The 120,623-nt window shown below is 44.8% G+C and overlaps 4 protein-coding genes, 2 long non-coding RNA genes, 2 other non-coding genes and 1 pseudogene across 19 annotated transcripts; 3 read left to right on the top strand and 6 right to left on the bottom strand.

Annotated features, from left to right (window-relative positions):
* Positions 1-204: 204 nt before the first annotated feature.
* On the bottom strand, positions 205-3,993 carry LOC137214532 (chymotrypsinogen B-like). Its single transcript, XM_067718414.1, has 7 exons — positions 3,942-3,993; positions 3,054-3,157; positions 2,876-2,955; positions 2,415-2,493; positions 1,825-2,005; positions 831-964; positions 205-370 (listed from the first exon to the last, which is right to left on the bottom strand). Exons 1-7 carry the CDS (start codon positions 3,991-3,993, stop codon positions 209-211), a joined length of 792 nt encoding a protein of 263 aa, XP_067574515.1. The 3' UTR covers positions 205-208.
* A 472-nt stretch (positions 3,994-4,465) lies between these two features.
* Positions 4,466-10,366, bottom strand: LOC137214531 (chymotrypsinogen 2-like). Its single transcript, XM_067718413.1, has 8 exons — positions 10,340-10,366; positions 9,849-10,050; positions 6,678-6,781; positions 6,475-6,554; positions 6,056-6,134; positions 5,534-5,714; positions 5,322-5,455; positions 4,466-4,669 (listed from the first exon to the last, which is right to left on the bottom strand). The coding sequence occupies exons 1-8, from the start codon at positions 10,364-10,366 to the stop codon at positions 4,508-4,510; spliced, it is 969 nt and encodes a 322-aa protein (XP_067574514.1). The 3' UTR covers positions 4,466-4,507.
* LOC137214472 (chymotrypsinogen B) lies at positions 9,925-23,084 on the top strand. The gene is made up of 7 exons (XM_067718318.1): positions 9,925-10,515; positions 20,436-20,539; positions 20,662-20,741; positions 20,843-20,921; positions 21,178-21,358; positions 22,272-22,405; positions 22,866-23,084. Exons 1-7 carry the CDS (start codon positions 10,425-10,427, stop codon positions 23,025-23,027), a joined length of 831 nt encoding a protein of 276 aa, XP_067574419.1. The 5' UTR covers positions 9,925-10,424; the 3' UTR covers positions 23,028-23,084.
* A 2,566-nt stretch (positions 23,085-25,650) lies between these two features.
* Positions 25,651-107,898, top strand: LOC137215441 (uncharacterized). 3 transcript variants are annotated; one of them, XR_010939293.1, is made up of 5 exons: positions 25,651-25,863; positions 70,414-71,143; positions 71,957-72,072; positions 73,794-73,975; positions 104,419-107,898. It is a non-coding gene; the product is annotated as an uncharacterized lncRNA (long non-coding RNA). The 3 variants fall into 3 exon arrangements; XR_010939294.1 differs by lacking the exon at positions 104,419-107,898 and adding an exon at positions 78,545-79,088; XR_010939292.1 differs by lacking the exon at positions 104,419-107,898 and having other exon boundaries at positions 73,794-74,006.
* On the bottom strand, positions 35,897-37,544 carry LOC137214654 (4-hydroxybenzoate polyprenyltransferase, mitochondrial pseudogene; annotated as a pseudogene).
* Positions 41,885-41,991, bottom strand: LOC137215800 (U6 spliceosomal RNA). Its single transcript, XR_010939434.1, has one exon. It is a non-coding gene; the product is annotated as a U6 spliceosomal RNA (small nuclear RNA).
* Positions 51,061-51,133, bottom strand: TRNAG-CCC (transfer RNA glycine (anticodon CCC)). The gene has a single exon. It is a non-coding gene; the product is annotated as a tRNA-Gly (tRNA).
* On the bottom strand, positions 72,986-111,125 carry ZFP1 (ZFP1 zinc finger protein). 10 transcript variants are annotated; one of them, XR_010939291.1, is made up of 5 exons: positions 110,964-111,125; positions 104,480-104,538; positions 77,156-77,282; positions 75,628-75,698; positions 75,400-75,537 (listed from the first exon to the last, which is right to left on the bottom strand). XR_010939291.1 is itself a non-coding variant. In XM_067720678.1 (4 exons), the coding sequence occupies exons 2-4, from the start codon at positions 104,492-104,494 to the stop codon at positions 74,456-74,458; spliced, it is 1,224 nt and encodes a 407-aa protein (XP_067576779.1). In that variant the 5' UTR covers positions 104,495-104,538; positions 110,964-111,119; the 3' UTR covers positions 72,986-74,455. The 10 variants fall into 10 exon arrangements, 9 of the variants coding, with proteins under 9 accessions (XP_067576779.1, XP_067576780.1, XP_067576781.1 ...); XM_067720678.1 differs by lacking the exon at positions 75,628-75,698 and having other exon boundaries at positions 72,986-75,537; positions 110,964-111,119; XM_067720679.1 differs by lacking the exons at positions 75,628-75,698; positions 110,964-111,125 and adding an exon at positions 110,656-110,727 and having other exon boundaries at positions 72,986-75,537.
* A 4,262-nt stretch (positions 111,126-115,387) lies between these two features.
* LOC137214375 (uncharacterized) lies at positions 115,388-120,391 on the top strand. The gene is made up of 4 exons (XR_010938876.1): positions 115,388-115,630; positions 117,068-117,185; positions 118,216-118,612; positions 120,024-120,391. It is a non-coding gene; the product is annotated as an uncharacterized lncRNA (long non-coding RNA).
* Positions 120,392-120,623: the final 232 nt, after the last annotated feature.

Raw genomic sequence — 120,623 nt, 5'->3', positions numbered from 1 at the left:
CATTCTGTGTGTGAACTTGAGTCTCATTTCCCCCATCTCTGTGAAAAAGGGGATAGGGCTGGGTAACTGCCAGCTCTCTCCGCTCTGAGCTCCAGAGGGGACCTCAGTGAAGGCAGCCATCCTCCCGCCCCGGCGAAGGCACAGAAGTGAAGATGCGAGCAGTTTTATTTGGGTTTTACACACATGGGGGCTGGGGCGGGGCAGAGGCTCAGTTGGCCTCCAGAACTTCGAGAACCCAGGGAATAAACTTGGTGACCCGGGTGTACACGCCTGGAGAGAACGGGCCACACCGGCCGCTGCCCCAGGACACGATGCCCACCAGGGTCCAGGCTCCATCCTTCTGGCAGACCAGGGGGCCACCAGAGTCACCCTGCAGGAGGAGATAGGACTTGTATTCAAGCCTGAAAGGGAGTACCAGGGCCCTGGTGTGCCCTGACCTGGCAAGTCCAGGGGTGCAGACAAAGCACAAGTGGGGGCCCAGTGGTTGTGCACAGGAGACTCAGATCTGCTCAGATGGCAGCCCCAGCCCTGCCACCTACTCCTGGAGGGCCTGGGGCAGGTGGCTTATCCTCTCAGCCTCCCCATCAGTTGTAAAACAGGCTGAAGCGTCCAGCTCGTGGGGTTGGTGTGAGATTAAATACGCCCGGGAAGCCCCACACCACACCTGGCCAGAGCCGGCCCTCACCAGGGGCATCTGGTCCAGCCCTTCACTGGGGCACTGGGCAGGGCATGAAGTTAGACAGGTCATGGCAGAGAGGAGTGGGCCTCCTGGCCTGGCCAGGGGAGGCACGGGCAGTGAGGGCGGGCAGGGTGGCGGAGCCAGGCCGTACCATGCAGGAGGAGATGCCGCTGGCGCCCGCACAGATCATCACGTCGGTGATCTTGCTGCCCCAGTACTTCTTGCAGTCGGCGTTGGACAGGATGGGCAGGGTCGCCTGCTGCAGCTTGTCGGGGATCTTGTGGGCTGGAAGGACAGAGGGCGTGGGGTCAGGGCCCCTCATGCCACCAGCCCGCCCCTGGGGAGAAGAGACCAGGGGCCGCCTGAGCCCCGCCCTCCCCCTGCAAGGTCCCAGTCTTCCTCCATCGCGATGATCGTGGACACCGAGCTTCGAACCTTCCCTGACACCTTCAGGGAGTCTGGGACGCGGCTCCTCTGCGATCCCACACCAGGCAGCGGGGACTGTGCTTCCAGCAGCTGCTGCAACAGGTCCTGCCTCAGAGCCCTGTGCGCCCTGGGCCCTGGCGGCCACTGTGTGTGGGTGGAGGGGCCGTCCTCCCCCCCCAGGGAAGGGGATGCACGTCCTTCTGACCGGGGACACCGGAGGGGACCCCCGAGGGAGCACCTCCCTCCTGCTGCCCTTTCCCGGCTGCTTCTGTCCTGTTACGGGACCAGCCGGGGGCCGTGGCCGGGGCAGAAGAACTCAGGACACCGAGGAAGAACCTGCGGATCGAGCAGCGCTGGGGGGGCCGGTGGGGGGCACCTGGGCGCTCAGGCCCGAACCCGACCAGGACACTGGACTCTGAGCCCAGACTTCAGGGGTGCTGGACGCACCGCCCTCCTCAGTCTGGAGGGAAATCCGGGCTGTCCCTCTCCTTGCAGGTGAGAGGGGGCGAGACTTGCTGGTACTTAGGTGTTTCTTCAGAAACTGTTTACGTATATATTATTAACCCTCATTTTTATTCATGTTTGGTAGGGTTTTCATTAAGAGGGTTTTAAGTAAAGAAATGGAAGATTTATTGACTGTTGCAATTTATGATTGTGTTTGGAATTTAGACCAAAATACAGAATGAGTCTCACTCCTGAAAAGTCCTCAGGGCACTCACCGTTGTACCGGGTCTTGCCCCAGCCCGTGGTGGTGCACAGGGAGCCCGCAGGGAAGCTGGCGTTGGCGCTGGGCAGGCACACGGCGGACACGGTCCTGGAGAGGCTCACGGGCGTGGCCAGCTTCAGCAGGGCGATGTCGTTTTGGACCGTGCGCAGGTCCCACAGTGGGTGTTCAAAGACCTGTGTGGAAAGGGTGGGGGCTTGGTGGGCCACAGAGGGATGACTTGGGAGATTTTAGGGACACACAGACCTGCAGACTGGGAGGGGCCGGCGGTGCTAAAGGGGCAGAGTGTTGAGAAGGGAACCCAGATGAGGCTGAACAGACCAAATCTCTGGGGTGCTGGGGAGATGGCATGTGACGTATTTTGCGTTTTTCTACAATGAGCAAAGCTTATAATCAGAAACAACCTTCAGCGTTTGTAAAGGAGCTTTATTATGTGGGAAAGAGAAGAGAGCTCGGACTGGAGGGGTGCCAGTGGGGTGAGGCCTGAGCCGCCGGCCGGGGTCGCCTGCCCACTCCCCCCCTGCCCTCCTTTTCCTTTGTGCCCCAGGGGCCCACCCTCCTGGCTGCCCGCCCGGCCGTCCGTACCTCAGCGATTCTCAGCACCTGAACAGCCTCCTCCTCGGAGCCGTGATCAGATACCCCGGCCACCACGAGGTGACTCTTCCTGGAGAGAAAGGAGGTGGCAGACGGAGCTCAGGCTTACGGCCACCTCCTCAGAGGAGCGCCCGGAGAGCGTGCCAGGCAGGGTGAGCCCCGGCTGGGCCACTGAACCGTGTGGTGACCTTGGAGCCTCAGTTTCCCCATCTGTACAGTGAAGGCAGAGGCCCAGGCCAGCTGCCCCGGACCAAGCTGGGGTCTGGGGAGGTGGGGCGCTAGGGCTGGGGTTTTCTGCTGACTGTGGCTCTGCCTGCAGCCTGGGGACAGAGCAGCTTCTGCCAGACTCTTTCCCACTTGCTGGCAGCGCCCGGTTGGAGTTAGGGGCGAGTGAAGGTGGTCTCTTCAGGCAGGTGAGGTGGGGGCCCCTCCTGCCCCAGCCCAGGCCTCACCTGACCCCGCAGTGGGCGGCGGTGACCACCCAGTCCGCACTGATGAGGGAGCCCCCGCAGAAGTGGAAGCCGGAGCTAGTCTGCGGAGACCGGGGGGGTGGGGGGAGGGAGAGTCAGCCTTGCCTCTCCTGCCTGAGCCCTCTCTGTCTAACCTGCCCCTCCCCAGACTCCCCCTCACCTGCAGGGACACCTGCCAGGGCCAGGAGCCGGGGACAGCGTCCTCCCCGTTGACGATCCTGGACAGGCCGCTCAGCACAGGGTCGATGGTGGGGACCCCGCAGCCTGAGGGACAAGGACAGTGCGGCTGGTCAGTGGGTGGTGCCCCAAGGGGGTCAGGGGAAGACTCAGCACTTCCAGGCCTCTGTGGCACCCTGGCACTCAGAGTTTTGTCCGCTGCAAGGAATTCAGCCCCCCACCGGTCCAGCTGACAGCTGCCCTTAGAAGGTGCCCTTGTGGACGGTCCCCGAGGCTGAGGGTATCTGGAGTCGGGGCCCAGGCTCCCCAGCCTGCTCTGTGCCCTGAGGGGAGTGTCCATGCCACTCTGAGCCCAGGATTCTGTCCTGGGGGCTGGGATGTCCTGCTTGAGTCCTGGGGGTTCTCATGGCCTCTGAGTCTGCCGGGGGAGCAGGTTTGGGTGAGGTTGTTACCCCAGTTGGGGGGGCACACACGCAGGAGGCTGTCCAGATCCCGAGGGTGGAGGTGCAGGGCAAGATGGATGGACCTGGGAGACGTTCTCGAGGCAGCATTCACACAGCTTGGTGGCACGTTTGGAGGGTGGAGGAGCCCAGACCACCCCAGCTTCTGAGTGAATGGAGGAGACCAAATTAGGCAGGGCCCACGGGACCTCCAGGCAGCGGAGGGCGCTCCAGGAGCGCCCAGTGGAGGAGTGGGGGGCTGGGCAGAGCAGTCCAAGGAGGCTCAGGGGGCAGCTGCAGGGGCAGGTGGCAGGGGTGTTAGAGGTACGAGGACTAGGGCCCTCCTGTTCCCTGCCTCTGGGTGGGGGGGGGTCAGGGGGTGGGCGAGGCTCGGCCTGGGGCTGCCGGGGCTGCCTGAGCCTCGCGCTTACCGAAGCTGCTGCCAAAGAGGAAGAAGCCAAGGACAACCCAGAGAAGGGCCATGGCGCGCGACTCAGCAGGTGAGATGGGGCCTGCCCGAGGGACCGCCCAATATATTCCCTCAAGCCTCCAATCTTAGCCTGCCTCGCCATCCCCTCCTTATCATGAGACCTTGGGCCGAGAAGCACCTGGCTCCAGCGCGGGCCTGAGCCCTTGGGGGCCACTCCTGGGAAGGTTTCCTGGAATCACAGGTGTGTGGGCAGGCCCCGGGCACACAGAGCCGGGGGCAGATGGTGAGGACCCCGAAGTTGGAGGTGGGAGCATGAGGTGAGAGGTGGGGGTCACGGTCCCCCTTTATCTGCCTGTGCCCTTCCTGGCCACTCTTGGGAGGTGGACTAAGGAGGGGCCCTCCTGGACACCCCCGGACACCTGGCTCAGTGAAGGTCCAAATTCAGGAGCAGAGTGGACTCCCAGAAGCCCCAAAACAGGTCACAGACACCATCAGCACGTCTTCCACTGGTTTATTGAGGCTTTGTGGAAGCAAGGTCAGCAGGGAGGCCAGGGTGAAGCCTGGTCGTCAGTTGGCTGCCAGGATGTGCTGCACCCAGGGGATGAGTTCAGTGACGCGGGCATACACGCCGGGGCTGGCGGTGGAGCAGGTGCCGCTGCCCCAGGACACGATGCCCACCAGGGTCCAGGCTCCATCCTTCTGGCAGACCAGGGGGCCACCAGAGTCGCCCTGCAGGACAGGGAGGAGGGGGCTTGGGTCTGGCGGCCCAGGTGGCCTGGCCCAGAGGCCACTGAACGTTGTTCCCAGAGCCCAGTCCCAGGCCTGATAGCCAGTAGAAGCTCAGAACATGCATATGAGAAGGATTATGAAAGAAACTTCAGCAGCTCTTGTGGTTTGTGCCCCTGGAAGTCTGGGCTACCCCCTGGGGTGGGGTCCTATAACAGAGGCTCAATAGAGCAGGTTTCACTGATAGGAGGAAAGCATGGGTGGTGCTGGCCGTGGGGCTACTGTGAGGGAGGAAGGGCTGCCAGACCCCTTCTGGAGCCCTTTTGGGCCACCATGCTCTGCTGCCCAGGCTGTGCACTGCACAATTCCAGGAGGTGCCATTACTCAGACTTTAATATTAGTGGAATCTTGCAATATGGTAGCTCTGAGACCAGAGCCCCTTGCTCTGGTACCTCTCTGCTGAGGTCACTGATGACCCTCCAGGAGCCCTGTCTTCCCAACTACTCAGGCAGGAATGCCCAGGGAGAGAGTGGCAGGCCCTAGAAAGAGGTCTGCCTGCTACTTCCATTTCTTCTCTCTTTGCCCAAGCCCTTGGCCTGGGCTTTGGCCTGAACCCACCCCAGGCTGGGAGGGAAGGGAGCCTAGGAGGCCATACCATGCAGGAGGACACGCCGCTGGCGCCGGCGCAGACCATGCTCTTGGTGATCTTGCTGCCCCAGTATTTCTTGCAGTCGGTGTTGGACAGGAGGGGCAGAGTCGCCTGCTGCAGCCTGTCGGGGGTGTTGGCATCTGGAAGGGCAGGGTGGGTGGTTAGTGACTGCTGCCCCTACCTCCCACCTGGCCAGCCAGTGGTCTCTCATCACTCACTGGTGTGTTTGGTCAGGCCCCAGCCAGTCGTGGCGCACAGCATCCCGGCGGGGAAGTCATCGTTAGCGCTGGGCAGGCACACGGCGGACACGGTCTTGGAGAAGCGCGCAGGCGTGGCCAGCTTCAGCAGGGTGATGTCGTTGCTGTTGGTGAACGGGTTGTACCTGCGGTTCTTGAAAACCTGTGGGGCAGGGCCAGACAGCTGCCTTTGGGGTCTGGGAAGAAGCCGACCGGGGCAGAACCTGGCGCCAGGCTACCCCTCACGGCCTCAGTGCTCCTCCGTCGACAATGGCCTGTTCAACTCGGCAGCTCCTTCCATGGCCCCAGGAGCCCGAGGCCCAGGCCCAAGGTGCAGACCTTCCCCTCATGGAGCCTTGCATACCCTGCTTTCTGCTTTGCCCCATCATGATGGGGTATTGGGGTGACCGGGAGGAGCTGGGGCCCTGGGGGTTAGCCTGGGCTGCACACTCCCGAGGGTCCACCCTGCCTGGGGTCACACCTGGACCCTGGGGGCTGCCATACGTTGGCAATCTTCAACACCTGGATGTCCTCGGCGTCTGAGCCCTGGTCAAACTCCCCGGCCACGACCAGGTGGGATGTTCTGGAGAGGGCCAGAGAAAGGAGTGGTTCCTGCCATGAGGGGGCATTTGGGATGCAGGGTGCTGATGTGTGTGAGGGCACGCGTGTGCACGCGTAATGCGCATGCGTGTCTTTGTGCGTCTGCACACACGGCTGTGGTGTCGATCAGAGATGGAAGCTCAGAATCTCAGCTGGGCCTACAGCCCGCCATGTGTTTTCCCAGGGGCCCCAGGTCACTGGAAGGACCTGGCTTTGCCACACATTTCCAAATAAGAAACTGGGAAATGAAGGCGTTAAAGGGCAAGTCCTCAGTGCTGGAGGAAACCACCCCAAGGGGTTTCTTGGGGACCCCGGGCTCTCACCTGACACTGCAGTGGGCGGCGGTGACCACCCAGTCCTCGCTGATGAGGGAGCCCCCGCAGAAGTGGAAGCCGGTGCTGTCCTGGAGGAAGATGGGGAGGGTCAGCCCCGCCCAGACACCAGCAAAACCAATCTGGGCAGCAGCGCCCAGCTGGGCTGATATCCCAGTGCATCCCCCTACTCGTGTGCAGAATTGCCCCCTCACCTGCAGGGACACCTGCCAGGGCCAGGAGCCGGGGACAGCCTCCTCCCCGTTGACGATCCTGGAGAGGCCGCTCAGCACAGGGTCGATGGCAGGGACCCCGCAGCCTGAGGGTGGAAGTATGGAGCGAGGGGTGGAGGCCAAGGTCCCACCCAGGACTCACCACCCCAGGAATACTCCGGGGACAATTCAGGCTGACATGTGCTCCAGCCCAGACAAGCCCAACAGGCTGAGCTTGAGGTGGTGGCAGGGCCAAAGCCTGGGCTGGGAGGCCCTATCACTGCCTACCTCAACCACTCTGAGTCTCAGTTTTCCCACCAGCAAAATGGGGATCTTACAGTTGGCTAACCTCACAGAGTTGGTATAATAAGGATGAAAGATGCTTTGTCTTAGTAGACAAAGCAGGCAAAGCAGGAACTTGCTCAGTTCCTGGCACACAGTGAACAAAAGTGGAAAAGTTTAAAAAGGCTGGTTCAAGGGCATGAAAGGGCTGATGGGGGCCAAGCCACACTTGCTCATCATCTGAGCCTGCTTGGGAGCCACCAACTCTTCACAGAGCTTTCTGTCCCTCTGGAATTGCTGCCCCTCCTTGCACACGATGCGAGGCCCCAGGAAGGTCCACCTCCACCCCGGGGGCCTCACACTGGCTGGTCTGGTCCAGTCCTCCCAGCATCCTCATTGTAGAGATGGAGCTGGTGAGGCTCAGAGAGGGAGAAAGACTCGCTCGGGCTCACACCACCACACACAACTGAACTGGGAGCAGGGACCCCGCTGCTCCTTGCTGGCCTTGGGGTTGGTGGGGCCAGCACCCCTTCCAGCAGTTGGTGGAAGGGTAGGCAGCCTTCCCGGCCTCTGCCTGCCCTGGTGCTCACCAAAGGCTGTGCCCAGGAGGGCGCAGCAGGAGAGAAGCCAGAGGAAGGTCATGGTGCCGCAGTCAGGGAGGTGTAGGACGCCTGCCTGGAGGGCTCCCCATTATATCCCTGTGCACCAGGCTGTTATCTGAAGACCTTGAGGTGATAATCCCTTTCCTGGGCATGTGTCCCAGTGGGCAGGATATGCCAGAGCAGGGCTGGCATCAGGGCCTGGGATGGCAGCAGCTGGGGCCAGGATCTAGGGCAAAGTTGGGGCCAAACAAGGCAGCCCTCCACCCACAGCTAAGGGGAAGGGGACATTCAGGTTTCCTCCTCCAGGCCCTACCGCTAGAGGGGCCCTGCGGGCAGCAGCCAGGCCTGGGCTGGATTTGAGCCCCAGCCAAGTCTCTCATGGTCTGGAGGACCTTGGACAAGTAATTTAGTTGGTCTGCAGTTGTTCAAAACCCCATGGGCAGTGTGGTCAAGTAGGGGGAGGGGCAGGGACCAAAGCATGGTGAGGGCACAGGGGACCAGTGGGCTGAGGATGCTCCCCTAGTCTTAGGATGGCCAAGAAGGCTCAGTGGCTCAGTTCAATATCAGGGGCAGTCACGTGGGCTGGTTCAGAGGGCAAGCCGCCCACTGCCCGTTCACGCGGAGTCAGGCTCCTCCACCCAGGCATCCTGCCCTTGGAATTGAGTACATGGCATTCAGGTGCAGGACTGGGCCCAGGGCCAGCCAGGGGGCCTCTGCTATCATCCCAGCAAGAGCTTCTGGAGGCTACACCAGGCGGGAAAGCAGGGGGCAAGGAGGCCTGTTTTGGGTGGGCAGCAGGGCCCTTTCCCAGCAACTGGGAAACTGGGGAGGGGGAAGTTTGAAGGTGAGGCTACCAGGCACAGGGCAAGTACCCCAAAACACATAGGTAAAACGATATCTTACGGCTATTTTTTTTTTTTTGCGGTATGTGGGCCTCTCACTGCTGTGGCCTCTCCCGTTGCGGAGCACAGGCTCCAGACGCGCAGGCCCAGCGGCCATGGCTCACGGGCCCAGCTGCTCCGCGGCATGTGGGATCCTCCCGGACCGGGGCACGAACCCATGTCCCCTGCATCGGCAGGCGGACTCTCAACCACTGCGCCACCAGGGAAGCCCACTTATGGCTATTTTTAATTTCCATTGCATTGATGATTGTTGTGTGGTGGGTCACAGGTTTCAGCACAAAACAGCTGTGGGGCCTTGGGCAAGTTACCCTCTCTGATCCCATTTCTAAATATGTAAAATGGGGATCCTTAGAGCAAGGGTCCCGCTTTATGAAAGGGCACAGTCCATACTGAGTGTGCTGGGACCAGGCCTAACACAGTCCACGCTGGTCAGACCTAGTACTTCTTCTTGACTTGCCTGTGGGGTCCCTTTGTGCTTTCTAGAAGACTGCCAATAACAGGGAGGGATGGCCACAGTGCATTAGGTGGGAAAGCAGGGCACGAAACAGGATGCAGAGTGTGGCACCATCTGTGTGAAACCCACCACTTGTGCAATTCCATCCATCCCATCAACCAGCGCTTACCAGGCCCCTGCTGGAACAGAACAAACGAAAGAAACACAAATTCCTGACTTACAAGCTTAGGTGGGAAAGGGGTGGGGAGTTGATGGAAAAGAGTTAAAAATAAAAAAAAAGTAGGGGGCTTCCCTGGTGGCGCAGTGGTTGAGAGTCCGCCTGCTGATGCAGGGGACACGGGTTCGTGCCCCGGTCCGGGAAGATCCCACATGCCGCGGAGCGGCTGGGCCCGTGAGCCATGGCCGTTGAGCTTGCACGTCTGGAGCCTGTGCTCCGCAACGGGAGAGGCTACAACAGTGAGAGGCCCGCGTACCGCAAAAAAAAAAAAAAAAGTAAAATATACATTACTACCAGCTAAGGAGTTATCATTATCATTGTTATTATTATTATTAATACCAAGGCAGGAGGGCCTCACTCCGAAGGGGACATTAAGTTGCTACCCAAGAGTTTGCCAAGCTATCTGGGGGGAGACGGTGTCCAGGGAGAGGGCACAGGGAGGGCAAAGGCCTGGTGGAGGGAGCCTGGGTGGCACCAAGAGCCGAGAGGACACGAGGCAGGGCGGAGAGGCCAAGGGTCCGACAGAGGAGGGCCCTGGTGAAGGTACAGGGCTGTCCCGAGTGTCTGCCAAGATGCGAGGTGGCAGCCGCCGGGCCTGAGTGGGGGAGGGGCGTGGCCGGTGAGGGAGGGCACGCGGCGGCTCGAACCCACCCGTGGCTGTGGCCTTGGGAGCCGACAGCTGGCCCGAGTCCTGCCCGCCCAGCACCCCCTGCTCACGGTTGCCAGAGACCTGGGAACTCGCGCAGCTGCGGGTGGGGGCGGGGAAGGCGGCCCCCGCAGGTGCTCGACTCCTGCTGGGGGCGGGGCCAAAGCTGACTGCGGCCGGGCGCGCGGACCTCCACCCGCCCCGCCCCCTCGCCTGGCGTTTCGACCAGAGAGACTGCGCACTCCGCAGAACGCCCGACCCCGAGGAAGAACGCTTAAGCTCAGAGTGTTAGGTGCCCCCCATTCTCCAAAACGCCGGGCCCTGAACTTCCTGCCTCTGGGCCTTTGCCCGCTCTGTTCGCTCCCTTTAGAAGGTCCACCGCCCTTCCGGCCCCGGCCCCGGCCGTGAGCGCCTCCTTGTAGGCAGCAGTTCAGCCTTGGTTATGGCTGACCAGCGGCAAAGCCGGCGTCAGTCAGAGGCCATGGATGAGTCGATAGATCCCTGGACCCAGAAGTTGTTTAGCCAATCAAGTTTACAGTAAAGAGCATTTTCCTGGGTTCACTTTGTCGCTGATACTTTTCTCTCCCATCCTCGGGTTTGGAACCCTGCCTCATCTCTAGACGCCTGGAGCCCAGCCATCTCTGCTCATGCAAACTCCCAGGGAGAAGGTACAGCCTTGTTCGCGGGTTGTCTGCCACGTCAGAAAACCTTCACTCTGCACCTGTTACCTCGTTGCAGGTATGTGGCGTCTAGTGTGTTTAATGGGCAGTGCTGAAATCAGCCCACGAACAGGTGTAAATCAAAGAAAGTCACTCAGGAGATGACCCAATGCACGGGGACCCTCATGGGGTCGGCTCTCTCCCAGGCAGCCTGGGTTTGGGGAAAGAGCTTTGCTTGGAGTAGGGGGCCCTAATCCACTCCCTGCCCAGCCACCTCCTGGGATTTGGCCTTGGGAGTGGTGGTGTGTCAGGGTTCCAGGTCCTGACTGGGCGGCGGGGCAGTGCACATGCGTCCCTCCAGGACCCGCATCTCTGAGACTGTGCCATCTTCTTCGAGGCAGGAACTCAGAAGTCAGTTTTCTTAGATGAAGGAGCTACTCCTCTTGAAGTCGTGCCACTGAGGGGGTCAAATCCCAACCCTCTGTTTTACTAAAAATAAGATATATTGAAAGTATAATTTACACATGGTGAAATGCACAGATCTTAAGTGAAGAGACGGATAAATTTTGACATATACATACCATAGTGTAACAAACGCCACAACCACCATATAAAGTATCATCACCCCCACCATACAGTATGCTGTCTTTGTGTCTGGATTCTTTCACTCCACCAGATGGTTTTGCGATTCACTTGTGTTCCTGCGTGTATCCCCAGTGTGTTCCTTCTTATTGCTGAGTGGTGTTTCACTTCATAAGCACACCACACTTTGTGCACCCATTCTCCGGCTAGGACATTTGGGCTGTTACCCCTCCCCCACCCCACTCCCTTTTTTTTTTTTTTTTGCGGAACGCGGGCCTCTCACTGTTGTGGCCTCTCCCGTTGCGGAGCACAGGCTCCGGACGCGCAGGCTCAGCGGCCATGGCTCACGGGCCTAGCCGCTCCGCGGCATGTGGGATCTTCCCGGACCGGGGCACGAACCCGTGTCCCCTGTATCGGCAGGCGGACTCTCAACCACTGCGCCACCAGGGAAGCCCCCCGCTCCCTTTTTGCTCCTTGTAATGAAGTGATTCTCAGCCCTAAACATAGGCAGGCAAGAAATGTAGGTTTCTTTTTTTTCTATTAGAGAATGAAATTTGAATTTCGATCCTTTATTCTGCCAGGAGTCTCACTGGAGAGTCTAACAAAGAGACTGTTTCTAAAGGTGTGGCCAGGGTTTAGGGAAACCATAAGGAGGTGCAGGTCAGCTTAGGGCTAGGGTCAGTGGGCCTGGAAACGCAAGAGTGGTTACCTGGCCCCTGGGGAGGGCGATATGCAAGGGGGAGGCCGCCAACAGGAGCTTGGCCTTTGTGGCAATCAGTGAAGACCACCCCAATGAGAACGAGTAGAGGCTGTTCATTCGGAGCTTGCTATAGCCTGGCAGTCAGGCAGCATCACTTTTCCATTCCCACCAGTAATGTATGAGGATTCCAATTTCTCCACAACCTTGCCAAAACTTATTTTCCATTTAAAAAAGTATAGGTGTGAAGGGATACCTCACTGTTTTTTTTTCAATTTTCAAAATTGTGCTAAAATACATATAATATAAAATTTACCATCTTAGTCATTTTAAGTGGACAGCTCGGAATGTACTAAGTGCATTCATATTGTTGTGCAGCCATCACCGCCATCCATCTCCAGAACTCTTTTTTAATTGAAGTGCAGTTGACGTACAATATTGTATGTCACAGGTGTACAATATAGTGAGTCACATTTTTTAAAGGTTATACTCCATTTATAGTTATTGTAAAATATTGGTTGTATTTCTCATGTTGTACAATGTGTCCTTGTAGCTTTTTTGTTTTTTCTTCCCCCCGACCTCCCTGCCACGGCATGGGGGGAGGGTCTTAGTTCCCCTGACCAAGGATTGAACCTGTGCCCCCTGCAGTGGGAGCGAGGAGTCTTAACCACTGGACCAGCAGGGAAATCCCCCATGGAACTTATTTTATACATAATAGTTTGTACCTCTTAATCCTCTACCCCTATATTGCCCCTCCCCCCAGAACTCTTCTCATCTTGCAAAACTGAAACTCTATATCCGTTAATCTATAACTCTCCTACCCCCAGCCCCAGGCAACTAGCATTGAATTGACTATCCTCAGTACCTGGTATAAGTGGAACCATACGGTATTTGTCTTTTTGTGATTAGCTTATTTCACTTGGCATAATGTCCTCCAGGTTCATCCATGATGTAACATATGTCAGAATTTTCTTTCTTTTTGGGTCTGAATAATACCGCATTGTTTATGTATATATTGTTTATATATACCACATTTGGTTTATTCATTCATTGGTCAATGGATACTTGGGTTGCTTCCTCTTTTTAGCTACTGTAAATAATACTGCTATAAATATGGGTGTACAAATATCTTTTTGTAATATTTATTTAATTTTTTAAGTGAAGTAGACTTGATTTACAATGTTGTGTTAATTTTGCTGTACAGCAAAGCGACTCAGTTATACACATATGTACATTCTTTTTTTAAAATTAATGAATTAATTAATTTATGGCTGCGTTGGGTCTTTGTTGCTGCACACGGGCTTTCTCTAGTTGTGGCGAGCTGTGGCTGCTCTTCGTTGCAGTGCACGGGCTTCTCATTGTGGTGGCTTCTCTTGTTGCGGAGCACGGGCTCTAGGCACGCGGGCTTCAGTAGTTGTGGCATGCGGGCTCAGTAGCTGTGGCTCGTGGGCTCTAGAGCGCAGGCTCAGTAGTTGTGGCGCACGGGCTTAGTTGCTGTGTGGCATGTGGGATCTTCCCGGACCAGGGCTCAAACCCATGTCCCCTGCACTGGCAGGCGGATTCTTAACCACTGTGCCACCAGGGAAATCCCTATACATTCTTTTTTTATATTCTTTCCATTATGGTTTATCCCAGGATATTGAATATAGTTCCCTGTGTTATACAGTAGGACCTTGTTGTTTATCCATTCTATATGTAATAGTTTGCATTTACTAACCCCAAACTCCCACTCCATCCCTCCCCCATCCCCTCCCCCTCCCCCTTGGCAACCACAAGTCTGTTCTCTATGTCTGTGAGTCTGCTTCTCTTTTGTAGATAGGTTCATTTGTGGCATATTTTAGATTCCACGTATAAGTGATAGCATATGGTAGTTATTTGTCTTTCTCTTTCTGACTTATTTCACTTAGTATGATAATCTCTAGCTGCATCCATGTTACTGCAAGTGGAATTATTTTGTTCTTTTTTATGGCTGAGCAATATTCCATCGTATATATGTACCACATCTTCTTTATCCATTCATCTGTCAGTGGACATTTAGGTTGTTTCCATGTCTTGGCTATCGTGAATAGTGCTGCTATAAACAAGAGGTGCATATATCGTTTTGAATTATAGTTTTGTCCGGATATATGACCAGGAGTTGGATTGCTGGATCATATGGAAATTTTATTTTTAGTTTTCTGAGGAACCTCCATACTGTTCTCCATAGTGGCTGCACCAATTTACATTCTCACCAACAGCATAGGAGGGTTCCCTTTTCTCTACACCCTCTCCAGCATTTGTTATTTGTAGACTTTTTAATAATGGCCATTCTGACCAGTGTGAGGTGGTACCTCATTGTAGTTTTGATTTGCATTTCTCTAATAATTATCGATGTTGTGCATCTTTTTTTTTTTTTTTTTTTTTGCGGTACACTCGGGCCTCTCGCTGTTGCGGCCTCTCCCGTTGCGGAGCACAGGCTCCGGACGCGCAGGCTCAGCGGCCATGGCTCACGGGCCCAGCCGCTCTGCGGCATGTGGGATCTTCCTGGACCAGGGGACGAACCCGTGTCCCCTGCATCGGCAGGCGGACTCTCAACCGCTGCGCCACCAGGGAAGCCCGATGTTGTGCATCTTTTCATATGCCTATTGGCCATCTGGATGTCTTCTTTGGAGAAATGTCTCCCTCCAGCCCCAGGCAACTAGCATTGAATTTGGCTGTTCTAAGTACCTGATGTAAGTGGGATCATACAGTATTTGATTTTTTGTGATTAGCTTATTTCACTTGGCATAATGTCCTCCAGGTTCATCCATGATGTAGCATATGTCAGAATTTTCTTCCTTTTTGGGTCTGAATAATATTTCATTGTGTGTGTGTATGTGTGTGTGTGTGTGTGTGTGTGTGTGTGTGTGTGTGTGTGTATATATATATATATATATATATACCACATTTTGTTTATTCATTCATCAGTCAATCGACACTTGGGTTGCTTCCATGTTTTAGCTACTGTAAATAGTGTTGCTATGAACATGGGGGTACAAATATCATTTTGAGACCCTGCTTTTAATTCTTTTGAGTATATACCCAGTAGTGGAATTGTGGGATCATATGGTAAATCTATTTTTAATTTTTTTTTTTTTTTTTTTGCGGTACGCGGGCCTCTCACTGTTGTGGCCTCTCCCGTTGCGGAGCACAGGCTCCGGACGCGCAGGCTCAGCGGCCATGGCTCACGGGCCCAGCCGCTCCGCGGCATGTGGGATCTTCCCGGACCGGGGCACGAACCCGTGTCCCCTGCATCGGCAGGCGGACTCTCAACCACTGTGCCGCCAGGGAAGCCCTATTTTGAATTTTTTGAGGAATTACCATATTGTTTTCCACAGTGGCTGCACCATTTTACATTCTCATCAACAGTGCACAAGGGTTCCAATATCTCCACATTCTCTCCAATTCTTATTAATTTGTTTTTTTTCTTTTTTGTTGTTTATATTAACCATCCTAATGAGTGTGAATTGATACCGCGCTGTGGTTTTGATTTGCATTTCCCTAAAGACTGGTGATTTTTGATCACTTTTTTATGTGCTCATTGGCCATCTGTATGACTCCTCAATATTTATAATCACCACTGATGCTGTAGGAACTTAGTGCCCCAGCCACATGACCGCCAGGGCCTGTTTCCACCTGCACTTCAGCCTCTGCCGCCTCCCATGTTAATTTGAGTAATTGTGATGCCACTGCGTGCCATGGGCCACCAGGTCTCATCTTCCCCGGCAAAGTTGTCCATGGACCACTCCAGTGTGTGAGCTAACCAATCCCAGAATCCCATGTTCAGTGGTCCTGGGGCCACGGTTACTGTATCAGTCATGGTCGTGCCTGAGAAAAGGTGGCACGTTCAAACTGGGTTATTTGAGGAAAGTTTGAATAAAGGGAATTTTTACAAAGGTGTGGGCAGGGTTTAGGGAACCAACAAAGGATGGTGAGGTGCACAGGGTTCTAGCAACAATGGGGACACACCTAGAGCTGAAGGGACACAGCGGGAGTAGTTGTGGAACCCAGCAAGGGTGGCTGAGCAGACAGAGCCACCTGAAAGGAGCCGAGCTATCCGTGGCCTCTGCAGAGGGAGACAGCCAGCCCACAGCAGCCTCCCAGGGAGGGAACCCAGAGAATAAATACCCGACTTCTCTCTCCTCCCCCGTCTCCGGCTCTGACCCCAACAGGAAGCCTGAGAGCCTGGAAGTTGTTCTGCAGTCTCGTCCCTGAGGGTCAGTCTTGCTGTAGGCCAGCAAGGTGGAGAAGGATGGAGAGTGGATCTGAAGGGGAAAACGGAAGACATCCACAGCCATTCTTACAGCTATTCTGTATCACTTCAGATGCTGTTAGTAATAGAGCAGGTGGCTAACAGTGGCTAAACAACAGTCGTTTGCTTTTCTCACACAGCAGGGATCTGGAGGTGTGCAGTTGTAGCCTTTCGCTCAGCACTGGGCGATGGTGTGGTTCTGGTCAGGGTCTTTCTTCTCTGGTCTCAAGATGGCGGCCAGCCCCGCCTCCCCTCAGGACTCAGCCCAAGTGCAGGAGAAGGGCTGGGCTTCTCCTCACCTCTCTGCCTCCACGGGATTATGTTCATCAGAGCTCTCCCCCCGCCGCCCCCAGAGCTGGGGTGGTGTGACGCTCCCCGGGAACCCTCCACGGGGACAAGAAGGGGGAGATGGCTCTAGGTGAGTGGCAAAGGCTGTCCCTCCTTGTGACGGGATGGTCACCCTGCTCCCAGGGAGTACTCACCTCGTGGTCTGGTTTGAACGAGGGGATGGGTGGAGCAAAAAGGGATCCTTCAAAGTAAGAAACACACCAGCCAATGTGCACAAATCTCTGTGGGCCAGGGAAACGCTCCCGCCCCTGCGACATACCCTCCAAGGCCATATCCCTCCTGTACTCTGCTCGCCAAGAGTTTACTCTCCCAACAGACCTCAAGAGCCAGTGGCCTCAGGCTGCTTCCGTTTCCTGCTCTGGAAAAGTCCTCGAGGCGAGGAAAATACAAATGTCTTTTCTACCGGCTTGGAATGAGTGAAGGAAAAACAAAACGAAACAGCAAATGTTAATATTTACATAAATTACCTTGGCCTGGAATTCAATATGGATTCCTTATGCTCAAAGCCAGGGCTGACATCCCTGGCCTGAACCCAGTCTGTTAAAATATCACAAAGCTTCAGACCCGGTTACCAAGCAGCTGCTGGCCCCAGTCTGTTTGCCCCCTGAAATTTGGCTGTCTCCGCCCTCCCCCAGAGAACAGGGTTCGGGGCCTCCGCGGGCCAGTCCCTGCCGAAGCCACTGTTCTCCCTGGTCAGAGCTTCTGCTCAACAGTGGTTAAATAGTTTGAACATCCCCCTGCAGAGAACACACGACTCTAAAACAAAATTAAATTTACAGCTCCAAAACAAAACTAAAGTTACAACTCAGAGACAAAACTTCAAAACTAATCAAGTCCAAATCAAGACCTGTGACATTGTCCTGTTTGCTCTGACCCACTTCTCCCTAGATGACCATGACCCTGTGGCCGCAGAGCCCCGGAGGCCTTGGAAGCAGGTGCAGTTCACCCAGTCAGCATATTTTCCTTCTCAAACCGGCTCAGCAGTGAGGCCCAGGCTGGATTGTCCAGGGCAGCAGCTTTCCAGACCCTCTCCAGGTTTCTCAGACTCATCCTGTTCTTTTCTTGTTTGTTTCCTGTCTGTGTCTCTCACTGGGGTCTTGGACCCATGAGGGCAGGGGTGCCCTGTGCTCTGTTCCCGTGGGTGCTCCAGTGTCCAGATCAGGCGCTGTCCCAGGGGAGAGAAGGAACTTGTGCCCATGGTGCTGACAAGTCTTCTGGCCTCCACTTACGGCAAACGCATCACTGGTGTATTACCTACATCTGTCCTCTTCTCGTTGTTCTGTGACAATTAAAATCGTTTTTCTGTTTTCTCCATGTGTCATTTGATGGTGTGAAATCAAAGCCCCATTTTATATGAAACTCAAGCGTTATGTGGTGACCAGTTCCTTAAGTTGAGAATGATGACAGGAGAAGAGAATTCGGGTGAGCTCAGCGGCAGATAAGGGACAGGCAGTCAGCATGTTTGCCAGCCTGTGACCCACCCACAGCCACCCATGGGGGCGATTCCTTCATGCCTACATGTGTCCTCATGCAGGCTCTGAAGCTGCTTGGCTGGGCTGGTTTCAAGGTGACCCTCTGGATGACACGGCATCTCTGTATGATACTACACTTCAAAAAACATTATTTATTTATTTGCCGCGCCGCGAGGCATGTAGGATCACAGCGTGTGGGATCTTAGCTCCCCGACCAGGGATCGAACCCGTGCCCCCTGCAGTGGAAGCACGGAGTCCTAACCACTGGGCCACCAGGGAAGTCCCATCCTGAATCTCACATTGAAAACCCTCTTCGATGGGAACGCGAGGCCCCCCAGTGATGACCAGCTGGGATTCTTTGGACCCCACGGTGGGGTTGCCTGTACTGAGGAGCTGGGAATCCTCCCTGGTGCACTGGGTGTGGCAGAGCCCCCGGCCCTGCGTTCTGGTTGCAGAGCTGGGCTATGCAGGGCCTGAGCTCCCAGCCTGGACACTGGCCTTGCCCGCAGTGTCCTGGGGATGCCAGGCGTTGCCAAGTTTCCTGGGTGACATTGTGCCAGGGCAGCTGCCCTTTTTCCAGGGGCTGGGTGTCCCCAGCTGAGAGCCAGTACAGGCTTCGAAGGGGGCTCGTCCCCCCCACCCCCGTCCCGCTTATCGCCCAAGGTTCCTGGATAACAGGAGGGTGGCTCTCAGGCCTCTCTGGCTGGGCTGGGCCTGTGGGGTCGCAGGGGATATAAAAGGAGCCGCTGGGGCAGGTGCCCCATATCTCCCTGACGGTAGCAGCATGGCCTTTCTCTGGCTCCTCTCCTCCTTCGCCCTCCTGGGGGCCGCCTTCGGTGAGTGCTGGGGCTAGGGGCGCCAGCCAGGTCTGGGAGGGGGCTGAGGAGTAGTTCCCTGAGCCCCTAATGGCACCGCAGCCAGGCCCCATCAGAGGCTGGAGGGGCTCTGTCCGGAGCAACCTGGGGGCCTGGCCAAGAGGGAGATCTGAGCCCCCTTCCCTGCTCCCTTGGGCCTCACACCCCGATAGGCAATCGAGCCTGCAGGGAGGAGAGGGGTCCTTCTGGAGCTTTCTGAGCCCTCACACCCTGCACTGGAAGGGTGGAAAAGGCCAGTCTGGGCCGCACCGAGATCTGAGGCCCCAGAAGTGGCTCAAGTTGGGGAGCTGTGGGCAGAGAAGGGTGTGGTAGCAAGAGCCCTCCCACGGCCTCCACCTGGGGTTTTTATTTACTCTTCTGGGCACTTGCTAAGCGTTTCATTTTCTATTAAAAAAAGATGAAATAGTGAAAAATACAAAAAATAATATGACATCCATGTACCTTCCATTGGGATTTAGCGAATGTTATCTTTTTCCAGGTTTGCTTCAGGTATTTCTTTTTAAAACATAAAACAGATTCAGCTAGAGTCCCCTCTCCTCCTCGGAAGGTGACCCCTATTCTGAGCTCACTGCGTGTCACTTCTGTGGGGGTTTTACAAATTTACTACACATTCGTAAGTCCATCAACACAGTGTAACATTTGTAAGAACTTACATGAACTGTGTTATCCGCCACATCAGGTTTATAACATGCCTTTTCCCACCCGGGTGGTTTTAGATTTAACCCGGTTCGTATGAAGACCCAGCTCGTTGACTTTAATCGCTGTAAAACACTCGGCTGTGTGAATACGTCACAGCTGATGTTCTAATCTTCTTGCTATTACAAAAAAGTGGATTATGTTGATGACATGTTTGGGTGATAACAACCTTCAGTGAGTGGCTGGTGCATCCCCCCGTCCCCAGGGGCGGGATGCCGGTCCGGGCATGCGGCAAGGCCTGCATGACCCCCGGGTGGCCTGGCTGGTCGTAAGGGCTGTACCTGCCCAACTTTCTTTACTGTCGCCAAATTGTAAAACCTGTACGCAGGTGCCGAGAACTCACCTGGTCCTGACACAGCAAATGCGTCAGGGACACATTAAGTACACGTGACTTTTCTCATTGTTTTGTGACAATTCAGGTCCTTTGTTTTCAGTTTCCTCAACGTGTCCTTTTACGGCATCAAAGAATCAAAGTCCCGTTGTATTAAATAATTAACTAAAACTTTATACAATGAAGAGTTCCTGAAATCTCTGGGACTAGTGAATTCAGTGTAAAACATACCCCATCAGCTGTCGGAATTCTGGGTCCCCCAGGGGCTGGGGTTATCAGATTTGAATTCCATACCCCCCAGGCCCCACCAGTCTAATGGGTGAGCTTTGACTTGTGAGGTGAGATTGTTTGCTCCCCAGTGTACTGAGGAAAATGAGCATCGGGGATTCAGTGACTGCTCTGAGGCTTCACAGCAAGGAAGGGTGAGGCCTAGGAGTCCAGGCAGGGTAGTCCGATTACTCAGCCTGTTTTCTGCTCTTTCAGGCAGGGTGGCCCTGGGTGGGAGCAGCCCTGTTCCTCTGCATCCCTGGATGGGACACTGGGGTCAGCAGGCTGTATGTGGGGATCCTTGAGTCCACAGGTGGAAGGCACCAGGAGAAGTTTTTTGGAGGAGGGGGGAGTGTGGCAGAGGGTCCTGAGTCAGCCTGGGCAGCTGAGCTACAAACCAGGATTTCTGCAGACTGGCTCCGGGTCTCAAACCTTCTTCCTCGTCCCCTCGCCCTCCTCAGGCTGCGGGGTCCCTGCCATCGACCCTGTGCTGAGTGGCCTGTCCAGGATCGTCAACGGGGAGGAGGCTGTCCCCGGCTCCTGGCCCTGGCAGGTGTCCCTGCAGGTGAGGGGGGAATTCTGCACACGAGTAGGGGGATGCACTGGGATATCAGCCCAGCTGGGGGCTGCTGCCCAGATTGGTTTTGCTGGTGTCCGGGCAGGGCTAACCCTCCGATCTTCCTCTAGGACAGCACCGGCTTCCACTTCTGCGGGGGCTCCCTCATCAGCGAGGACTGGGTGGTCACCGCTGCCCACTGCGGGGTCAAGTGAGGGCCCGGGCTCAGGGTTCTGCTTCGGGCTCCAGTCTGGGGTGGGGGAGGGGAGTAGGGCACGTTTTCAGTCCTCAACCCCCATGTGATTCCCCCAGAACCTCTGACCTGGTGGTGGCCGGGGAGTTTGACCAGGGCTCAGACGCCGAGAACATCCAGGTCCTGAAGATTGCCAAGGTACGCCCAGGCCCTGCTGGGCCGCCCCGGGATCAGCCGCGGGGCTGGAGGCAGGGGCAGGGGGACGAAGACCCTTCGGCCGCTTGAGAGACAGGAGCCAAGCGCAGATGAGGCCGGTCTCAGGATTCTCATTCCGGGCTCCGATGGGTCTGTTTCCGCTGAATGGATTGCCAGGAAAGGAGCTGGTCTCCTTGAAACCTGGAGATCCCCGACTTAACCCAGGGCCTTACCTCGTCTTTCTGGGCCCCACCCGCAGGTTTTCAAGAACCCCAAGTTCAACATGTTCACCGTTCGTAACGACATCACCCTGCTGAAGCTGGCCACGCCCGCGCGCTTCTGCGAGACCGTGTCCGCCGTGTGCCTGCCCAGCGCCAACGACGACTTCCCCCCCGGGACGCTGTGCGCCACCACGGGCTGGGGCAAGACCAAGCACAACGGTGAGCGGGCCGTGGCCTTTCCATCCACGAGGCGTGTCCGGGGTAGGGGCGGCCTGAGCCGCAGGAGTCTCCAGGTGGGACACATGTGGCTCTTTTAAAAATGTTTTAGTCTAAATTCCTATACAGTCATCAATCTTTCCATTTCTTTATTTAAAACGCTCTCAATTAAAAGGCTACCAGACATGAATAAAAATGAGGGTTAATAATATATACATAAACAGTTTCTGAAGAAACACCTAAGTACCAGCAAGTCTCGCCCCCTCTCACCTGCAAGGAGAGGGACAGCCCGGATTTCCCTCCAGACTGAGGAGGGCGGTGCGTCCAGCGCCCCTGAAGTCTGGGCCCGGAGTCCAGTGTCCTGGTCGGGTTCAGGCCTGAGCGCCCAGGTGCCCCCCACCGGCCCCCCACCGCCCCCCCAGCACTGCTCCATCCGCAGGTTCTTCCTCGGTGTCCTGAGTTCTTCTGCCCCGGCCACGGCCCCCGGCTGGTCCCGTAACAGGACAGAAGCAGCCGGGAAAGGGCAGCAGGAGGGAGGTGCTCCCTCGGGGGTCCCTTCCGGTGTCCCCGGTCAGAAGGACGTGCATCCCCTTCCCTGGGGGCGAAGGACGGCCCCTCCACCCACACACAGTGGCCGCCAGGGCCCAGGGCGCGCGGGGCTCCGAGGCAGGACCTGTTGCAGCAGCTGCTGGAAGCACAGTCCCCGCTGCCTGGTGTGGAATCGCAGAGGAGCCGCGTCCCAGACTCCCTGAAGGTGTCAGAGAAGGTTCGAAGCTCGGTGTCCACGATCATCGCGATGGAGGAAGACTGGGACCTTGCAGGGGGAGGGCGGGGCTCAGGCGGCCCCTGGTCTCTTCTCCCCAGGGGCGGGCTGGTGGCATGAGGGGCCCTGACCCCACGCCCTCTGTCCTTCCAGCCCACAAGATCCCCGACAAGCTGCAGCAGGCGACCCTGCCCATCCTGTCCAACGCCGACTGCAAGAAGTACTGGGGCAGGAAGATCACCGACGTGATGATCTGTGCGGGCGCCAGCGGCGTCTCCTCCTGCATGGTACAGCCTGGCTCCGCCACCCTGCCCGCCCTCACTGCCCGTGCCTCCCCTGGCCAGGCCAGGAGGCCCACTCCTCTCTGCCATGACCTGTCTAACTTCATGCCCTGCCCAGTGCCCCAGTGAAGGGCTGGACCAGATGCCCCTGGTGAGGGCCGGCTCTGGCCAGGTGTGGTGTGGGGCTTCCCGGGCGTATTTAATCTCACACCAACCCCACGAGCTGGACGCTTCAGCCTGTTTTACAGCTGATGGGGAGGCTGAGAGGATAAGCCACCTGCCCCAGGCCCTCCAGGAGTAGGTGGCAGGGCTGGGGCTGCCATCTGAGCAGATCTGAGTCTCTTGTGCACAACCACTGGGCCCCCACTTGTGCTTTGTCTGCACCCCTGGACTTGCCAGGTCAGGGCACACCAGGGCCCTGGTACTCCCTTTCAGGCTTGAATACAAGTCCTATCTCCTCCTGCAGGGCGACTCTGGTGGCCCCCTGGTCTGCCAGAAGGATGGAGCCTGGACCCTGGTGGGCATTGTGTCCTGGGGCAGCGGCACTTGTTCCACATCAACACCTGCTGTGTACGCCCGTGTTACTGCACTCATCCCCTGGGTACAGCAGATCCTGGCCGCCAACTGAGCCCAGGGCTCCTGCCATCCCAACCCTGAGGGTCCCCAATAAAAGCATCTGTCTGCACATGTCTCTCTGTGTGGCCTGGGCGACGTGGGGCTGCAGTGGTCCCTGTCACCCACTAAGGGGAGGTGTTACTGCTCCCTTTCCAGGCTGCCAGTACCCCAGCAACCCCCCTCTCAGGAAGCTGAGTCTTTGTATCTCATCCTCCCTGCTCAGGACTCCATCCTGGGGTAGAGCCCAGGGACTAATTGCTGGAGGCAGCTTGGCCCATGGAGCTTTCTGGAAGGCAGGAGTCTCGGCCAGGCTGTGCAGTCCCCGGAGATGGGCATTGGGAAGGCAGGGTGGGACTGTGGAGATGGTCTTTCTATCCTCCTTGGTTCTTCACTGCACATTTCTGTAAGACCCATTTATCCCGACGATTCCTGTACTCTCTGTCATAGATGGGCCTGGAGCAGGCATCTATTGCCCCCAAAGCACTGGGTTTAGGGGAGAAGCAGACAGAATTACAACAGTTCATTTCCCATTTTATCCTCCCACAGTCAGACCTATAGCCTCCGCCATCAGTCACGGCACTACGTGTCGGTCACGCACAACCCCGGTTCACATCATCCTCTCCCAGGTCCCATATCTTGATGTTTCTTTCCCTCTGGAGTTTCTACAAGGCTAGTCTTTGGGAAGGCAGCTGGTAGTCCACACTCACCGGGCATCTGGGAAGGAATGGCATTGGCCTCCCTGCTGCATTTCCCTTTCAGTATTCTTCCTAATATCTTTCCCTTCCTGGTGGAATTTTAGGTGTTCTGATAGTGGGTCATAATATGTTGAAATTAAGGTTACACATACCATTTAATTACTAAGGACACGGAAGAAAGCCCCCAGATAGCGGAACCTGATTTGGAGAATGAACATGTGAAAGGGAGAAAAGAAAAATGAGAGAGAAGCGTTGGGCAGAGGAGTGGAGTCACAAAGTAAAGTGTTTAAAATATTATTTAAAGCCCAGTGTTTTAAGGAACACTGGAGGTTTGGGGTGGGGGAACCCCTCAAACTTGGAGAGGAAAGTACAAGCACTTTATATCTACATCAAAACCATTTACATGCAAATGAATGTGGGACGTGATGCGTATAAAAATGCAGTAGCAAAAAAAAAAAAAATGCAGTAGCGAACACAAGCCTGGTTAAGTTACTTTTTCACTCACTAGCAAGACCTGCCTTCACCTCTGCCAACCATTTTGCCAACCCTCCCCCTGGAGTCTGAAAACCGCAATCCCGGGATAAGATCGCCACCTCGTGGCCCATATGAAAACTGCAAGTCTGTGCCTGGCTTCTGACTTAGAAATGTAATGTGAGCCCAATGGGTGATTTTAGATGATCTCATAGACTTTCTAAAAAAAAAATTAAAAGAAATAGGTGAATTAATTTTACGTATATATTTTATTTAACTCAGTATATCCAATTATTATCATTTCAACATGTTTTAAAATTATTAATGGTATATTTTACATTCTTTTTCTCATACTAGGTCTTTGAAGTCCAGTGTGTAACTTGCACTTACAGCACATCTCAATTAGGATGCTAAATTTTCATCAGGAATACTTGATCTGTATTTAAATTTCATAAAATATTGCAGTTGAAAAAGTAGACTTGCATACCCAAGTGGTTTCCAATTAGGCGTTACACTGAAAAGTATAGTTAAAAAATTCCATGATTAATTGGGAGTCTGTCTCCGTTTGCAAACAGACCCTCTGTAAGGCAGGGTGTGCTTAATGGGCCCTGCTGAGGCTGCCCCATACAGTATTCTTTTTTTTTTTTTTTTACTATTTATTTGTTTATTTTAAATTTTTTAAATTGAAGTATAGTTGATTTACAATATTGTGTTAATTTCTGCTGTACAGCAAAGTGATTCAGTTATACATATATTCTTTTTCATATTGTTTTCCATTATGGTTTATCACAGGATATTGAATATAGTTCCCTGTGCTCTACAGTAGGACCTTGTTGTTTATCCATCCTATATATAATAGTTTGAACCTGCTAACCCTAAACTCTCACTCCATCCCTCCCCCAACCCCTCCCCCTTGGCAACCACCAGTCTGTTCTCTATGTCTGTGATTCTGTTTCTGTTTCATACATAGGTTCATTTGTGTCATATTTTAGATTCCACATATAAGTGATAGCATATGGCATTTGTCTTTCTCTTTCTGACTTACTTCCCTTGGCCCATCCAGTGTTCCTATTCTTCCTTAGGCACAATTAGGGCATATGGCCAACCTTCTCTGTCCACAGATCACCTAGCTTCCTATTTAACTGAAATGTCTGGACCGATCAGAAGAGGATGGTCATCGTTCACATCTGGAGAGTGTCACATCGTTCACCAGTCACTTATCAGCCGACATCTGTACCCACAGCTAGCGGACACGGTGATGAGCTGCCCAGACCCCCTCCAGCGCTGACCCACACCCCAGCTGCAGGGAGTGTTGCCCACAGACAGCCCTCAGCTGTCAGCCCTCTCTGGCAATTTCCTCAGCTGCAGAGAATCTTCCTGACCAAGGTCATGCTGCCTTTCTGGGCGGCCCACATCCCTGATTGGTCAGCTGGCTTTTAAAGGCCCATCCCTTCCCTTCCTAGGTGTTGATCCTGGAAGCACTCCCTGATTCACTTCCTGGTGCTGACCTTCATCTCAGAGTCTGCTCCCCGGAAGCTCGAATTGTGACTCGTGGTACCAGGAGTGGGTGGACTCCAGAAAGCAGGCGCTAGGACGGGATTCTGGAGTTGGACCGCTCTCTGCCGGCTGTGGCCGTGAGGACACCTTCCCCCTTGGTAGGGGCGGCACCGCCCGCGGCACAAGGTAACGATGAAATTGTTCAGACTTCCACCCCTGACAAACTGGGATGGTCGTCTGGTGGGAGAGAATTCACTAGTGGGTTTTCCCATATGTCAGGAGTTGGTGAAATACGGGGGGGGGGGGGGAGGGAGAAACTGTAAGGCTGGTGAAACGGCGTAGCTGTTGCTAAGCACAATTCAGGCTTCAGAAAAAGGAAAGGAAAAGCTGAGAGTGATTCATAGCCCATTAAAAGCTAGGTGTGAAGGCCAGAGAGCCTCCCTGGGAGCACAGGCAGAGCTGCCCAACCTCCGCGGCTCCCTGGTGAGAAAGCTGAGCACAGGGCCCAGGGTGTAGTCGTAGAGCAGCGTAAACGGTCAAGCTAGGCGGGTCTGCCAGGCCAGGGTCAGGGCCCTGCAGGACCGCAGGCTCCTCCGCACAGGCCCCACCTCCACTCCTGGAGGTGTGCTGGGCCGGATAAGAGAGGAAAGAAACCGTGTCCCAAGGGCGTTGCAGGACCTCGCCAGCAAGGCCAGGTGAGCCCTGGATCCAGTGGGGTCAGAACATAAAATCAGGTAAGGGAGAGATTACTGATTTGGGAGCCCTCTCCCAGGACACAGGATTTAACACCCTAGCCGGGTCCCCCAGGGATGGTTGCCCACTTGCTGCCTGGATGGCTCCTAGAAGCCAGAAACCAGCCCTGGACCCCACTAAATGAGGGCCACATGCCAGAATGACCAGGTCAGACGGTGGAAGAAGGGATTTAAGGCTGAGAGAAGCGGGCGTGGTAGGGTGGCCGTGCTGTGTAAAGCAGGATGCCCAGTGGCTGGCTTCCACGGGAAGGCCCGGAAGGCGCACCAGAGTAGGAAGGAATGTGCTGGAGGGAGGGGCACCAGGCTGGCTGAGAAGTTCACCCCCCGGTGCCCTCTTTGGGCCAGCCTGGGCAGTAGGAGACACTGCTACGAGCAGCTGCCAGGAGGATGCAGTTACCGTGATGGTGGCAGGGCGGGACGGGCAGCTGGGTCCTGGCCCGCAGAGTGATGGAGTTGGTTAGGAGGGCCTGGAAGCGCTGGGGCAGAATAGATGGACCGCTACCGGGGGCCCTGCTCAATGTGTGTGATCGAAAGAAATCAAGGACGGGCGACCAGCAGGCTAAGTGGCCTCAGTAAACAACTTGGCATTCTGCGGCACCTCCAACTTGCCTCAGGCCTCCTTTGCCTCAACCAGAGTTAGATGCTTCCTCCTCTGAGGTCTCACAAGCCTTGTATTCCCCTCTGCTAGAAACTAATTATGCTCCACTGGATTCACCTGTTTACTAGGCTAGACTGGGCTTTATGAGGCAGGAGCCGTTCCTCTGCTTACGCCACAAAGCAGTGCTGCTAATCACGAACGAGGTTCCCGCAGTGGGTCTCCAGCCCAGCTGCGGCAGCATCACGTGGGGGTGGGCTGACTCTTTACCTCGTCGTGCGACTGGCAACGTGTTTATGTGACGTAGTTGTCTTTGAAGTGGGTGTCTCAGCAAGTTTATCAGGCAGTTGATTTAAAATTAAAAAAACCCAACCAGGGCTTCCCTGGTGGCGCAGTGGTTGAGAGTCTGCCTGCCAATGCAGGGGACACGGGTTCGTGCCCCGGTCCGGGAGGATCCCACATGCTGTGGAGCGGCTAGGCCCGTGAGCCACAACTACTGAGCCTGCGCGTCTGGAGCTTGTGCTCCGCAACAAGAGAGGCTGCGGCAGTGAGAGGCCCGCGGCAGTGAGAGGCCCGCGCACCGCGATGAAGAGTGGCCCCCACTCGCCGCAACTAGAGAAAGCCCACACACAGAAAAGAAAACCCAGCACAGCCAAAAATAAATAAATAAATGAAATCTAAAAAAAAAAAAAAAACCCCAACCAAACAGGGACTTCCCTGGCAGTCCCGTGGTTAAGACTCCATGCTGCCAACACAGGGGGCTTGAGTTCGATCCCCGGTCGGGGAACTAAGATCCCACATGCCTCACAGTGCGGCCAAAAGATTAAAACAAAACAAAACACCTCACTGTCTGGCACTTACACTACAATCCACCCTGTGATGCTGAGGCATCAGAGTCAGTGGTAAAAGGACACTAACAGCCTGGGTAGCAGGTAAGTTAGAAGACAGGGGGAGGGCACATTGTAACCTATGAAGTACACCTCTAAATCCTAAATGTACAAATCCTATAATAACATACAGTCTGCGATGTTGTTTGTAGCTATTGTCGCAAACTTAAAGCGTCCAGCCATGAGAATAGGTCAGTGATCTCGGGGACTCTGGGAATCTGTTCGAAGATTTGGGTAATATTTCAACATCTGGGCACGTGAAATGGTGAGGTCTCTGACGTGGTGGTGTGTCCCTGGGGTGTCATCTCTGGTGCAAGAGGTATAGGCATCTCCAGTGGCAAACTTGGGCTGGGGCCATGTCGTCTGAGATGGTGTCCTCTCCAGCGATGAATCCATCTCAGAGGTGAGGTGCTGTGGAGAGGCAGTCACCCCGGCGACCCTCCCATGTGGCTGTCGGTTGGGGTACTGGTCATGGGCTGGTCGTAGGCTACCCTGATGTGACTCGGAGGTTTCCCTGAGGACTGAGCTGCCTATCTGCTACTGCTCCCTAGTGAACCTAACTGTGAAGGGCTCCCCGGGGTCTTCAGGGGCACATTCGGCCACGGCATAGGCAGCTGCCCTTTCATCTCCCAAGGAGCTCTTCCAAAGCATGTGAAGATCCTGCGCACGTTTATATTTCAGGCTAGAGAGGATCTTAGGAATGCTATTTCCTGGGACCGATCTGTGAGGGCAGAGGAGAGACCATGAGATCACAGTTCCCATAACCAGAGGGGTTTTATGTACAGGCAATAGCAGGGCCAGCTGGTAGCAATATTCCATGTATAGGAAACCGGAGGCGAGTGTCATTCAGACACTGCTTCCAGAGGACCAGTTGCCTATAAAGGGATTTCCCTTGCCCCAGGCTGGGTGGCATAGTGGCCTGAGCCCTTCTCAGTAGGGCTCTCCAACACTTCCTGCTTCTCCACCAGGTGGTGCAATTGCAAGCGGGAGTGGTACGTTCCAGCATTGGATCTGCACGATGGTTGGCCCGAGTAACCGGTCTACAAGTAACCCCATCACCCGGGCCAGTGCAAAGTCATAAGAATAGTCACAGCCACTGATGCTTGATGCGCTTGGGTGGGCGGGTGGAGGTTCCGTGGCTGAGCTTTTTGTATATTGATGAACGGCTGAGTGGTGATGCTTGGGGAGAAAGCTGTGGGTTGTGGGTTACGGTGTCTAGCATGGGGGTACGGCCATGACGTGTAGCTTTCTCACCATATTCTCGTCTCCAAGTTGGGCTCAAAGCTACCGAGCAGAGAGTTTCTTTCCCTCTTTCAGACACCCAGACTGAAAGGGATTGGTCCTCAGGCAGTGAGTTCTACTTCCTGTGAATTAGTAGGAGATCTCATTTCATCTGCCAGCCCTAGCAGCCTCTATAAACAGGGAGAGCGACCAGCATGGAGGTGACCCCTCCATTGTCAGGGCTTTAGAAGAAATGATTTCGCACTAACTTGCTGGGCTTCTGGCCTGGGGGACAGGCACTGATGAGGGGTCACGTGGGACTACCTGCCCTCGATCAGGTCACCAGCGTGAAGCAAATGATGAAATGATGGAAAAACCCTAGTGGAAGCGGGGAGTAGAGTCAGAGGACAGAATAAAAAGGACCCTGTCTTGGAGGGTGAAAGCTTGAGGATTGCCGGAGATGACTGAAAGTGGAACTTCGGGGTGGGGGGGTGGATAGTAATTGTTATGTGGGATAAGAAGGCCCCGGGGATGAGAATCAAGCAAGATGGGGCCCTAGCTTCATCCATTTCAGGGACCCCTTGCTTGTAAGGAGAGGCTCTTTAAGGAGGCCATTCTGGGAATTCCCTGGCAGTCCAGTGGTTAGGGCTCGGGGCTTCACTGCTGGCCCGGGTTTGATCCCTGGTCGGGGAACTAAGATCCGCAAAGCTATTCGGCATGGCTCAGCACTGCCAAAAAAAGGAAGAAAATATGCTGTTCTCGTGCTTGGTGAGGCCAGCAAAGTGGGTGCCCGGGTCAGAGTCAGTAATGTCTAGTGATGCAAAGGGCACAAGACAAATGTAGTCAGGAAAGGCCTGTTTGAGGAGGAACCCTGGGCGGGGGTCGAGCAGAGGGGTCCTGCATGTCAGCAGCGATGAGTGTGTCGACAGGAGGGGGCAGCGGCCGAGGAAATCAACCTGCCCGAGGGAGTGGTGGGTCTCCCCGGGGAACATGTCCCCATCCTCCATAATGGGAACAGAATAGAACTGGTGAGTAGGTTGACGACTACTGAGGATGCTTCCTGGACCCGTTGTACGTCCTCAGTGAGTTCTATGATATTAGGAGTTGAAGCCTTAAGCGGGGAGAAGCTGAGCATTGAGGTTTCCATTGTCAAGGGTGAGGGGCCATCATTAGTGGCTTAAGTACCAGCCTCATGGGGCTGTTGCAAAGGAGACTGTGGGCCGAATGCCTCTCAGCTGAAGCATATCTTCATTTATTTTATGTATGTATTTATTTATTTTTATTTTTGGCTGCGTTGGGTCTTCGTTGCTGCACGCGGGCTTTCTCTAGTTGAGGCGAGCGGGGGCTACTCTTCGTTGCGGTGCTCGGGCTTCTCATTGCGGTGGCTTCTCTTGTTGCACAGCACGGGCTCTAGGCGTGCGGGCTTCAGTAGTTGTGGCAGGCAGGCTCAGTTGTGGCACACGGGATTAGTTGCTCCGCGGCACGTGGGATCTTCTCGGACCAGGGATCGAACCCGTGTGGCCTGCATTGGCAGGCGGATTCTTAACCACTGAGCCACCAGCGATGTCCTATGTATTTATTTTAAAATATTTGTTTATTTGGCTGTGTCGGGTCTTAGTTGAGGCATGCAGGATCTTCACTGCAATGTGCGGGATCTTTAGTTGCAGCATGCTAATTCTTAGTTGCGGCATGTGGGATCTAGTTCCCTGATCAGGGATCAAACCCAGAGCCCCTGCATTGGGAGCTCGGAGTCTTAGCCACTGGACCACCAGGGAAGTCCCTCAAGCATATCTTTTTTTTTTTTTTTTTTGCGGTACGTGGGCCTCTCACTGTTGTGGCCTCTCCCGTCGCGGAGCACAGGCTCTGGACGCGCAGGCTCAGCGGCCATGGCTCACGGGCCCAGCCGCTCCACAGCATGTGGGATCTTCTTGGACCAGGGCATGAACCCGTGTCCCCTGCATCGGCAGGCGGCCTCTCAACCACTGCACCACCAGGGAAGCCCCCTCAAGCATATCTTTAATCATAGGACATGGGCCTTCAGTGCCCTGTTTACATCAGTATTGGGGAATGTTTACCATCTTGACCCGGAGAAAGAGTCACCGGTGCCCAATTGGCGAGTTCTACCAGCGAAGCCAAGAGCTTGGGCTTAGTCCATGGGGCATGGTGTTGTGTCAATGGATCCATGCCTGCAATAGGAAAAGAAAAAAACAGGGGGGCACCACCAGAGGTAGCTAGCTGTTTGAGATGAATGGTCCCAATAGTTACATCCGAATGGGTTTTTACACCTTTGATTGATTTATAGGGAAAGGACTTCCTTTTAGGGAATTTAGAGGAATTGCCTCAAATGACAGTGACTTGGGCCCCAGAGCCTAATAGGGCCAAAAAGGACTAAATTTTTATTGTCCCAAATGGACCACCAGAGTGGTATAAGGATGATTGTCCTCAGGAGGTGGGACAAGCCTCAGGGAGCTGCCAGTTTTCTAGGGTGGGGGCTTAGGTGGCTGCCAGCCCTGGAGGTTAGGGAAGCAGGCAGAGGGAGCATCGGGGACAGGCTCGGGGTCAGGAGGTGTCTGTGTGGCAGGAAGGTGGACAGCAGAGGGAGGCTGTAGCTGGAGAATGCAGGTTCCAGGGCCTGGAGTTGAGACTGGCTACCCAGAGGTCAAGTGGCCAGGACCCCTGAGTTTTTGGAACTCCCAGTAGAGGCTTGCCTAAGTGTTCCCATAAGGCTTGCCTAAGTAGTCCCATAAGTATTCCCATAAGAGGCAACTTATTGTCTAAGTTGGGGGTTTGTTGAAGAGGGAGTGGGGAATCTTTTTTGTTGAGGGAAATTTGTTCAAGGGAGACCCTTCCAGGGCAACCGGAGTAGAGGGCCATGAGTCCGTAACCTAAAACAGTAAAACAGCCTAGCAAAATTTGTTTATTCGAGAACAGCAAAGAATTGCGATTTGGGACATGCACCTAGGGCAAACCACATGGAAGTCCAGTAAAACAAAGGAGAGGAACCTCTTTCCTAGAGAAGGGGAAGTTGGGATGGGCTGTTATAAACCAAAGTCCATTGGGGGAAACTGGGAGTTTGAAGTATAGGGGCTTTTCATGGTTGAGTGGTGACAGTCTCTCATTGGCTGAGTTGCTGCCAGGCAAGGAGAAAATCTTCCTCCTCCTGGAGATGGTGCTGTCACTTCCTGTGGGAGATGCCAAGTAAGGGTCTACCTGTCAAGGTCTGGGTTGATGGCGGAGTGGTATGTGGGGGAGAGCTCCCTCTGCTGGCCTCTTGGCTCCATTTCACAAGTCTGAAGTATCTGGGCTCCTGGGTGGGAATCTCCTCCATGTCTAGCAACCATGTCAGCGCCCTCCAGTACCTTTTGGATGGTTTCAGCAGCTCCAATAAAATGTACTCCTGCCACCCTGTAACAAGGGGGAGTGCCACGTGAAAAGAATTCTCTGGACTCAGGGTCAAATTGGGACTCTTCAGGGTTGGAAATGAAGGGGTCATTTGGGTCACTATGGCCGTGGAAATAATAAACCCATTTGTGATGTTGTGACTGATAATAAGAAACAAATATTTGCTCTTCATCCCGATTTCTAGCACAGAGCTCCTAAGACTCTTAGAATTTCTGAAGTGATGAGAGTCACAAAGGTGTCTTTTTTATGTTAATGAGGTGACTTTTGGAACTCACCTAAGGTTGGGAGCTGGTTGCTGGAGAAGCCAATCATGTGATTAGAGGGATCTGACCTCCAGGGAGGTTGAATCAATCATGAAGCAACCATAAAACCCCAAAAGGACGGGGTTTGGAGAGCTTCTGGGCTGGTGAACACGTGGAGATTCAGGGGGAGTGGTACACCTGGAAAGAGCGTGTATACTCTGTGCCCTTCCCCATACCTTGCCCTGTGTATCTCTTCCATCTGGCTGTTCCTGAGTTATATTCATTCATTCACTCATTTATTTATTTATTTATTTTTGGCTGCATTGGGTCTTCATTGCTGCATGTGGGCTTTCTCTAGTTGCGGCGAGCGGGGGCTACTCTTCATTGCAGTGCTCAGGTTTCTCATTGTGGTGGCTTCTCTTGTTGTGGAGCACGGGCTCTAGGTGCGTGGGCTTCAGTAGTTGTGGCGTGCAGGCTCAGTAGTTGTGGCACACGGGCTTAGTTGCTCCGCGGCATGTGGGATCTACCTGGACCAGGGCTCGAACCTGTGTCCCCTGCATTGGCAGATGGATTCTTAACCACTGCACTGCCAGGGAAGCCCAGCAGGCGGATTCTTAACCACTGTGCCACCAGAGAAGTCCTCTGAGTTATATTCTTTTTAAAAAAAATTTATTTTATTAAAGTATAGTTGATTTACAATGATGTGTTTATTTCTACTGTATAGCCAAGTGATTCTGTTATACATATGTGTGTATGTATATATATATATATATATATATATATATATATACACAAATTCTTGTTCATATTCTTTTTCATTATGGTTTATCACAGGGTATTGAATATAGTTCCCTGTGCTATGCAGTAGGAACTTGTTTATGTATTCTCTATATAATGGTTTGCATCTGCTAATCCCAAACTCCCAGTCCATCCCTCCCCCCACCGCCTTGGCAACCACAAGTCTGTTCTCTGTGTCTGTGATTCGGCTTCTGTTTAGTAGATAAGTTCATTCGTGTCATATTTTAGATTTCACGTATAAGTGATATCATCTGGTATTTGTCTTTCTCTTTCTGACTGACTTCAGAAAGTAATCTCTAGGTCCATCTACATCGCTGCAAATGGCATTATTTCATTCTTTTTTATGGCTGAGTAATATTCCATTGTATATATGTACCACACTTCTTTATCCGTTCATCTGTCAATGGACATTTAGGTTGTTTCCATGTCTTGGCTATTGTAAATAGTGCTGCAATGAACATTGGGGTGCCTGTATCTTTTTGAAGTATGGTTCTCTCTGGATATATGCCCAGGAGTGGGGTTGCTGGATCATATGGCAACTATAGTTTTAGTTTTTTGAGGAACCTCCATACTGTTCTCCATAGTGGTTGCACCAATTTACATTCCCACCAACAGTGTAGGAGGGTTCCCTTTTCTCTACATCCTCTCCTCCTCTCCAGCATTTGTTATTTGTAGACTTTTTGATGATGGCCATTCTGACCCACGTGAGGTGGTACCTCATTGTAGTTTGTTTTTTATAAATTTATTTATTTATTTTTGGCTTAGTTGGGTCTTTTTTGCTAGGCGCGGGCTTCCTCTAGTTGTGGCGAGCAGTGGCCACTCCTTGTTGTGGTGGACGGGCTTCTCACTGCCGTGGCCTCTCCCGTTGTGGAGCACGGGCTCTAGGCATGTGGGCTTCAATAGTTGTGGCACACGGGCTCAGTAGTTGTGGCTTACGGGCTCTAGAGCGCAGGCTTAGTAGTTGTGGCTCACGGGCTTAGTTGCTCTGCGGCATGTGGGATCCTCCCGGACCAGGGCCCGAACCCGTGTCCCCTGCATCGGTAGGCGGACTCTCAACCACTGCGCCACCAGGGAAGCCCCCCATTGTAGTTTTGATTTGCATTTCTCTAATAATTAGTGATGTTGAGCATGTTTTCATGTGCCTGTTGGCTATATGTAAGTCTCCTTTGGAGAAATGTCTATTTAGGTCTTCTGTCCATTTTTTGATTGGGTTGTTTGTTTTTGATATTGAGCTGTATGAACTGTATGAGCTGTTTGTATATTTTGGAAATTAAGCCCTTGTCGATCGCATCATTTGTAAATATTTTCTCCCATTCTGTGGGTTGTCTTTTCATTTTGTTTATAGTTTCCTTTGCTGTACAAAAGCTTGTAAGTTTAACTAGGTTCCATTTGTTTATTTTTGCTTTTATTTCTATTGCCTTGAGAGACTGACCTAAGAAAACGTTGCTACGATTTATGTCAGAAAATGTTTTGCCTATGTTCTTTTCTAGAAGTTTTATAGTATCCAGTCTTACATTTAAGTCTTTAAGCCATTTCGAGTTTATTTTTGTGTATGATGTGAGAGAGTGTTCTAACTTCATTGATTTACATGTGGCTGTCCAGCTTTTCCAACACCACTTGCTGAAGAGACTGTCTTTTCTCCATTATGTATTCTTGCCTCCTTTGTTGCAGATTAATTGACTGTAGGTGTGGGGGTTTATTTCTGGGCTCTCAACTGACTACTGTTCTGTTCCACCTGACTTATATTCTTATATAATACATCCAGTGAGTAAAAATGAGTTTCTGGAGTTCTGAGAGCCACTTTAGCAAATTAATTGAACCCAAGGAGGGGGTCGTGGGAACCTCTGATTTATAGCTGGTTGGTCAGAAGCACAGGTAACAACGTGGACCTGTGACTGGAGTGTGAAATGAGTCGGGGTGCTGTCTGGTAGGACTGAAGCCTTAAAATGCAGAATCTGAGGTTACCTCTGCTACCAAACTCGGGTCCAGCTGCCACTGCTTGAAAATCAGTACTCAGGAGGCAAGTGTTAGGAGAAATGAAAAATGTTCCTTTTCCTAATGTTCCTAATCAGAAAGCTAGCATTCTGGAGAGAAGGCAGACTCGTGTCCCAAATCTAACTCTGAAGATTATGCTTGGCCATAGAAGTTTGTTGTTTTGTTTAACAGGTATAATAGGTAAAAATCTTTGTTTACTGATTTAAATTCTCTTAAAATATAAAAAATAGAATGGTTTCCTGAATTACAGCTTTTGGCCATAAGTAAAGGTCAACACAGAGAACAATAAGCCCAAACTTTCTGTAGCAACTTTTATTTTCCCCTAAAAAGAGAGTCCATTTTCATACAGAGACATTCATTTAGATGAGACACACATTAGGTTTTTTCCGAAGTGCCCAAACTCACATAATTCCTGTAACTGCAGATGAGAATTACAATGAGAAGCATGCATTAACTTAAAAATACTGCAGGCGATGGCAAATCCTGACGAGTTCCCGGTTTCCGTGACAGGGTAAGAACTCGACTAGTACATACTTGAACTAAAATCCAGGCAAAAATGCTCTAAAACTTCATCTACTGGTTTGTAATTCATTAACATATTGTAAGACTGTTATTCAGATCCAGTTATGTGGTAATAAGACCTGAGAGTGTTTTGTAAAAGTTTATTTTAAAAATCACCACATAAACTTAATTTGCTAATTTTCCATTCTATTATCTGTATTTTTCTTTGTTTCACCTGTCTCCTTTTCTTTCCACAAATTCCCAAGGACAATCCCTAAAAAAAGTATTAGTCCTATTGTTCTTTTGGAGGTGAATTTATCCCAACACTCCTCAGGTCTGTGCATGTCCAGAGTGTAAATCTGGTGAGCCAGATGGGCTCCTGCTGCAGCAGCCGGAGCAGTGTGGTAGGGCACAGTCTGACCGTTGTTCGCTCCCACCAGGCTCAGCACCCCCAGCATTGCCACACTGAAGCCACCGAGCCACTGCTTAGTATCTTCACAGAACAGCACTGCCGTGGACTTCAGCGCGATCAGAGCATCATCTGTCTTGTCCTGACGAGCCTAGATAGTATCTTATATGAGTCCACATAATCCCAGAAAAATAAAGAGGGAGGCAAACAGATGGATCACAGGAGCCCTTGATAGCAGACCATCCAAGTAATGCTCCCCAATTAAAAGTCAACCCCAAGGCTAATTGAGGCCAGTGTGTAATTCTCTTCATTAGTGGGTAGGTGATGACAAGAAGTAGGGATGCTGCTCCAAGAGCTGTACTGTAGTAATTCAGACACAGAAGAACACCTAGTGCCAAGTTCAGCTGTCCCCCGAGAAAAACAGAGGACTGAAAAGTTGAAATGTCTCCAGCAGCTATTGGGTGACTTGCTGTTCCTGGAACCTTTTTATCATAGTCCTGGTCCCACATGTCATTAATAGTACAGCCTGCTTCACGCAGCAGAACGGCTCCAGTGCCAGAGAGGGATAACACGTACCAATCCGGAAAACAGCCTGGTTGGGCTGCCAAAGCAGTGCTCCGAGTACATGGCGGGTGCCGCAGCCAGGTTCCGATGGGCTTGTCCAACCGCATGAGGCACACGTGGGGCTGCAGACGGTGGGGCGCCAATTCACGATCCCCGCCGCCGACAGGCTCAGCCGACGCCCGCCCGGCCCCAGCCCCGCCGAGGGCCGCCAGTCTCCCGTGTGGAGCTCGCGGGCCGCGTGCGCCAAGGCCAGGGAGCGGCCTTGTGAGCCCCTTAGCCACGCCTGTGTCCTGGCCCGCGAGCCCCACGCCTCCCGCGCCCAGCATCGGGCCATGGAAGTTTTTAAAGGGAAAAGGGGAAGTGGCCTCAGTTACTTATTGAAATAGGGGATCAGACTTGTCACCTTCTCCCACTGCATGCAGGCTTGTCGACCTTTCTTTAGATGCTATCTTGTTCACACAGTTTGTTTGAGAGATTACTGAAGGGGAAGCTAGGGAGGAGATCTGGTCATCTGTTAATTATTTATTCTTCCTTTCTACTTCTTTGATCTATGGAAAGAACCAACAGGTTAGGCACGGTATTGTGTGATCAAAAGTTAGGAAAGTTGGTGGGGCTTCCCTGGTGGCACAGTGGTTGGGAGTCCGCCTGCCGATGTAGGGGATGCGGGTTCATGCCCCGGTCCGGGAAGATCCCGCATGCATGCCGCGGGGTGGCTGGGCCCATGAGCCATGGCTGCTGGGCCTGCGCGTCCGGGGCCTGCGCGTCCGGAGCCTATGCTCCGGGCCAGTGAGAGGCCTGCGTACCGCAAAAAAAAAAAAAAAAAAAAGTTAGGAAAGTTGGAGGCGCAGTGGTTAAGAATCCACCTGCCAATGCAGAGGACATGGGTTCCAGCCCTGGTCCGGGAAGATCCCACATGCTGCAGAGCAACTAAGCCTGTGCACCACAACTACTGAGCCCACGTGCCACAACTACTGAACCCGCGTGCCTAGAGTCCATGCTCTGCAACAAGAGAAGCCACCACAATGAGAAGCCCGAGCACCACAACGAAGAGTATCCCCCACTCACCACAACTAGATAAATCCCACGCGCAGCAATGAAGATGCAACGCAGCCAAATATAAATAAATAAAATAAATAAATTTATTAAAAAAAAAACAAAGTTAAGAAAGGTGTGCTTGGGCCGGAGATGAGTAGAGCATGGGGGTGCCTGGCTTACGGTTAGTTAGAATATAGCTTAGCTAAAGTGACAAGACAAAAGGGGCCTCCTGCAGAGAGCTCTTTTTCCTGACAAGAGCTGCTTACATCTCCAGGTAGACGGCCTCAGAATTGAGTTGTTTGGTGTGGGGGAAATCTCCTCACATATACAATGAAAATTGGGTTCAAACTCAGGGACCCCCAGGGGCCTGCAGCCAGAGACCCTGGGACCTGGATCCACCCACCAGCAATCCAGCGCTAGCCCTAGGACCCCCACCAGTGGGCCGACACCAGCTCTGGGACCCCTGCACCCTGCAGCCAGAGATCCCAGGACCTGACTCTGTATGCTGGTGGACTGGTACTGGCCCCAGGACTTGGTTTCACCCACCGGTGGGTGGGCACCAGCCCCAGGATCACTGCAGCTCTGCAGCTGGCCTTGTCAGGACCCAACTAACACACCAGCCCCAGGGCTCCTTGGGCCCCAGCTGTGCCCACCAGCAAGCCAACCCCAGCTCTGAGACACCTTGCACCCCTCAGCCAGCCGCTCCAGTTTCCAGCCCTGCTCAGCAGTGGGCCAAGTCCAGCTTTGGGACATCCCGGAACCTGCAGTCAGCCATGTCGGGAACTGACCCTAACCGCCAGCAGGCTGGCAATGGACCTGGGAGCCCCAGCCCCACAGCTACTCACCCTAGAACCCCATTCTGTCCACCAGTGGGCCAGCAGTAGCCCTGGGACCCCCCTCCCCCAGGCTTCCACCGCCAGCTGCCTGTGACCCAGCCCTGGGAACCATGGCTGGCAGCCTCCGCACAAGGAGGGCCTGGCAACCAACTGGACCAGGGGCCAGCCACGCCTAGCAGACCACCTACATAGTCAACCCACCACAACGGAAGGACCCACGCAGCCCTCATGGACATAGGGGCACCCCTAGAGCACGTAACTCTGGTGACCAGAGGGGAGTGTGCTGCTGGGAGGCTTAGGACATCTCCTACAAAAGGCCACATCTCCAAGGTCAGGAAATAATATCAGTGTACCAGATACACAGAAATAAAAACAGCAAAATTAGGCAAAATGATGTGACAAGAGGAACGTGTTCCAAACAAAGGAACAGGATAAAACCCCAGAAGAAGAACTAAAACAAAGCTTGAGCACTGCAATGAAGAGTAGCCTCCACTTGCTGCAACTAGAGAAAGCCCACATGCAGCAACGAAGACCCAATGCAGCCAAAAAAAAAAAAAGTTCAAGGTAAGGATCATAAAGATGATCAAAGAACTCGAGAGATGAATGGATGAAAACAGTGAAAAGTTTAACAAAGAGTTAAAGAGCCTTTTTATTTATAAAGAAGAACCAAACAGAGGTAAAGAATACAATAACTGAAATAAAAAATACACTAGAAGGAATCAAAAGTAGATTAGATGACAGAGGAACAGATCAGTGAGCTGGAAGACAGTAATGGAAATCACTGAAGCTGAACAGAAAAAATAAAAAGTGAGGACAGTTTAAGAGAATTTGGGACAACATCAAGCATGCTAAAATTCACATGATAGAGATCCCAGAAGGAGAAGAGAGAGAGAAAGGGACCGAAAATGTGTTTGAAGATAGAGTAACTGAAAACTTTCCTAACCTGGGAAAGGAAACAGACATTCAGGTCCAAGAAGCACAGAGAGTCCCAAACAGAATCAACCCAAAGAGAATCACATCAAGACACACTGTAATTAAAATGGCAAAAATTAAAAACAGAGAATCTGGGCTTCCCTGGTGGCGCAGTGGTTGAGAATCTGCCTGCCAATGCAGGGGACATGGGTTCGAGCCCTGGTCTGGGAAGATCCCACATGACGCGGAGCAACCAGGCCCGTGCGCCACAACTACTGAGCCTGCGCGTCTGGAGCCTGTGCTCCGCAACAAGAGAGGCCGCGACAGTGAGAGGCCTGCACACTGCGATGAAGAGTGGCCCCCACTCGCCGCGACTGGAGAAAGCCCTCGCACAGAAACAAAGACCCAACACAGCCAAAAATAAATAAATAAATTACCAAAAAAACAACAAAAAAACCCCAGAGAATCTTAAAAGCAGCAAGGGAAAAGCAACAAGTTATGTACAAGGGAACTCCCAGAAAGCTATCAGCTGACTTTCCAGGTGATTGGAGGCAGGAAAAAGGTGAAGTACTGGCTGCTCTGTACAGGCATATCTGAGTTACATGCTTCTTCAGGGGTGCATGTTCAGAAAATGGTGGTGTTAGCATGATCTGAGGGTGGAGATTTTGGCCCTGACATCAAAAAGTCATCCATTGGACACTTGTACAGGCCCAGCAGGAGGGTCCATGGTGCCAGTCAGTTTGAACTTGGCAAGACTAACTCCATGTTCCTGAAAAACAAACTAAGTAACCGTTACTATAGTGACCCTTGTGTCACAGGTGTTATCTGTTGGGGGTGGTTAAAGGAGTCTTACCATAAGCTATGTGTCTAAGCTATGTGAAGCTTGGAGGGTATACAATTTGCAGGAACATTTAAGACAAGCTTGATTGGTGAGGGCAGGTTATGGGATGTTACTAAGCAAGTTAGAGTGTAAGGGATCAAACTCTTGACTGCCCTCGGTTTCCACCTCACTGTGGTAGACATTTTCATAGGACATCCTGGTGGACTGGATACTTATTAATAACTAAATGGGATTCTAGTAATGTGCCAGTATCTTTTGACTTTTAAGATTGTTTTGTTATAAAGGATTCATGTTTGAAGACCAAGGGGTGGACTGTGTGAAAGGAAAAGCAAAATGGAGTTGCCATTGCTAAGAGAGCCTGGAGGCCATTAAGGAAGTGTGGCTTATACACATCTCAGCCTGGATGGAATCTGACATTTTGACCACTTACTGTCCTAATGGAGTCATTCAGAACATCTACCAGATACTCAAGATACTTATCAGACCCTTACCCTAAAATAACTCATGATAACCTATCTATTTATTGGACCCGACCCTAAAATAACTTGTGATTCCTTAAGGACAAATGTTTTCCAACTTGTGTCAGAGTTGATCACAATTCTTGCCAGGCAACTTTTAACTTTGTGGCTTTTTGCCTCTGTAAGCCGTGACTCTTCCTGGAAACACTCTTTTGGTTTTACTTGAATCTGTGTCTCCTGAATTGAGATTCTTAGGACGCCCAGTAAACTCATTTCTTATTTGCAGCCTCCTGCACTATTTCTTGGTTGACAACTGTGAAGCCGTGATTTATAATAAGAAATAAATATTTGATCCTCATCCCCATTTCTGGCACAGAGCTCCTAAAACTTTTTTGTTGTTCTTGTTGTTTTTTAAAAAATTGAAATCTGGTTGATTTAGTGATACAATATCATGTTAGTTTCAGTTGTACAGCACAGTGATTATATATACACACATATATATATATATATACTTCTTCAGATTCTCTTCCCTTATAGGTTATTACAAAATATTGAGTATAGCTCCCTGTGCTATACAGTAGGTCCTTGTTGATTATTTTATTTTATTTATTTTTTTGCAGTTCTATAATTTTATTTGACAATCAGCAGTTAGTGTTCATCCACATTAACTGTAGATTTTTCAAAGTGGTGACAGGAACATAGGTAACCAACATATAGAGCTTGTTTGGCGAATCTTCATCTTCATTATGTTTTCTTAACAAAAATATGGAACACTTGACGAATTTGTGGGTCTTCCTTGTGCAGGGGCCATGCTAATCTTCTCTGTATCCTTCCAATTTTAATATATGTGTTGCCAAGGCGAGCACTCTGCTTTATATATAGCAGTGTGTATATGTTAATCCCAACCTCCTAATTTATCCCTCCACCCCACCTCCCTTTCCCCTTTGGTAACCATAAGATTGTTTTCCATGTCTGTGAGTCTCTGTTTTGGAGATAAGTTCATTTGTATTATTATTATTTTTTTTAGGTTCCACATATAAGTGATATCATATATATATATATTTTAACATCTTTATTGGAGTATAATTGCTTTAAAATGGTGTGTTAGTTTCTGCTTTATAACAAAGTGAATCAGCTATACAGATGTACATATATCCCCATATCTCCTCTTGCGTCTCCCTCCCACCCTCTTGCGTCTCCCTCCCACCCTGCCTATCCCACCCCTCTAGGTGGTCACAAAGCACTGAGCTGATCTCCCTGTGCTATGCGACTGCTTCCCACAAGCTATCTGTTTTACATTTGGTAGTGTATATATGTCCATGCCACTCTCTCACTTTGTCCCAGCTTGCCCTTACCCTTACCCCTCCCCAGTCTTCAAGTCCGTTCTCTATGTCTGTGTCTTTATTCCTGTCCTGCCCCTAGGTTCTTGATAACCCCCTTTTTTTTTTTTTAGATTCCATATATATGTGTTAGCATATGGTATTTGTTTTTCTCTTTCTGACTTACTTCACTCTGTATGACAGACTCTAGGTCCATCCACCTCACTACAGATAACTCAATTTCGTTTCTTTTTATGGCTGAGGAATATTCCATTGTATATATGTGCCACATCTTCTTTATCCATTCATCTGTGGATGGACACTTAGGTTGCTTCCATCTCCTGGCTATGGTAAATAGAGCTGCAGTGAACATTGTGGTACATGACTCTTTTTGAATTATGGTTTTCTCAGGGTATATGCCCAGTGTTGGGATTGCTGGGTCGTATGGTAGTTCTGTTTTTACTTTTTTGAGGAACCTCCATACTGTTCTCCATAGTGGCTGTATCAATTTACATTCCCACCAACAGTGCAAGAGGGTTCCCTTTTCTCCACACCCTCTCCAGCATTTATTGTTTGTAGATTTTTGATTATGGCCATTCTGACCTGTGTGAGGTGATACCTCATTATAGTTTTGATTTGCATTTATCTAATGGTTAGTGATGTAGGGCATCCTTTCACATGTTTGTTGGCAGTCTGTATATCTTCTTTGGAGAAATGTCTGTTTAGGTCTTCTGCCCATTTTTGGATTGGGTTGTTTTTTTTTTTGATATTGAGCTGCATGAGTTGCTTGTATATTTTGGAGATTAATCCTTTGTCAGTTGCTTCGTTTGCAAATATTTTCTCCCATTCTGAGGTTTTTGTCTTGTTATTGGTTTCCTTTGCTGTGCAAAAGCTTTTAAGTTTCATTAGGTCCCATTTGTTTATTTTTGTTTTTATTTCCATTTCTCTAGGAGGTGGGTCAAAAAGGATCTTGCTGTGATTTATGTCACAGAGTGTTCTGCCTCTGTTTTCCTCTAGGAGTTTTATAGTGTCTGGCCTTACATTTAGGTCTTTAATCCATTTTGAGTTTATATTTGAGTATGGTGTTAGGGAGTGTTCTAATTTCATTCTTTTACATGTATCTGTCCAGTTTTCCCAGCACCACTTATTGAAGAGGCTGTCTTTCCTTAGTTTTTTTTTTTTTTTTGGCCATGGCTCACGGACCTAGCTGCTCCACGGCATGTGGGATCTTCCCGGACAGGGGCACGAACCTGCATCCTCTGTATCGGCAGGTGGACTCTCAACCACTGCGCCACCAGGGAAGCCCTGTCTTTTCTCCATTGTATATCCTTGCTTCCTTTATCAAAAATAAGGTGACCATATGTGTGTGGGTTTATCTCTGGGCTTTCTATCCTGTTCCATTGATCTATATTTCTGTTTTTATGCCAGTACCATACTGTCTTGATTACTGTAGCTTTGTAGTATAGTCTGATGTCTGGGAGCCTGATTCCTCCAGCTCCGTTTTTCTTTCTCAAGATTGCTTTGGTTATTCGAGATCTTTTGTGTTTCCATACAAATTGTGAAATTTTTTGTTCTAGTTCTGTGAAAAATGCCATTGGTAGTTGGATAGGGATTGCATTGAACTGTAGATTGCTTTGGGTAGTATAGTCATTCTCACAATGTTGATTCTTCCAATCCAAGAACATGGTATATCTCTCCATCTGTTTGTATCATCTTTAATTTCTTTCATCAGTGTCATAGTTTTCTGCATACAGGTCTTTTGTCTCCTTAGGTAGGCTTATTTTTAGGTATTTTATTCTTTTTGTTGCAATGGTAAATGTGGATGTTTCCTTAATTTCTCTTTCAGATTTTTCATCATTAGTGTTTAGGAATGCAAGAGATTTCTGTGCATTAATTTTGTATCCTGCTACTTTACTAAATTCACTGATTAGCTCTAGTAGTTTTCTGGTAGCATCTTTAGGATTCCCTATATATAGTATCATGTCATCTGCCAACAGTGACAGCTTTACTTCTTCTTTTCCGATTTGGATTCCTTTTATTTCTTTTTCTTCTCTGATTGCTGTGGCTAAAACTTCCAAAACTGTGTTGAATAATAGTGGTGAGAGTGGGCAACCTTGTCTTGTTCCTGATCTTACTGGAAATGGCTTCAGTTTTTCACCATTGAGAACGATGTTGGCTGTGGGTTTGTCATATATGGCCTTTATTATGTTGAGATAAGTTCCCTCTATGCCTACTTTCTGGAGGGTTTTTATCATAAATGGGTGTTGAATTTTGTCAAAAGCTTTTTCTGCACCTATTGAGATGATCGTATGGTTTTTATTCTTCAATTTGTTAATATGGTGTATCATATTTATTGATTTGCATATATTGAATCCTTGCATTCCTGGGATAAACCCCACTTGATCATGGTGTATGATCCTTTTAATGTGCTGTTGGATTCTGTTTGCTAGTATTTTACTGAGGAATTTTGCATCTATGTTCATCAGTGATATTGGCCTATAGTTTTCTTTCTTTGTGACATCCTTGTCTGGTTTTGGTATCAGGGTGATGGTGGCCTTGTAGAATGAGTTTGGGAGTGTTCCTCCCTCTGCTATATTTTGGAAGAGTTTGAGAAGGATAGGTGTTAGCTCTTCTCTATATGTTTAATTCGCCTGTGAAGCCATCTGGTCCTGGGCTTTTGTTTGTTGGAAGATTTTTAATCACAGTCTCAGTGTCAGTGCTTGTGATTGATCTGTTTATATTTTCTGTTTCTTCCTGGTTCAGTCTCGGAAGGTTGTGCTTTTCTAAGAATTTGTCCATTTCTTCCAGGTTGTCCATTTTATTGGCATATAGTTGCTTGTAGTAATCTCTCAGGATCCTTTGTATTTCTGCAGTGCCAGTTGTTACTCCTCCTTTTTCATTTCTAATTCTATTGATTTGAGTCTTCTCCCTTTTTTTCTTGATGAGTCTGGCTAATGGTTTATCAATTTTGTTTATCTTCTCAAAGCACCAGCTTTTAGTTTTATTTATCTTTGCTATTGTTTCCTTCATTTCTTTTTCATTTATTTCTGATCTGATCTTTATGATTTCTTTCATTCTGCTAACTTTGGGGGTTTTTTGGTTCTTCTCATTGCTTTAAGTGTAAGGTTTGGTTGTCTATTTGAGATGTTTCTTGTTCCTTAAGGTAGAACTGTATTGCTATAAACTTCCCTCTTAGAACTGCTTTTGCTGCATCCGATAGGTTTTGGGTCATCATGTTTTCATTGTCATTTGTTTCTAGATATTTTTTGATTTCCTCTTTGATTTCTTCAGTGTCTCTTGGTTATTAAGTAGTGTATTGTTTAGCCTCTATGTGTTTGTATTTTTTACAGATTTTTTCCTGTAATTGATATCTAGTCTCATAGCGTTGTGGTTGGAAAAGATAATTTATATGATTTTAATTTTCTTAAATTTATCAAGCCTTGATTTGTGATCCAAGATATGATCTATCCTGCAGAATGTTCCATGAGCACTTGAGAAGAAAGTGTATTCTGTTGTTTTCAGATGGAATGTTCTATAAATATCAATTAAGTCCATCTTGTTTAATGTATCATTTAAAGCTTGTGTTTCCTTATTTATTTTCATTTTGGATGATCTGTCCATTCATGAAAGTGGGGTGTTAAAGTCCCCAACTATGATTGTGTTACTGTCAATTTCCCCTTTTATGGCTGTTAGCATTTGCCTTATGTATTGAGGTGCTCCAATGTTGAGTGCATAAATATTTACAATTGTTATATCTTTTTCTTGGATTGATCTCTTGATCATTATGTAGTGTCCTTTTTTTTTTTTTTTTCAGTACGCGGGCCTCTTACTGTTGTGGCCTCTCCTGTTGCGGAGCACAGGCTCTGGACTTGCAGGCTCAGTGGCCATGGCTCACGGGCCTAGCCTCTCCGCAGCATGTGGGATCTTCCCAGACCAGGGCACAAACCCGTGTCTCCTGCATCGGCAGGCAGACTCTCAACCACTGCGCCACCAGGGAAGCCCTGTAGTGTCCTTCTTTATCTCTTGTAATAGTCTTTATTTTAAAGTCTATTTGTCTGATATGAGAATTGCTACTCCAGCTTTCTTTTGATTTCCATTTTCATGGAACATCTTTTTCCATCCCCTCACTTTCAGTCTGTATGTGTCCCTAGGTCTGAAGTGGGTCTCTTGTAGGCATATATATGGGTCTTGTTTTTGTATCCATTCAGCCAGTCTATATCTTTTGGTTGGAGCATTTAATTCATTTACATTTAAGGTAATTATCGATATGTATGTTCCTATGACCATTTTCTTAATTGTTTTCTGTTTGTTATTGTAGGTCTTTTCCTTCTCTTGTGTTTCCTGCCTAGAGAAGTTCCTTTAGCATTTGTTGTAAAGCTGGTTTGGTGGTGCTGAATTCTCTTAGCTTTTGCTTGTCTGTAAAGGTTTTAATTTCCCTGTCGAATCTGAATGAGATCCTTGCTGGGTAGAGTAATCTTGGTTGTAGGTTTTTCCCTTTCATCACTTTAAATATGTCCTGCCACTCCCTTCTGGCTTGCAGAGTTTCTCCTGAAAGATCAGCTGTTAACCTTATGGGGATTCCCTTATATATTATTTGTTGTTTTTCACGTGCTGCTTTTAATATTTTTTCTTTATATTTAATTTTTGATAGTTTGATTAATATGTGTCTTGGCGTGTTTCTCTTTGGATTTATCCTGTATGGGACGCTCTGTGATTCCTGGGCTTGATTAACTATTTCCTTTCCCATATTAGGGAAGTTTTCAACTATAATCTCTTCAAATATTTTCTCAGTCCCTTTCTTTTTCTCTTCTTCTTCTGGGACCCCTGTCATTCGAATGTTGGTGCATTTAATGTTGTTCCAGAGGTCTCTGAGTCTGTCCTCAATTCTTTTCATTCTTTTTTGTTTATTCTAATCTGCAGTAGTTATTTCCACTATTTTATCTTCCAGGTCACTTATCCGTTCTTCTGGCTGTTATTCTGCTATTGATTCCTTCTAGAGAATTTTTAATTGCATTTATTGTGTTGTTCATCATTGTTTGTTTGGTCTTTAGTTCTTCTAGGTACTTGTTAAACGTTTCTTGTGTTTTCTCCATTCTATTTCCAAGATCTTGGATCATCTTTACTATTATTACTCTGAATTCTTTTTCAGGTAGACTGCCTATTTCCTCTTCATTTGTTTGGTCTGGTGGGTTTTTACCTTGCTCCTTCATCTGCCATGTGTTTCTCTGTCTTCTCATTTTGCTTAACTTACTGTGTTTGGGGTCTCCTTTTCAGAAGCTGCAAGTTCATAGTTGTTGTTGTTTTTGGTGTCTGCCCCAGTGGCTAAGGTTTGTTCAGTGGGTTGTGTAGGCTTCCTGGTGGAGGGGACTAGTGCCTATGTTCTGGTGGATGAGGCTGGATCTTGTCTTTCTGCTGGGCAGGTCCACGTCCGGTGGTGTGTTTTGGGGTGTCTGTGACCTTATTGTGATTTTAGGCAGCTGTCTGCTAATCAGTGGGGTTGTGTTCCTGTCTTGCTAGTTTTCTGGCATAGGATGTCCAACACTGTAGCTTGCTGGTCTTTGAGTGGAGCTGGGTTTAGCGTTGAGATGGAGATCTCTGGGAGAGCTTTTTCTGTTTGATATTATGTGGAGCTGGGAGGTCTCTGGTGGACCACTGTCCTGAATTCGGCTCTCCCACCTCAGAGGCACAGGCCTGACACCCAGGCAGAGCACTTAGAGCCTGTCAGCCACACAGCTCAGAAGAAAAGGGAGAAAAGAAAGAGGGAAAGGGAGAAAGGGAGAAAGAGAGAAAGAAAGAAAGAAGTAATGTTATTAAAGTAAAACATAAAAAATAATTATTTAAAATTAAAAGGTAATAAAAAAATTTAAAAATAAAAAGAAAGAAGAGGGGCTTTCCTGGTGGCGCGGTGGTTGAGAGTCCGCCTGCCAATGCAGGGGACACGGGTTCCTGCCCCGGTCTGGGAAGATCCCACATGCCGCGGAGCGGCTGGGCCTGTGAGCCATGGCCGCTGAGCCTGCGTGTCCGGAGCCTGTGCTTCGCAACGGGAGGGGCCACAACAGTGAGAGGCCTGCATACCGCAAAAAAAAAAAAAAAAAAAAAAGAAAGAAAGAAGAGAGCAACTAAACCAGAAAACAAATCCACTAATGATAACAAGCGTTTAAAAATATACTAAAAAAAAAGAACGGGCAGACAGAACCCTAGGACAATTGGTAAAAGTGAAGCTATACAGACAAAATCACACAAAGAAGCATACACATACACATTCACAAAAAGAGAAAAAAAAAAAATATCATTGCTCCCAAAGTCCATCATATCAATTTTGGGATGATTCGTTGTCTATTCAGGTATTCCACAGATGCAGGGTACATCAAGTTGATTGTGGAGATTTAATCTGCTGCTCCTGAGGCTGCCTGGAGAGATTTCCCTTTCTCTTCTTTGTTTGCACAGCTCCTGGGGTTCAGCTTTGGATTCGGCCCCGCCTCTGCGTGTAGGTCTCCTGAGGGCATCTGTTCTTCGCTCAGACAAGATGGGGTTAAAGTAGCAGCTGATTAGGGGGCTCTGGCTGACTCAGGCCGGGGGGAGGGAGGGGTGCGGATGCGGGGCGAGCCTGCGGCGGCAGAGGCCGGCGTGACGATGCACCAGCCTGAGGCGCGCCGTGTGTTCTCCCGGGGAAGTTGTCCCTGAATCACGGGACCCTGGCAGTGGTGGGCTGCACAGGCTCCCGGGAAGGGAGGTGTGGATAGTGACCTGTTCTTGCACACAGGCTTCTTGGTGGCGGCAGCAGCAGCCTTAGCATCTCATGCCGGTCTCTGGGGTCCGCGCTGATAGCCACGGCTCTCGCCCGTCTCTGGAGCCCATTTAGGCAGTGCTCTGAATCCCCTCTCCTCGAGTACCCCAAGACAATGGTCTCTTGCCTCTTAGGCAGGTCCAGACCTTTTCCCGGACTCCCTCCTGGCTAGCTGTGGCACACTAGCCCCCTTTAGGCTGTGTTCACGCCGCCAGTCCTCTCTCTGGGATCTGACCTCCGAAGCCCGAGCCTCAGCTCCCAGACCCGCCCGCCCCGGCGAGTGAGCAGACAAGCCTCTCGGGCTGGTGAGTGCTGGTCGGCACCGATCCTCTGTGTGGGCATCACTCTGCTTTGCCCTCCGCACCCCTGTTGCTGTGCTCTCCTCCGTGGCTCTGAAGCTTCCCCCCTCTGCCACCTGCAGTCTCCGCCCGTGAATGGGCTTCCTAGGGTGTGGAAACCTTTCCTCCTTCACAGCTCCCTCCCACTGGTGCAGGTCCCGTCCCTATTCTTTTGTCTCTGTTTTTTCTTTTGCCCTACCCAGGTACGTGGGGGAGTTTCTTGCCTTTTGGGAGGTCTGAGGTCTTCTGACAGCGTTCAGTAGGTATTCTGTGGAGTTGTTCCACATGTAGATGTATTTCTGATGTATTTGTACGGAGGAAGGTGATCTCCACATCTTACTCTTCCGCCATCTTGAAGGTCTCTCATATGATATTTATCTTTCATTATTTGGGTTACTTAGTATGATAATTTAAAAAAAAATTATTTATGTACGTATATATGTATGTATTTATTTTGGCTGCACTGGGTCTTAGTTGTGGCACACGGGATGTTTATTGTGGCATGTGGTCTTCTTAGTTGTGGCATGCAGACTTCTAAGTTGCAGCATGCATGTGGAACCTAGTTCCTTGACCAGGGATCGAACCTGGGCCTCCTGCATTGAGAGCACAGAGTCTTACCACTGGACCACCAGGGAAGTCCCTGTATGATAATTTCTAGGTCCATCCATGTTGACGCAAATGGCATTACTTCATTCTTTTTAATGGCTGGGTAATGTTCCGTTGTATATATGTATACCACATCTTCTTTATCCATTCATCTGTCAATGCCCAGGAGTGGGATTGCTGGATCACATTTAGTTTTTTAAGTAACCTCCATACTGTTATCCATATGGTTGTACCAATTTACATTCTCACCAACAGTGTAGGATGGTTCCCTGTTTCCACACCCTCTCTAGCATTTATTGTTTGTAGATTTTTTAATGATAGCCATCCTGACCAGTTCTATGTCATTGTAGTTTTGATTTGCATTTCTCTGATAATTAACGATGTTGAGCATCTTTTCATCTGCTTTTTGACCATCTGTATGTCTTCTTTGGAGAAATATCTATTTAGATCTTTCACCCATTTTTTGACTGGGTTGTTTGTTTTGTTGATGTCGAGCTGCATGAGCTGTTTATGTATTTTGGAGATTAATTCCTTGTTGGTTGCTTCATTTGCAAATATTTTCTCCCATTCTGCAGGTTCTCTTTTCGTTTTGTTTATGGTTTCCTTTGCTGTACAAAAGTTGTTGTTTTTTAAAAATAAATAATAATTTTAAAAAATTAATTTGGCTGCTCTGGGTCTTAGTTGCAGCACACAGGAGGATATTTGTTGCTGCATATGGGATCTTTTAGTTGCGGCATGCAGGATCTTTTTAGTTGCGGCACGCAGGATCTTTTTAGTTGCAGCACGCGGGATCTTTTTAGTTGTGGCATGTGGAACCTTTAGTTGAGGCATGCAGAATCTTTAGTTGCAGCATGTAAACTCTTAGTTGGGGCATGTAGGATCTAGTTCCCTGACCAGGGATTGAACCTGGGCCCCCTGCATTGGGAGTGCAAAGTCTTAGCCACTGGACCACCAGGGAAATCCCTGTGCAAAAGTTTTAAGTTTAATTAGGTCCCATTTGTTTATTGTTGTTTTTATTTTCATTCCTCTAGGAGGTGGATCTAAAAAAGTATTGCTGTGATTTATGTCAGAGAGTGTTCTGCCTACGTTTTCTTATAAGAGTTTCATAGTATCTGGCCTTACATTTAGGTCTTTAATCAACTTTGAGTTTGTTTTTGTGTATGGTGTTAGGGAGTGTTCTAATTTCATTCTTTTACATGTAGCTGTCCAGCTTTCCCAGCGCCACTTACTGAAGAGCCTGTATTTTGTCCATTGTATATTCTTCCCTCCTTTATCATAGATTAGTTGACCATAGATGCATGGGTTTATCTCTGGAGTTCCTATCATGTTCCATTGATTTATATTTCTGTTTTTGTGCCAGTACCATACTGGTTTGATTACTATAGCTTTGTAGTAATGTCTCAAGTCAGGCAGCCTGATTCCTTCAGCTCTGTTTTTCTTTCTCAAGATTGCTTTGGCTATTCAGGGTCTTTTGTTTCCATACAAATTGTAAAATTTTCTGTTCTAATTCTGTAAAAAATGCCATTGGTAATTTGATAGGGATTGCATTGAATCTGTAGATTGCTTTGTGTAATATAGTCAATTTGAAATATTGATTCTTCTAATCCAAGAACAAGTTCTATGTCTCCGTCTGTTTCTGTCATCTTTGATTTCTTTCATTAGCATCTTATAGTTTTCAGAGTACAGGTCTTTTCCCTCCTTAGATAGGTTTATTTCTAGGTATTTTATTCTTTTTGATGAGATGGTAAATGGAATCGTTTCCTTAACTTTTCTGATCTTTTGTTCGTGGTGTATTGGAATGCAACAAACTTCTGTGTATTCATTTTGTATCCTGCAACTTTATCAGATTCATTGATGAACTCTAGTCATTTTCTGGTAGCATCTTTAGGATTTTCTATGTATAGTATCATGTCATCGGCAAACAGTGACAGTTTTACGTCTTCTTTTCCAGTTTGTATTCCTTTTATTTCTTTTCCTTCTCTGATTGCCGTGGCTAGGACTTCCAAAACTATGTTGAATAATAGTGGTGAGAGTGGACATCCTTGTCTTGTTCCTGATCTTAGAGGAAATACTTTCAGTTTTTCACCACTGAGAATGATGTTTGATGTGGGTTTGTCGTATATGGCCTTTATTATGTTGAGGTAGGTTCCCTCTATGCCCACTTTCTGGAGAGTTTTTATCATAAATGGGTGTTGAATTTTGTAAAAAGCTTTTTATGCATCTATTGAGATGATCAGATGGTTTTATTCTTCAATTTGTTAATATGGGTTATCCCATTGATTGATTTGCGTATATTGAAGAATCCTTGCATCCCTGGGATAAATCCCACTTGATCATGGTGTATGATCCTTTTAAAGTGTTGTTGGATTCTGTTTGCTAGTATTCTGTTAAGGATTTTTGCATCTATATTCATCAGTGATATTGGTCTGTAATTTTCTTTTTTTGTCGTATCTTTGTCTTGTTTTGGTATCAGGGTGATTGTGGCCTTGTAGAATGAGTTTGGAAGTGTTCCTTCCTCTGCAATTTTTTGGAAGAGTTTGAGAAGGATAGGTGTTAGCTCTCCTCTAAATGTTTGATAGAATTCACCTGTGAAGCCATATGGTCCTGGACTTTTGTTTGTTGGAAGATTTTTAATCACAGTTTCAATTTCATTACTTGTGATTGGTCTGTTCATATTTTCTATTTCTTCTTGGTTCAGTCTTGGAAGCTTATACCTTTCTAAGAGTTTGCCCATTTCTTCCAGGTTGTCCATTTTATTGGCATAGAGTTGCTTGTAGTAGTCTTTTAGGATGCTTTGTATTTCTGCGGGGTCTGTTGTAACTTCTCCTTTTTCATTTCTAATTTTATTGATTTGAGTCCTCTCCCTCTTTTTCTTGATGAGTCTGGCTAATGGTTTATCAATTTTGTTTATCTTCTCAAAGAACCAGCTTTTAGTTTTATTGACCCTTGCTATTGTTTTCTTTGTTTCTATTTCATTTATTTCTGCTCTGATTTTTATGATTTCTTTCCTTCTGCTAACTTTGGTTTTGTTTGTTTTTCTTTCTTTGTTTGTAGTTCTTTTAGGTGTAAGGTTAGATTGTTTATTTGAGATTTTTCTTGTTTCTTGGGGTAGGCTTGTATAGCTATAAACATCCCTCTTAGAACTGCTTTTGCTGCATCCCATAAGTTTGGGATCATTGTGTTTTCATTGTCATTTGTCTCTAGGTATTTTTTTATTTCCTCTTTGATTTCTTCAGTGATCTCTTGGTTATTTAGTAACGTTTAGCCTCCACGTGTTTGTGTTTTTTTTACGTTTTTTCCCCGTAATTCATTTGTAATCTCATAGCGTTTTGGTCAGAAAAGACACTTGATATGGTTTCAGTTTTCTTAAATTTACTGTGGCTTGATTTGTGACCCAAGATGTAACCTATCCTGGAGAATGTTCCATGCACACTTGAGAAGAATGTGTAATCTGCTGGTTCTGGATGGAATGTCCTATAAATATCAATTAAATATATCTGGTGTATTGTGTCATTTAAAGCTTCTGTTTCCTTATTTATTTTCAATTTGGATGATCTGTCCATTGGTGTAAGTGAGGTGTTAAAGTCCCCCACTATTATTGTGTTACTGATGGTTTCCTCTTTCATAGCTGTTAGCAGTTGCCTTATGTATTGAGGCGCTCCTATGTTGGGTGCATATATATTTATAATTGTTATATCTTTTTCTTGGATCGATCCCTTGATCATTGTGTAGTGTCCTTCTGTGTCTCTTGTAACAGTCTTTATTTTAAAGTCTATTTTATCTGATATGAATATTGCTACTCCAGCTTTGTTTTGATTTCCGTTTGCATGGAACATCTTTTTCCATCCCCTCACTTTCAGTCTGTATGTGTCCCTAGGTCTGAAGTGGGTCTCTTGTAGACAGCATGTAGATAGGTCTTGTTTTTGAATCCATTCAGCAAGCCTGTGTCTTTTGGTTGGAGCATTTAATTCATTCACGTTGAAGGTAATTATCGACATGTATATTCCTATGACTATTTTCTTAATTGTTTTGGGTTTGTTTTTGTAGGTCCTTTTCTTCTCTTGTGTTTCCCACTTAGAGAAGTTCCTTTAGCATGTGTTGTAAAGCTGGTTTGGTGGAGCTGAATTCTCTTAGCTTTTGCTTGTCTGTAAAGCTTTTGATTTCTCAATCTAATCTGAATGAAATCCTTGCTGGGTAGAGTAATCTTGGTTGTAGGTTCTTCCCTTTCATCACTTTACGTATATCATGCCACTCCCTTCTGGCTTGTAGAGTTTCTGCTGAGAAATCAGCTGTTAACCTTATGGGAGTTCCCTTGTATGTTATTTGTCATTTTTCCCTTGTTGCTTTCAATAATTTTTCTTTGTCTTTAGTTTTTGCCAGTTTGATTACTATGTGTCTCGGCTTGTTTCTCCTTGGGTTTATCCTGTATGGGCCTCTCTGTGTTTCAGGTACTTGGGTGGCTATTTCCTTTCCCTTGTTAGGGAAGTTTTCAACTATAATCTCTTCAAATATTTTCTCTGGTCGTTTCTCTCTCTCTTCTCCTTCTGGGATCCCTATAATGTGAATGCTGTTACGTTTAATGTTGTCCCAGAGGTCTCTTAGGCTGCCTTCATTTCTTTTCATTCTTTTTTCTTTATTCTGTTTCGCAGCAGTGAATTCCACCATTCTGTCTTCCAGGTCACTTATCCATTCTTCTGCCTCAGTTATTCTGCTATTGATTCCTTCTAGTGTAGTTTTCATTTCAGTTATTGTATTCACCTCTGTTTGTTTGTTGTTTAATTCTTCTAGGTCTTTGTTAAACATTTCTTGCATCTTCTCGATCTTTGCCTCCATTCTTTTTCTGAGGTCCTGGATCATCTTCACTATCATTATTCTGAATTCTTTTTCTGGAAGGTTGCCTATCTTCACTTCATTTAATTGTTTCTCTGGGGTTTTATCTTCTTCCTTCATCTGGTACATAGCCCTCTGCCTTTTCATCTTGTCTATCTTTCTGTGAATGTGGTTTTTGTTCCACAGGCTGCAGGATTGTAGTTCTGCTTGCTTCTGCTGTCTGCCCTCTGGTGGATGAGGCTATCTAAGAGGCTTGTGCAAGTTCCTTGATGGAAGGGACTGGTGGTGGGTAGAGCTGGCTGTTGCTCTGGTGGGCAGAGCTCAGTAAAACTTTAATCTGCTTGACTGCTGATGGGTGGGGCTAATGGCAGACTCTGGGAGGGCTCACACCAAGGAGTACTTGGCGTTTCATTTGAGGCTTTGTTTCTTGGCCTGTAAGCCGCTGCCATCTCACTGTGGGCCCACATAAACCTCTTTGTAAGTCTGCAGAAAAACAGACCTGGATTGCTTTTATTTCTTTTTCTTCTCCTATTGCCATGGCTAGGGCTTCCAAAATGATGTTGAATAAAAGTGGTGATAGTGGACATCTTGTCTTGTTCTTGATCTCAGAGGAAATGCTTTCAGTTTTTCACCATTGAGAATGATGTTAGCTGTGTGTTTGTCATATGGCCTTTATTATGTTGAGGTATATTCCCTCTGTGCCCACTTTCTGGAAAGTTTTTATCATAAATGGGTGTTGAATTTTGTCAAAAGCTTTTTCTGCACCTTGAGATCATCATATAGTTTTTATTCTTCAAATTTTTAATTTAGTGTGTCACACTGATTGGTTTGTGGATATGGAAGAATTCTTGCATCTTTGGGATAAATCCCACTTGATCATGGTGTATTGTCCTTTTAGTGTATTGTTGGATTTGGTTTGCTACTATTTTGTTGAGGATTTTTGTGTATATGTTCATCATTGATATTGACCTGTAATTTTCTTTTTATGTTGTGTCTTTGTCTGGTTTTAGTATCAGGGTGATGGTGGTCTCATAGAATGAGTTTGGGAGTGTACTTTCACTGCAGTTTTTTGGAAGAGTTTCAGAAGGATAGCTGTTAACTTTTCTCCAAATGTTTGATAGAATTCACCTGTGAAGCCATCTGGTCCTGGACTTTTGTTTATTGGGTGTTTTAAAATCACTATTTCAATTTCAGTACTTGTGATTGGTCAGTTCATATTTTCTATTTCTTCCTGGTTCAGTGTTGGAAGGTTGTACCTTTCTAAGAATTTGTCCATTTCTTCTAGGTTGTCCACTTTATTGGCATATAGTTATCTGTAGGAGTCTGTTATGACCCTTTGTATTTCTGTGGTGTCCATTGTAAGTTTTCCTTTTTCATTTCTAATTTTACTGATTTGAGCCCTCTCCCTTTTTATCTTGATGAGTCTGGCTACAGATTTGTCAATTTTGTTTATCTTTTCAAAGAACCAGCTTTTAGTTTCATTGATCTTTTCTGTCGTTTTCTTTGTCTCTATTTCATTTGTTTCTGCTCTGACCTTTTTGATTTCTTTTCTTCTAGTAACTTTGGGTTTTGTTTGTTCTTCTTTCTCTAGTTGATTTAGGTGTAAGTTTAGGTTGTTTTTGTGAGATTTTTCTTGTTTCCTGAGGTAAGATTGTATTGCTATAATCTTCCCTCTTATAACTGCTTTTGCTGCATCCTATAGGTTTTGGATCATTGTGTTTTTATGTTCATTTGTCTCTAGATATTTTCTGATTTCCTCTTTGATTTCTTCAGTGTTCCATTGGTTGTTTAGTAACACATTGTTTCGCCTCCACATCTTTGTGTTTTTTACTGGTTTTTTTTCCTGTAATTGATTTCTAATCTTATAGCATTGTGGTTGGAAATGGTGCTCGCTATTATTTCAATTTTCTTAAATTTATGAATGCTTGATTTGTGTCCCAGAATGTGATCTATCTTGGAGAACTTTCCATTTGCCCTTGAGAAGAAAGTGTATTCTGCTGCTTTCGGATGGAATGTTCTGTAAATATCAATTAAGTCCATATGGTCTAATGTGTTATTTAAGGCCTATGTTTCCTTGTTGATTTTCTGTCTGGATGATCTGTCCATTGATGTAAGTGAGGTGTTAAAGTCCCCCACTATTATTGTGTTACTGTTGATTTCTCCTTTTATGGTTGTTAGTATTTGCCTTATACATTGAGGAGCTCCTATGTTGGGTGCATACATGTTTACAATTGTTATATCTTCTTCTTGGATTGATTCCTTGATCATTATGTAGTGTCCTTCTGTGTCTCTTGTGACAGTCCTTAAAGTGTATTTTTTCTGATATGAGTATTGCTACTCCAGCTTTCTTTTGATTTCCATTTGCATGGAATACTTTTTTCCATCCCCTCACTTTCAGTCTGTATGTGTCCCTAGATCTGAAGTGGGTCTCTTGTAGACAGCATATATACAGGTCTTGTTTTGGTATCCATTCAGCCAGTCTATGTCTTTTGGTTGGAGCATTTAATCCATTTATGTTTAAGGTAATTATCAATATGTATCTTCTTATTGGCATTTTGTTAATTGTTTTGAATTTGTTTTTGAAGGTCTTTTTGCTTCCATTCCTCTTTTGCTCTCTTCTCTTGTGATTTGATATCTATCTTTAGTATTGTGTTTGGATTCCTTTTTCTTTTTTGTAGAAATCTATTGTAGATTTTTGGTTTGTGGTTCCTGTGCAGTTTTTATATAGCAGTTTATATATGTACAAGATTATTCTAAGTTGCTGGTCTCTTAATCTCCAGTATCCTGCATTTGTACTCTCCTCTTTTCATGATTGCTTGTTTTAATATCACATTTGAGTGTGGATGATTTACTACCTTTACTTTATATTTGCCTCTGCCAGTGAGCTTTCCCATGCATAATTTTCTGGTTTCTAGGTGTGGGCTTTTCTTTTCCACCTAGAGAAGTTCCTTTAGGATTTGTTGTAAAGCTGGGTTGGTGGTGCTGAATTCTCTTAGCTTTTTCCTGTCTGTAAAGCTTTTGATTTCTCTGTCGAATCTGAACAAGAGCCTTGCTGGGTAGAGTATTCTTGGTTGTAGGTTTTTCCCTTTCATCACTTTCCCTTTCCCTTTCATGATTTCATATATCATGCCACTCCCTTCTGGCCTGCAGAGTTTCTGCTGAAAAATCAGCTGATAACCTTATGGGGATTCCCTTGTGTGTTATTTGTTGCTTCTCCTTGTTGCTTTTAATATTTTCTCTCTGTCTTTAATTTTTGTCAGTTTGATTAATATGTGTCTTGACATGTTCCTCCTTGGGTTTATCCTGCCTGGGACTCTCTGCACTTCCTGGACTTGAGTGAATGTTTCGTTTCTCATGTTGGGGAAGTTTTCAGCTATAATCTCTTCAAATATTTTCTTAGGCCCTCTGTCTCTCTCTCCTTCTGGGACCCCTATAATGCCAATATTGGTGCATTTAATATTGTCCCAGAGGTCTCTGAGACTGTCCTCATTTCTTTTCATTCTTTTTTCTTTATTCTGTTCCATGGCAGTGATTTCCACCATTCTGTCTTCCAGCTCACTTATTAATTCTTCTGCCTCAATTATTCTGCTATTGATTCCTTCTAGTGTGTTTTTCATTCCAGTTATTGTACTGTTAATTTCTGTTTGTGTGTTCCTTAAATCTTCTAGCTGTTTGTTAAACATTTCTTGTGTCTCCATTCTTTTTCTGAGATCTTGGATTGTCTTTACTATCATTACTCTAAATTCTTTTTCAGGTAAGTTGCCTATGTCCACTTCATTTAGTTGTTCTTGTGGGTTTTTATCTTGTTCCTTTGTCTGGAATATATTTGTCTGCAGTCTCATTTTGTCTAACTTTCTGTGTTTGTGGTCTCCTTTCCTCTGACTGCAGGATTGTAGCTCCTCTTGTTTCTTGAGTCCGCCCCCTGGTGGGTGAGGTTGGTCCTGAGGCTTGTGCAGGCTTCCTGGTGGGAGGTACTGGTGCCTGCTCACTGGTGGGTGGACTGGGTCTTGTCCATCTCATGTGCAGGGCCATGTCAAGAGGTGTGTTTAGAGGTGGCTGTGAGCTCAGAACAGCTTTAGGCAGCCTGTCTGCTGATGGATGGGGCTGTGTTCCTATCCTGCTGGTTGTTTGGGCAGAGGTGTTCCAGCACTGGAGCCCGTAGGCTGTTGGGTAGGGCCAAGTCTTGATGCCAAAATGGCGACCTCTGGAAGAGCTCATGCCAATCAGTTTTCTCTGGGGCCTCTCTGCCACCAGTGTCCTTGCCCCCACTGTGAGCCACAGCCAACCCCCCCCTCCCCAGGAGACCCTCCAAGACTTTTAGGTAGGTCCAGCCCAGGCTTCTGTGGAGTTACTGATTTGTGCTGGATCCCATTGTATGTGTAAGCTTGTGTGCTCCCTCCAAGAGTGGAGTCTCTGTTTCCCCTAGTCCTGTGGAGCTCCTACACTCAAGCCCTGCTGGCCTTCAAAGCCAAATGCTCTGGAGGTTACTCCTCCTGATGCCAGACCTTAGGCTGGGGAGCCTGCTGTGGGGCTCAGAACTCTCACTCTTGTGGGAGAACCTCTGCGATATAAATATTTTCCAGTTTGTGGGTCACCCTTCCTGTGGGTGTGGGACTTGAATATGTTGCTAAAGTGCCCCTCCTACCGTCTCGTTGTGGCTTCCTCTTTGTCTTTGAATGTAAAATATCTTTTTTGGTAGGTTCCAGTCTTTTTTGTAGATGGTTGTTCAGCAGTTCCTTGTGATTTGAGTGTTTTCGCGAGGGGAGGTGAGCTCAAGTCCTTCTGCTCTGCCATCTTTTCTGAAATCGAGGGGCTGCTTTTAGTTCGGATGCTTGCTGTCTCTCCTCAGTGTGTGCTGGCTGTTGTCTTCTTGATACGGGGTGTGCAGGTGCAGCGGCCCTTGCACACTCCCAGGATGGTGGGGGCAGGCCTTGCTGCCTGCTCACGGGTCTTGTATGTGCAGCTGCTGTCTGCACACTCCGGGGACAGCAGGGGCAGTGCTTGTACCTGATCAGGGGTCTTGTAGCAGTGCCCTGTGCCCACCTCTGCAGCCCACGATGGTGGCATCAACTTGCACTCTCCCCCGAAGCTCCTGTAGGCAGTGTCCTGTTGTGTGGGAGGGCTCACAGGAAAGAAGCTCTTATGGTGGTCCTGCCCCTCTCCTCATGTGCTGCCCAGTAATAGTACCTTACCTCTCTGGTGGGCCCAGGCTTCTTCTGAGTACACCCTCAGTTGCCACAGCAGCCTCTTCAGGCTGTCCCTGGGCAGCCAGCCCCAGTCCTCTCCCTGGGTTTGACCTCTGAAGCCTAAACGTCAGCACCCAGCCCCCACCTGCACCAACAGACGGGGGTCTCAGGGTGGGGAGCGCAGGGCAGTGGTGCTGACCTTCTGTGCAGGTTATTCTCCATTTTGCCTTCTGCAAACCAGTTGCTGTACTCTCCTTCTAGGCTCCAAAGCTCCCCCTCGATCCAGGCTGATCTCCCTGCAGTGAGGAGGCTTCCCAGGAGGTGGGAACCTTTCCTCCTTCACAGCTCCCTCCCTTGGGTGCTGGCCCCATCCCAACTCCTTTTTCTTTTTCCTTTTGTCTGGTTATGTGGAGGTTTTCTTGCCCTTTTGGAAGTCTGAGGTCTTCTGTTGGTGTTCAGTAGATGTTCTGTGTGAACTGTTCCACTTGTAGATGTATTTTTAACGTCTCTGTGGGAGAAGGTGAGCTTCCTGTCCTACTCCTCTGCCATCCTGATCCTGTCTCCCAAAATCTTTGAGGAAGGTTTGAATTTCAGTTAAGGTATAGTTTCTGCTCTCTTTCTACTTTGTGATTCTCTCCTGTTACCTTAATCTTACGCGTTGTTACTGGATGTTTGTGGATGACGTCCCTGTGAGCCCGCTTTGTAAGTGGCTGCTCTCCTCTCCAGGGTGCCCCAGCTGACCTCGCTGGGGTGGGGTCTGCTTCCACTAGCACCGTACTCACAGGGTCTTTGGGAACAGCTGCTCAGCCTCTGGAGTGGAACATAAGGGCCTGGCATGCTGGTGTGCGGCAGCACAGGATGCTTGTTGGAGGTTCTGAGTTTATCAAGGAGCCGGTGCACCTCTGCAGGGTTCTTAGGAGAAGCTGGCACCAGATGTTTAGGATGTTCATATTGGTCTATTAATTTTTTAGCAACATTGCACCAAGGATTGGACCCATGATATATCCCATTGGGTCAGGGGAGGAAGAGCCATAGCAGTGAGTCAAGTGGTGACACAGAGACCCGACGCCTCCACTGTATCACCCCTTTCATGGTGCCATTGGTGCTATTTCACTTGTCTGGGTCAGGACACATGGTCCAGGTATGACCCACCGACTCAGTGGTCACAGGTAGGGTCTCCTGTTATTTGGGGTACCTGTCTTTCAGATGGATGCCTCAGTGGTCAAAAGCTTAAGCCAGGCACCTGCATTACAATTTAAAAAAATTCAGCAGTCGGGTGCTTAGACTACAGTTATCTTGTTACCGATTTCTAATTTGATTCTATTGTGGTCAGGCAACACTCTGTACGATTTCAATCCTTCTAAACAAGACTTGTAGGGCCCAGCATACATCTATTCTGTTGAATGTGCTATGTGCATTTGAAAAGAATGTATATTCCACAGCTATTAGTGAAAAAAATTTTTTTTGTTTTTTTTGGCTGTGCTGTGTGGTGTGTGGGATCTTAGTTCCCTAACCAGGGATCAAACCCGTGTCCCATACACGGGGAGTGTGGAGTGTTAACCACTGGACTGCCAGGGAAGTCCTGGTGAAATGTTCTATCAATGTCAGATCAAGGTGGTTAATAGTGGTGTTCATATTTTATATATCTTGATTGAATTTTTGTCTAATTCTATCAATTGCTGAGAGAAGATGTTAAAATCTTCAACTATGCTTGTGGGTTTGCCTTTTTTTTTTTTTTTTTAACATCTTTATTGTCTTTCTTTAAATGTGTCCATTTTTTTTTTTTAAATGTGTCCATTTTTGCTTTGTCTATTTGGAAGCTCTGTTACTAGGCACATACATGTTTGTCTCCCCGAATTAACCCCATTATGATTACCCTTTAGTAATACTCTGTCCTGAAGTCTGTTTTATCTGATAGTAATAGTACCCTCCAAGCTTCTTGTGTTTACTAGTTGTGAAATATTTTTTCCATCCACTTACTTTTCCATCTGTCTTTACATTAAAAGCATGATTTTTATAGAACATATAGTTTGGCCTTGCTTTTTTTTTTATCCATTAGACAATTTCTGCCTTTCATTAATATGATTGAACTTTAGGTCTACCATCATACTACTTGTTTTGTTTGTTCCTCCCCCCCTTCTTGTTCCTTTCTTCTTTCTTGCCTTCTTCTTGGGTTAAAAATGTTCTTAAGAGTTCCATTTTAATTTATCTGTTAGCTTTTTAGATATGCTTCTTTCCATAATTTTTTCAGTGGTTACTCTAGATTACAATATACCTGAACTTTTCATAGTCTTAGTGTTGTATCACGTCATGTAACTTGAGCAAATTCCTTAGCCTCTCTGAACCTCAGTTTCCTTTATAAACAAGAATAAACAACTTGTGTCATGGGTTATTTGACTATTGAACGAGCTAACACATATGAAGCAGACAGTATGCTTTCAAGAGCAGAATAAGCAAGGAAATACCTTTGTACCATCATCAATAACAACAGTGCTGTTGTTATTATTGATACCAACCAGGGTTCTTAGCCTTCCCTAATCAATAGAAATTGACTAGAGGCCAGACAAGAAATTCAGGCAAGGCTTTATTGGGGCCCCTGCTGCAGCAGGGGGCAGCGAAAACTAGTAACAGGTTCCCTTGCTCACTCCCTGATTGGGGGCGAGCTGGTTCTATGTGGGGTGAGGGTGGGGTGTGTCCAGGGGTCAGGCCGGAGGGGTGGCTTAGGTGTTTTGCCCACCCGTTTGGTGGTGGTGAGTGCAGGGGGCATGTGCAGTACTCTGCTTTTGCTCCCAACACCCTGTTTTTGCTCCCAGCTCTTCAGAAGTGGCAGTTGGGTTGTTTTTTGTTTTCTTGTCTTTCTGTATCTTTTGTCCATAATTTGCCCCAGCTGCACATGCATGCAGTTATTATTATTTTTTTTTCTTTCTTTTTGCGGTACGCGGGCCTCTCCCTGTTGTGGCCTCTCCCGTTGCGGAGCACAGGCTCCGGACGTGCAGGCTCAGCGGCCATGGCTCACGGGCCCAGCCGCTCCGCGGCATGTGGGATCTTCCCGGACCGGGGCACGAACCCGTGTCCCCTGCATCGGCAGGCGGACTCTCAACCACTGCGCCACCAGGGAAGCCCTTGTTTTGGCTTTTGAACCGTTTCTGTGAGATGTAAAATCTCAGCCCCGTATCTTACAGGGGAATTTTTTGCATTTAAAAGTCCTTTCTTTCCAGATATCATGGGCGTGTAAAACAAGGCAGGCGTATTTTGAGCCTGTGTATCTATTTATACTTTTTCTTTCCCTAACGTTAAGGCTCACGTTAGGGCTATTAGCTCAGCCCTCTGGGCTTGTTAGGGAGCAAAGGTTTTGCTTCTGTAACACTATGAGCGCTCACAATAGCATAATCTGCCCTCCTGACTCCGTCTTTAACAAAACTACTGCCATTAGTAAACCATTCTCCCTCAGGGTTTTCTACGGCCTGGTCTGTTAAATCGGGCCTACAGGCATAAACCTGGGCACAGTTTTCGAGGCAGGAATGTGTTAGCTTTGGGCTTTCAGTGGGCATCAGTGTAGCCGGGTTAAGGATGTGGCACGTTTTGAGGTTACCTCCGGGGAGTCAAGGAGTAAAGCCCAGTACTTAGTAAGGCAACCTCCAGTTAACCAATGGTGGCCTTTAATCTCCAGAATCCCTTGTCCTTGATGAGGGGTCTGGACTTCCAGTGGCTGTCCCAAGGTAAGCTTGTCAGCTTCTTCCACTGATAAAGCAGTGGCAGTTACCACCTGGAGGCAGCCAGGCCAGCCTCGGGCCATGGAATCTAGGTGTTTGGAAAAATAGCCTAGGCTGAGGATCTTCTCCTAGCTTTTGTACAAGGACCCCCAGAGCTGTCCCCTGATTTTCAGCTGGGCCTGTTTGATATTATTAAAAGCCTTTTCTTGTTCCCCAAAGTAATGCTTCTGTTTCTGGGCCTTTCGTGGCTTCATACAGAGGCTTAGCCATTAGTCAGAATCCTGGAATTCAAATTCTGCAAAATCCTGCCATGCCTAAGAAAGTACGAAGTTTTTGTTCTTTTTTTCTTTGTCTTTGGGGCACTGAGGCCTAATATAGCTTGCTTTCTATCTGGAGACAACTGTCTACTTCCAGGGTTTATAATATATCCCAGATTTTTTTCTTTTTTTTTTTTGTGGTATGCGGGCCTCTCACTGTTGTGGCCTCTCCCGTTGCGGAGCACAGGCTTCAGACGCGCAGGCTCAGCGGCCATGGCTCATGGGCCCAGCCTCTCCGCGGCATGTGGGATCTTCCCAGACCGGGGCACGAACCCGTGTCCCCTGCATTGGCAGGCGGACTCTCAACCACTTGCACCACCAGGGAAGCCCAATATATCGCAGATATTTAACTTGTTGCTTTATTTTTTTAATTATAAATTTATTTATTTATTTTTGGCTGTGTTGGGTCTTCGTTTCTGTGCGAGGGCTTTCTCCAGTTGCGGCGAGTGGGGGCCACTCTTCATCGCGGTGCGCGGGCCTCTCACTGTCGCGGCCTGTCCCGTTGCAGAGCACAGGCTCCAGACGTGCAGGCTCAGTAGTTGTGGCTCACGGGCTTAGTTGCTCCGCGGCATGTGGGATCTTCCTAGACCAGGGCTCGAACCCGTGTCCCCTGCGTTGGCAGGCAGATTCCCAACCACTGCGCCACCAGGGAAGCCCTAACTTGTTGCTTTGAGATTTGTGCTTTTTTCTGGGAGATCCTGCAGCCAGGCCCCAGGGAAATTAAGGACTTCAATGGTATTCTGATCTGAGGCCTCCACGGTGGAGCTGCGTATTAATATGTCATCTACATACTGTAGGACAGCCCCTTCTTTTAGGTGTATTTCCCTTAGTTCTTTCCCTAGGGCCTGGGCAGACAAGTGGGCTGTCCTGAAACCCCTGAGGCAATACTGTCCAGGTATATTGTTGCATTTGGCCTGAGTGGGGGTTAGTCCACTCAAAGGCACAGATACTGAGATGAGGGATGAGCTGTGATGCAAAAGAATCCATCCTTGAGGTCAAGGACAGTAAACCATTTGGCATCTCCAGGAATCTGGGCTGATATAAGGATTAGCCATAAGGGGATGTATAGGGATCCCTACATCATTTACTGCTCTAAGGTCTTGGACCATTTGATATTCCCCATTTGGCTTAACAACTGGCAAAAGAGGGGTAATGCACAGAGACCAGGGCACTCAGAGGCCATGCTTTAGGAATTTATCTCTGAGCGGTTGCAAACCCTTTCTTGCTTCAACTTTATGGGATACTATCTCGTGAGGATAAGTGACTTCTGGCTTAAGGCTGATTTTTACAGGTTGGACGTTTATAGCCTTCTTAGGGATTCCTTTGTCCCAAACTGCAGGGTTTACTCTGTGTAGAATATGGCTGGGAATAGGGCTTTGTTCTTCCAGCTGGTTTGTCTTCGAGTCAAGAAAAGGGGCTGCTCAGTGCCTCCTAATCGTCATACGGCTCCAAGGGAGCCTAGAAAGTCTCTTTCCACTAGTGGGGTAGGACACTCAGGCACACCTTAAAAGACATGTGAAATTAAATGCTGTTCACATTGGCAAGTGAGAGGCCCAGAAAAATAACAGGTGTGAGGCTTCCCATCGACACCAGTCACTGTACAGCTTGTGGAGGAAAGAGGCCCAGCATGAGAGATCAAGACAGAGTAAGTGGCTCCTGTATCAATTATAAAACTGGTTTTCTTACCTGCCATGTCAAGGACCACCTGGGGCTACTCGATAGAGACAGACGTCTCATGAAAGGGAGCCGCCAGAGTCCCTGGGCCTCCTCAGTCGTCTAGCATGGCCGTCTCGGGAGCGGGAACCTCCCTTCCCCTTCGGAACTGGGGACAGTCCCATTTCCAATGAGCTGTTCGTTTGCAGACTGGGCATGGACCAGGGGCTCTTTTTGGCAGTTTTGGGCCCAGTGGTCGGTTGACTTACATTTGAAGCATTTCCCCTTGCTGGTTTTGTCTCCAGGTGGATGGTTAAACTTCCTTGGCCCCCTTGGGTTGCCCTGAGGTCATAAGGCGTGGCTGACAGCTATGGCCTTTGGTTTAGCAGGAGCCCTGGTCTGCCTGTTTTCACACTAAGTTCTCTATTCCTCCTCAGCTTGGTCTCAATTATGAAATACCCCGAAGGCCACCTCTAGGAGTTGGGCTTCAGGGTTTGTGTGCCTAATTGTAACGTTTGGAGCTTTTGCCGGGGGCAGACTGGCTGATAAAAAGTTGTCCAAGTAGGGATTGGCCCTTGGGAGTAGATGGATCAGTAAGTGTTCTAAAAGCCTCCACAAGCTGTCCCTGAAAGAGAGCTGGATTTTCTTGGCCTTCTTGGGTCACTCCTTTAACCTTTTCATAGTTAATTGGCTTTTTGATATACTTTCTCATCCCTTCTAATACACATTGGATCATTTGCTTCCTGGTTTCTGTTCCATCCTGGGAATTACAATTCCAGCAGGGCTCCTGATTTGGGACTGTCTCCCCACCCATACCAAAATGTTTGGGTTGGTCCCTGGCAAGCTGGATATGACTATCCGGACATCCTTCCAAGTTAAATCAAAGGTCAGAGTTAGGGCCTGAAACCCTCCAGCAAACTTACTAGGGTCTTCAGAAAATCGGCCTAGTCTCTGTTTGCAATGGGCTAAATTGGTTATAGAGAAGGGCACATGTACTCTGATTGTCGCTTCACCTTTTGCCGCTTCCCTAAGAGGGCATATTTTCGTGACCCTGGGTGATAGGAAGTTCCACTAAAAGTTACCCCAGAGGGACTAGTCTCTTCTTTCTGGGGTAACGGAGGGTACAAAGGGACACAGGGAGGTGGAGTTTGGGACCGGTCAGAGGGATCTGGGGAAATAGGTGGCTCCGGAGAGGCAGGTGGTTCCGGAAAAGAAGGGGAGACTTGGTTCCCCCCTGAGAGCTGGGGAAGGTTAAAAGGGGATCGTCTGAAATGTCAGGAGTGCTTTCTGATTCCGCAGGCTTTTGATTATAGGAGCTGCACAGAGCAGGGTTTTGGTAAAGGATCATGAAGGCTTGAACATAGGGAACCTCAGTCCATTTTCCCATCTTGCGACAGTAAAAATCCAATTGCAAGATGGTATTATAATTTAGAGACCCATTTCAGACCATTTTCCTCCATCCCCCCAACTTATTTAAAGGCCAGGCAGTGTTATGGTAGAGGTTAAGTTTTTCCCTTTTCTTATTTGAAATGGCCTGGATATTCAATGCATTCCTATCATTTAGCTTAATTTAGTTTCAAGTTATCAAAATTTGGGGGGACTATTTTAGATGGACATTTCCAAAACATAATTATTCCTATAGAGTTTACCAAAAAGCTCTTACCTCAGTTACATTTACTTAAAAGTTTAATCATATCAGGTTACTTTCCCTGTTGACAAATTTCATAACAATGTGCACTTCCAGTAACCCTAGGACAATAGAAGTATTATATGTAATGTTGATGACTCTAAAGGCAGGTCTGTATTAATTAAACCCACAAACTTAAGCTAGCTTTAATACCAGATATTAATTCAATATTGAATATTTCCCAGATCCCATGAACCTGAAAAGTATTCTGTTGAGTTTTTTAAAAATTATTTTTGAGAATGCATTTAAGTGCTTACTTTCTGTTAAGCCAATTAAATACAACTCATTTACAAGTTAGTTCTTACATAAAGACAGACAGAACCAGAGACCTCATGGTGTTCCCGCTTGAATTTAAAAAGGCCTCTCTTTTTTCCCTCAGTCTGGGGGACTACAGATGGATCAGGTAGTTCCTGAGAGCCCAGGCAGAATAGCTACATTGCAAAGGCAGAGGAGAGAAATGCAAGCGCCTCTCTTTTCTTTTTTGCTCTTTAAAATCCCACCAAGTAACCCAAGGCTGGAGTCTCAGGTAATGTGGGCTGTATTTGTATTTCAAGGCTTAAATGCTCCATCGTGCCCACAATTTCAGCAGAGACTTGCAGGAGCAGCTGGACAGACAAAACTACATGAAACAAAGACACCAATGACAAAAACTTAAAGACACAAACAAGAAGTTTTCAGGATAAAGGGGATGGGAGTGCGGGTATAAGGATCAATGGAGAAGTAAAGGGAGGAGGAACAGAAAAGACTGAAAAAGAGAGAGAGACAGTAGTAAAGGTGGGAATACTGGGACGATAGGACTTCCAGCCAGTACACAATATGAGGTTTGAGCCTCTATCGTTCATAAATCTCCCATCAAGCAGAGCCTGCTGGACCAGTGTCGGCATGGTGTGGGGCGAGCCTCTCCCACCTCTGCTTGTCACCCATGAAGGTGAGCCACTGCCGGCCAGAGGGAACAGGTCTCAGAAGCTGGGAGGAGTGATGCTGTAGCTGCCCAACATCCACTCTCTCGGAACCACAGGACAGAAGTAGGAGAGGACAGAGAAAGGAGAAGTAGAGAGATTTCAGGAGAGGGAAATGGACAAAGGGGAGGGGAAAGCGTTGCCTGAATGAGCGTACTGAGGCCCCCAGGGGCCAGGAAGGCAGACTTACCAAATGTGGTGATGCTGACACAAGACGTTCAGGTGGCCACTTGCCACTCACAGGGAAGCTGCATTCGGTGGTCCTGGAGGTGCCCAGATTCTCTCCCTGGAACAACGTGGGCCAAGTGCCCCACGATGGGTGCCACTAAGTCTGATACAGAACAGGGTTCTTGGCCTTCCCCAATCAATAGGGGCCAGACAAGAAATTCAGGCAAGGCTTTACTGGGGCCCCTGCTGCAGCAGGAGGGAGCGAGAAAAAGTAACAGGTTCCCCTTCTCGCTCCATAAAGGGGGGGGGGCAAGCTGGTTCCTTATATGAGGTGAGGGTAGGGGTGTGTCCAGGGGTCACGCTGGAGGGGTGGCTTAGCTGGTCTGCCCCCTCTCTGGTGGTGGCGAGTGCAGGGGGCATGCACAGGACCCTGCTTTTGCTCCCAACACCCTGTTTTTGCTCCCAGCTCTTCAGAAGTGGCAGTTGGGTTTGGTTTGGTTTTGTCTTTTTGTACCTTGTTGTCCATAATTTGCCCCAACTGTGCGAGCACAGGGTTTTTAGTCCCTTATAATTTCTTCGTATTTTGTTGCTCCAGGAGACGTTTGTCCAGGTGTAAGCACTGCAGCCCAGGGTCCAGGTCCCAGCTTGTCTCACTATTATGACCACTACGACTACTGGTCTGGTGGCAGTCGCTATTGTTGTTTGACCTCCTGAGGCCACAGGGGAGCCATACTGACATCCTCACCAGCTTGACCCCCTTGAGGTCACGTTTTTCCACCCTCTTCTCTAGGTGGCCTGCTCCATCGATGAAAGTTTTTGTCTCAGCAGGGCAACCCGCAGCTGCCTCTTCCTTACTCAGGCTCAGCCGTCCGGTGCCTACCCTTCAGGCTGCTCTTGTACCCAGAAGAGCCAAATCAGCTGATCAGGGCCAGGCCCGCCCTTAGGTCCTCATCACAGACAAAGCCTGGCTTGTTTTCAACATTACACCGTCTGTTGCTCTGAGCAAAATTATCTGAGGCCACAGTCCCACAGGCCTCCTGCTATCTTCAAGTGCATACTTCCCGCATGACAGGACTCCCCGTATCTCAGGGGGCAGTCTCTGCTCAGCCCTGGTGTCTCTTCATCTCCCTAAGAGGTATCAAGCCCCACCTGTTGCCCCAAGTTTTCTCACTTTCAGTAATGGCCTCAGCAACCTGCAGGGACACAGAATAACTTCCTCCTCCCACATTCAGCATCAACCAGACAAAGGAAAAGTGCTCATGTCAGCCCCACCCCCAAACAACCTGCATGAACTACTGTAAATGTTTTTCAGGGCATGGAATTCCACAGTTCTGAGGTGGGCATAGGTAATCCTCAGGGGTCTGGATAGGCTGGAGGCAGGAGGAATAGGGAAAACACCAGAAGACACTAGGAACAGATCTAGGAAGGCAGAAGGAAGTGAACCTGGATCTTTGCAAGATGGTTTCTCACTAATTGCCAACAGTCAGTAACAGGAGGAAACACTGCTTACTCTCTGAAGGAGTTTTGTTGAAAGCAGTCAGATGGGAGCTATCAATTGGCAGAACGCCATCTCTTAGGCTTCTCTTCCTGAGAGGGGGTTTCTGCTTCTGGGCAGCTCTACCCAAATTCTCCTCCCAGTTAGTATCAAGCTCATTTACTTTTTAAAAAGCAGATGATGCTACTTCTTATTTAAGACCCTACTATGGCTTCTCATTTTTCTCACAGGGACAGGCCCAGCCCATACCTGCATTTCCAGCTTCAGGGAACCTATCCTCTGCCTGGATTGTCTGTCTGCTCCTGGGATGCACTGCTCATATGTAAATGCCCCAAGGGCAGGAGCCCTCTGTCATAGTATTATCTTGTTCACCAGCATATCCCCAGAAGCCCACAGTGCCTGCTCCCTTGTTGGTGCTTAGAGTGTCTTTTTGGAATGAATGAGTGTCTCCTCATCTGCTGCCATGATTGGTGTCAGTAGCCATGGTCCAGATGTCTCATGGGGTTTTATGCTCCCTTAGGTTCTTCAGTACCCATCTCTGGGTTCTTTCACACGAGTCCCTAACATTTTTATATGTTTTGGCTTGTTAGTTGCATTTTGTTTAACATTCTGACAGTCCTTATACTACTGAGGAAGGTGGGTTCTACATTACTAAAACATATGTCACACATGAAATGATTCAATGTGTGTGTCTGAGGCAGAAGGGCAGCCTCTCTCTGGGGGCAGGAGGAGAGCTAAGACCTGAGGAGAAGATGGTCACTAACATCCAGCTGAGGTCTGGAAAATAAAGCAGAGGGATCCCAGCCGTGGTTCCCTGACTGTGCTCAGCAGGATGAGCTATGGAGTTTCCTTCTCCAAACACCAGAGAACAGACCGGATGAAGTCGCAAGACTGTCGAGTGGAGACCAGGTCCCAAGAGTCCACTGTACTTTGGCCAGCAGGATTTGCTGTGACAATCAGGTAAGGGGTTGAGCCACACACGGCCTGGGGATGGCACAGGGCTCTATGTAGGTCACTCAGCTGAAGAGATGAAGATGGACTGTGGGCGAGAGTAGTGAATGTGACAGGGGAGACAGCAGGGGTAGCTGGGACTAAACCTCCAGCAGCACCCCACAAAGCCCCCACCTCCTGAGGAGGACCCAGTGTCTCACATTTCCACATCTTTGCGAGCTTTGTGCCTCCTGCCTATGGTGCTGTCACCTTATGCCCCATTTGACTAGTCCTGATACTTACCAACAGTAGAGTGACACCAATTCCATTTACCCAACACAGCCAAAAATAAATACATTAAAAAAAAAAATCAGTGGAGTGAAGATGTCACGGGGTCAAGTACAGTGGGCATGGGTTTTGGAGTCAGACAGGTAGAATTTGTTGTGCAAACTGTCCCGCCTCTTGGCCTGCACCTCACCAGTGAAATGACAACTTGCCTTCTAGCTTGCTGTAAGGTTGGTGAAATAAAGTCATATGTCCAGGCTATAAGAACTCGTCTTCAGGAGTCTCCTCCTCTAAGACCACTTCTGTATACGAGGATTACAAGGCACTTTTAAAAAAAATTATGAGTTCTGATCTGGATTTCTAAGGCCTTGGGAGCAAACAGCTCATGAAAGGACAGTCACCCCTATGGTCATTTGTTTAATTGTAAAGGTGTTTATGCTGAATTTTCTCAAAGCATTTGTTATTTGCTAATTTAGAGTAATGATAACCTTGGCATTCCCTGCATTTTTTTCATTGGTTTTTCTGTCTTTACTAGTCTTTTTTTTTTTTGTATTAAAGGTTCCATCATGTCAACAAGGAATGTCAAATATGTGTTTTAGTTGAGAACCCAGGCTCAAGACTACAACACAGCCATGAAAGCTGGAGCAGAACACAGCAGCCGGCCACCGTACAGAGTAAGGGAACTGCTTTATGTCATGCTATGTTAACTCATGTTAGTTAACTGTGTCCACTTAAATGGGTTATGTTGGTATTCCAGAATAAACAAATGTTAGAGACTAAGGAATGCATGAAAAATTTTCCATTGAAATTAATGTTAATTATATTTTTGACTTTGGAGAATTCTACTCTCCAGGCCCATAAAACCGTATACAAATACACATAAACACAACATTTTTAGATTTTTATTTTACAAAATTTGGTGTACACACACACACACACACAGGCACGCACACACACTTTTTCTCTCCCCCCTCCCCCCATCTGTCTTGGTGGCATTTGCCCCTAAACGCTCTTTCCTATGGAATACTGTCCAGCTGTGGTATATCTTTACCACAGTTTATTCAATCATTCCCTTACTGATGGTCATTCACATTGTTTCCTTTTTTGTCCTTACCAAAAACTACAATATACATTGATAAACACATAGTCTTAGGTACTGGCACATTATTTTTTTTCTTAGTGATGGATTCCCAGAAGTGAGTCTGCTGGGTTGAAGAGTACAGTTGGCCCTTGAATAACATAGGGGTTAAAGGCACGGATCTTCAGTGTAGTCGAAAACCCAAGTATAAAGTCAGTCCTCCGTATCCAAGGTTCTGCATCTACAGATTCAACCAACCATGGATTGTGTAGGACTGTAGCATTTACTGAAAACAATCCGTGTATAAGCAGACCTGCGCATATTAAACTGGTGCTGTTCAAGAGCCAACTGCATGTGTGTTCTTAACGTTAGAAGACAGTCAATTATTTCCAAGGAGGTTGTCACAATTTGCATTTCTAACAGCAGTGTAGGAAGTTAACCTCTTCCCTTGCTTCCTTGCCATTACTATAGATAAGATGACAATTTAGAAAGACAAAGACTTACTGGACTATGGATATTCTGATAAATTTGTTCAGAAAAATCATTCACATTCATATACAGTCATAGCACATCAATAATCTTCAAAAACAAAAGAAAAAAAGGCCAGTTACAGTGGCCATTTACAATTCTAATGCATGATTTGTGATGGATAAGGACAGGAACTGGTGAATTTGAAATCAAGCCTAAAATGGAATCTTTGAGTTATGCAAAAATAAGAAATTTTTTAAGGTTAATAATCAATATAATGGGGAGATCACTAAAGTCTAATTTATGAAGTGTTTGTGAGCCTTTAAAGCAAAGTTGTAACTTACGCTAAGTCAGGTTCCAAAGGGAAATGCTTTTGGTTGATGATAGTGAAATTCACGGAAGAAATGCCTCCTTTAAACAGAATTCTGCAAAAATTTATTTCTAAAGTGGACTAAGCACATGGAAAATTTAAAAAGCAATATAAGACATTTATTGACAGTTTCTTAAATTATTTTTCCTCTAAAGTCTCTGAAATGTAACACTCGAACTACATATGCATCCTATTTTTTGCAAGACAATTTATAAAATATTAAGAGAAATAGCGAAACACCCAAAAATACATGTAGTTTCTGGGTTATATAATATTTTGGTAAAAGACATGCATTTGCATTTGTATGTAAATATCCCAGTGGAAAATAACAAGAGCATGATGGGTGTGGCTATGCTTTACACAGCCCATTTATTCCCTGGTGCACACTGAGTGATAGAACCCACATCTGCTGCCTTTCACTCTCTTCAGTCTCTCTTAATTATCTCACACTTGCATATTTATGTCAATAATACTTCTAGGAAATCTTCAGCAAACCCAGGTTAAAACTTCAACAACATTGTCTTCTGTTGACTGAAGAGGCAGCTCAATAACAATGGTCATACCAACTTATATATGCCAGCAAGGAGGAGGAGAAAACATATGCTACATGCTATGGAAATCTGTTATGTGTTTCATTTGGAATGCAGACAGGATTGTAAAGGTACTGAAAAACACATGTTCAGTATGGAAAATCATGTTTGATGTGTCCTAATTTGATTATCAAGACAAGAATTCCAAACTCTTAGTGTCTGTTAAATTTACATGTGCAGATCTAAAATAGTTTTTTTTTTGTGGCATATTCTCACACATAACCACTGAATTCCTAGGGTACTGTCTCTAGCTCCTTTATGCTGCTTGCTGCCCAGAATATTTCATTATTGAATGAATTATTCAAGATTTAAAAAAACTCACTGTAATACAGCCAAGTACGTCTATTTACAATTGGATACATTCTGATATGTATTCTTTAGTTGGGTATCATATACCTAACTATCAGTACAATATTGTTCTTAGGGGACCTCATTTTTACACACTTTGAGTTGACAGATTGTATCTCAGTATGAGTTCCCATGTTCCTTCAGCACCTTTGCAAGGTTTCTCCCTATTGGAAGGGTTCTCACAGTACAACCTGGCTGCAGTCTCAGGGTTTATCCCCAGTATGAACCCTCTGATGGACACTGAGTCGGGACTTCCTGCTGAAGGCCTTCCCACATTCAGAACACTCATATGGTTTCTCTCCTGTGTGGATTCGCAAATGTAATCTAAGAGTTGACCTCTGGCTGAATGTTTTGCCGCATTCAGTACATTCATAGGGTTTTTCTCCGGTATGAGTTCTCATATGTATAATGAGTTGTGAGTTCTGGATAAAGGATTTTCCACATTCACTGCACTCATAGCGTTTCTCCCCTGTGTGAATTTTCTGGTGTATAATGAGGTTTGATTTCTTGAAGAAGGTTTTGGCGCATTCATTACACTCATAGGGTCGTTCTCCAGTATGAATTCTCTGGTGTGTAGTAAGTTCAAATTTCTGGGCAAAGGTCTTACCACATTCACTGCATTCGTAGGGCTTCTTCTCCATATGTGCTCGCTGGTGTACAATGAGGTTTGACTGGTGGGTGAAAGCTTTTCCACATTCAAGACATTCAAAGGGTTTCTCCCCAGTATGGATTCTCTGATGTTTAATGAGGTTTGCCTTATGGGAGAAGGTTTTCTTACACACGTTACATTCATAAGGTTTTTCTCCAGTATGTATTCTCTTATGACTAATAAGGAGTGATTTAAATGAGAACGCCTTGTCACAATAATTACAGATAAAAGGTTGCACCAAATTTCTGATTTTCTGGTGTTTAAAAATGCCTTCTTTATGGCTGAAGGCTTTTCCACTTCTATTATATTCAGAGTATTCCACTCCAGTATGGGTTTTCTCTTGCTTCAGATAGAGGAGTGCTTTTCCAAATCCATTACAGTCGTCATCTTTCTTTCTTATATAGCTTCTATCACTAGTAAGTAAGTCTGAATTATATCTCAAAGTTTTTTCATATAAGTCATATTTATAGGGTACTTGTCTTAAAGAAACAAAGTCTGTGCTAAGATTAAATGTTTTTCCAAAGAGATTATCTCTTTCTTCAATTGGGGTTTGGTTCTTAAAGATTATAAATGGCCTTGCCTGCTCATCTGGGTTTCTGTGGTCCCTCTCCATCTGGTCATCAGCCTTCCATACCTCTAGGAAAGAGCACATGAAATATCTGTCAACCCTTTCACCACAATGTTACGGAATGTGAAGACTCCACAAATGTTCCATTGTAGGGCTACCTCTTTAGTTTGGGACCCAGTCTTCCAGTATAAAAAAGTCCCCAGTTCCAAGTGCTCCTAGCTCTTAAACTCTGAAAGAAAAAGACAAAGCCTGTGGCAAAATGGGCACAAATAGCACTGCCAGATTACAAAACGGCCTTAAAAGTGGGTGAAGGGAAATAAATAAGAACAAATGATGTAAGAAGGCTGGCAATTCCAGAGACAAAGTCTATTTGGTGTCCTCAAGGACACCAGTTGGTACAGACCAAGAAAATAAGGAGATGTTAAGGGAAAAAACCCAGGCAGGTCTAAGTTGAGCAGCCAACACTGAGACTCTGAATTACTGTGGTCGGATGGCCACCTCACCTACATGCTCGAGGCTCCTTCCCCTTTTCTCTCCTTCTTTCATCTGCACCAATAACATCCTAAAGGCAACCTTTCTCACAGGTTTGCAGAGAGAACCCTATGCAGAGCTCCAAATCTCCCAAGTAGGACTTTTCCAAGTGGAAGGCAAAATCCAGAAATTCATAGATTCTGTAGGAAATACAAAATGGATCTGATATTTTTGACAGAATTGCTCACTGCTACTGCGGGTTGCACTACTTTTTCTATCGAAGTTGTTGGAAAGTGTTTCCATCACTGTATCCTGTATTTCTCCTTTTCATGTGTTTAATTTCTTCCTCAAACCAATCTCGTCCCTGCTTTTATTTGAAGGAATCTTAAGGATCAAATTTACCCGGCCTCAAGCTATGCTTTAAGAACCTTTACTCTGATCTCTGTATTACTGGTTATTCCTGACTCTTGTGATCCTGCTGCCATTTGTATCACTCTTGTACTGAAAAGTTTGTATTTTCCTTGAGGCCACTAAACCAATTCCCATGACCTAAAATATAGAAGTCACCATTCTGGCTAAGTGAGAATACTAATGAAAGAGGAACTAATCACAGAACAAAGGTTTAAAACATGTTAGGCAAGAATCAAGGCTTGAGTGTGAGAGGTGAAAAGCTATAGAAATTAAACAGGGAAAACGTTAAGCAGCAATAGACTGGTATCTGGAGGTATGACTCAGGACATGAGGTGCACAAGTCATCTGTTCTCAGCTACCTCTAAAGGTTTAGGGATTTGAAAAATAGATTCCTAAAAAATATTTCAAAGATACCAACCCATTCATAATCTCTAGGATATTACTTCCACTGGCTTCTATCTGATTCTCCTTCCGACCTTCCACATCTTCCCTAGAAAGTTGTGAACTGGAAATTCTAACTCTGGTATCCATAACTCTTCTCACTGATCCAACATGAAAATCTGGTTTGATAATATCAGAGAACTTGATAATGGAACACAGCTCCTAACTGCTTGGACTTCAGAAAGCCTGAAAATAAAGAAGGTAGAACTTCAGAGTCTGCACTCTCTCTCAGCTTAAATACATGAAGCTTGACACCAAAACCATTTAGCAATTCAGAATCTTATAATTTTTGGTAACTGAGAAAGGACCTAAACACTACTAGGCAACATTGAACTACGAACTACACCTGAAAGCTGTCCTTACCCACTGATAGTAAGTTGCTGTAATTCTCCAGCATCACGTCCATGTAGAGGATCCTCTGGGAGGGGTCCAGTTGCTCCCATTCCTCCTGGGTGAAGTCCACAGTCACATCCGTAAATGATACTGATCCCTGAAATGGCATATTGCTATTCATTCTGAAATGATCAGCATTTGGTGATGCAGGAAGGACATATGAAAACTTACTCTTACCATGTTGTAAAAGAATCATTCATTTAAAAAAACTCACATGTGATACCAACTGTTTTGTCATGTCTCCAAAAAATATTTTTATAAATAGTTAAAGCATTTATTCAGATTCCCCTGTATCTCTGGTGCTGTCATATTAAGCAGGTATTTAAGATTACTAAAACATTGTTTCTCCTCTGAAGATGTACATATGAAGACAGTTACATAAACATTATTATGCAGTATATAATGTTACCAGTTAGTGATGATGCTCATATAGGTATTATTTTTGTGGTCTCAAACTACACAATATTAAAGAGTTAATTAAAGCTTTGAATATTTAAAGGCAGAAGATGAAATCCCAATTATAAGATAAAATATCAGGCATAAATAAAGATCGCTCTACCATATCCAAGCCATAAAAAGGGTAGAAAAGCAAAAACAAACAAGTGAGACTACATCAAACTAAAAAGCTTTTGCACAGCAAAGGAAACAATCAACACAGTGAAAAGGCAAAACCTACCAAATGGGAGAAAATATTTGCAAATCATATATCTGCTAAGGGGTTAATATATAGCAAAGAAAAAAATAAAACCCAATCCAATTAAAAAATGGGCAGAGGAGGGCTTCCCTGGTAGCGCAGTGGTTGAGAGTCCGCCTGCCGATGCAGAGGACAGGGGTTCGTGCCCCGGGCCGGGAAGATCCCACATGCCGCGGAGCGGCTGGGCCCGTGAGCCATGGCCGAGCCTGTGCGTCCGGAGCCTGTGCTCCGTAACGGGAGAGGCCACAGCAGTGAGAGGCCCGCGTACTGCAAAAAAAAAAAAAAAAAAAAGGCAGAGGAGATAGATAGACATTTTTCCCAAGAAGACATACAAATGGTCAACAGGTACAGGAGGTGTTCAAAATCACTAATTACCAGGGAAATACAAATCAAAACCACAGTGAAATAATATCACCACACCTGTAAGAAAGGCTATTATAAAAAAAGACATTTACAACTATTTACACATCACTTATATTGTACTAGGTACTTTAAGTAATCTAGAGATAGTTTAAAGTATAAGGGAGGATGTATATGGGTTATATGCAAATACTATGCCTTTTATGTAAGGGACTTGAGTATCTGCATATTTTGGTATCCATGGGGGGCCCCGGAACCAACACCCCTAGGATACTGAAGGATGACTATCCCCATGTTCATTTCAGCATTATTTACAAAAGTCACATACGGAAACAACCTAAGTATCCACGGATGGAATATTCAGCCATAAAAAAGAAGGGAGTCTTGCTATTTGCAACAACATGGATGGACCTTGAGGGAATTATGCTATATGAAATAAGTCAGACGGAGAAAGACAAAAACCGTATGATCTCAATTCTATGTAGAATCTAAAAAAAAGAAAAACAAGCACATAGATACAGAGAACAGATTGGTGGTTGCCAGAGGCTGGAGAGTGGAGGTAGGAGAAATGCATGAAAGGGGCCATAAGGTACAAACTTTTAGTTACAAAGTAAGTCATGTAATGTACAGTATGAGGACTGTAGTTAATAATACTGTATTGCAGATTTGAAAGTTGCTAACAGATCTTGAAAGTTCTTACCATAAAAAAAATTATAACTGGTGATGATGGATGTTAACTAGACTTATTGTGGTGATCACTTCACAGTACACACAGATATCAAATAATGTACAACTGAAACTAAAAATGTTATGTCAATTATACCTCAATAAAAAATAATTAAAAGTTAAGTCTATTACTTTTAATAAAAAAATATCCACAGCAGCAGTTTACATAAGAGCCCTAAACTGTAAAAACAAACATTCATCAATAGATTAATTTGTCGTGGTACATTAAAACAATCAGTACTATAAAGCAATGAAAAGGAACTAATTCCAGCTACAGAGGGAAGATTTCACAAGGGTTTCAAGAATGCTGGCTAATTTTCATTTCTTGGTCTGAATGTATATATGACACTTTTCACTACAGTAAACAATCCGCATGGAACAAAAGACATGCTGAAGCATATAAATGTGAAGAGTCATGAGCTAGAAAACCAAGACTGTAATGAAAACCAAGAAGAGTTATAAGGAAAAAAACTGAAGACCATTTGATAACTTTCAAAAATCATCTACATTCACTTGGCCACAGGATAAGTATAATAAGAACTTTTGCATCGCTGCCAGACCAACAAGGGTTAATAAACCTGTGGCACACCATTCTGGCTCAAGTTACAATGATTTAGAAATGACTCTACCATCAAATATGAAAATATTTTGTATTTTTTCTCACAATGCTGTTTTCCATACTCTATACAAACAAAAAACCTCCAAAAATTAGAGATACAACACAATTCTGATAGTATAGGACTAAAAGGGATGTCAAACATGACTGTCCTCAAAGAATTACTTTTGTCAATGACAGACGCAGTTCTGATGGAATCAATTTGGTGTTCAGAGCACAAATCCTATGGCCACGAGTAGAGGTGTATTTAGTGTATTCGACACCCAGAGCAGACCTCAACACTTCAAACTGTTAAACGTCTAAAATCTTCACCTACGAATTTACTTCTGAGTACAAGAATCCTCTTTAACCTATTCACATTCCCTGTCTACTGAATCCATGTAACTGTCCTCTTCAGTTATGACCTCCAGTTCCTTAACCGCTCCTTTTTCCAAATACCTCCAAAATCTACATTACGCTTGTCACCATCTTTAAAATACATGCCCCAGTCAGTGACTTTCCACCATCTCCCACTCATAACTCGTAGCCTCAGGAAAAGTCACAGAAAGTAAGAAAAAAATGAGGTAAAGGTCTGAGCACTACAAATGACCTAGTTATATTGCACAAATTTTCAGGTAACCCAATAGTATTATTTTAGGACATCTTACAGGAATCTTTAGCCACATGGCATGGGAGCAGAGAATGCCAGTGGTGGGTCATCTATGCCTGAGATCAATGATATTGAGGTCAACAATCATGGAGTCAAGATTTTCCCAGCAGTAAATATTTATTCCCACTTTCAGATCACTTCTGAAATTATAGCTTTAAAAATAGGAACACTAGGAAATTTCCCAGGGACTAAATTAAGTACTAAGGACACAAGACCCAAGACCACTCTTCACCCTTATAGGCAAGCTATAGAACCCGTCAAGTCTTATCTTTGCTTCCTCTTTCCACTGCCACCCCAGCTATTACAAAAGCTTCCTAACTCTTATTTCCTGTCTCCTCTCATTCTCATCTACTCCACATTATAAAGCTAACGTGATTTTTCTAAAGTATAGCTCTACTCATACAATTACCTTGATTAGAAACATCATCCATTATGTCTTGAAATAAACTATGACTGCCTAGCATTCAACACCATTCAAATTCCTCTTCCATCCCTCTCTCCCCTGACTCCCCCTCTATGCACAGGTCCTCCCACTTAGGACACATCACAGATCACTTAGATGTGATCTTCCATAATTTGAGTCCCTACTCTCTTTTAAACCTGGAGTACTTTATTTGTATGTCTCTTGTGGCATATATTTCACTCTGCTTTCTTTTTTCTTTCCTTTTTTAAAAAATGTGCCCTATTTCTTTTACTCTCCCCATTAGATGTTATGATTTTTTAGACCAGAAATTGTATCTCTGTATTTCTGTTAGCACAAAATACATGAGTACAAGTTAGGGACTCAAATAAAATAAAATAAAACAAAAAGAATTCTAATTGGGGACTTCCCTGTTGGCGCAGTGGTTAAGAATCCGCCTGCCAGTGCAGGGGACACGGGTTCGAGCCCTGGTCCGGGAAGATCCCACATGCTGTGGAGCAACTAAGCCTGAGTACCATAACTACTGAGCCTGCGCTCTAGAGCCTGTGAACCACAAATACTGAGCCCACGTGTCACAACTACTGAAGCCCGCGTGCCTAGAGCCTGTGCTCTGCAACAAGAGAAGCCACCGCAATGAGAAGCCTGCATACCACAACAAAGAGCAGCCCCCGCTCACCGCAACTAGAGAAAGCCTGCGTGTAGCAACAAAGACCCCACACAGCCAAAAATAAATAAATAAACTTATAAAAAACAAAAAACAATACTAACTGAATGGTGCTCAGTATTCAAATTTTTCTCCCACTATTTTCTTGCTTCCTGAAGAGCCATGCCACACAATTCCTATAGCAATATCCTAAGTAGCTAGCTAAAATAATATAGCATCTGAACTGTACTCAGATTATACAAAAAAATTTGGTAATATCTGGTAAATCCTAAAATGTGGCTTATTTTCCTGAGATGTCATGCATGCCCTAGTATGCTTGTCTCTTCATTAAAAATGCTTTTTATTGTTTGTAATCTACATTACAAACAATAATAACAATTGGGAATACAATTGATTCCCAGATCAATTCTGGCTGAACTTGCTCTTGACAATTTATTTGCATTTTGGTATTGGTCTTATTAGTGGTAATTTAGCTCTTCAGCATCCAGGATATGGTCACTCTATTCATGGAGTAAGTATAAGTAAAATCATCACTACACTGTCAGTACAATGTAAGTAGAGACACAATGTGACTCATCATCACAGAGGCATAAGTCATGGGCTAAATAACCTTTCACAAAAGAAAGGAACAGCCCAGCCGTAAAACTGAGTAGAAAAAAAAAATCTTAGAAAATATATATAATTGGATTTAATAGCAGGTTAGATTCAACTGAAGAGATGATTAGTAAACCTGATGATAGATCAGTGAGAAATATCCAGACTGAAATAGAAAAAGAACAAAGGATGGAAAACACATCAAAATGCCTAAGAGATACGTGGCACAAAGTAAAGGTCTAATATACTTGCAACTGGAGCCCCAGTAAGAGAAGCAAGATGCAACAGAAACATATTTGAAGAGATAATGGCTGAGAATTTTCTGGAAGAGCTCACATCAGACTATAGAATACCTCTAACCCCAGGAATAAATATAAAGAAAACCACATTTAGGCACATCATAAAAAAACTAACAATCTCAGAAGAAAAAAAATACATTGTTTTCTGTTGTTTCAATACAAACACTGGAAGCCGGAAAGTAACAGAATACCCTCAAAGCGCTCATAATACTAGAATGTGAGTTGGCAAATATTTTCTATACAGGGCCAATTAGTAAATATTTTAGGTTTTGTAGACAGTATGTAGCCTCAACTACAACTAATCAAGTTGGCTGTTTTACCACGAAAGTAGGCACAGACAATATGTAAACAAATGGACATGGCTGTGTTCCAATAAAACTTGATCTAGGGACACTGAGATTTGAAAACATTTCATAAAAGATTAAGACCTTCAGAGAAGTGTAAAAACAACAACAAAAACCACAACATACTTTTTACAAGAGACAAACTTAAATAACACAAAGCTTGAAAATAAAAGGCATTGTAACGGCTAGCCCAGGAACATCACTAATTAGTTAAAACAAAATTCTAAAAATATGTATATACCATGATCCTCAAATTCTACTTAATGAATATAAAAATATCAGAAAAGAGAACTGGCTACCTCTAAAGTGAGGAGACTGGCTTTAATAGTCAAAAAGATTTTAGCATTGAGTGAGGTGACCTAATACCAGCAGTGACAGCATGCTAGGAGGGCAGAACCATGATATAGTGAGAGAGAGTAAGAGACAGAATTCATGTATGAATTGTGTAACAAACAGGAAAAAACATATTATGTGTGGAGGCAAATAAGCCAAGATGATAAATACTGACTACTGGATGGTGTAACTGGTTGATAGTTATTAGACTGAACTGTATTGCAAGTGATGACATTCAACTATTTGGACATACAAAAATGGCAATTTCATATAGCTCAACCTAATATGCTTTTATCTGTATTTCTGTGCATTTTCATACTTAACAGAATCAAACCAAACACAGGTAAGTGACAAACTTCCTTGGAGCTCAACCCAAAGAAAATGGTAAGAAAAAATAAAAAATAGTAAAAAGAAAGAAAAATAAAAATATTTTATGAATTACTAGGCAAACAGGAAGAGAAATCAGAAAAATTTAGAACCCTGGGAAAAAGGAGAAAAGCCTGTAAGTTTCAGGAGAGAACTGAACAGGTCACATTCTGATAAATAGACAGGACTTTGTACTTGTTGAAATACAACACCAAAAAGCAATGACTTCAAAATTCTGAAAGAAGAAAACAACAAAAGCTGGGCAAATAAATAAAACAGTTTGCAGCTTAAAACAGAAAGCAACCACTGCAGGGCTACAATTATTGAAAAGATGGGTGAGCATGAAGGGAACTAAACATTCACACCAATGATAAAAGTGCTGAAAGGCAAAAATGATCAATCTTGAGTTTTATATCCAGCAAAATGTCCCTAAAGATATTTTCTAGACTATGGCACAGAGAAATAGAAATCAAGCAGAAAGTGACAGTATTGCTGCATGGAATAAATAAAAATTGGATTTGGGTCTGCAAAACAACTGGGATTTGGGGGCAGAGTAATGGAGATAGGAAGCCATAGAGAAGGGGCTCTAAAATTCTGCATAAAAATTCACCTCAGGGCTTCCCTGGTGGTGCAGTGGTTGAGAGTCCGCCTGCCGATGCAGGGGATACAGGTTCGTGCCCCGGTCTGGGAAAATCCCACATGCCACGGAGCGGCTGGGCCCGTGAGCCATGGCCGTAGAGCCTGCGCATCTGGAGCCTGTGCTCTGCAACGGAAGAGGCCACAACAATGAGAGGCCCGTGTACCGCAAAAGAAAAAAAAAAAATTCACCTCAGATCTTTGGCTGGCTCCTAACATGTGCAGGTGGAAGGCAAGCCTCCAGGAGAACTAGCAGAGTATAGCAGTTTTGTTCCACCAGATAGTTAAGTTATTGGCAGAATAAAACTTTACATTCTTTAGAGGGAATTATGCACCATACAACATGTCCAACACACAAAAATTACTAGACATGCAAAAAAATCAAAAAGCAATTAAAAGACAAAAAACCAAGAAATAGTCAAGAACAGACACAGCGATAATTCATGTATTAGAGTTAGCATACAAAAAGTTCAGATTAACTGTACAGTAATATGTTAAAAATATAGAAAAAAATAAACAATGCAGTGAAAATATGGAAATATTTCAAAAAAACTGGAATCTACAAAAAGAAAGCAAATGGACATCGTAGAACTGCAAAATGTAGTTTTTAACTGAAATTAAAAACTCATTGTATAGTCTTAAGAGTAGACTAGACCCAGCAGAAGATAAGAATTATGAATTTGAAGACAGGTAAATAGAAGATATTCAAACTGAAGCAGAAGAGAAAAAAATGGGGGGAAAGACAAAGCATTAACAAGATGTGAAGCATGGCCATAAAAGTCTAATGCACCATTCCTTAAAATGCTAAAAGGAAAAACAAAAAAGGATAATGTGTAGTCCCAGAAGAAGAGGAAAAAAGAATGGGACAGAAACAATATTTGAAGAAATAATAGCTGAGAATATTCCAAATTTGATAAAAGGCAACGACCACAAACCTAAGAAACTCAGTAAAGCCCAAGCAGAATAAATACAAAGAAAATTATACCTAAATACATCACATTCAAACTGCTGAGTGTCAGAGAAAGAATATCTTAAAAGAAGCCAGAGGGGGACTTCCCTGGCAGTCCAGTGGTTAAGACTCTGTGCTTCCACTGCAGGGGGGGTGCAGGTTCGATCTCTGGCCAGGGAACTAACATCCTGCATGCTGCACAGTGTGGCCAAAAGAAAGAAGAAAAAAAAGACGCACTTCCTTTAGGGAAGAACAATAAAAATGAAGAATTATTTCTTAATGGAAACCACACAGGTGAGACAGAAATGGAATTCATGTTTAAAGTACTGAAACAAAAATTAACCCTAGAATTCTATGCCCAGGGAAAATACTTTTCAAAATAAAGGCATACACAGATAAACAAAAGCTTTAAGAATTCACTGCGGTATACTGATTTCTGGTCTTGGATTGTAGTGAGATGGTATAATCCTAATTTGAGGTTATTACTACAGTATAGAAACTGTAATCCCTAGAGAAACCATTTTCTTAAAAAAAGAAACACACAAAGGAAAAAAGACACATATAGCACAGATGAAAAACAAACAGCAAGATGACAGACTTAAATCCAACTGTATAATGAACTTAATTACAGACAAAATAATAGGTCAATTAAAAGATGGTCAGGCAGGATAAAAACTATGACCCAACCATATGTTACTTAGAGGTAAGAAACACACTATAAATATAAGAACACAAATAGGTTGAAGCAAAAAAAATGGAAAAGATATACCATGAAAATGCTAATCATAAAAAGGTAGATATACAGCCTGTGACTCTAGAGGCAGGGATGCCTGGACAAGATGGTGGAGTAGAAGGACCTGACCTCACCTCCTTTCACGGAAACACCAAAATCACAGCTAACTGCTGAACAACCACTGACAAAAAAGGACTGGAACCTACCAAAAAAGATATTCTACTTCCAAAGACAAAGAAGAAGCTGCAACGAGACAGTAGGGGGGGGTGCATTCCTGATACAATCAAATCCCATAGCTGCCAGGTGGGCGACCCACAAATTGGAAAATATATTCACAAAGATTCTCCCACAGGAGTGAGAGTTCTGAGTCCCATGACAGGGTCCCCGGTCTGGGGGTCTGGATTGGGAGGAGGAGCCCTGAGAGCATCTGGCTTTGAAGGCCAGTGGGGCTTGATTGCTGGAAATCCACAGGACTGGGGGAAACAGAAATATCACTCTTGGAGGGCACACACAAGGTTTCGTGTGCACACCAGGACCTGGGGAAAAAGCAGTGACTTCATAAGAGCCTCAGAGACCTACTTGCTGGTCTTGGAGAGTCTCCTGGGGAGGTGGGGGGCAGCTGTGGCTCACTGCAAGGACAAGGACACTGGTGGTGGAGAAACTGAGGAGTATTCATTGACGTGAGCTGTCTTGGAGGCCAACATTTTGACACCAAGACCTGGCCCCACCAGATAGCCCAAAGGCTCCAGTGCTGGGACACCACAGGACAACCAACCAACAGGGTGGGAACACAGCCCCATCCATCAGCAGTCAGGCTACTTAAAAGTCTTCTAAACCCACAGCTGCCTATAGACATGCCCCTTGACATGGCCCTGCCCACCAGATAGATAAGACCCAGCCCCACCCACCAGTGGGAAGGCACCAGACCCTCCCAACAGGAAGCCTGCACAAGCCTCTTAGACCAGCCTCATCCACCAGGGGGCAGACATCAGAAACAAGAGGAGCTACAATCCTGCAGGCTGTGCAATGCAAAAATAGAAAGTTAAAGAAAACAAGATGGCAGAGAAATATGTTCCAGAAGAAGGAACAAGATAAAAAAGAACAACTAAGTGAAGTGGAGACAGGCAATCTACCTGAAAAAGAATTCAGGGTAATGACAGTAAAGATGATCCAAGATATGGGAAAGAGAATTGAGACACAGACTGAAAAGATACAAGAAATGCTTAACAAAAAGCTAGAAAATTTAAAAAACAGAGATGAACAATACAATAAGAGAAATGAAAAACACACTAGAAGGAATCAATAGCAGAATACATGAGGCAGAAGAACAGATAAGTAACCTGGAAGACAGAATGGTGGAAATCACTGTCATGGAACACAATAAAGAAAAAAATGAAAAAAAAACTGACAACAGTTTAAGACACACCTAGGGACAACATTAAATGCACCAACATTCACATTATAGGGGTTCCAGAAGGAGAGGAGAGAAAGGGCCTCGAAAGTATTTGAAATAATAGCTGAAAACTTCCCTTACATGGGAGAGGAAGCACAGAGTCTAGGAAGCACAGAGAGTCCCAGGCAGGATAAACCCAAGGAGGAACATGCCAAGACACATACTAATCGAACTGGCAAAAATTGAAGGCAAAGAGAAAATATTAAAAGCAACAAGGGAAAAGTAACAAATTATATACAAGGGAATCCCCATAAAGTTATCAGCTGATTTTCCAGCTGAAACTCTGCAGCCCAGAAGGGAGTGGCATGATACATTTAAAGTGATGAAAGGGAAAAACCTAGAACCAGAAATACTATACCCAGTAAGGATCTCATTCAGATTCAATGGAGAAATTGAAAGCTTTACAGCAGGCAAAAGCTAAGAGAATTCAGCACCACCAAAAGGTCTTCACAACAAATGCTAAAGGAACTTCTCTAGGCGGGAAAGAAAAACCCACACCTAGAAACCAGAAAATTACAAATGGCAAAGCTCACCAGTAAAGGCAAACATAAAGGTAGGAAATCATCCACACAAAAATATGCTATCAAAACCAGCAACAGTTAGAAGAGAAGTACAAATGTAGCGTATTGGGAATATACTTGAAATTAAAAGACCAGCAACTTAAAAACAATTTTGTATACATATAGACTGATACATCAAAATCTTTTGTACCCACAAACCAAAAATCTACAATAGATATACACACAAAAAAGAATCCAAACACAACACTAAAAATAGTCACCAAATCACAAGAGAAGAGCACAAAAGAGGAAGAGAAGAAAAAAGACCTAAGAAAACAACCCCCAAACAACAAAAAGGCAATAAGGACATACATATCAGTAATTATCTTAAATTTAAATGAATTAAACGCTCCATCCAAAAGACACAGACTGGCTGAATAGCTACAAAAACAAGACATGTATATATGCTGTCTACAAGAGACCCACTTCAGATGTAGGGACACATACAGACTATAAGTGAGGGGATGCAAAAAAGTATTCCATGCAAATGGAAATCAAAAGAAAGCTGGAGTAGCAATACTTATATCAGACAAACTAGACTTTAAAATAAAGAATGTTACAAGAGACAAAGAAGGACGTACATAATGATCAAGAGATCAATCCAAAAAGAAGATATAACAATTGCAAACACATATGCGTCCAACCTAGAAGCACCTCAATATATACAGCAAATTACTAACAGCCATAAAAGGAGAAATCAACAGTAACACAGTAATAGTGAAGGACTTGAACACCCCACTTACATCAATGGACAGATCATCCAGACAAAATCCATAAGGAAACACAGACCTTAAATGACACATTAGACCACATGGACTTATTGATATTTATAGAGCATTCCATCCAAAAGTAGCAGAATACACTTTCTTCTCAAGTGCACGTGGAACATTCTCCAGGATAGATCACATGCTGGAGGCAAAGCGAGCCTCAGTAAATTTAAGAAAATTGAAATCATATCAAACATCTTTTCTGAACACAACACTATAAGATTAGAAATCAACTACAAGAAAAAAACTGTAAAAAACACAAACACGTGGAGGCTAAACAATATGCTACTAAACAACAAATGGATCACTGAAGAAATCAAAGAGGAAATCAAGAAAAACCCAGAGACAAATTAAGACAAAAGCATGACAATCCAAAACCTATGGGACAAAACAAAAGCAGTTCTAAGAAGGAAGTTTATAGCAAAGCATTCTCACCTCAAGAAACAAGAGAAATCTCACAAAAACAACCTAACCTTACACCTAAAGAAACTAGAGAAAAAAACAACAAACAAAACACAGAATTAGCAGAAGGAAAGAAATCATAAAGATCAGAGCAAAATAAATGCAATAGAGACAAAGAAAATTAAAGAAAAGATCAATGAAACTAAAAGCTGTTTCTCTGAAAAGGTAAACAAAATTGATAAACCTTTAGCCAGATTCATCAAGAAAAAAAAAGGAGAGTGCTCAAATCAATAAAATTAGAAATGAAAAAGTTACAACAGACACCACAAAAATACAAAGGCTCATAAGAGACTATTGCAAGCAACTATACGCCAATAAAATGGACAACCTAGAAGAAATGGACAAACTCTTAGAAAGGTACAACCTTCAAGACTGAACCAGGAAGAAATACAAAACATGAACAGACCAATCACAAGTACTGAAATTGAAACTGTGATTTAAAAAATTCCAATAAACAAAAGTTCAGAACCAGATGGTTGCACAGGCAAATTCTATCAAACATTAAGAGTTAACATCTATCCTGAAACTCTTCCAAAAAATTGCAGAGGAAGGAACACTCCCAAGCTCATTCTACAAGGCCACCATCACCCTGATACCAAAACCAGACAAAGATACCACAAAAAAAAGAAAACTACAGGCCAGTATCACTCATGAACATAGATGCAAAAATTCAACAAAACAGTAGCAAACCAAATCCAACAATACATTAAAAGGATCATGATCAAGTGGGATTTATCCCAGGGATGCAAGGATTTTTCAATATCTGCAAACCACTGAATTAACAACCTGAAGAATATGCCACATTAACAACTTGAAGAATAAAAACCACATTATCTCAATAGATGCAGGAAAAGGGACTTCCCTGGTGGTCTAGAGGTTAAGACTTTGCCTTCCGATGCAGGGGGTGCAGGTTCAATCCCTGGTTGGGAAGCTAAGATCCTACATGCTTTGTGGCCACAAAACAAACAAAAAACATAAAAAACAGAAGCAGTATTGTAACAAATTCAATGAAGACTTTAAAAATGGTCCACATTAAAAAAAACCAAACAAAAAACAAACTGAAAAAAAAATAGATGCAGAAAAAGCTTTTGACAAAATTCAACACCCATTTATGATAAAAATCTCTCCAGAAAATGGGCATAGAGGGAACCTACCTCAACATAATAAAGGCCATATACGACACACCCACAGCTAACATCATTCTCAATGGTGAAAAACTGAAAGCATTTCTTCTAAGATCAGGAACAAGACAAGGATGTCCACTCTCGCCACTATTATTCAACATAGTTTTGGAAGTCCTAGTCCCAGAAATAGGAGAATAAAAAGAAATAAAAGGAATCCACATTGGAAAACAAGAAGTAAAACTGTCACTGTTTGCAGATGACATTATACTATACTTAGAAAATCCTAAAAATGCTACTGGAAAACTACTAGAGCTCATCAATGAATCTGGTAAAGTTGCAGGATACAAAATTGATACACAGAAATCTATTGCATTCCTATACACTAAAAACGAAAGATCACAAAGAGAAATTAAGGAAACAATTCCATTTACCATCTCATCAAAAAGAATAAAATACCTAGGAATAAACCTACCTAAGGAGGCAAAAGACCTGTATTGAGAAAACTGTAAGATACTGATGAAAGGAATCAAAGATGACACATATGGAGAGATATACCATGGTCTTGGAGTGGAAGAATCAATACTGTCAAAATGACCATACTACATAAAGCAATCTACAGATTCAACACAATCCTTATCAAATGACCAATGGCATTTTTTCACAGAAGTAGGAAAAAATTTTTTTAAATTTGTATGGAAACACAAAAAGACCCAGAATAGGGCTTCCCTGGTGGCGCAGTGGTTGCGAGTCCGCCTGCCGATGCAGGGGACACAGGTTTGTGCCCCGGTCTGGGAAGATCCCACATGCTGCATAGCGGCTGGGCCCGTGAGCCATGGCCACTAAGCCTGCGCCTCCGGAGCCTGTGCTCCACAATGGGAGAGGCCACAACAGTGAGAGGCCCGTGTACCACAAAAAAAAAAAAAAAAAAGACCCAGAATAGCCAAAACAATCCGGAGAAAGGAAAACAGAGCTGGAGGAATCAGGCTGCCTGACTTCAGACTATACTACAAAGCTACAGTAATCAAACCAGTATGGTACTGGTACAAAAACAGAAATATAGATCAGTGCAACAGGATACAAAACCCAGAGATAAACCCATGCACCTATGGCCAATTAATCTACGACAAAGGAGGCAAAAACATACAAAGGAGAAAAGACAGTCTCTTCAATAAATGGTGCTGGGAAAACTGGACAGCTACATGTAAAAGAATGACATTAGAACATTCTCTAACACCATACACAAAAACAAACTCAAAACGGATTGAAGAGCTAAATGTGAGGTCAGATACCATAAAACTCTTGGAGGAAAACAGGCAGAACACTCTGATATAAATGGCAGCAGTATCTTTTTTGATCCACCGCCTAGAGGAATGAAAATAAAACAACAATAAACAAATGGGACCTAATTAAAGTTAAAAGCTTTTGCACAGCAAAGGAAACCATAAACAAAAAGGCAACCCACAGAATGGGAGAAAATATTTGCAAACAAAGCAACCAACAAGGGATTAATCTCCAAAATATACAAACAGCTCATGCAGCTCAAGAGCAAAACAACAACCCAATCAAAGAATGGGCAGAAGAGCTAAATAGAGATATTTCCAAAGAAGACATATAAAATGCCAAAAAGCACATGAAAAAATGCTCAACATTGCTAATTATTAAAGAAATGCAAATCAAATCTACAACAAAGTATCACCTCAGAACAGTGAGAATGGCCATCATCAAAAAGTCTACAAACAACAAATGCTGGAGAGTATGTGAAGAAAAGAGAACCCTCCTACACTGCTGGTGGGAATTTTAAATTGGTACTGCCACTATGGAGAACAGCATAGACGTTCCTTAAAAAACTAAAAATAGAGCTACCACATGACCCAGCAATCCCACTCCTTGGCATATATCCAAAGAAAAGCATACTTCAAAAAGATACATGCACCCCAATGTTCACTGCAGCACTATTTACAATAGCCAAGACATGGAAGCAACCTAAGTATCCATCAACAAAGGAACTGATAAAGAAGACGTGGTACGTACACACACACACACACACACACACACACACACACACACACAGGAGTATTACTCAGCCATAAAAAATAATGAAATAATGCCATTTGAAGCAACATAGATGGATCCAAAGATTATCATACTAAGTGAAGTAAGTCAGAGAAAGAAAAATATATGATATCACACATGTAAAATCTAAAAAAATGACACAAATGAACTTATTTACAAAACAGAAAGACTCACAGACTTAGCAAACAAATTTATGGTTACCAAAGTGGAAAGGTGGGGAGAGGGATAAATTAGGAGGTTGGGATTAACATATACACACTACTCTATAACAGGGGGGCGGAGTCAAGATGGCAGTGTGGGAAGACGCAGAGTTCACATCTCCCCACAACTAGGGCACCTGCCAGACACTGGTGGGGGACCTTGACGCCCAAGGAGACAGGAGGAATGCCCAAGCAAACTGGTAGGACGTGGGGGGACTGAGGGGGGAGGAGAAGTGGAGGCCAGACAGGACCAGCACCCTGAGGGGTGGCTGAGAGTGGGAGAGGGGTTCCCATGCCTGGAAGGACCCTTGGGGGCTCAGAGCAGGGGGGAGTGTGCCCACCATTTCCCCTGCCCAATCGGCTGGGGAAGTCTGCCTGGATCTCAGGCCAGGTCCTATGCCCTCAGAGGCCCCCTCTGGGCCACATTGGTCCTAGGGGCAAGGAGGCAGGCCAGGGGAGAACAGGAGAAGCAGGAAGGAGGGGCCCTCCAGGACCAGAGGAGCAGGAGAGGAGCGGAAGGCATTGGCCCCACCTGCTCTGGCCCGGGAAGCCTGCTGAGCTCCCATGCTGGGTCCCCCACCCTCCAAAGCCCCCTCCAGGCCATGTGGGTCCTGGGGGCATAGAAAGTAAGCTGGGGGAGAACAGGAGGTTGGGGGGAGAATGCAGGTGGGAGAGGCCCTCCAGGACCAGAGGAGCAGGAGAAGAGTGGAAAGTGTGGACCCGCCCACTCAGGCCCAGGAAGCCTGCTGGGCTCCCAGGTGGGGTCCCCCACTCTCTGAGACGAGAGGCATGCCATGGCCCCTTCTGTTCCGCTGAGCTTCAGCTCCACCCCCCTACACTGCCCAGGGCCTTTTCCAGCCCTGTAGGTCCTAACCATAGGCCCCGCCTACCACACAAACCCCGCCCCTGCTTAGGCCCCACCCTCCACAGCCAAGGCCTTTTACACTTTTTTTTTTCTACTCTTTTTTACTATTGTGGTTCTGTTTTACCTTCCGGTTGTTGTTTCATCTATATTTTTATTTTCATATTCTTTCTAACATATCTATTAGTTTCCTAGTCTAAATTTATTTTTTAAACTCTTTGTTATTGGTTTTTTCTTTTTTTTCCACCATGCACAGCTTGCAGGATCTTGGTTCATTAGCTGGGGGTTGGGCCGAAGCTCCTGTGGTGGGAGCTCTGAGTCTGAATCACTGTACTGACAGAGAATGTCAGACTCCAAGGAATATTCATTGAAGTCACCTGGAGGTCATCATATCAGCACCAAGACCCAGCTCCACCCAACAGCCTACAAACTACAGTGTTGGAAGCTTCAGGCCAAACAAGCTGTAAGACAGGAACACAATCCCACCAATCAAAAAAATAAAACAAAAAGAGAGCAAAAAATTATGTCACAGATGAAGCAAGGTAAAAACCTACAAGATCAAATAAATGAAGAGGAAATACGCAATCTACCTGAAAAAGAAATCAGAGTAATGAAAGTAAAGATGATTTAGAATCTCAGAAATAAAATGGAGGCACGGACTGAGAAAATACAGGAAATGTTTAACAAAGATCTAGAAGAACTAAAGAACAAACAGAGATGAACAACACAATAACTGAAATGAAAACTACACTAGAAGGAATCTATAACAAGATCACATAGTCATTACACACTCTACTGTTCGTTTACCTTGTATTTCTCATTTATTCTCAATTCTATGAAAACTTTACATATTTAATTATCACCACTGATTGTGATGTAGCTCTCTCTTCATTATGGCTGTTTGAAGTTCAATCTCCGGGTGATTCTTCAGGAAGGCCTCAGGCTTCCTCTGAATTATTAAATGCTAATCACAGTTAAAAAAAAAAGGAATCAATAACAGAATAAAAGAGGCAGAAGAAAAAGTAAGTGAGCTGGAAGACAAAATGGAGGGAATAACTGCCAAGGAGCAGAAAAAAGAATGAAAATAACTGAAGACAATCTCAGACACCTCAGGGACAACACTAAACGCACCAACATTTGAATTACAGGGGTCCCAGAAGAAGAAGAGAAAAAGAAAGGGTCTGAGAAAATATTTGAAGAGATTTATAGTGGAAAACTTCCCTAATATGGGAAAGGAAATAGTCACCGAAGTCCAGGAAGCACAGAGAGTCCCATATAGGATAAACCCTAGGAGAAAGATACCAAGACACATTAATCAAACTAACAAAATGTAATTTAAAAAAATATTAAAAGCAGCAAGGGAAAAACAAAAAGTAACATACAAAGGAATCCCCATAAGGTTATCAGCTGATTTTTCAGCAGAAACTCTGCAGGCCAGAAGGAAGTGGTAGAATATACTTAAAGTGATGAAAGAAAAAACCTACAACCAAGATTACTCTACGCAGCAAGATCAGATTAGATGGAGATCAAAAGCTTTTCAGACAAGCAAAAGTTAAAGGAATTCAGCACCACCAAACCAGCTTTACAGCAAATGCTAAAGAAACTTCTCTAGGCGGGAAACACGAGAAGAAAAAGACCCACAAAAACAAACCCAAAACAATTAAGAAAATGGTAATAGGAACATACATATTGATAATAACCTTAAATGTAAATGGACTAAATGCCCCAACCAGAAGACACACACTGGCTGAATACATACAAAAACAAGACCCATATATATGCTGTCTACAAGAGACCCACTTCAGACCTAGGGACACATACAGACTGAAAGTGAAGGGATGGAAAAAGATATCCCATGCAAATGGAAATCAAAAGAAAGCTGGAGTAGCAATAGTCGTATCAGATAAAAGAGACAAAGGACACTACATAATGATCAAGGGATCAATCCAAGAAGAAAATATAACAATTATAAATATTTATGCACCCAACATAGGAGCACCTCAATACATAAGACAAATGTTAACAACCATGAAAGGGAAAATCGACAGTAACACAATAATAGTAGTGGATTTTAACACCCCCCTTATAACAATAGACAGATCATCCAAACAGAAAATAAATAAGGAAACACAAGCTTTAAATGACACAATAGATGAGAAAGATTTAACATTCCACCCCAAAGTGGCAGAATACACTTTTTCTCAAGTGCACACGGAACATTCTCCAGGATAGATCACATCTTGGGTCACAAATCAAGCCTTGGAAAATTTAAGAAAATTGAAATTGTATCAAGCATCTTTTCTGACCACAATGCTATGAGACTGGAAATCAATTACCAGAAAAAAACTGTAAAAACCACAAATACATGGAGGCTAAACAGTGTGCTACTATATAACCAAGAGATCACTGAAGAACTCAAAGAAAAAATTAAAAAATACACAGAAACAAATAACAATGAAAACACGACGACCAAAAACCTATGGGACGCAGCAAAAGCAGCTGTTAGAAGGAAGTTTATAGCGATTCAATCTCACCTCAACAAACAAGAAAAATCTCAAATAAATAATCTGACTCTACACTTAAAACAACTAGAGAAAGAAGAACAAAGAAAACCCCAAGTCAGTAGAAGGAAAAAAATCATAAAGATCAGAGCAGAAATTAATGAAACAGAAACACAGAAAACAATAGCAAAGATCAATAAAACTAAAAGCTGGTTCTTTGAGAAGATAAACAAAATTGATAAACCCTTACCCAGACCCACCAAGAAAAAAAGGGAGAGGATGCAATTCAATAAAATTAAAAATGAAAAAGGAGAAATCACAACTGACACCACAGAAATACAAAGGATTGTAAGAGACTACTACAAACAGCTATATGCCAATAAAATGGACAACCACGAAGAAACGGACAAATTCTTGTAAAGGTACAATTTTTCAAGACTGAACCAGGAAGAATTAGAAAATATAAACAAACCTACCACAAGTCATGAAATTGAAACTGTAATTAAAAATCTTCCAACAAACAAAAGTCCAGGACCAGATGGTTTCACAGACGATTTCTATCAAACATTTAGAGAAGAGCTAACACCAATCTTTCTCATACTCTTCCAAAAAATTGCAAGGGAAGAACACTCCCAAATTCATTCTACAAAGCCACCTTTACGCTGATACCAAAACCAGAAAAAGGTATCACAAAAAGAAGAAAATTATAGACTAATATTACTGATGAACATAGATGCAAAAATCCTGAAGAAAATACTAGCAAACAGAATCCAACAAGATATTAAAAGGATCATACAGCATGATCAAATGGGATTTATCCCAGGGATGCAAGGATTCTACAACATACAGAAATCAATCAGTATGATACACCATATTAACAAATTAAGGAATAAAAACCATAGGATCATCTCAATAGATGCAGAAAAAGCTTGTCACAAAATTCAACACCCATTTATAATAAAAACTCTCCAGAAAATGGGCATAGAGCAAACCTACCTCAACATAATAAGGGCCATATATGACAAACCCACAGCAAACATCATACTCAATGTGAAAAACTGAAAGCATTTCCACTAAGATCAGGAACAAGACAAGGATGTCCATTCTCACCACTCTTATTCAACATAGTTTTGGAAGTCATGGCCATGGCAATCAGAGAAGAATAAGAAATAAAAGGAATACAAATTGGAAAAGAAGGAGTAAAACTGTCACTGTTTGCAGATGACATGATACATACACAGAAAATCCTAAAGATGCTACCAGAAAATTACTAGAACTAATCAATGAATTTGGTAAGGATACAAAATTAATGCACAGCAATCTCTGGCATTCTTATACCCTAACACTGAAAAATCAGAAAGAGAAATTAAGGAAACACTCCCATTTACCATTGCAACAAAAAGAATAAAATACCTAGGAATAAACCTACCTAAGGAGGGGAAAGACTTGTACTTTGAAAACTGTAATACACTGATGAAAGAAACCAAAGACGACATAAACAGATGGAGAAATATACCATGTTCTTGGATTAGAAGAATCAATATTGTGAAAATGACTACACTACCAAAAGCAATCTACAGATTCAATGCAATCCCCATCAAACTACCAATGGCATTCTTCACAGAATTAGAACAAAAAATCTTACAATTCATATGGAAACACAAAAGACCCCGAATAGCTAAAGCAATCTTGAGAAAGAAAAATGGAGCTGGAGGAATCAGGCTCCCCGACTTCAAACTATACTACAAAGCTATAGTAATCAAGAGAGTATGGTACTGGCACAAAAAGAGAAATATAGACCAATGGTACAGGATAGAATGCCCAGCAATAAACCCACTCACATATAGTCACCTAATTTATGACAAAGGAGGCAAAAATATACAATGGAGAAAAGAAAGCCTCTTCAATAAGTGGTGCTGGGAAAACTGGACAGCTACATGTACAAGAATGAAACTAGAACACTACCTAACACCATACACAAAAATAAACTCAAAATGGATTAAAGACCTAAATGTAAGACCAGACACTGTAAAACTCTTAGAGAAGAACATAGGAAAAACATTTTTTTTTGTTTGTTTGTTTTGCGGTACGTGGGCCTCTCACCGTTGTGGCCTCTCCCGTTGCGGAGCACAGGCTCCGGACGCGCAGGCTCAGCGGCCATGGTTCACGGGCCCAGCCGCTCCGCGGCATGTGGGATCTTCCCAGACCGGGGCACGAACCCACGTCCCCTGCATCGGCAGGCAGACTCTCAACCACTGCGCCACCAGGGAAGCCCGGCTAAACACTTTTTGACATAAAGGACAGCAAGATCTTTTTTGACCCACCTCCTGGAGTAATAAAAATAAAAACAAAAATAAACAAATGAGGCCTAATTAAACTTAAAACCTTTTGCACAGCAAAGGAAACCGTAAACAAGATGAAAGACAACCCTCAGAATGGGAGGAAATATCTGCAAGTGAAACAACAGACAGAGGATCAATCTCTAAAATATATAAACTGCTCATGGAGCTCAATATCAAAAAAACAAACAACCCAATTAAAAAAGGGATGGAAGACCTAAATAGACATTTCACCAAAGAAGACAAAGAGATGGCCAAGAGGCACATGAAAAGATGGTCAACATCACTAATTATTAGAGAAATGCAATTAAAACTACAATGAGGTATCACCTCACACTGGTCAGAAAGGCCATTATCAAAAAATCTAGACACAGTAAATGCTGGAAAGGGTGTGGTGAAAAGGGAACCCTGCTGCACTGTTGGTGAGGATGTAAATTGATACAACTACTAGGGAGAACAGTATGGAGGTTCCTTAAAAAACTAAAAATTGAACTACCATATGACCCAGCTATCGCACTACTGGGTATATACCCTGAGAAAACCATAATTCAAAAAGAGACATGTACCACAATGTTTACTGCAGCACTATTTAGCCAGGACATGGAAGCAACCTAAGTGTCCATCAACAGATGAATGGATAAAGAAGATGTGGCACATATATACAATGGAATATTACTCAGCCATAAAAAGAAACGAAACTGAGTTACTTGTAGTGAGGTGGATAGACCTAGAGTCTGTCATACAGAGTGAAGTAAGTCAGAAAGAGAAAAACAAATACCATATGCTAACGCATATATACGGAATCTAAAAAAAAAAAAATGGTATTGATGAACCTAATGGCAGGGCAGGAATAAGCATAGACGCAGAGAATGGAGTTGAGGACATGGGGAGGGGAGAGGGAAGCTAGGGCGAAATGAGAGCAGCATCAACATATATACACTACCAGATGTGAAACAGATAGCTACTGGGAAGCAGCCGCATAGCACAGGGAGATCAGCTCGCTGCTATGTGACGACCTAGAGGGGTGGGATAGGGAGGGTGGGAGGGAGGCTCAAGAGGGAGGAGATATGGGGATATATGTATGCATATGGCTGATAAACTTTGTTGTACAACAGAAACACAGTATTGTGAAGCAATTATACTCCAATAAAGATGTATTTTTAAAAAGTAAACAAAATAAAATCAAGTGGGTAATCAGGGACTTCCCTGGTGGTCCAGTGGGTAAGACTCCGCACTCCCAATGCAGGTGGCCTGGGTTCGATCCCTGGTCGAGGAACTAGATCCCACATGCATGCTGCAACTAAGAAGTCTGCATGCCGCAACTAAAGATCCTGTGTGCTGCAACGAAGATCCTGCATGCCGCAACTAAGACCAGGCGCAACCAAAATAAATAAATTTTTTTTTAGAAAAGATAATCAACAAGGATCTACTGTATAGCACAGTGTACTCTAATAACCTATATGGGAATAGAATCTGAAAAAGTAGATATATGTATGTTTAACTAAATCACCTTGCTGTACACCTGAAACACAACATTGTAAGTCAAATATACTCCAATATAAAATAAAAAATTTTAAAAAAAGGTAGGTATGGCTATATTTAAATCAGACAAGGGGTATGACCAGAGGTAAAGAGGGACATCCCAAAATGATAGAACAGTAAATCCATCTGGAAGACAGAAAAATCGTAAGTGTGCATGCACTCAATAAATGTACATGAACTCAATACAGCTTCAAATTACATCAAGCAAAAACTGACAGAACTAAAGTGAAGAATGGACAAATCCACATTCATATTATCTATAAACCAAGTATCAGATCAGAATGAAGACATTTTCAGAAAAGCAAAGTTTAAAAAAATGTATTTCTCACATACCCTTTCTCAAGAAGCTACTGAAGAATCTACTTCAATAAAACAGTAATTCAAAAAAGACAAAGACAGGGGAAAAGGCAAACAAAAGATCAGTAGGAAAGGTGAAGGAAATCCCTAGGAGGAGTTTGAAGGACATTGCAGAATGGTAGTGATTCTCCATTAATACTAAATTGTTTGTCATACAGATTGGAATAGTGTGATTCAAAAGTAGGTATTTTGAGGGCCATCATAAGATGCCTAGTGACATCGTATCACCTTGTTAACCTCAGGGCAGAATACCCTAGTGATCCTGGCCCAGCTTCTTATCTGTTGGGGTTGGTTTAACTTTGGTTTGGCTTGTCTTACACAAGTCCTGATGACATCTATCTCTCCCCTCCACACCAGGCTGACTTGGATCACATGAGGACACTCATTTCATCTCACAGAAGTACTCTGCTTTGATCTATTCCTGAGAGTTGGCAGTTGACTAGTGAGCTAAGAAGCAGAGAACACTGAGCAGCCCACTCACTCTAATTATATTCTTGTCAGACATTCAATACCTGATTCACACTCTGACCCTGCCAGATGGTCCAACCATGTGAGCCCTATGTTTTCCTATGTTTTTCATGACCTTGCCAATGACTTCTCCAAATGAGATTTTTGTAAACTCTCAGAAAAACTGAAGCCAGACTATGACTCAGAGACTCTATTCAGCTCATCTCCCAGGAGCCTTTATTCAATAGTAGCAGAATTTCTACACACAATTAGATTTCTGCTTGCTTGATAAGTTTTGCCACATTGCTCCCCAGTAAGTCTGTACCATTTTTTACTACCACAAACAATGCATGAGTGGTTTCACCACTCTATAGCTAACACTGGCTAATATATCTCGGAAAAACAATGATAAAAATCTTAAGTCTTGCTAAAGGAAACATTGGTACATAAAAGGACATCTTTTAGACTGTATACATCTAGAAAAAGAAAAAAAACTCCACCAGACAAAAAATTATGCAATATAAATCGCAGTTATAGTTTTTCAAGACTGAATTTTGTATTGATTAGGGATATATACATACATGGTAAAATCTTTGAGGAAAGCAAGGGAATAAATAACAAAAATGTCAAGATAGTGGCTACTTACTAGCAGGATTCAATCAGAGAGTGTATCATAAAGAACAGATAGGGACTTCCCTGGTGGCGCAGTGGTTAAGATTCCATGCTCCCAATATGCAGGGGGTCCGGGTTCGATCCCTGGTCAGGGAACTAAATCCCACATGCATGCCACAACTAAGAGTTTGCATGCCGCAACTAAGGAGTTGGCGAGCCACAACTAAGGAGCCCACCTGCTACAACTATGCAGCTCGCAAGTAAGACCCAGCACAACCAAATAAATAAATAAATTTTTTTTTTTTTTTTTTTGCTGTACGTGGGCCTCTCACTGTTGTGGCCTCTCCCGTTGCGGAGCACAGGCTCCGGACGCCCAGGCCCAGCGGCCATGGCTCACGGGCCCAGCCGCTCCGCGGCATGTGGGATCCTCCCGGACCGGGGCACAAACCCGTGTCCCCTGCATTGGCAGGCGGACTCTCAACCACTGCGCCACCAGGGAAGCCCCAATAAATAAATATTTTTAAAAAAGAACAGATAATGTTCTATTTCTTAATGTGAGTGCCCATTTATTCTTTAAAGTACACATATTTTTATACATGTTATAACATGTATAAAGAGTATTATAATGCTTTATACACTCATCTGTACACATATTACATTACACAATAAAAAAAATCAGAAAAAAATGAGGAAACTCTATGCTCTGATATGGAAAGACTTCAAAAATATGTTATTGAGTGATAAAAACACACATAATCAAGAGAATGAAAAGACAAAGACATCTTTGTAACACACATACCTGATAAAGGATTGATATCCGAAATATATAAAGAACTCTCAAAACTCAACAATATGAAAACAAACAACCTGATTTAAAAATGGGCCAAAGTGCAGCCAGTATGGAAAACAGTATGGAGGTCCCTCAGAAAACTAAAAATAGAATTACCATATGATCCAGCAATCCCACTCCTGGGCATATATCACCAAACAAAACTATAATTCAAAAAGATACATGCACCCCTATGTTCATAGCAGCACTATTCACAATAGCCAAGACATGGAAGCAACCTAACTGTCCACTGACAGAGGAATGGATAAAGATATGGTATATATATATACAATGGAATACTATTCAGCCATAAAAAAAGAATGAAAAATGCCATTTGCAGCAACATGGATGGACCTAGAGATTATCATACTAAATGAAATAACTCAGACAGAGAAAGACAAGTATCATATGATATCACTTATATGTGGAATCTAAGATGACACAAATGAACCTTTCTGTGAAACAGAAACAGAATCACGGGTTGGGGGAGAGATGGAGTGGGAGGTTGGGGTTAGCAGATGTAAGCTATTATATAAACAACAAGATCCTACTGTATAGCACAGGAAACTATATTCAATATCCTATGTTAAACCTTAATGGAAAAGAATATTTTAAAAAAACAATGTATATATAACTGAATAACTTTGCTGTACAGCAGAAATTAACACAGTATTGTAAATCAACTATACTTCAATAAAACAAATTTTTAAAAACTGCTAAAGACCTTAACAGACACCTCACTAAAGAAGATATACAGGTGGCAAATAAACACACGTAAAGATACTCAACATCACGTCATATCATCAGAGAATTATAAATTACAACAACAATAAAACACTGTTAAATGACTATTAAAGTGGCCAAAGTTTGGGACTTCCCTGGTGGTCCAGTGGGTAAGACTCCATGCTCACAATGCAGGGGGCCCAGGTTTGATCCCCAGTTGGGGAACTAGATCCCGCATACATGCCGCAACTAAGACCCGGAGCAGCCTAAATAAATAAATAATAAATAAATGAATATAAAATCATTTTTTTTAAAAAAGTGGGGCTTCCCTGGTGGCGCAGTGGTTGAGAATCTGCCTGCTAATGCAGGGGACAGGGGTTTGAGACCTGGTCTGGGAAGATCCCACATGCCGCAGAGCAACTAGGCAACTAGGCCCACAACTACTGAGCCTGTGCGTCTGGAGCCTGTGCTCCGCAACAAGAGAGGCCGCAACAGTGAGAGGCTCGCGCACCGCGATGAAGAGTGGCCCCCGCTTGCCACAACTAGAGAAAGCCCTCACACAGAAACGAAGACCCAACACAGCCAAAAATAAATAAATAAAAAGCCAAGCATTTGAAGCCCTTAAAAAAAAAAAAAAGTGGCCAAAGCTCACAACACTGACAACACCAAATGCTGACGAGGATGTGGAGCAACAGGAACTCTCACTCACTGCTGGTGGGAATGCAAATGTTACAGCTACTCTGGAAGACAGTCTGGCAGTTTCTCACAAAACTGCACATATTCTTGCTGTACACACTGGCAATTGTGTTCCTTAGCATTTACCCAAATGATTAACTTATATCCACACAAAACACTGCACAGACATGTTTATAGCAGCTTAATTCATAATTGTCAAAACTTGGCAACAACCAAGATGTCCTTCAATTGCTGAATGGGTAAATAAATGATAGTACATCCAAACAATGGAATATTATTCAGTGATAAAAAGAAATGAGCTATCAGCCATGAAAACACATGGAGGAACTTTAAATGCGTATTACTAAGTGAAAGAAACCAATCTGAAAAGGCTACATACTGACTGATTCCAACTGTATGATGTTCTAGAAAAGGCAAAACTAGGGGGACAGTAAAAAAAAAAAAAAAAAACCCAGTGGTTTCCAGGTGCTCAAGGAAAGTGGGGGAGTAGATGGAGCACAGGGGATTTTGTGGGCAGTGAAACTATTCTGTAAGATATGATAATGGTGGGTACACGTCATTATGTATTTGTCAAAATGCACAGAATGCATGACACCAAAAGCAAATCCTAATGTAAACTATGGACTTTACTTAAAGTATCAATATTGGCTCATCAACTGTAACAGGTATACCACATTAATGCAAGATGTTAGTAACAGGGGAAACTGTGCAGAGGGAGAAAAGGAGTATATGGGAACTCTGTACTTTTCACTTAAATTTTCCATAAGCCCAAAACTGCTCTAAAAAATTAAGTCTGTTCATTAAAAGTAAAACAAAACACATATAAACAGAACAGTATGATTAATATGCTATCTTATAATAACCTGTACTTATACTTGTGTAAATATGTACAAATACATTCTGCAATGCCATTCAAGAAAGTAATGACAATGGAACTCATGGAAATTAGGGGGAGAATTTAAATACACACCCGCATATTTAGTGAGTTCTCTAGCATCATGCTAATCTGACCAGAAAAATAAAATACACACTATAGTACCCTGAAGAATGCTATATGAAATAACCAGAGACAAAATAATAAGCTGTTTAATTTTTTTTTCTGGGGATGCTGTTCAAAACACCATCTATATGAAGGTCCATAAAATTTATTCAGACCTAATACTAGAGAACCAAGGAAATGGTATTCATAATCAATGCAAGACACTTAATTAACTTGATTTACTTTTTGGCTGCTGGTATTGATTATTCTTACTATGTTTTCCTGAGTTTTACTCATTTATACCTTTCTATTTCATTTTCTAGGTCCTTATAAACTTCCTCAAATGCACAGAAAAATAAAATTGGGAATAAACAAACAACTCACCTGGGATTTGTTCATTTTCTACAGCTTTTGGGTAAAGGCAGAGAACTATGAAGGCAGAACTGAAATAGAGGAAAAAGAAAGGTATTGTTATTAAAGATCTGGCCTGCCTCAGAACTTCTAGAATGACTTGTTTGGAAATCCTTACACATCACCTGAGAAAATACCACCTCCTGAGCTAGTCCTTTTGCCTGTTCAGAAGGGGCAAAAAGGATCATGCTGGCAGCACTCACTTTCAATCAAACATTATGAAATATCTGAAAAGGTAAGACAAAGACAACCCACTATCAACTGACAAAACAGTCAAAAGAAACCATGATTGATTAAATTATTGGACAGGGAATTTAAAACTATGATTCATATATTAAAGCTTTAAAGGAAAAGATTTACAAAATGAATGAACAGAGAATTTCGAGATGGAAACTTCAAGAAAAAAATGGAAATGCTAAGAAAAGCACAGTAACAGAGTCGAAAGAATACCTTCAATAGGTATTACAACAGAGTTGAGGAAATTTTCAGTAAATCTGAAGATAGGTCAAAAGAAATTACCCAAACTGAGACACAAAGAGAAAGCAAAGGGGGAAAAAGAAGGACAGAGAATCCAAGGGCTGTAGTACAATATCAAATGGCCTAACAAAAATGTATTGGGATCCCAGGGACTTTCCTGGTGGTCCAGTAGTAAAGAATCTTTCTCCCAATGCAGGAACGCAGGTTCGATCCCTGGTTGGGGAGCTAAGATCCCACATGCCGCGGGGCAATTAAGCCCTTGCACCACAACTACTGAGCTCATGAGCCTCAACTAGAGAGCCTGCGTGCCGCAAACGACACAGCACACGCACCACAACTAGAGAGAGAAAATCCTGCATGCCACAGCTAGAGAGAAGCCCATGTGCTGCAACGAAGTGCCCGAGTGCTGCAACGAAAGATCCCGCGTGCTGCAACTAAGACCTGACATAGCCAAAAATAAATAAAATAAATAAATAAATAAATAATCTTTAAAAAAATGTATTGGAATCCCAAAAGAAGAGAAAATGGGACAGAAGAAGTATTGAAGACATAATGACCGAGGATTTTCCAAAAATACTGAATGATATCAAACCACAGATCCAAGAAACTCAGATAATTTATCCAAAAAGGATAAATATCAAAAAACAAAATAAAATGGACACATCTGGACATACCATATTCAAACCAATGGAAACCAAAATTAGAGAGAAATTCTTGAAAGCAGCCAGAAAAAAAACCTGACATGTTACATACAGACATACCTCATTTTATTGCTCATCACAGATTGCCTTTTTTTTTTTTTTTTTTAAACAAATTGAAGGTTTGTGGTAACTTTGCATTGTCAGATGATGGTCAGCATTTTTTAGTGATAAAGTACTTTTAAATTAAGGTATGCACATTTTTTTAGACATAATGATATTGCACACTTAATAGACTGCAGTAAAGGTAAACATGACTTTTATATGCACTGAGAAACCAAAATATTCATGTGACTTGCTTTATTGCAGTGATCTGGAACTGAATTAAAGAATCACAGAGAATTTCTCATCAGAAACTATACAAGCTGGAAGACAATGTAGTGACATCTTTAAAGTGCTTTAAAAAAGAAAAAGAAAAAAAAAAAAAGAAAAAACTACCAATCCAGTATTCTATACCCAGCAAATACATCTTTCAAAAAATAAAAGTGAAAATAAAAACCTTTTCAAACAAACAAAAACAGAAAATTCATTCCCAGTAGACCTGTACTACAAGAAATATTTAAAGAAGTTCTTCAGGTAGAAGGAATATGATAACAGACAGAAATGTGGATCTACACGAAGAAATAAAGATCTCTGGGAATGGTTAAAATGAAGAGAAATATAAAAGACATTTTTTCTTACTTTTAATCAATCTAAAAGATACTTGACTGTCTAAAGCAAAAAGAGTAGACAAGTTTTGTGAACTTATAGCATACGTAAAATATATAACGATAATAGCACATAGATGAGATGATGAAATTGTTGATGGCAGTATATTGTTTTAAGGATCTTACATTACACACAAACAACAGACTATATTTAAAGGTTCACTGTGATTCACTCAAGAAGTTTATTTAAACCTTAGGGCAACCACAAAAAAATTTAAAGAGGTATAAACAATAACCAAATAGTGGAGAAAAATATGGATTCATGAAAAACTACCACTAAATCCAAAAGCAGTCAGAAAAAGAGGAAAATAGGAACAAAGACCAGATGGGCCAAGTAGAAGAAAACTAGTAAGATGGTAGATTTTAACCCAACCATGTCAATAATTCATTGTACAAACACACCAATTAAATGACAAAGGTTGCCAAACTGGATAAAAAAGACCAAACTACGTGCTGTCTAAAAAGCAATGTGTTTGGGACTTCCCTGGTGGCACAGCAGTTAAGAATCTGGCTGCCTATGCAGGGGACACGGGTTCGATCCCCGGTCCGGGAAGATCCCACATGTCCCGGAGCAACTAAGCCCGTGTGCCACAACTACTGAGCCTGTGCTCTAGAGTCCGCACACCACAACTATTGAGCCCACATGCCACAACTACTGAAGCCCGCATGCCTAGAGCCCGTGCCCTGAAGCAAGAGAAGCCACCGCAATGAGAAGCCCACACACTGCAATGAAGAGTAGCCCCTTCCTGCTGCAACTAGAGAAAGCCCGCATGCAGCAATGAAGACCCAACACAGCTAAAAATAAATAAAGTAAAAGCAATGTGTTTTAAATATAAAAACATAGTGACGAAATAAAATTTTAAGACAGAACAAGAAATTTAAATGTAAAATTCTGTCCTTTGGGCCTCCTCCCTCTCTGTTTAGTGTGCAACATCCAGCCGCATTACACATTAACCAGACCTTCTCAAAGATGGGAATGCCTACTCAACCATAAAGATCTTTTTTCTTTCTTCTGATGCTAGCAATGTAACTTCTTAAAAGGTTAACATTCTTTCTCAACTCTGTAAGGGGGTCATGATGACTTGCTGCTCGCTTTGTAAGTGCTTACCTGGACTACTGTATATTGGTGAACTTTATGTCAGTACGTCATTTTGATGTATGATCCTTTGTCTCAAAAAATGTATATGACTGTGCCTTCAACTTCTAACAGGCAGGACAGTACTCAGAGCTTCTTAGAGTCTGTCTCCTGGGTTACAATCCTCAGGCTGGCTCAAATAAAATTCTCTTCCTTCTTGATTGTTAATTGAATTTTCAATAATAGCTAGATCAAAAATAAAAGGATAAAAAATGATATTCCTTGGGACTTCCAGTCCAGGGCAGTCCAGGGGTTAAGACTCCACGCTTCCAATGCAGGGGGCACAGGTTTGATCCCTGGTTGGGGAACCAAGATCCTGCATGCTGCAAGGCACAGCCAAAATAAGAGGAAATAAAAAATAAAAAATGATATTCCTTGCACACACTAATCAAAAGAAAGCTGGACTGATTAATATCAAGCTAAGTAGACTTAATAAGAAATATTACCAGGGATAAAGTGTGATATTACATGTCACTGTGCTAAATGACACATGATAAATGTATCGAATCACCAGAACATATAACAATCCTAAATGTATATGCACAAGAGAACTTCAAAATACAAGAAGCAAAAGTTGATAAAAGTGAAAGAATAAATAGATAAATCACAATTATAACTTGAGACTTCAATATTCTTTTCTCAGTAGGTGACAAGAGAGGTAGATAAAAAAACAGTAAGGATACAGAACTCAACCACACTATCAACCACCCTGACCCATTTAGTATTGACAGAAAACTCTACCACCAACACAGCACAATAGTCATTAAAGTACATAAAAAACATTCCCAGGGACTTCCCTGGTGGTCCAGTGGTTAAGACTCCACACTCCCAATGCAGGGAGCCCAGATTCAATTCCTGGTCAGGGAACTAGACCCTGCATGGCACAAGAAAGAGCCCACATGCCGCAACTAAAAAGATCCTGCATGCAGCAACGAAGACCCGGCACAGCCAAATAAATAAATAAATATTTTTTAAAAATCCCCAAGGTAGATCATATCCTTAGCCATGAAACCAATCTCAAGTTTTAAAGAACTGAAATATATAACAAAGTATATTCTTTGACCAAAACAGAATTAAACTAGAAATCAATAATAGAAAGAGATGTAGAAAATCCCCTAATGTTTGGAAATTAAATAACAAATTTCTAAATAACCAATGGGTAAAAAAGGAAGTCACAAGGGAAGTTTTTAAAAAACAAGCAAACACAGAATTGAATGGAAATGAAAACAAAACATACCAGAATTTGAGGAATGCAGCTAAAGCAGTATTTAGAGGACAGTATTTAGAGGACGTTTATAGCATTAAAACCAATGTCAAGGGACTTCCCTGATGGCGCAGTGGTTAGGAATCCTCCTGCCAATGCAGGGGACACACGGGTTCAAGCCCTGGTCCAGGAAGATCCCACATGCTGCAGAGCAACTGGGCCTGTGTGCCACAATCGCTGAGCCTGCGCTCTAGAGTCCACGAGCCACGACTGCTGAGCCCATGTGCCACAGCTGCTGAGGCCCGCACGCCTGGAGCCAGTCTCCGCAACAAGGGGGGCCACTGCAATGAGAGGCCTGTGCACGTCAGAGTAGCCCCTGCTCGCGTCAACTGGAGAAAACCCGCACGCAGCAACGAGGACCCAATGCAGCCAAAAAAAAAAACCAATGTCAAGAATAATTGAGACGTTACTACAGATGCTACAGACATTAAAAAGTTATTCTTTCACAAAAGATTGATAAACATTAGCTATGTTAATTAAGGAGAAAAAGGAGCAATCCCAAATACACAAAATAAGAAAAGTGGGAAATATCAACAAACTCAAGAGAAAAAAGATGAAATAATGGAAAAAAAATTCCATCTTCAATAGCAATAAATTACTACATAAGAATAAAGTTAATAAAAATGCGAATATTTTACGAAAAAACTTATAAATGCTGGCAAGAGGGAAAAATGAAAGAGGAACAAATGGGAAGGCCTACAGTAAGATCCAACATCATAAAGGTGTCCATTCCCCCTAATTAAATGTAATCATTAACTGGATCATAATAAAAGTACCAACAGGGCTTCCCTGGTGGCGCAGTGGTTGACAGTCCGCCTGCCGATGCAGGGCACACGGGTTCGTGCCCCGGTCCGGGAAGATCCCACATGCCGCGGAGCAGCTGGGCCCGTGAGCCATGGCCGCTGAGCCTGCGCGTCCGGAGCCTGTGCTCCGCAACAGGAGAGGCCGCAACAGTGAGAGGCCCGCGTACCGCAAAAAAAAAAAAAAAAAAAAAAAAAAAAGTACCAACAGGGCTTCCCTGGTGGCGCAGTGGTTGAGAATCTGCCTGCTAATGCAGGGAACACGGGTTTGAACCCCGGTCTGGGAGAATCCCACATGCCACGGAGGAACTGGGCCCGTGAGCCACAACTACTGAGCCTGCGCGTCTGGAGCCTGTGCTCCGCAACGAGAGGCCGCGATAGTGAGAGGCCCGCGCACCGCGATAAAGAGTGGCCCCCGCTTGCCACAACTAGAGAAAGCCCTTGCACAGAAACGAAGACGCAACACAGCAAAAATAAATTAATTAATAAACTCCTACCTCCAACATCTTAAAAATAAAAGTCCCAACAAATTTCTTTAAAATATAACTTATTCTAAAGTACCAGTGGAAATCATTAGTAAAACTTGTATAATCTTAAAGTAGTGAAGGCTTTTGGGTGTCATAAAAAGGAAGAGCAGTAAATTCAACCATAAAGAAATTCAAAACGCCTCCATGGCAAAAACCACCAACGAGCAAAATTAAAAGGCAAATAAAAAAATATTTCCCATTCATATGACAAAATACCAGCTGGCTGTGTGACCTTGGGTAAATCACTTCACCAGAGCCTTCACTTTTCCTTCTGTTGAAACTGAGGAACTAAGCGAAGACACAGGGTAGGTGTGAGGATTGGGTGAACACTTCAGCTGAAAAGGCTCTTGCAAAGAGGTCACAGGTCTTACTCATTCAGCAATTTGCGCATCAGGAAACTTGGGAAACCTTTCAAGCCTCCCTCCATCCCGCGAGGCCCTGGGCAGCCGCACGCGGCATCCGGGCGCTGCCAGGTGCGCCCGGCCCCGCCCCCAGCCTCGCCCTGCGCCCGCCCGCCCGCCCGCCCGCCGGGTTTCAGGACCTGCTGCCGCGCGGCCGAAGACCTTCGCGGCGGGTCGGAGGCGCTTTGCCTGACAAAGGGAGGAAGGCTGGCCCTCGCCACCGCCCTCCCCTTCGGCCGTTCCCGCCCCCGCACGTCCGGCCAGGCGGGCCCAGCCGGTCCCGCGCCGAGGAGAGGGCCGGGCCGCCCCAGACACCACCCCGAGGGTCGCCGCCGCCTGCGAGTCACCGAAGTTTGGGCTTCCACCCCACGCGGGCACGAGCCCATCCCTCATCTCCTTCCCCTCGGCCCCCAGACCCCGCGGAGCTGCCTGGCAGGCCCCCTCATACCTGGAGGGGCACAGCCTCCGCTCGTGGCTCAGTGCCAGGCCGGGTCACGGCGCGGGGCGGCTAAAACGCGTGGAGACCGGAGCCCTGTCACCCACTCGCGGCGGGAGGTGGGGGAAGGGCGGCCACCGGCGCGCTCGCAGCATTGCACATGCGCAGATGCAGGGGCTGCTTGCCGTCCCAGGGTCCTCCGAGGGGTGGTCCATCGAACTTCGGGACTACATTTCCCATAAGCCTGCAGGGCCTCACCGTAGGGACTCTCAGGAAAGTCTTCACCTTGTTTAGCCGGTCGGATGAGCGCTGACCAAGATAATCCCTTGGCCTGGACTTCACTTCCACCAGAGCGGTTTATGAGTTATAACCACTACCTACCCCAAAATACAAATCCTGGCTTTTAAAGATTACACAGGTAATCTATGGTAACAGCATTTAAATTAGAAAATATGTATAAAATAAATATTACCCATAATCTCACTTTTCAAAGATAACTATGTAACATTAAGTTCACACCTTTCTGATATTTTTAAATAATAAAATCGGCCATAAAGATACCATGTGCTGCAAATTTTTTTTTTTTTTAAGTTTTAGGTTTACAGTAAAATATGAGGAGATGCAGATGTTCGTCTATGAGGAACATAGAGTTCCACTATACCACCTGCACCCCCACATGCATGGCCTCCTCCACTGTCAACCTCCAGTACCACAGTGGTACATTTGCTACGATCGAACGTACACTGACAAATCACCCGAAGTCCATAGTTTACACTAGGGTTCACTCTGGGTGTTGAACATTCTATGGGTTTTGGCAAATATATACCTCTTTGGCAAATATATGATGACAGGTATCCACCACCATAGTATCATACAGAATAGTTTCACTGCCCACAAAATCCCCTGTGCTCCGTCTATTCATCCTTCCCTCCTTCTCCCTGAGTCCCTGAAAGTCACTGACCTTTTTACTGTACTCTTAGGATTGTTACCAAGTCCAAGCTGCACCGCAGGCCAATAAATCAAGAGACGTTCTTGGGGCAAGAAATAGCGACTTAACCCAGAAAACCAGCAGACCGAGAAGAAGATGAATGTGTGTCCCAAAGAACCATCTTGCCTGAGTTAGAACTCAGACTTCTTTTACACTAAAAAAAGGGAGGGAGTAGGGTCAAACACTTCCTGGTTCCCCTCAGCCTCTGGAGGGGGTATGTTAATTTCTTCTTCCTGCAGTCATTCACAGGTGGGCCTGGTCAAGATGTTTTCTGTGAGCTGAAGAAAGGTATTTTAGCTTAATACACATTACCTGGGAGGCAGAGGTTCCCAGAGATGGTCAATTATGTATAATTTAAGCTTATAGGCAACATCCCTTTAGTGATTAACTTGTAATAGAATACGAAATTTCTTCCCTATTACACTTTCGCCTTTTCCAGAATGTAACATAGTTGGAATCATTCAGTATGTAGCCTTTTCAGATTGGTTTCTTTCACTTAGTAATATGCACTTAAAGTTTCTCCATGTCTTTTCATGGCTTGATGGCTCATTTCTTTTTAGCACTGAATAATATTCCATTGTATGCATGTACCACCACTTATTTATCCATTCAGCAATTGAAGGACATCTTCGTTGCTTCCAAGTTTTGACAATTATGAATAAAGCTGCTATAAGCATCCCTGTGCAGTGTTTTGTGTGGAAATAAAGTAAGTTTCTCATTTGTATAAATATCAAGGAACACAACTGTCAGATTTTATGATGAGAATATATTTAGTTTTGTAGAAACTGCCAGACTGTCTTCCAAAATGGCTGTACCATTTTGCATTCCCACCAGCAATGAATGAGAGTTCCTGTTGCTCCACACCCCTGTCAGCATTTGGTGTTGTCAGTGTTGTGGATTTTGGCCATTCTAATAGGTGTGTAGTGGTAGCAACTAGTTTTTAATTAAAACAACATATAGTCTCAAAAAATTACTGTTACTGAACCAAACTTGGGTCTGTATGCAAACAGTGAAGCCAGTCTATTGATACCAGGCTGTGGTGAAGGAAAGTGCAGGGTTTACTGCAAGGCCAAGCAAGGAGTAGAGGCGAATAATGCTTAAAACACTGGAATTCCCCAATGGCTTTTAGGGAAAGATTTTTAAAGACAGGGTGAGGGAGAGGATTGTGGGGTGTGGAGTAATCAGCTCATGGACATCCTTATGATTGATTGGTGGCGAGGTAATCAGGAGTCAACATCATCAACCTTCTGGTTTCAACCAGTTTGGGGTCTATGTGCTTGTGGTCAACATGTAGTTAACTTCTTCCACCTGGCAGAGGTTTCAGGATTTGCGAAATAGCTCAAGGATATGGTTCAAAATGTTATCTATAGCCCTTGCGAAGGAACTAAAGGTCCTTGAGTTTGTTTAGTGGCCGAACAATTATTATTTTGCCTTGCTTGACTGTTTCTCTTTGTTTTTGTATTTTCTCACTTCTCTGATTAAATTTGCTCTTTGGAACTTGGGGAAGGCCTACAAGGCTAAAGTTTTCTACAAACAAGAGGCAGGCAGAGGACATTGGTGGGGGCAGTTCTCTCCTGGGAAGACCCTATCATAGGGTTCTGCTCAGATATATTACTTGTACATCAATGTTCATAGCAGCACTATTCACTACAGCAAAAAGATGGAAACAACCTTAGTGCCCATCAACAGAAGAATGGATAAATAAAATGTGGTATACACATATAATGGAATATTATTCAGTCAAAAAAAGAATGAAGTTCTGGTACATGCTACCACATGGATGAACCTTGAAAATACAAATGAAATAAGCCACATACAAAAGGACAAATATTGTATGATTCTGCTTACATAAAGTATCTAGAATAGGCAAATTCATAGACAGAAAGTAGAGATTGCTGGGGACAAGAGTGGGGGAAGGCATGGGAGTTACTGTTTAATGGGTAGGGAGTTTCTATTTGGGATGATGAAAAAGTTCTGAAAAGAGATGATGGTGATGGATAAACAACACTGTGAATGTACTTAACACCACTGAATTGTATACTTAAAAATGGTAAATTTCATATTATATATATTTTACCAGAATTTAAAAAAATAATAAGCTGGGTTGAAGTGATTGTTGCATAACTCTGTAAATTAATAAAACTCAAAGTCTCAGCAAGGTATTTCTGTTATTTATTGTTTGTACCCTTTTGATTATTTTTTGTTTGATGGAATAATTCCATACTTCATCAGAAAGAAAAACAGAATACTCAGGATATTTTTTTAAAAGAGAGACTAATAACTATTAGATATAAAAATGTATTACAAAGCTAAAACATGAAAACTTTTTAGTACTGGCTCCAGAAAAAAAAAAAAGACTCAAGTGTATATACTAATTTTTTCACAGCACTTGTGAAAGACTGGAATTTTCCATGATTGTTCTTGGGCAACTAATTAACAATTTGGAGGAAAAAAATGTTAAACTCCTAAGACTGCATATTAGGACAATTAAGTATAAGCCGGATTCACGATTTAAATTTTAAAGTGAAAGTATCAAAGTAGTTGTAAAGAAATGATAAGGGAATGTTTTTTATATTCTTTGGGTGAGAAGCTATGACACCAAAGGCAGAAATCATCAAGGAAATAACTGACAAATTCAACTATAGAGACAAATTTTGAAAAAAATGCTATAAACGAAGTGAAAGACAAATAAGCTGGGCAAATATACATGGTACGTGAATGAAGAAAAAGGGTAGTCTTAATTTATGAACTCCTCTTATATGTTAATTTAACCCCATTAAGAAAAATAAGCTCAGTATATGAAGAACCAATTAAAGATGAAATACACAGAATTTATCAAAAATGTTTTCTCTCTACTCAAAATCAAAGAAAAGCTATATGATAACATATGTAATACCATTTTGACCTATAAGTTTGGCCAGTGTTTAAAAGGGTAATGAGACCCAGGACTGGAACAACTTGGAAAAATTTTTTATACAATTCTGGTGGGACTATAGTACATAAAATCTTTCTGAAGTCCTCATTGTATCAAAAGTTAAAAATTTTAAATTATCATAGATTTTAATCTTGTACATGATGTATATACATGAATGTTCTCATATTACAGCTTATATCTGCAAAACACTGGAAACAGTCTAAAACTCTTTCAATAGATGTAATTAAGTTGATATGTAAATGGAATTTGGGGAGACATTGAAAATGATAATGTATACTAACTCCATGGGGGAGGTGTCTAATGAGTTGAGAAATGAAAAAATGTAGATCACACAAGAGTATGTAGAGTGTGATCCTATTTTTGTAAAAATTATGCATAAAGACTAAATACTGAAATGTACAAAAAGAAGAAATATACACTCTTCCCCCAATAAACTGACACAAAATAAACTCCCTACTGCCTTATGCATAACAGCATAGAGTACTGTGTGCATGGACTGTTTCTGAAGACCGTGCAAAGTTCAAAACCACATTATTTTCTATTAATTTCCTCTTAGGAATAAAGGAAAAGTATAGAGGATGTTTTTTAAAAAAACATATTGCATATTTTAATTTAAATGTTGCTTTAAATTTTTTTGAACTTCCACTAAGGTTTCACTCTCTTCTCAATCAACTACCCAGCATGTCCTAGTGGTTGTTTGATCTTCCGAGCATGTTGTAATATCCACTTCCGTTCCAACAAGCACTGGCACCAACAGTAAGTACATGCTTGTATGGCACTGTTATTGGATGTAAAGAGATTTTAACTGTTATAATAGTGACTGTTTAAAGTGGAGCAAATATCCCAAACCTCATAAATAACAGTGTGGTTAGCTCACAGATATTGACAAAAAATTTTATTTTTGTTTACGTGCTCAGATGACATTCCCATGGGTCATAGACCCTAGATCATATGATTTTATCAAAGAACTTGTATACTCTGTTATATTAAAATCCATTGGTCTTTCTTGTACTTTGAATGGATCATTTATCCAGGCATGATTTTGTAACATCATGCCCTGGTCTTTGAAAAACACTGGCTTACTGAGTCATAAAGATCTTTGAAATGTTGATACATTTTATTACAAATAGTATCAAATGACCATAACAATATCATCACTGGTCTCATCAGAAAAGCTTTAATAAGTATTGGGAAGCAGAATCAGGTTTTTGCCAAAATTCAAATTTTTACTTGAAAGCTCCTTTTATCATTGGGCAAGAAATATAGTCACTTGTTTTCCTGGAAATGACAGCTCACTTCATTCATTTTTGAGAAAATGTCTGCCAAACACCCAGCCTTTGTTTGACTGTCAGCCATTCAAGTAAAAATGTTTCATGAGAAAAGCAGCTAGTTCAGCTCACGACTCAACCGCACAAGTGGTTTTCCTGGAGACAACGTCTTGCTTCTGTGTGTGCAGCAGAAGTACTTTGTATGTACTTCCCGTTTCATCAGACAGAATATTAAAAAGACATGCGCTCAAAGGTTGAGACAATACAATTAATCGTTTTTACTGCTCCATTAAGGTCATTCTTAAGTGAAACTGGCACTTCTTTCCTGCAATTGCGTGAGAGCGCAGAAAGCAGTGACTGCCAGGGAATTCCCTGATGGTCCAGTGGTTAGCACTCCATGCTTCCACTGCAGGGGGACATGGGTTCCATCCCTGGTTGGGGAGCTAAGATCTTGCAGGCCGCAGCGCTGCCAAAAGAAAAAAAATAGGTAGTGACTTCCAGTGCCGCTTGGTGCCACTGTCTGGAATCCTGCTGTGGCACCAGCAAGCTCCCCCACCAACTGCTTTTGCACCGTCAGTGCAAATGTCAACTCAACGAAATAGGAAAATAATGCCGAAGTGTTGTTATTAAAAGAGCCTTGACCTCCTGGATCCCATGCAAGGGTCTTGGAGACCCCAGGGGCCTGTGGATCACACTGTAAAGCACAGTCACTGTGCGCCATTATCACACCTAAAATATTTTAGAAGTTTCCTTAATAGTATTCAAATGTCCAGTTGTTGTTCATATTTCCAAATTGTTTCCATGAACATTTCTTCAAATTTTAAAAACTCAAGATCCAAATGAATCCACATCCCACGATTAATGTCTTTTAATACATAGGTCCCCCCCTCCATATCTTTTTTTGTTTTTTCTTTGCCATTTATAGGCTGAAAACACTGGATTGTCTATTCTGAAGAACTTCCACACAGTCTGGATTCTCCTGATCACCTTAAATTTTAATTATCAATTTTCTGTTACTTCATCTAGACTCAGAACCTGAGAAGGTCAAGGTTTAAGAAGAATTTTTGGCCAAATTCTAACAGCAATTCCTTACTCCTTGCCAGGTTTTAGAACAATTCTTTTTCTGAGTGAGAGGTTCAGGTTTTTTCCCCAAGCATCATTATTTTCTACTCCTTTATTCAGCATTCCTGCCATCAACATTTGTCAAGCACCTGCTGGTGGCAGGCACTGTGCTTGGGCACAGCTGTGAGCGACCCATAGCTCTCTCCCCTTATGAGCTTACATTCTACTTAGGGAGACAGGCAATAAACAATAAGTAAAACATAGAGCATGTCAGATGGAGTTCACTGCTAAGAGGGTCGTATCAGGAGTGTCGGGGTGTGTGTGCATTTTTGAGTAGAATGGCTAGAGAAGACTTTACTCAGCAGGTGAGGTTTGAGCCAAGACTCCATAATCACGTATTAGGCTCCATAATCCCTATAATCATGATTCCAAGACTCCACAATCAGACACCTACCAGTGGATGTTCCTTTCCTTGTATTATTTCCAGTGTCTGACAATACCACTCCATCTGGTCACCAATTTCTCCCAGCCAGTCGACCTGCCTCCCTCTTTTATATACCTGAGATGATGGAAAGGAATGATATCTAATCACAGCCTTTCCCTCCTCATTTGGGGCTCTGAGAAGTGGCCTCTATTTTTTTTTTTCATGGCAAAATTACACAGACTTCCCTGGTGGTCTAGTGGTTAAGACTCTGTGCTCCCAACACAGGGGGCCCGGGTTTGATCCCTGGTCAGGGAACTAGATCCCACATGACGCAACTAAGAGCCCGCATGCTACAACTAAAGGGCCCACATGCCGCAACTAAAAAAAAAAAAAAAAAAAAAGACCCCATGTGCCACAACAAAGATCCCATGTGCTGCAACTAAAACCTGGCGTGAAATAAAAAATAAATATTTAAAAAACAAAACAAAATTACAAAGTAGGGAGCCTGCAAAAATTCTCCTTATTTGGAGCAAAGTGAGTATCTCATGCTATCTTTCCTTTGTTTTTAACATAAATTAACTCTGGAGAACGGAACCAACCTGAACCTTGAAAAATTTAGTTATCTTAACTGAGTGTTTGACAAGGCCATCTTTCACCTCAGTGAATGAAGCGATCTTACATGGTTAATGGCTTAGAAGTCTTCATCAAGGATCCTCCGGGCATATAAGGACTGTCTGTCTCATTTATTGAGGCCTTTCCAGCACTGTGCTTGGTATAGATGAGGAATGAATGAATGACTGAGGCAAGTAGTAACGACGCTTGAAACCCAGCGTGTCATGCAGTTCTGTAGTCCTGTCCACCTGAGCGTACCAAGTGCTTGCCTACGCATCCTGCATCCTGCTGGAGTGGGTAGCTTCCAGCATCGTCCAACTTTTCAGGGCTGCCCACCTCAGGGGAACGGTGGTGGCCCCGCATAACACCAAGGTAGGTAGCTGCTCCTTCAGTTCTTCTTTCCTGCTAGCCGGGTCTTGGGACTGCAAAGAACTCCAGCTAGTTCCTTGCTATATCTCCTCCTTGTGGAGAGACACCTAAAGAATATCCTGTTTATCCCACCTTGGGGAAAAAAAAATCATAGTCATTTGGAATCAGGTTTATTACTGGGTGCATTGTTTTTTATAGAGAATTTAGAGATAATTTCATACAAGTCAGAAAGATGTGGGTTTGAGTATTATTGGACAAAGTATTATTACAAAATAAAGCAACTGCATCAAAGCTTCCCCTATTTTATGAGTAGATCCATACATAGAATAGATCAGGAGGCTATTGGTCCAAATACCTGTTTACAAACAGAAAAACAAAAGCCTGGAGAAGCCAACAAGTTTTAATTCTGAAAAAGATAATCTGTCTATGGCTTCAAAATGATAATATGACTGTTTTAGGGGGTCCCACAGACCATGCTCAGGTTCAGTTTTTCCTTAGAAGGACTCAGAACTCAGCAAGCTGCTGCACTCATGGTTACAGTTTGCTGCAGTGAAAGGACACAGATTAAAATCAGCAATGGAAAAATGCACAAAGGCCAAGGTCCTCGAGATACCAGGCACAAGATTCCATCTGTCCTCCCTCAGTGGTGTCATGCATACATCGCTTGATTCTCCCAGCAATGGTATGTGACATCACACATGGAGTATTGCTCACCAGAAGCTCAGGCAAGCCTTGGTGTCCAGGGTCTTTATTGCAGATTGGTGCTATAGGCATGTCTGACTGCCCACACGGCTGACCTTAGTCTCCAGCCCCTCCCCAGGTCGAGCTGATACCATGTGGACCGAGGGCCCCAGCGTAAAGCATCTGGCTGGTTCAAGGTCTCCAGGTAAAGAAAAACACTCTTATCAGACAGGATATTCTACCAGCTTAGAGGTTAGAAGTTACCTCACAAGGGCTGGGCAACAGTCAAGCCTTCCTTTGGAAGGTACAAGGTTTAGACAACCCACACTTGCTAAGTTAACCCTTTACTGCATAAGGCCCTACACTGCTTTTTTTATGCCATGGGAAATTGGTTTTGTATTTTGTTTTTCCAGGAAAGCAATCCTGAAGAACACTGAGGTGTTCTTCATACACAAGCTATCATTTCTTTGTGTCCAGCCATGGGTCACATTTTGCTAAATAGCTTGAAGGAAGTTTATTTCTGTATCAGAAGTAGTTGATATCTCAGTGGGATTTAGAGGTCATTATGGAAAAGGAGTGGCCTCAATTACCACTTGACTTTGCAGGTCTTCTTATCAGGAGGTGCAGTCTATTTCCCTGCCTCTTGAATTGAGGCTGGCTTTGTGACTTGCTTGGCTACAAAGCTATGAAAATCATGATATATTGGCCCTCACAGATTCCTGCTTTCTCTTAGAATGCTGTTGGAACACGAGAAACCACGTGGAAGAGAGCAAGTTGTCCTTCTGAGTCCCTTCTAGACCAGCCTACAGCCAGCTGACGCCCAGATATATGAGAAATTCCAGTTGAGATCAGCAGAGCTGCCTACCCAACCCCCCAAATTAACCAAAAATGCACAAGTGAGACCAGCCACGACCAGAAGAATCACCCAGCTGACCTATAGACTCATGAACAAGAATAAATGTTTACTGGACTTCGCTGGTTTTCCAGGGGTTAAGACTCCATGCTTCCAGGTTTGATCCCTGGTTGGGGGAATTCCGCATGCGGCCAAAGAAAAAAACAAAACAAGACAAACAAAAAAAAGAATAAATGACATGAATAATATCAATGTTTTCTTAGGTCAGTCTCCCAAGGCAATAGAAATAAAAACAAAAATAAACAAATGGGACCTAATCAAACTTACAAGCTTTTGCAAAACAAAGGAAACCTTAAACAAAACAAAAAGACAACCTACAGAATGGGAGAAAATATTTGCAAAGGAAAAGACAGACATGACAAGGGACTACTGTCTTTTTTTCTTTTTTTAAATTATTATAATTCTTTTTAATTTTTTTTT

The sequence above is a fragment of the Pseudorca crassidens genome, chromosome 20 (assembly GCF_039906515.1).
Source record: "Pseudorca crassidens isolate mPseCra1 chromosome 20, mPseCra1.hap1, whole genome shotgun sequence".
NCBI lineage: Eukaryota > Metazoa > Chordata > Mammalia > Artiodactyla > Delphinidae > Pseudorca > Pseudorca crassidens.
This window is presented reverse-complemented; position numbering and strand designations above follow the sequence as displayed.

What these genes read in the sequence shown, in the direction of transcription:
- LOC137214532 (XM_067718414.1), bottom strand. Translation starts at nt 3,993, where the DNA reads ATGGCCCTTCTCTGGGTTGTCCTTGGCTTCTTCCTCTTTGGCAGCAGC. An exon ending in CCTCTTTGGCAGCAGCTTCG is followed by an intron (nt 3,158 to 3,941) that starts GTAAGCGCGAGG and finishes CTTGTCCCTCAG; the next exon opens with GCTGCGGGGTCCCCACCATC. An exon ending in GGGCAAGACCCGGTACAACG is followed by an intron (nt 965 to 1,824) that starts GTGAGTGCCCTG and finishes CTGTCCTTCCAG; the next exon opens with CCCACAAGATCCCCGACAAG.
- LOC137214531 (XM_067718413.1), bottom strand. Translation starts at nt 10,366, where the DNA reads ATGGGAGAGAAAAGTATCAGCGACAAA. An exon ending in GGGCCTGACCAAACACACCA is followed by an intron (nt 5,456 to 5,533) that starts GTGAGTGATGAG and finishes CTGCCCTTCCAG; the next exon opens with ATGCCAACACCCCCGACAGG. An exon ending in GCGGCGTGTCCTCCTGCATG is followed by an intron (nt 4,670 to 5,321) that starts GTATGGCCTCCT and finishes CCTGTCCTGCAG; the next exon opens with GGCGACTCTGGTGGCCCCCT.
- LOC137214472 (XM_067718318.1), top strand. Translation starts at nt 10,425, where the DNA reads ATGCAAACTCCCAGGGAGAAGGTACAGCCTTGTTCGCGGGTTGTCTGC. An exon ending in CCTGGCAGGTGTCCCTGCAG is followed by an intron (nt 20,540 to 20,661) that starts GTGAGGGGGGAA and finishes ATCTTCCTCTAG; the next exon opens with GACAGCACCGGCTTCCACTT. An exon ending in GCGGCGTCTCCTCCTGCATG is followed by an intron (nt 22,406 to 22,865) that starts GTACAGCCTGGC and finishes CTCCTCCTGCAG; the next exon opens with GGCGACTCTGGTGGCCCCCT.
- ZFP1 (XM_067720678.1), bottom strand. An exon ending in CAGCAACTTACTATCAGTGG is followed by an intron (nt 75,538 to 77,155) that starts GTAAGGACAGCT and finishes GCTCTTTCCTAG; the next exon opens with AGGTATGGAAGGCTGATGAC.